The sequence below is a fragment of the Salmo trutta genome, unplaced genomic scaffold, assembly GCF_901001165.1.
Source record: "Salmo trutta unplaced genomic scaffold, fSalTru1.1, whole genome shotgun sequence".
Classification (NCBI taxonomy): Eukaryota; Metazoa; Chordata; class Actinopteri; order Salmoniformes; family Salmonidae; genus Salmo; species Salmo trutta.
This window is the reverse complement of record NW_021822911.1, coordinates 19,622,324-19,766,502: the sequence shown is the minus strand read 5'-3', so window position 1 is coordinate 19,766,502 and position 144,179 is coordinate 19,622,324. Positions and strand designations below refer to the sequence as shown.

Below are 144,179 nucleotides of genomic sequence, written 5' to 3'. Positions count from 1 at the left end.
TATATTTGTTGTTAGGTGAAGTCATGGGTCCTACAGTAGGTCTGTGTTGTTGTTAGGTAAAAGTTATGGGTCCTACAGTAGGTCTATGTTGTTGTTAGGTGAAGTTTTGTGCCAATTTGTTAAACACTTAGTGTACAAACCCTCATTGTCAGGCTGCTGAAAAAGCCAAAGAGCATTTTACTGGTTGAAGTGTTTTTTTAAGTACAAAGCTGTTGATTTGGGATAATAACACAAACATATTAAGCAGGACATTCAAACGAGCCTTACAATTATAATCCAAAGTAGGGTGAAATGCACTCATAAGCAACCTGGTAATGGAGGTTACTCCCCTGAGCAAAAATCTTTTCTCACACATTTTTGCTCCAGGCAGACATACAATTTTAGCATGGAAAGGGGCCTATATTGGAGACCAAAAGTTGTCTGGCACACTGCTTTGAGTTTCAACAACATGATTAACTTATTTCTAGTCTACAATCTTAGATGTTACTACTAATGTGAAAACAAGACAAAATATGACTATTCTTGCTCATTCATTACAGACATCAATTGTTGTACAATATCATGGCTACGCTGTTGGCATCACCTTTTACAGTGGATTTCTACTGTTGTGGGCCTTTAACCATCTGTATGACTTTGTCATTCACAAAGGAGAGAGACGTGACTATCGTGGATCCTCTGGGGAGCCTCAACAACCTCATGATGCTGACAAGGCAGAGAAGAGTCTCTCCAGATCAGAACACCTCAAGAAACACCAGCAGAGACCCACAGGGAAGAAAATTCACCGCTCTGACTGTGGGAAGAGACTCACCTCCTCATCAGGCATTAAAATTCATCAGAGAAGCCACACAGTAGAGAAACCTTATTGCTGTACTCAATGTGGGAAGAGTTTTGCTACATCTAGTCATCTTATTGTACACCAAAGAACACACACAGGAGAGAAATCTTATAGCTGTGATCAATGTGGGAAGAGTTTTGATTCATCTAGACATCTTATTGTACACCAAAGAACACACACAGGAGAGAAATCTTATAGCTGTGATCAATGTGGGAAGAGTTTTACTCAGCTAAGCAGCCTGATATCGCACCAGAGAATACACACAGGAGAGAAATCTTATAGCTGTGATGAATGTGGGAAGAGTTTTACTCACCAAAGCAGCCTGATATCACACCAGAGAATACACACAGGAGAGAAACCTTATAGCTGTGATCAATGTGGGAAGAGTTTTACTCAGCTAAGCAGCCTGATATCACACCAGAGAATACACACAGGAGAGAAACCTTATAGCTGTGATCAATGTGGGAAGAGTTTTACTCAGCTAAGCAATCTGACTCTTCACCAGAGAACACACACAGGAGAGAAACCTTATAGCGGTGATCAATGTGGGAAGAGATTTATTACATCTAGCAATCTGACTCAACACCAGAGAACACACACAGGAGAGAAACCTCATGGCTGTGACCAGAGATACTCTGATAAAAGGCTTCTGATCAAATATCAGAAAATACATGGAGTTGTTTCATGATATCAATGAATTAATGTCACAATGTAGAGTGTTTTAACATTGTAGTAGGAGTATTTTAATGATGTCACAATGTAGAACCCTAAACGTTTGTCCCCTGTTCTATATTGATTTCAACATGATATGGATATTAGCCTCAGGGGGAAAATCCAGGCTCTGAAATGGAAGAGTTACTATTTATGTGATTTAACAAAAAAAGAGTTGTGTTCCACTTACCATGTTGGTGACCCACTTGAATCAAAATGCAACACTTCAAAATGTAGCTAGCTGTTTTCTACAAATTGTCCGTTCCTTTGTTTAGCGACCTCTAAATTTAAATGCATCACTCCAAAATGTAGCTGACTGTCTTCTGCAGGTTGTCCTCTAATCAGTGAGGTAAAAGATATCTCCCATTTCCATGTGTTTTTTTAGTTGTGTTAGTTTCAACAGCAAGTACAACCTGATTTCCCCCCTAATCGATATCAGTGATTTATTGCTACTTGTCAAACCAACAGCGTTTCTGGTGCTTGTGCAGTTTATAAGGTGCTTGTTTTAAATAATACAAGTAATATGATTATTGTGGCAGATGTTTGTGTATATTGCACATTTTATGCTTTCAATTTATCCCAAACTGTTTCTGCATATTGGTTATTGATTTGGACAAGTTAAAACTGGGTTTTGACATTGGGGCTATCCCACCTAGCAACATGTCATTGAAAAGATGTTGAAAATAAGACTATGCAACCAAATATTTCATATTTACATTTCATGTAACATTTAGTAATGATTATTATTAATGCAACCAACTGACAATTTTTGGGTAGAATTATATTGACATTGTTGCCTGCTTTTAGAATATCAGGGTTAATTCTCAGATGTGTCAACCCAAATGTACCAGAGCATGACATTGGGGACTGGGCCCTGATCCAACAACATGCCTATCTAGTGAACCCTGAAAAGAGAGAGAAGCTCTGCAGTGAGGTGCAAAGTTACTACGGATATTGCAGGAGTTTCCTCTTGAAATCAGACATGTCTGTGGTAAGGACAACTTGGTTGCTGATTGTCTCAAGGGTTGGCAGTCAAAAAGTTTTGTGTTTTGTGGGAAAAATTGCTTATTTTCTGGGGGGGGATTCTATAGAAATTATATGATTGTGTATATTATTATTTAGAAATACGTGTTTTTTTAATTTTTTTATTGTTGACAGCCAGTAGACTGCCATGTTTATATTTGTGAAGGTGAAACATTGTAGTTGATTATAATGTGAAATGGAAGTTGTTTTCTGTTGGTGGTGAGCAAACTTGTCCAACAAAAATATAGGATATATTTGTTGTCTTAAAGGGGGAAGGTGTTACAGGCTTTGGTTTTTCCATTTATGTTTTGAGGTTGGACTTTAGCACGTCTAGCTCGTTCGCACGTCTAGCTCGTTCGCACGTCTAGCTCGTTCGCACGTCTAGCTCGTTCGCACGTCTAGCTCGATCGCACGTCTAGCTCGCTCGTTAGCACGTAGGACGCACTGATTGGTGTCACCTCGTTCGTCAGTATGTGTTACACCTGTGCTGGCTTGTCCATCTCGTTAGTGGGAAGGTGTTTCACCTGAGCTGGTCCAGGTTCTATTTAAGAGTGTCTGGCCCAGTGCTCCAGTTGTCTTGATAGATGTGGAGAGTCAACACCTTTAGTTGTTCCACCTTTTTGGTTTACTTCCTGTTGTAACGTGTGTGGAGGACCAAGACGCAACAGGGAAGTGTATACTCATCTTCTCTTTTTAATATATAAGAAGGAGAAACAAAATAAACACGTATACAATTAACAGAAACGACACCAACAGTTCTGTCAGGTAACAAGCACAAAACAGAATACAACTACCCACAAACCACAATACAAACACACCCCTAATTATAGGACCTTCAATCAGAGGCAACGATAGACAGCTGCCTCCAACTGAAGGCCCCAACACCAATTAACTAAACATAGAAATACAAATGACTAGATAGAACATAGAAATAAACTAACAGAACAATAACCAAAACCCTGGACTAATAAATCAAATACCCCTCTCTACATGGACACATACACACAACCACCCTGAACCACATAAAACAAATACCCCCTGCCACGTCCTGACCAAACTAAACACTAACAAATAACACCTTTACAGGTCAGAACGTGACACCTGTCTTTAAGTTTGGTGTGGGTTTTTCTTTTGTTTTCCTCTTGGGCAGATTTAGTGGGTCTCATGGTGGGTGTCTTTTAGGTCCCAGTTGTTGTTACTAGTCAACTTTCAGTGGACACCCCCATAGTGTCTTTCAGAGCCCCTCCTAAAACCCCACCTGTTTAGTTGTGGTTGTTGTCAGTGAGTCTTTGTTAGTTCCTCTTCTGTTTGAGCAACATTTCTGTTTTCTTGCTGGGGAACTTAACAACAAACAATGTAGTAAAACAAGCTGATATTTTGGGTTGGATATTGCATCCAATTGTTAATATTTTAATCAATGGCATTTCCTTAGTATGTTCATCAGTCTTTCAGTTGGTAATCTGTTTTTTATCCTCTTATGTTTGTGTAGTACATTTTTCAGTTTTTATTTGTTTTTTCCTGTGAAGCCATTGCGTTTCATCCATGTCTGAAATGTGCTTTATAAATAAAGCTTGATTTGATTTGAACATATTGTAAAACAAATGAACCCAATGACTGACCAATCAAGACTCTTGCCAAACCAATGAACAAATGTGTGTAAAAGCAACACATTTATTGGTCCTTCTTAGTCTGAAAAACAGTATCACTTTTCAAGCCTGCTGGAGGCGTGGTGGAGTGGTAAACACCACAATCAGCTTGATTTGATTTGAACATACTGCAAAACAAATTAATTAACCCAATGACTGACCAATCAACAGACTCTTAGTCCCTCTTAGTATGAAAAACAGTATCAATTCCACTTTTCCAGCCTGCTGAAGGAGTGGTGGAGTGGTAAACACCACCCCCGGCTCTACCAGGGGCTTGAGGTGGTCTCCCACAGTTCTGCTTATGTCATGTTCTGTGGCCTTGCCGTTCCATTTCTTGACTGCCCCTGCAACACAGAAAGAAACACATTTAGTCATATTATATAAAACACTCAAAGTAAATCTACAGCCTCAGTTACACCTGGCACCTAAATGTGACTTCTGTCATCCGATCACTCCAAACTGCATTGGGTTCATATCTACCAGGATGGGCCTTTGACAGTCTGGACGCAGTCAAGCCACTGAATATGGATAAGCAATGTAAAGAGATGGGGTGAATGAGTGGGGAAAAATACATTTTACACAAATTACCTTCATAAATCAAATCAAATGTTATTGGTCACATACAGGTGTTCAGCAGATGTTATTGCAGGTGTAGCGAAATGCTTGTCCTTCTAGTTCCCACAGTGCAGCAATATCTAACAAGTAATATCTAACAATTTCACAACAAATACCCAATACACACAAATCTAAGTAAAGGAATGGAATTAGGAATATATAAATATATGCATAAACAATGTCAGAGCAGCATAGACTGAGATACAGTTTATACATATGAGATAAGAAATGCAAGATATGTGAACATTATTAAAGGGACAATGATTTCATGATGCCTGTTTAACAGTCTGATGGCCTTGAGATAGAAGCTATTTTTCAGTCTTTCGGTCCCAGCTTTGATGCACCTGTACTGACCTCGCCTTCTGAATGATAGCGGGTGAACAGGCAGTGGCTCGGGTAATAACAAAGAACAAATGTGTGTGTCTGAGGGGAAATGAACTTTCATACAGCCAGAAGGGTGAGAAATTACACCAATATCAGTGGACTGTTTGCACTAATGTAAATAAACATAGATGGAACATATTCCCTTTTGCTGACGTGATGAACCGTTAAGGGGACATAAATATTTACCATCTAAACCATGTGTGACCTCTCACCTCTCTGGCTGTAGAAGTGTTCTTCCTAACCAGTCCCTCAACAGCTCTCTGACTGAGCTCCACCCTCACTGGGTCTTCAGAGGAGAGGAAGGCTGAGGAGGGATGGAAGGATGAATGGATCAGTCAGTCAATAAAGTGTAGAGCTGCTGTCTGTGCTGTCTGACAAAATCACTATTTTAGTAGTTCATTAAAGTAAATTAGGCTTTATGACTGCTGAATACCAACTATCAATCACTTAGATCATGCATTTTCAGGTAGAGATACATCCTTGGGACGTCCCTAGCCTGTTGAAGTTGACATTTAAAATGGTTAAGGTTAGGGTTTAGGGTAGGGATTTCCCAAGGATCCCAGATAGCATTGACCATTGTGCATTCTTCTGTCTCTTTTATATAGCAGGTGTAAAAGAAACACAGACAAGACAAGTAGGCATGCAGTGCATTATGGTCATTGTAGTTTAAAAAATAGCATCTAATTATGCCAAACTGTATGTGGGGTTGTTAGAGAAGAATGTGATTGGCAGCCCTAACAATCCATTCTAGCACCTCATCAGGCCCTGTAAAAGTCTCCATCTATTCCAGGGGACAGCAGAGGAACTTAAACGATTCCACTCCTTCATCAATACAAGCAGTGAACATCTGAAATTCACCCTCACCTTGAATGAGCATGAAACAAGTTACCCGATGGTTGGACAATACTTTAACTTAAACAAGTTATCTGGACATTTTAATAGGGTGGCTTTAGCACAGACCTATACAGGAAGACGACGGACAGAAATTCCCTGTTACACGGAGACAGCTTCCACCCGACACCCCTAAAAAAACTAATTGTAATACTTGAGTAAAGAAAACATTTAAAATGTAAATTTGTAATTTTAATTTAGTAAATTTAAAACAGAAACATAACTGTTTGTCCTTATAGGGAACCAGATCGTGGCTACAACTAAGTCTTTAACCACACTGTGTTGTTACACTGGTGAGTAAAAACTCATGCTTCCTACACTTTAACTTGTTGTCTGAAGATAAAATGTACATTTTACTGAACTGCGTCCAGTCAGCAGATGGACTAGATGCCTCTTAGGCCGCCCATTGTGACTCCATCAAGAATTCAGCAGAGCAAGTTTGTATGAAGGTCTGGTTATTAAATGGGTACATAGTTCAATAGTAATATCCTCTAAAACGCTCTGGTGACAAACTTTACTGCCCTGTTTCCAGTTGTCCACATGGCTGGGAGAACCTATTCAAGTAAGTAAGTAAATAGATTTTGAAAATGTTAAAAAAACGATGTATTATTAGCTAACTAGCTACAGTGCAGGCTAACTCAAATGAGCTGCTAAATGAGCTATCTAGCCAACTTCACATACTGTATAGATAGATAGCTAAGTGAATGAAACATCACCATCTATCTAACTTCATATTAGCTATCTATCTATTTATCACTGTAAAAAACAAACTCCACATGCATTTGTAGGTAGCTAGCTAACAGCCATGGAGGAGGGTGAAAGGATAGCAGCCCCAACTGTCAGTGAAAGAGGAGGCTATTCTGGATAGGGTAGGTACTTTTGTGTAGTTCCTGTCCCTAGAAGTGAGGACGGAGATAATAGTAACATAATATTCAGTGTGGTGTAATTTGACAATAATGAAGTCTGTTTCTTGTGAGGTTTTCTGTCCTCAGATAAAGAGCTCTATGAAAGCCAGTCTACATATGAAGAGGTCCCAATGAAGAGCAGTGGTTCTCAGTCCTGGGGACTCAGAGGGGCACATTGTTGTTTTTGCCTTCACACTGCACAGCTGATTCAAATGATCAACTCATCATCAAGCTTCAAGTGGTATTTATGTATTCATTTGTGATGCCATCCTTGATATGATCCTGTTATTGTCACATGCTACACATGCACATATGTGTGCTCATGCATATTTCAATCCAATGTTATCATGATTTGTTATCAGGGATATTATACTTTAGTAATCCACAATGACCTGGTGATGTAAAAGTCTAATAATGACATTGTCTTCCATATTCCTACAGATACCTTGTAACTGGAGATTCCTTCAAAACGATTGCCTACAGTTACCGTGTAGGGCACTGCAAGGTTGGGTGACCAGGGTCATCTGGGACTGCCTCCTGGAGGAATTCAGGTGTGTGAAGGCTACCTGTGTCCTGCGTAACTTCATGAGGATGGACACGAGGACCAGGAGGGGATCTGCAGCTCGCCGCCGTGTGCCAGAGGAGGAGTCTGCTGCTCTGCAGGATGTTTCAAGGATGGGGTCCAACAACGCAGCAAGAGAGGCAATCCGTGTGCAGGAGATCTTCACCTCCTACTTCTTCAAAGAGGGTGCTGTTCCCTGGCAACACCATAGACGTCACTATGCACAACCAAAAGCTCTTTTAAGAGCCATTCACATTGCAATAAGAGTATTCTTCCATTTACTGAGCTATGTCAACTGCAGTTATTCAATTCACAGTTTCTCTCCGTTTGATTTCTACTGCTCAAGTGAGGGTGCTGTTTAGGTAAGGGTGTGATGTCTGTGCAAAAACAAAACAGGCTATTTGAAATCACCCATATTGAAAAAATGTAGAACAATTAGACACCCTATAACCCACACCTACACACTCATGTATCTATCTGATTGATGGATTGTGTTGTGCAGTAAACAGGCTCAGGTGTATAACTGTGGCTCCTTCCACCTTCAAAGAATAGGCAAGAGGGCCAACCATGGAGAATAGTAAGACACTTCATTAGTTCTATAACTACGCTATATTGTTTGTCCTTGTGGGTCCGTTCATGTTTTTCAGCATAAAGTACTCTGCAGCCACTTAGTGTGGTGTGGACACCAGGTGAGGCCACACACAGATTCCTGTTGAACACTGTCGCTTTAACTACCTTATTTTCTCAATAACAGTCTCTCTCCTTCACTTCATCCCTCTCTCCCCTTCTCCCTAAATCCTCTAGGTTATATCAGCTGTGTCGGTGAACCCCTCCTGCATCTGAACTGGCTACATAGAGGGCACAGCATGATCAGAGGTGAGAGGTCACTTGGTCAGGTCAACAGGAAGTATTATTAAAGAGATGCTTTACATTGAAATACAGATAGAGATGCAGTAGTCCCAGAGTTAATGATCCCAGGTCAGTTTATATTATACAGGAAGTATTATTAAAGAGATGCTTTACATTGAAATACAGATCGAGATGCAGTAGTCCCAGAGTTAATGATCCCAGGTCAGTTTATATTATACAGGAAGTATTATTAAAGAGATGCTTTACATTGAAATACAGATAGAGATGCAGTAGTCCCAGAGTTAATGATCCAAGGTCAGTTTTACATTTCACCTCCTGATTGATGACTAACAATGTTAGAATAAAAAATTAAAACACAAGGTTTAAACATGTTCTCTCTCTCTCCATCTGTCTCTCGTCTGTAGATATGTTTTGATGTGAGAGGATGCCAACCCCCAGTCCCATCATCGCCACCTCACCTGCTTTTAAGAACCTTTGGGCCGACGAGAGACACTATTATGTAATTGTGATGAACTGAGAGAATATTTATGTAGCACTGTGAATCATTAATCATATGCTGCCTTCCCTGCTCCTATGTGCTTACCTCTTTCCCTTTCTGTCTTTTACACCTCTCTCACCACATCCTCTTTCTTCCTCTGTTTTTATAATGCACAACAGATGTGCATTGAAGGACAGATTAAACTTGTATTTATAACACTTGGATAATGAGCTTTTCAATAAAGCGTTTCACATTCTCTACTGGTTGAAATGAAGTGTAATGTGATGAAATACTCCACCTATCCTGTGTTTATCAGATCAATGCAGATGAAGGACATTAGATGTTGAGATGAACCAGTGTTAGAGTATTTACATGATGCATAGGAAGTGTAGTGTTCTGTTTTTTAACATTATATTTCTGTATATATGAATTAACTAGTTAAATTCTGTTTCTAGTCTATTAGTTACAATGTGTAACCATTGATGTCCCAGGACCAAGATTGGTAAACACTGTTGAAGTGTATAATTGTAATACATACATGCAGACACAGCGTCATTCAAAGACTGGAATTTGATACTCCTGGTATTGGATATGACTGAAAAATAATCTCAAAGACATTCATTCCTAAACTGCACCTTTATTTGCCAAGGTAGAGTACATGATCAGTGAATATATTAAATGTACAGGCTACAATGTGGGGATCTCATGCATGGTAATAACTACATGTATATAAGACTTGCATCCTTGGCACAACATGATATTATATTCTACTCAATCCATAGGCTTCATTAATGTCATTCAGGCTGTTTTGAAGTTGATACAACTGGCTATGATAGCTGAGGTTCATAGGTTCTGAACTAATATGTATACCAAACGTTTGGGTCCATACACAGATCGGCTAGATAGCTAGCTACACATCCATAGACATACAGGTATTTTAATCATCCACTGCACAATAAGCAAGAACATAGCTAGCTACGTTATTTCATCAATCTGCATGGCAAATATCAGTAAGGCAAGCTAACACAATTGTACATTCAATTTGCAGTAAATTCTTTAGCTAGCTAGATTCTATACATCCACTGTTAAACAAAACGACAGCCTGGTTTGCTGGTTGTTTCAGGAGTCCCTAAAACAACCAGAATTACAATTTCATACTCATGTCACAACACCCATAAAGCTAGTCAGCTAGCTGGCTAATGTTAGCTAGTCAGCTAGCTGGCTAATGTTAGCTAGTCAGCTAGCTGGCTATTGTTAGCTAGTCAGCTAGCTGGCTAATGTTAGCTAGTCAGCTAGCTGGTTAATGTTAGCTAGTCAGCTAGCTGGTTTATGTTAGCTAGTCAGCTAGCTGGTTTATGTTAGCTAGTCAGCTAGCTGGCTAATGTTAGCAAGTCAGCTAGCTGGCTAATGTTAGCTAGTCAACTAGCTGGCTAATGTTAGCTAGTCAGCTAGCTGGCTAAATCGCGATTTTCGTAAATGAACTTTACGATAAAAAAAAAATGCATAATCGTTTGTCTCTACATTAACTAACATTCCTGTCAACTGTACATGTTTTTGCATGATTCGTTATGAAGTTATAATCCCTTACATTTGCTTCCATCCTAGTGTTTCTGTCCTCCATCTTTGATCCAGTTCAGTTCTCTGTAGGCGTACCCCTCTCTCCTAGTATTTCTGTCCTCCATCTTTGATCCAGTTCAGTTCTCTGTAGGCGTACCCCTCTCTCCTAGTATTTCTGTCCGCCATCTTTGCTGAAGAAAGTCTCACAGTCACTAGTGCAGCAGCAGCCTCCCCTGGTCCTAGTGCCGCCCTGTAAGAAGTTTAAGATGCGACGTTGACGAAAAAAAGAAATCACAGAAAAAATATATTGACTGATATTGATTTATTTAGGGGGGGGGGGGCTAATGAATATTTTAGTACCAGCGATGTCCCTTATTCCTACCCTTTAACTTTTTGTCTGACAATAAAATATACATTTTACTCAACTGCGTTACCCACTCCAGTCAGCAGATGGCGGTCTGGGAATTTAAGGCGATGCTGTTGGTGTGACGTATAATGTAGTGGACGGAACGCTTCTTTCAACAGCAGCAACAGTTATTCAGCCACCTCGGTAGCTTGCTAGACAAAATAGCCGAATTAATAAAGCTCTTTAGACGCTTTAGTGTATATTAGCCACTGTGTTTTAAACCCACTACTGTCGTCTAGTTAGTTATCAGATTTAATTTCATATTTACGGTGTTGTTGTTATTATTCAGCTAGCGGGCTGGTTAAGTTAGCATTAGCCTAGCTAGCTAACATCCCCGACCATGCGGTCACTGAGCTACTCTCCTGCTAAAGAAGAGAACATCACAGTAAAACAAGAAGTAGAGGGTGAGGCCGTTACTGTGAAAGAAGAAAAAGACGCGTTCAGAGTGAAAGAAGATGAGGATATCACAGTAAAACAAGAAGTAGAGGGTGAGGCCGTTACTGTGAAAGAAGAAAAATACGCGTTCAGAGTGAAAGAAGATGAGGATGTCACAGTAAAAGGAGAGGCGGAAGAGCAAGAGGAGGATGCAGTTTATGGAGTGAAAGAGGAGGAGGAGGAGATCACTGTCACATCGAAAGAGGAGGAAACTGGATATCTGGTCCCGGTTTCCCAAATGCATCTTAAGGCGTCCAATGGTTCTAACGGTGAACTCAGCCATAAGATGGTTTTCAGAAACCGTTCCCTGATTAACACTAGTAAGTACTGTCTTAAATACAGAGGCACAAACTCTGCAGTTGTTGAACTGATGTTTGGTGTTAAAGGGGAAATCTGCAATAACTACATCCATATTTGGACTTTTAAATTATTTATTTATAGCCATTGATTCTTGAAGAATGTAACACATGCCTCATGAGCTTAGTTCAACTGTTGTACCCCATCAGAACCCCAAATAAGCTTTTTATACTCCAATGTTTAGAAACAATGTAAATCAACACTGTATAGCCTCAACATGGTTAAAACTATAATGTTGATATCATGGATGATCAGTCCTTGCATCCATAGGTCTGTCTGTAGTTACATTTCTCCAACCCCATAATCATCTTATTACCAAAACAGTGGTGGAATGACAGATTTGTTATTGTTTGAACTGCAGATTGCTGGGTTGTGTGGCTTTTTTAAACAGCAACAAAATGGCTGCCCGGAGGCTTGGTTTGGTAAACAGCTGAGGGATGGGGGAAGAAGTGTAACCACTCTCAAATTCATAGAGAAAGCTATTGTAGAAACCGTAACTCAACAACTAGCGACCTCTTCAAGAAGTTTAGACATCTTGGCGTAACAGTTATAAGGTGTTGGCTTGACAGTCACTGGACCCAGGTTTGAGTTCAGCTCAGGGCAACCCCCTGAATTGACTACACTATGAATACAAGGACTGGCCATCCATGAAGTCATAATGATAGTTTAACCAGGTTTCTAGGATATATAGTATATTCTAGAATTCATCCATGATGTCATAATGATAGTTTAACCAGGTTTCTAGGCTATGTAGTATATTATAGAATTCATCCATGATGTCATAATGATAGTTTAACCAGGTTTCTAGGCTATATAGTATATTCTAGAATTCATCCATGACGTCATAATGATAGTTTAACCAGGTTTCTAGGCTATATAGTATATTCTAGAATTCATCCAATATTCATCCAATTTTTTTTCATGCCATTACATTGAAGGCAAGACATACCTAGATTTAATTACATTCATGAATTGGTTTGAAACCTTTGTTTTAAACCCTTCTCAAAGTTGGTGCCTTGACGGATTTGTAAAAAATGGTTTGTCATGAAACACAATTTTTTAAATTTATTTAAACGTAACCTTTATTTAACTAGGCAAGTCAGTTAAGAACAAATTCTTATTTACAATGACTGCCTACCCTGGACGACGCTGGGCCAGTTGTGCGCCGCCCTGTGGGACTCCCAATCACGGCCGGTTTTGATACAGCCTGAATTTGAACCAGAGTGTCTGTAGTGACGCCTCAAGCACTGAGATGCAGACCGCTGTGCCAATCTGGAGCCCCAAAATCATGTTCTAGTGCTGTCCCCAACTAAAATACATCTTGGTCAACCAAGAGTCATCTGTTCTTTCTACCATTCGCCCCATGTGTTTTTATAAAATCTATATGTACTGAACTTGTCTGATGCTTTAAGCACGCTGTTTGATTAAATAAATATGACACACAAACGACGAGGGAGCCAGTTATCAATATAACCTGACTAGAGGGAGCCAGTCATCACTATAACCTGACCAGAGGGAGCCAGTCGTCAACATGACCTCACCTAGAGGGAGCCTGTCGTCAACATGACCTGACTAGAGGGAGCCAGTCATCACTATAACCTGACTAGAGGGAGCCAGTCATCACTATAACCTGACTAGAGGGAGCCAGTCATCACTATAACCTGACTAGAGGGAGCCAGTCATCACTATAACCTGACTAGAGGGAGCCAGTCGTCAACACAACCTGACTAGACAGAGCCAGTCATCACTATAACCTGACTAGAGGGAGCCAGTCATCACTATAACCTGACTCGAGGGAGCCGGTCATCAATATAACCTGACTAGAGGGAGGGAGCCAGTCATCACTATAACCTGACTAGAGGGAGCCAGTCATCACTATAACCTGACTAGAGGGAGCCAGTCATCACTATAACCTGACTAGAGGGAGCCAGTCATCACTATAACCTGACCAGAGGGAGCCAGTCGTCAACATGACCTCACCTAGAGGGAGCCAGTCGTCAACATGACCTGACTAGAGGGAGCCAGTCATCACTATAACCTGACTAGAGGGAGCCAGTCATCACTATAACCTGACTAGAGGGAGCCAGTCATCACTATAACCTTACTAGAGGGAGCCAGTCATCACTATAACCTGACTAGAGGGAGCCAGTCGTCAACACAACCTGACTAGACAGAGCCAGTCATCACTATAACCTGACTAGAGGGAGCCAGTCATCACTATAACCTGACTCGAGGGAGCCGGTCGTCAATATAACCTGACTAGAGGGAGGGAGCCAGTCATCACTATAACCTGACTAGAGGGAGGGAGCCAGTCATCACTATAACCTGACTAGAGGGAGCCAGTCATCATTATAACCTGACTAGAGTGAGCCAGTCATCACTATAACCTGACTAGAGGGAGCCAGTCATCACTATAACCTGACTAGAGGGAGCCAGTCGTCACTATAACCTGACTAGAGGGAGCCAGTCATCACTATAACCTGACTAGAGGGAGCCAGTCATCACTATAACCTGACTCGAGGGAGCCGGTCATCAATATAACCTGACTAGAGGGAGGGAGCCAGTCATCACCATAACCTGACTAGAGGGAGGGAGCCAGTCATCACTATAACCTGACTAGAGGGAGCCAGTCATCATTATAACCTGACTAGAGTGAGCCAGTCATCACTATAACCTGACTAGAGGGAGCCAGTCATCACTATAACCTGACTAGAGGGAGCCAGTCATCACTATCACCTGACTAGAGGGAGCCAGTCATCACTATAACCTGACTAGAGGGAGCCAGTCATCACTATAACCTGACTAGAGGGAGCCAGTCGTCACTATAACCTGACTAGAGGGAGCCAGTCGTCACTATAACCTGACTAGAGGGAGCCAGTCGTCACTATAACCTGACTAGAGGGAGGGAGCCAGTCATCACTATAACCTGACTAGAGGGAGCCGGTCATCACTATAACCTGACCGAGAGGGAGCCAGTCATCACTATAACCTGACTAGAGGGAGCCAGTCATCACTATAACCTGACTAGAGGGAGGGAGCCAGTCATCACTATAACCTGACTAGAGGGAGGGAGCCAGTCATCACTATAACCTGACTAGAGGGAGGGAGCCAGTCATCACTATAACCTGACTAGAGGGAGGGAGCCAGTCATCACTATAACCTGACTAGAGGGAGCCAGTCATCACTATAACCTGACTAGAGGGAGCCAGTCGTCACTATAACCTGACTAGAGGGAGCCAGTCGTCACTATAACCTGACTAGAGGGAGCCAGTCGTCACTATAACCTGACTAGAGGGAGCCAGTCGTCAATATAACCTGACTAGAGGGAGCCAGTCATCACTATAACCTGACTAGAGGGAGCCAGTCGTCAACATAACCTGACTAGAGGGAGCCAGTCGTCAATATAACCTGACTAGAGGGAGCCAGTCGTCAATATAACCTGACTAGAGGGAGCCAGTCGTCACTATAACCTGACTAGAGGGAGCCAGTCATCACTATAACCTGACTAGAGGGAGCCAGTCATCACTATAACCTGACTAGAGGGAGCCAGTCGTCAACATAACCTGACTAGAGGGAGCCAGTCGTCAATATAACCTGACTAGAGGGAGCCAGTCGTCAATATAACCTGACTAGAGGGAGCCAGTCGTCAATATAACCTGACTAGAGGGAGCCAGTCGTCACTATAACCTGACTAGAGGGAGCCAGTCGTCATTATAACCTGACTAGAGGGAGCCAGTCGTCACTATAACCTGACTAGAGGGAGGGAGCCAGTCGTCAACATGACCTGACCTGCATTCTGCAGGCAGAAAATATTGTGATAAAAATAAATTTCCTAGAAATCACTTTGGCTGCACATGGCCTGTCTACAACAAACCTGAAACATTATATAAACCATCAACTGGGTCAGTGAAACTCGGATAGCAAGCTTGCAACATTGTATAAAATATTCTACACCCTCAGTTTCCTGCTCTGGACAGACACAGCTGTAGGCTATTTGTGCAAAGGATAAGAAGTAATCAGGTATTTTATGACATTTCCACAGGATCAGAGCATTACATTTTTCCCTTTTTATGCTGAGTGGTTATCGAAAGGGCGAGAGCTGGAAATATTTTACGAAAATACTTTGAGGAAATATTGTCATAGGCAAATGATTTTGATTAGACTTTTACGTGTTTGGAAATGAAGAAACAAATACTTTGAGAAGCTCCACAGCTCATTAGTGGTTGTGCGTTAAGACAATCAGAAATACTATCTGACATCCCCAAATGGGCACATTTATAGGCCTACATTTGCACACAGGCCAGGTAGACTAGTCCTACTTCTATATGGGTAATAAGGTGTGCGTCCTTACTCAACATTGACAGGAGTGTTTCAAACAAAATACAATTAATAAATTGACAACTGACGCATCTTGCGGGGTCAGGTCTGGGTGGTCTGCCAGGGGCCGTTTCATTTAGTATCCGTTTGGGTCAGTTGGGGAATGATTTTATTTCCCCATAGTATGTTGTACCGAAGTTGACTGACTGAAAGGGAGTGTAACTTTGATTATAATTACACTTCCCTGAAGGAGGGAAACGAGGTACAACACCTGTTTGGTCCCGCCCCTTCCTGGGTCGGTGAAGAGCGGTATTAAATTTAAGGAATAAATCCAAGCCTCACTCTCATCACCTGTGGAAGGCGGGGCTTCCAGCTAGGCGTGGATTTGATTGTATGTTGTACCTAGTTTCCTTCCTTCAGGGAACAGTAGTTATAGTCATAACATTACGCTTGTCATGTGATGAACTTCAACTTAAATACGGGATCTTGCTGTCCGACAGTTATTTTTTGTATTCTGAAATGTACTCGAACTATGTATCAGTTAGTGGCTCCTCATGTTACGCAGGGAAAACAGTTTTCGTTGTCACAGATATACTAAATAATTTCAGTTTGCTAAATCCTATGGTTTTTAACTGAGAGTCATCTTGTAATCCAAGATGGCGTAGCAGTAAGACGTGTTTATTGTAAATGTTATGTTTTTTTTGTATATATTGCAATATATTTCAATCTTTTTTTCAATTTTTCAATTAAATATACCTTCCGGCAACACACCTCACCCAATGTAATACGGATCTGCTATTTTTTTTAGACCTTATAGCTAGAACCCTCCATCAGAAGCTAGCCATCAGAAGCTAACCAGCTAATTAGCTACTAGCTATTTAGTCATTGTTAGCCACTGCTAGCGGTCTTTAGCTTTTTAGCTCAGACACCAGCCGCTTTTAGTCTGGATAATACCTGCCAGTCTGCACAGCACGATATCAACCCTGAGCATATTGGACTGTTTTTCTCCACTACATCACCATATTCCTGCCGTAAGCTCTGGACCATTACACCGGATAATCGCAGCTAGCTAGCTGCCACCTAGTGGCCCAGCCCCGAAGCTAGCCTTGAGCCAGGCCCATCTCCCGGCCTGCTCAGTGGACCCTATCACTCAGCTACACAGCTGATGCCTCCCAGATTCTTCACTAAGAGGACTAGAAGCCACTACATCACCGGATTCCTGCCGTAAGCTCTGGACCTTTGCACCAGAGTGGCTATAGTGGCTAACCCACTTGTCCCGAAGCTAGCACCAGTTAGCCTCGAGCCAGGTGCATCTCCCGGCTAGCAAACAAAATTACTCCAGCTACAATACCTCTTTTGCCAATTGGCCTGGACCCTTTGTCGACACGGAGCCCCGCCGATCCATCACGACTGGTCTGCCGACGTAATTCCGTCTGATGTTCTTCAACCGGCCTTTGCCGGACGTCGGTGACGCCCTTGTCTCGAAGTTAGCACCAGTTTACCTCGAGCCAGGCGCATCTCCCGGCTAGCATAGTAATGACTACCTAACTGCTTCCCTGTTTCATATATTCCTGTTCACTGGACCCTATGATCACTTGGCTACATAGCTGATGCCTGCTGGACTGTTCATTAATCACGGTACTCCATTTTGTTTGTTTTGTTTATCTGTCGGCCCCAGCCTCAAATTCAGGCCCTGTGTGTATTTAACTGACCCTCTCTGCCCATTCATCACCATTTTACCAGTTGTTGTTGTCTTAGCTGATGAACTGTTGTTGTCTTACCTGTTGTTGTCTTAGCTAGCTCTCCCAATCAACACCTGTGATTGCTTTATGCCTCGCTTTATGTCTCTCTAATGTCAATATGCCTTGTATACTGTTGTTTAGGGTAGTTATCATTGTTTTATTTTACTGCGGAGCCCCTAGTCCCACTCAGCATGCCTCAGAGAACTCTTTTGTCTCACCTCCCACACATGCGGTGACCTCACCTAGCATAACTAGTGCCTACAGAGATGCAACCTCTCTTATCGTCACTCAATGCCTAGGTTTACCTCCACTGTACCCGCACCCTACCATACCCGTCTGTACGTTATCCCTTGAATCTATCCTACCACCCCCAGAAATCTGCTCCTTTTATTCTCTGTTCACAACGCACTAGATGACCAGTTCTGATAGCCTTTAGCCAAACCCTCATCCTACTCCTCTGTTCCTCGGGTGATGTAGAGGTTAACCCAGGCCCTGTGTCCCCAGGCGCTCTCATTTGTTGACTTCTGTAACCGTAAAAGCCTTGGTTTCATGCATGTTAACATCAGAAGCCTCCTCCCTAAGTTTGTTTTACTCACTGCTTTAGCACACTCCGCCAACCTTGATGTCTTTGCCGTGTCTGAATCCTGGCTTTGGTAGGCCACCAAAAATTCTGAAATGTCCATCCCCAACTACAACATTTTCCGTCAAGATAGAACTGCCAAAGGGGGAAGAGTCGCAATCTACTGCAGAGATGGCCTGCAAAGTTCTATCATACTTTCCAGGTCTAAGCCCAAACAGTTCGAGCTTCTAATTTAAAAAATGTATCTCTCCAGAAATGTCTCTCACTATTGCTGCCTGTTACAGACCCCCCCTCCCCCCCTCAGCTCCCAGCTGTGCCCTGGACCCCATATATGAATTGATTGCCCCCCATCTATCTTCAGAGTTCATTCTGTTAGGTGACCTAAACTGGGATATGCTTAACACCCTGGCCGTCCTACAATCCAAGCTAGATGCCCTCAATCTCACACAAATTATCAAGGAACCCACCAGGTACAACCCTAAATCCGTAAACATGGGCACCCTCACTGATATTATCCTTACCAACTTGCCCTCCAAATACACCTCTGCTGTTTTCATTCAGGATCTCAGCGATCACTGCCCCATTGCCTGCATCCATTATGGGTCCGCGGTCAAACTACCACCCCTCATCACTGTCAAACGCTCCCTAAAACACTTCTGCAAGCAGGCCTTTCTAATCGACCTGGCCTGGGTCTCCTGGAAGGATATTGACCTCATCCCGTCAGTAGAGGATGCCTGGTTGTTCTGTAATTATAATTTCCTCACCACCTTAAATAAGCATGCCCCTTTCAAAAAATGTAGAACTAAGAACAGATAAAGCCCTTGGTTCACTCCAGACCTGACTGCCCTCGACCAGCACAAAAATATCCTGTGGCGTACTGCACTAACAGCTCCCCACCCCCCCAAGCCTCCCCAGCTTCTCCTTCACCCAAATCCAGATAGCTGATGTTCTGAAAGAGTTGCAAAACCTGGACCCGTACAAATCAGCTGGGCTTGACAATCTGGACCCTCTCTTTCTAAAATTATCCGCCGCCATTGTGGAAACCCCATTTACTAGTCTGTTCAACTTCTCTTTCGTATAATCCAAGATTCCTAAAGATTGGAACGCTTCCGCGGTCATCCCCCTTTTCAAAGGCATCCTGCCCTGCCTTTCTAAAGTATTCGAAAGTCAAGTTAACAAACAGGTCACTGACCATTTTTTGAATCCCACCGTACCTTCTCCGCTGTGCAATCTGGTTCCGAGCTGGTCACGGGTGCACCTCAGCCACGCTCAAGGTCCTAAACGATATCATAACCGCCATCGATAAAAGACAGTACTGTGCAGCCGTCTTCATCAACCTGGCCAAGGCTTTCGACTCTGTCAATCACCATATTCTTATTGGAAGACTCAATAGCCTTGGTTTCTCAAATGACTGACTCGCCTGGTTCACCAACTACTTCTCAGACAGAGTTCAGTGTGTCAAATCGGAGGGCCTGTTGTCCGGACCTCTGGCAGTCTCTGTGGAGCTACCACAGGGTTCAATTCTCGGACCGACTCTAACCTCTGAAAATACTAAAGATGCTGCTCTTGCTGCGGGTGATTCCTTGATCCACTTCTATGCAAACGACACAATCCTGTATACATCTGGCCCTTCTTTGGACACTGTGTTAACAAACCTCCAAACGAGCTTCAATGCCATACAACACTCCATCCGTGGCCTCCAACTGCTCTTAAATGCTAGTAAAACTAAATGTATGCTCTTCAACCGATCGCTGCCCGCACCCGCCCGTCCAGCATCACTACTCTGGACGGTTCTGACTTAGAATATGTGGACAACTATAAATACCTAGGTATCTGGTTAGACTGAACTCTCCTTCCAGACTAATATTAAGCATTTCCAATCCAAAATTAAATCTAGAATCGGCTTCCTATTTCGCAACAAAGCCTCCTTCACTCACGCTGCCAAACACCCTCGTAAAACTGACTATCCTACCGATCCTTGATCCTACCGTTCTGACTTAGAATATGTGGACAACTATAAATACCTAGGTATCTGGTTAGACTGAACTCTCCTTCCAGACTAATATTAAGCATTTCCAATCCAAAATTAAATCTAGAATCGGCTTCCTATTTCGCAACAAAGCCTCCTTCACTCACGCTGCCAAACACCCTCGTAAAACTGACTATCCTACCGATCCTTGACTTCGGCGATGTCATTTTCAAAATAGCCTGCAACACTCTACTCATCAAACTGGATGCAGTCTATCACAGTGCCATCCGTTTTGTCACCAAAGCCCCATATACCACCCACCACTGCGACCTGTATGCTCTCGTCGGCTGGCCCTCGCTACATATTCGTCGCCAAACCCACTGGCTCCAGGTCATCTATAAGTCTTTGCTAGGCCGCCTTCACTCAGCTCACTGGTCACCATAGCAACACCCACACACAGCATGCGCTCCAGGAGGTATATCTCACTGGTCATCCCCAAAGCCAACACCTACATTGGCCGCATTTCCTTCCAGTTCTCTGCTGCCAATGACTGGAACGAATTGCAAAAATCGCTGAAGTTGGAGACATATCTCCCTCACTAACTTTAAGCATCAGCTATCTGAGCAGCTTACCGATCGCTGCACCTGTACACAGCCCATCTGTAAATAGCCCATCCAACTGCCTACCTCATCCCCATGTTTTTATATGCTTTTCTTGCTCACACCAGTATTTCTAACTATGTGTTTCTAACTATGTGTCGCACTGCTTTGCTTTATCTTGGCCAGGTCGCAGTTGTAAATGAGAACTTGTTCTCAACTGGCCACCTGGTTAGATAAAGGTGAATAATAGTCACATGTTCAACTATCATTTGCTGATCCAGGAAATCATTTTCTGAATGCCAGTCAAATGACAAACATCACGACATTTGTGAAGTTATGGGCCAATTTGGCAAACACTTAGTGTACAAACCCTCATTGTCAGGCTGATGGAAAAGCTAGCCAAAGAGCATTTTACTGTTTGAAGTGTTTTTTAAGTATAAAGCGGTTGATTTGCGAAGAACATTAAAACGAGCCTTACAATTATAATCCAAAGTAGTGTGAAATGTACTCATAATGTACTCATAAGCAACCTGGAAATGGAGGTTACTTCCCTCACCATTCACATTCAGAATACATTGTGAAAAACTCAAATCTTTGCTCACCATTTTTGCTCCAGGCAGATATAGTACATCCATAACTTGTGGTTCCCTCATTACCAGATATACTACATCCATAACTAGTTGTTTCCTCATTAGCAGATATACTACATCCATAACTAGTGGTTTCCTCATTACCAGATATACTACATCCATAACTAGTGGTTTCCTCATTACCAGATATACTACATCCATAACTAGTGGTTTCCTCAGGACCAGATATACTACATCCATAACTAGTGGTTTCCTCATTACCAGATATACTACAACAATAACTAGTGGTTTCCTCATTAGCAGATATACTACATCCATAACTAGTGGTTTCCTCATTACCAGATATACTACATCCATAACTAGTGGTTTCCTCGTTACCAGATATACTACATCCATAACTAGTGGTTTCCTCGTTACCAGATATACTACATCCATAACTAGTGGTTTCCTCATTACCAGATATACTACATCCATAACTAGTGGTTTCCTCATTACCAGATATTCTACATCCATAACTAGTGGTTTCCTCATTAGCAGATATACTACATCCATAACTAGTGGTTTCCTCATTAGCAGATATACTAAATCCATAACTAGGGGTTTCATCATTCGCAGATATACTACATCCATAACTAGTGGTTTCCTCATTACCAGATATACTACATCCATAACTATCGGTTTCCTTATTAGCAGGGAGGTGTTTCTGCAATCAAATTGCATGTGCATCGCCCTCGTGCCGCAATTTTATTAAACACAGAAAGGGGCCTATATTGGAGACCAAACGTCGTCTGGCACACTGCTTAGGATTTCAGCAACTTTAACTTATTTCTAGCCTACAATCATCGATTTCACTACTAATGTGAAAACAAGACAAAATATGACTATTCGTGCTCATTTTAAGACATTTGTCCAACAATTTTAACATGACATTACAGACGTCAATTGTTGTACAACAACATCATGGCTACGCTGTTGGCATCACCTTTTACAGTGGATTTCTACTGTTGTGGGCCTTTAATCATCTGTCTGACTTTGTTGTTCACACAGGAGAGAGACGTGACTATCGTGGATCCTCTGAGGAGCCTCAACAACCTCATGATGCTGAAGAGGCAGAGAAGAGTCTCTCCAGATCAGAACACCTCAATAAACACCTGCAGAGATCCACAGGGAAGAGAACTCACTGCTGCTCTGACTGTGGGAAGAGATTCACCTCATCAGGCATTAAAATTCATCAGAAAATCCACACAGGAGAGAAATCTTATAGCTGTGATCAATTAGGGATAAGTTTTGGTCAATCTGGCAAGCTGACAGTGCACCAGAGAATACACACAGGAGAGAAATCTTATAGCTGTGATCAATGTGGGAAGAGTTTTACTACATCTGGCCATCTGACACTACACCAGAGAATACACACAGGAGAGAAACCTTTTTGCTGTGATCAATGTGGGAAGCGTTTTTGTCAATCTGGACAGCTGACAGTGCACCAGAGAACACACACAGGAGAGAAACCTTATAGCTGTCATCAATGTGGGAAGAGTTTTACTACATCTTACCATCTGACACTACACCAGAGAACACACACTGGAGAGAAATCTTATAGCTGTGATCAATGTGGGAAGAGTTTTACAACATCTGGCCCTCTGACTCAACACCAGAGAATACACACAGGAGAGACCCCTTATAGCTGTGGTCAATGTGGGAGGAGTTTTGCTACATCTGCCTCTCTGACTCTACACCAGAGAATACACACAGGAGAGACCCCTTATAGCTGTGGTCAATGTGGGAAGAGTTTTGGTCGATCTGTCTATCTGGTATCACACCAGAGAACACACACAGGAGAGAAATCTTATAGCTGTGATCAATGTGGGAAGAGTTTGACTACATCTAGCTCTCTGACTCTACACCAGAGAATACACACAGGAGAGAAACCTTATAGCTGTGGTCAATGTGGGAAGAGTTTTATAACATCTGGCTCTCTGACTGTACACCAGAGAACACACACAGGAGATAAACCTTATAGCTGTGGTCAGTGTGGGAAGAGTTTTGGTCAATCTGGCTCTCTGACTCTACACCAGAGAACACACACAGGAGAGAAACCTTATAGCTGTGATCAGTGTGACAAGAGATTCACCGATAAAAGACATCTGATCAAACATCAGAAAATACATGGAGTTATTTCATGATATCAATGATATAATGTCACAATGTAGAATGTTTTAACATTGTAGTTGGAGTATTTTAATAGTTTCACAATGTAGAACCCTAAACGTTTGCCCCTGTTCTATTGATTTCAACATGATATGGATATTAGCCTCAGGGGGAAAATCCAGGCTCTGAAATGGAAGAGTTACTATTTATAAGATTTAACAAAAAGTGACTAACAAAAAAAGAGTTGTTACACTTACTACGTTGGTGACCCACTTCAATCAAAATGCATCACTTCAAAATGTATCTGGCTGTTTTCTACAAATTGTCCTCTAACCAGGGATGTACACATTATTCCCAGATTCCATGTGATTTTTGAGCTGTTAGTTTCAACAGGACGTGCAACCTCATCTCCCTCCTCTCGGTACAATTGATTACAACATGATATCGATGAGTTATGACAAATAAGTGTTCCTTTGTTCAGTGACCCCTAAATTTAAATGCATCACTCCAAAATGTAGCTGACTGTCTTCTGCAGGTTGTCCTCTAACCAGTGAGGTAAAATATATCTCCCATTTCCATGTGTTTTTTTAGTTGTGTTAGTTTCAACATCATGTACAAGCTGATTTTCCCCCCTGATCGATATCAGTGATTTATTGCTACCTTTCAAAACAACAGCGTTTTTCGTGCTTATGCAATTTATAAGCTTCTTGTTTTAAAAAATACAAGTAATATGATTATTGTGGCAGATGTTTGTGTATATAGCACATTTTATGTTTAGATTTGGACATGTTAAAACTGTGTTTTGACATTGGGGATATCCCACCTAGCAAAATGTCATTGAAAAGACGTTGAAAATAAGACTATGCAATCAAATATTTCATATTTACAATTCATATAACATTTAGTAATGATAATTATTTATGAAACCAACTGACAATTTTTTTGGTGCAATTATATTGACATTGTTCCCCTGCTTTTAGAATCTCAGGGTTCATGGTGAGGACAACTTGGTTTCTGATTGTCTCAAGGTGGGCAGTCAAACAGTTTTATGTTTTGCGTTTAGCTAGTGCGTTGCCATGGATCACAGTTTATTTTGACTGCACGTTTTTCCGTATTGGAGATGAGTTTTGTTTGGGCTCATTCCAAGGGGATGAGAGTTCTAGAAGCTAGTAAGTTTTAGGAAGACGAGAGTTCTAGAAGCTAGTGAGTTTTAGGAAGACGAGAGTTCTAGAAGCTAGTGAGTTTTAGGAAGACGAGAGTTCTAGAATTGTGGGGGAAAAAATACGTTTTTTTTCTTGTTTTTAATTGTTGACATCCAGTAGACACCATGTTTATATTGGTGAAGGTGAATTATTGTAGTTGATTATAATGTGAAATGGAAGATGTTTTCTGTTGGTTGTGAGTAAACTTGTCCAACAAAAATATAGGATTTATTTGTTGTCTTAAGGGGGAAGGTGTTACAGGCTTTGGTTTTTCCATATGTGTTTTGAGGTTGGACTTTAGCACGTCTAGCTCGTTAGCACGTCTAGCTCGTTAGCACGTCTAGCTCGTTAGCACGTCTAGCTCGTTAGCACGTCTAGCTCGTTAGCACGTCTAGCTCGTTAGCACGTCTAGCTCGTTAGCACGTCTAGCTCGTTAGCACGTCTAGCTCGTTAGCACGTAGGACGCACTGATTGGTGTCACCTTGTTAGTCAGTATGTGTTACACCTGTGCTGGCTTGTCCATCTCGTTAGTGGGAAGGTGTTTCACCTGAGCTGGTCCAGGTTCTATTTAAGAGTGTCTGGCCCAGTGCTCCAGTTGTCTTGATACATGTGGAGAGTCAACACCTTTAGTTGCTCCACCTTTTTGGTTTGTTTCCTGTCTTTAAGTTTGGTGTGGGATTTTCTTTTGTTTGCCTCTTCTTGGGCAGATTTAGTGGGTCTCATGGTGGGTGTCTTTTAGGTCCCAGTTGTTGTTACTAGTCAACTTCCAGTGGACACCCCCATAGTGTCTTTCAGAGCCCCTCCTAAAAAACAAACATATTGCATCCAATTAATATTTTAATCAATGGCATTTCCTTAGAATGTTCATTAGTCTTTCAGTTGTTTATCTTCTGTTTGTTGTGTACTAAATATTTCTGTTTATTTTCATTTTTTTATTTTTATTTTTCCTGTGAAGCCATTGTGTTGCATCCATGTCTGAAATGTGCTGTATAAATAAAGCTTGATTTGATTTCAACAAATTAACCCAATGACTGACCAATCAACAGACTCCTGGTCAATCTTAGTATGAAAACAGTATCAATCCCACTTTTCCAGCCTGCTGAAGGCGTGGTGGAGTGGTAAACACCACCCCCGGCTCTACCAGGGGCTTGAGGTGGTCTCCCACAGCTCTGCTTATGTCACGTTCTGTGGCCTTGCTGTTCCATTTCTTGACTGTCCCTGCAACACAGAAACACATTTAGTCATATTATATAAAACACTCAAAGTAATGGATATGGAGCATCTATGGCTTCAGTTACACCTGTCACCTAAATGTGACTTCTGATCACTCCAAGCTGCATTAGGTTCAGATCTACCAGGATGGGCCTTTGACATAGTCTGGATGCAGTCAGGCCACTGAATATGCATCAGCAATGTAAAGAGATGGGGTGAATGAGTGGGGAAAAGTACATTTGACACAAATGACCTTCATAATATCAAAGAACAAATGTGTGTGCCTGAGGGGAAATTAACTTTCATACAGCCAAAAGGGGTGAGAAATTACACCAATATCAGTGGACAATTTGCACTAATGTAAATAAGCATAGATGATGGAACATTTTCCCTTTAGCTGACGTGATGAACCGCTAAGGGGACATAAATATTTACCATCTAAACCATGTGTGACCTCTCACCTCTCTGGCTGTAGAAGTGTTCTTCCTAACCAGTCCCTCAACAGCTCTCTGACTGAGCTCCATCCTCACTGGGTCTTCAGAGGAGAGGAAGGCTGAGGAGGGATGGAAGGATGAATGGATCAGTCAGTCAATAAAGTGTAGAGCTGCTGTCTATGCTGTCTGACAAAATCACTATTTTAGTAGTTCATTAAAGTAAATAAGGCTTTATGACTGCTGAATACCAACTATCAATCACTTAGATCATGTATTTTCAGGTAGAGATACATCCTTGGGACGTCCCTAGCCCATTGAAGTTGGCATTTAAAATGGTTAAGGTAGGGGTTAAGGTTAGGGTTTAGGGTAGAGATGTCCCAAGGATCCCAGATAGCATTGACCATTGTGCATTCTTCAGTCTCTTTTACATAGCAGGTGATGAGTTCTGACTTCTGAACTTGAAAATATTAAATATCCTTATTTATGTGAAATTGAATGAAACAATAATGTATGTTGATGCTAATATGATGTACAATATTCCATCATGTTTCTATATGATAACAATACAGTAATATATTTAATATGATGTACAATATTCCATGATGTTTCTATATGATAACAATACAGTAATATATTTAATATGATGTACAATATTCCATGATGTTTCTATATGATAACAATAGAGTGATATATTTAATATGCCATACACTATTTTTTTACCGTTTCACAAATTTCACATTTTAATGAACTTAATCATTATGATTCAACATCAGTTCACCGTCTCACCTCATACTGTATTGGAGCAGCAGCAGCTGACTGCCCGGTTCAACATCAGTTCACCGTCTCACCTCATACTGTATTGGAGCAGCAGCAGCTGACTGCCCGGTTCAACATCAGTTCACCGTCTCACCTCATACTGTATTGGAGCAGCAGCAGCTGACTGCCCGGTTCAACATCAGTTCACCGTCTCACCTCATACTGTATTGGAGCAGCAGCAGCTGACTGCCCAGTTCAACATCAGTTCACCGTCTCACCCCATACTGTATTGGAGCAGCAGCAGCTGACTGCCCGGTTCAACACCAGTTCACCGTCTCACCCCATACTGTATTGGAGCAGCAGCAGCTGACTGCCCAGTTCAACATCAGTTCACCGTCTCACCCCATACTGTATTGGAGCAGCAGCAGCTGACTGCCCGGTTCAACATCAGTTCACCGTCTCACCTCATACTGTATTGGAGCAGCAGCAGCTGACTGCCCGGCTCAGCATCAGTTCACTGTCTCACCTCATACTGTATTGGAGCAGCAGCAGCTGACTGCCCGGTTCAACATCAGTTCACCGTCTCACCTCATACTGTATTGGAGCAGCAGCAGCTGACTGCCCGGTTCAACATCAGTTCACCATCTCACCTCATACTGTATTGGAGCAGCAGCAGCTGACTGCCCGGTTCAACATCAGTTCACGTCTCACCTCATACTTTATTGGAGAAGCAGCAGCTGACTGCCCGGTTCAACATCAGTTCACCGTCTCACCTCATACTGTATTGGAGCAGCAGCAGCTGACTTGATCGTTGATACTAATCATCATGTTTGAATCTGAGAGTAAATAGAGCCGACTACAACTCTAAAAATGAAGGGTTCATCTGGAGTTGTTCTCAGATCCCCTAAGAACCGTAGGGTTCTTGGTCAATGAAAAACAGCCCCAAAAGGTTCTTCAAAGAACTTGTTAGAAGGTGGGTTCATCGAGGAACCTCCGTTGTTGCTGGACTTCTTCCGGGAACTTCGCAATTACAACTGAAAACGATGGTGACAAGTTTGGATGCGACAACAGTTAAAAAGGTTAAATTGGGTTGATGTTTGGCTCTGAATATGTCTCGAAATCATTTATTATAATAATATAACATAATGAATAACGAAGACAATGATGGTTTTCTGTGAATACCTTCCATAACGTTACTATAGTTAATGAACGTAAATATTAGAAAGCCGGGTTTGACCGTCGGCGTTGTATGAGCTACAGTACAGTACCGTTAGCTAGCTAGCTAACGTTATGTCCTAACTAGGCACAACTAGGTTTGGATTATTTCCTCAACTATATTCTTTCCCATATATTGTATATCGTTTCCATAAAGCCAACAACAGCTCTTATTCCTTCCCTTTCTCTAATGTATTTTGTAATGAAATTAGCAAGTGTAGTAAGATTAAAATGTCAGAAAAACACTTATGTTGTTAAGTTCCTGTGTTCTGGGGATCAGAGAAGTTGGGGTGAAGTTACCAGGGCCGGTCATAAAGATGGAAAACTTCCTAACATAACTAAGTGGATACGATATACACACTAAAGCTGAAAAATCTGTATTTAGCATCAAGTCTACAATATTGTTAGTTTACCTATGATTCATTTTTAATGTTGTTTTTATTGTTTTTATTGTACATCATTATTTATATATTTTTTTATATGGCATGAAAAGCACTATACAAAGTAAAATGTATTATTTATTATGGTCTGACATGTCTGCAGAAATGTTGCAATTTTGTAATGTGTTTTGTTTGGTAAATTGTTTTGTAAATATTAATTCACATTTGTGGTGACACAAAATAAACAATTAATTATTTAAACCAATATTGTTATTATTAGGGGTTAGGGGTTCTTCAAATAACTTATAGGGGTTCCCCCACAGTCTCAATTTGAAGAACCCCTAAAGGATACTCCAGGAACCTTTACTTTTTAGAGTGTATATTGATAAAAGTCACCTTGTCCGAGAGACATTTACATAGTTACCTTGGCTTTTTCTAACTTTATGGAAAAAAGTTTATTCAATAAATCGACCTTAAGGGCAGTTTTATTTCAAATGTAGTACCCGGATGGAGAAAGTCCAATAAGCGTTTTATAGTTTCATCCAACTGCCCAGACTTTGTAGACTGTTTAATAATGCTTAAACCTCATCTTTATGAAATGATCCATTAAAGATACCAACTCAAAACCTACATTCGTCTACATATGGGTTGTTTAAATTGTATCTAATTATATTCCCAGTATTACTTCATCAAATCTCTAGTAATCGATTGTACACACATACAATTCATCATATTTTCATATATTCACAGAATCCATATAAAACGTCAGAAATTCTCAGGTAGTCACGACAACCATTCCATTTGCTTTTTCAAGGACTCTCCACAGCTACGAAGCAGCTCTCCAAAAATACTCCCAGCAGAACAAAAAATAAACTTTTGTTTCCCGGACAATGACCATGGGATCCTCAACGGTTCTCTAACCTCCCAGAGACCACGGCAAAATCAAGCCTCCCAGGAACTATAGACCTTCCGCTGCTTTCTAAAATATCATCCCTCTTATTATCCACATTTCAATCATCTGATTAAGCATATTTCTATGTTACTATCCAGACAACAGATTAAGACTCATTTCCACAGTCACACAACTCTCATATCACAGTCACACAACTCTCATATCACAGTCACACAACTCTCATATCACAGTGTCGTGGACGAATCAGAATTAGTTGGGTAACATAGATAATTAAGATGTTTTATTAATATAATATGCTTATTTGAGGTACTTGTCATTAGAAAGTGTCCATTGGACTCTGGTGTCTTTTCAGTTGCACGTCTACCTTAGCTGGGGCTCAGACACTTGGGGCCCAGAGAGGGGAGAGGTCAGACTTGTCGTCATGGGAATGTGTCTTTACCTATTTCTTAAACCATGTGAAGGGATGCGTGATTAATGGGGAACCAATTACTTGTCTCCACAATGTCTGTGAGCAAGTCACTCCCTCCATTTCTTTATTGTTGGGAGGATTATGGCAGTAAATGGACCCTTGTATGTCCTCTCTTAGATCTCGCACTTATCCTGTGATAATATATGGCCTAGAGGCTCACTCCCCAGCCTGTCCAGGAGTGGGGTCAAGAGGGGGTTTGCTTGAGATGGGAGAGTTGACAATTGATATATGCCATTGGATGAAATGGTGTTTTTGTTCAATACTGTAACAGGGAGGGACAGTTCTACGGGGACCAGATACTGGTCTATATAATGAACACTGTTGACATAGCAGTTACTGTCTGATGTGTTTTATTGATATCTGTCATACAAAACTTAACCTTTGTGAACTGTTACTAAGTATCTGTGGTTTGTCAATGTACGTTGCTATAAAATATCCCTGTAGCCATTCTGTAATCACCTTCCTGGTTCATTCGAGAGAGTGTATTATTGAAGGTCAAGAACTTTTGCAAAAGTATCTTAAGTATTAAAGATGTAGTTTAACTCGGACTGGTGTGTTTGTAACTCCTCATTTGGTAATGCGGAAATTAGCCACCACAACAGTCACACAACTCTCATATCACAGTCACACAACTCTCATATCACAGTCACACAACTCTCATATCACAGTCACACAACTCTCATACCACAGTCACACAACTCTCATATCACAGTCACACAATGCTATTCCCAAACATACCTAATCAATTACTTGTTTTTCAACAATATTTTAACCTGCAGGAATATTTTCACATTTCTATCTAATGGTTAGTTCCTAGGATAATGTAACTCATACATTTACATCTTTCAATAATTCTAAAATGGGGTACAGGTTTAAAACAATTACAGGTTTAAAATAATTACATGTTTAAAACAATTACAGGGGCACCTTACTATCTTATACTATATCATAAATGATCTTAACTAGTAAACACAGATTCTAGGTTTCATACAGCTCACACAGATAGTTGACTCGCCACTCTTAACACCTCCAAGGTGCCCCCCTCACTCAGGAATACACACTCTGAGCCTACGAGGCTTTTCTAAAAATTCCACTTGTTTCGCTCACCTCATTCTTTATTTTTAAACTACGTTCGAGATGTGGTATCCACTCGGCTCGCTGCCTCTCAGATCAAAGGTGGGTCCATTTGCTCCGTTCCCGAAGTGTGGTTTCCCTGAGATCCCAAGTTAGAGGGATCCCTCGTGCACCATTTACCGAGGTCGTCAGGAGCGGTCACCAAGTCAAGATTCACATCCCCATCGCCAAATGTGGTTAATTTCTTTAATATCAAATAAGGAGACAAACTTATCACACAAGTCAGAGTAATTCTGAAAATAAATCTTTATTCACTTATTAATATGGGAGCAGGTCAAAACAACACACATATATAAAGTGAATCGATTGAGTGCTCTACGATAATGATGGCTGGTCGACGAATCACCCCCAGATGATTCATTGAGAGAGATGAATCACCCCCAGATGATTCGTTGAGAGATGAATCACCCCCGGATGATTCGTTGAGAGATGAATCACCCCCAGATGATTCGTTGAGAGCCCCGAGACAAAAGTACAAAGGTCTTTTACAGCCAAGATACACCCTTTTAACCTACAAGACCAACAACAGATGTATAGAACGGGTCACAAGGTTAACATTTGTATGAAAGATACTTATAATTCTCAGCAGACAGTATCTGCTGTAAAAACAGTACTTTTTGTGTAGAGACCAGGGTCTGGCCCTGGGGTCATCTCTCCCTGGTACCATATAGAACAGAAACATTAACTCATGCTCTGGAATGTGGTCTCTTTAGGTTTTATCACCCAAAAGACATTGTAAATCTCCTCTCAGTGTTTTCTCCCAGAGGCCCATCCTCAGTAGAACACAGACACAATAGTTATAAGAACCCTCTATTCTGTTGCATAAAACAACCATTTGATGCAATAAAAGTATTATAACATAATCATGCAGTTTTGCTCTCAGTGTCCACTGAAAGTTGACTAGTAACAACAACTGGGACCTAAAAGACACCCACCATGAGACCCACTAAATCTGCCCAAGAAGAGGCAAACAAAAGAAAAACCCACACCAAACTTAAAGACAGGAAGTAAACCAAAAAGGTGGAGCAACTAAAGGTGTTGACTCTCCACATGTATCAAGACAACTGGAGCACTGGGCCAGACACTCTTAAATAGAACCTGGACCAGCTCAGGTGAAACACCTTCCCACTAACGAGATGGACAAGCCGGTGTAACACATACTGACTAACAGAAATGGAAAAACCAAAGACTATAACAACTTAAGAGAATGCTTACCACCAACAGAAAACAACTCACATTTCACATTATTATCAACTACAATGCTTCACTTTCACCAATATAAACATGGTGTCTACTGGCTGACAACAATAAAAAATAAAAATAAATTTCCTCACTAGCTTCTAGAACTCTCGTCTTCCTAAAACTCACGAGCTTCTAGAACTCTCGTCCCCTTGGAACGAGTCCAAATAAAACTCATCTCCAATACTGAAGAACGTGCAGAACAAAATTCATCTCCAATATGAAAAAACGTGCAGTTAAAATAAATTCTGATCCATGGCAACTCACTGCCTGAACGCAAAACTTTTTGACTGCCCACCCTTGAAACAATCAGCAACCAAGTTGTCCTTAACACAGACATTTGAGAATGAGAATTAACCCTGATATTCTAAAAGCAGGGCAACAATGTCAATATAATTGTACCCAAAAATGGTCAGTTGGTTGCATTAATAATAATCATTACCAAATCTTACATGAAATGTAAATATGAAATATTTGGTTGCATAGTCTTATTTTCAACGGCTTTTCAATTACATTTTGCTAGGTGGGATAGCCCCACTGTCAAAACACAGTTTTATCGTGTCTAAATCAATAACCAATATGCAGAAAGTTTGTGATAAATTAAAAACCTAAAGATAAAATGTGCTATATACACAAACATCTGCCACAATAATCATATTACTTGTATTTTTTTAAACAAGCACCTTATAAACTGCACAAGCACCAAAAACGCTGGTGTTTTGACAAGTAGCAATAAATCACTGATATCGATTAGGGGGGGAAATCAGGTTGTACGTGATGTTGAAACTAACAACTAAAAATACACATGGAAATGGGAGATATATTTTACCTCACAGGTTAGAGGACAACCTGCAGAAGACAGTCAGCTACATTTTGGAGTGATGCATTTAAATGTAGGGGTCGCTAAACAAAGGAACACAACACTTATTTGTCATAACTCATCGATATCATGTTGAAATCAATTGTGCCGAGAGGAGGGAGATGAGGTTGCACGTCCTGTTAAAGCTAACAGCTCAAAAACCACACGGAATCTGGGAATAATGTGTACATCACTGGTTAGAGGACAATTTGTAGAAAACAGCCAGATACATTTTGAAGTGATGCATTTTGATTGAAGTGGGTCACCAACGTAGTAAGTGTAACAACTCTTTTTTTGTTAGTCACTTTTTGTTAAATCTTATAAATAGTAACTCTTCCATTTCAGAGCCTGGATTTTCCCCCTGAGGCTAATATCCATATCATGTTGAAATCAATAGAACAGGGGACAAACGCTTAGGGTTCTACATTGTGACATCATTAATATACTCCTTCTACAATGTTAAAACATTCTACATTGTGACATTAATTCATTGATATCATGAAACAACTCCTTCATGTATGTATTTTCTGATCTTTTATCAGATTATCTCTGGTCACAGCTATGAGGTTTCTCTCCTGTGTGTGTTCTCTGGTGTTTAGTCAGATGGCCAGATCGACCAAAACTCTTCCCACATTGATCACAGCTATAAGGTTTCTCTCCTGTGTGTGTTCTCTTGTGTGATGTCAGATGGCCAGATTGACCAAATCTCTTCCCACATTGATCACAGCTATAGGATTTCTCTCCTGTGTGTATTCTCTGGTGCACTGTCAGATGGCCAGATTTACCAAAACTCTTCCCACATTGATCACAGCTATAGGATTTCTCTCCTGTGTGTATTCTCTGGTGCACTGTCAGATTGCTAGATTGACCAAAACTCTTCCCACATTGATCACAGCTATAAGGTTTCTCTCCTGTGTGTCTTCTCTGGTGTAATGTCAGACCCCCAGACTCAGTAAAACTCTTCCCACACTGATCACAGCTATACGGCTTCTCTCCTGTGTGTGTTCTCTGGTGTGATGTCAGATGGCCAGATTGAACAAAACTCTTGCCACATTGATCACAGCTATAGGGTTTCTCTCCTGTGTGGATTCTCTGATGAATTTTAATGCCTGATGAGGTGAATCTCTTCCCACAGTCAGAGCAGCAGTGAGTTCTCTTCCCTGTGGGTCTCTGCTGGTGTTTCTTGAGGAGTTCTGATCTGGAGAGGCTCTTCTCTGCCTCGTCAGCATCATGAGGTTGTTGAGGCTCCCCAGAGGACCCACGGTAGTCCCGTCTCTCTCCTGTGTGAACAACAAAGTCAGACAGATGGTTAAAGGCACACAACAGCAGAAATCCATTGTTTATTTGAGGTAAAAAGGGATGACCAAATCAAATCAAATTTATTTGTCAGATCATACCCATGAAGTTGTACAACAATTGACGTCTGTTAAATTATTTGACCATTACGACAGTCAACTTAGCAACAATCCATATTTTGTCTTGTTTTCACATTAGTAGTAACTAAAAGTCACATTAGTAGTGACTTTTGGTCTCCAATATAGGCCCCTTTCTGTGTTTGCTAAAACTGCGGCACAAGGGCAATGCGCACACAATTTGATTGCAGAAACACCTCCCTGCTAATGAGGAAACCACTAGTTATGGATGTAGTATATCTGGTAATGAGGAAACCACTAGTTATGGATGTAGTATATCTGGTAATGAGGAAACCACTAGTTATGGATGTAGTATATCTGTTAATGAGGAAACCACTAGTTATGGATGTAGTATATCTGGTAATGAGGAAACCACTAGTTATGGATGTAGTATATCTGGTAATGAGGGAACCACTAGTTATGGATGTAGTATATCTGTTAATGAGGAAACCACTAGTTATGGATGTAGTATATCTGGTAATGAGGAAACCACTAGTTATGGATGTAGTATATCTGGTAATGAGGGAACCACTAGTTATGGATGTAGTATATCTGGTAATGAGGAAACCACTAGTTATGGATGTAGTATATCTGGTAATGAGGAAACCACTAGTTATGGATGTAGTATATCTGGTAATGAGGAAACCACTAGTTATGGATGTAGTATATCTGGTAATGAGGGAACCACTAGTTATGGAAGTAGTGTATCTGGTAATGAGGAAACCGCTAGTTATGGATGTAGTATATCTAGCTGGAGCAAAACTGGTGAACGAAGATTTTAGTTTTTCACAATGTATTCTGAATATTACAGCACAAGATCAGGAGTGCTACTCAAGGAAACTCACATAAAGCTCTGTGTCTATTTACTAATTCATCACCGTGGGGGAAAACTCAGGGGAGTTCTCATAGGCTGACAGCAAAATTAGCCTCCAGGTTGCTTATAAGTGCATTTCACATTAAATATGGATTATAATTGTAGGGCTCGCTTGAATCATCTGCTTAATATGTTTGTGTTATTGTCGCAAATCAACTGATTTATACTTAAAAAACACTTCAACCAGTAAAATGCTCCTTGGCTTTTCCATCAGCCTGACAATGAGGGTTTGTACACTAAGTGTTTAACAAATTGGTCCATAACATCACCAACAATAACATAGTAGAGGTCCATAACATCACCAACAATAACATAGTAGAGATCCACCCATAACATCACCAACAATAACATAGTAGAGGTCCATAACATCACCACCAATAACATAGTAGAGGTCCACCCATAACATCACCAACAATAACATAGTAGAGGTCCATCCATAACATCACCAACAATAACATAGTAGAGGTCCACCCATAACATCACCACCAATAACATAGTAGAGGTCGACCCAAACATCACCACCAATAACATAGTAGAGGTCCACCCATAACATCACCACCAATAACATAGTAGAGGTCCACCCATAGCATCACCACCAATAACATAGTAGAGGTCCACCCATAACATCACCAACAATAACATAGTAGAGGTCCACCCATAACATCACCAACAATAACATAGTAGAGATCCCCCCATAACATCACCAACAATAACATAGTAGAGCTCCACCCATAACATCACCACCAATAACATAGTAGAGGTCCACCCATAACATCACCAACAATAACATAGTAGAGGTCCATAACATCACCACCAATAACATAGTAGCGGTTCATAACATGACCACCAATAACATAGTAGAGGTCCACCCATAACATCACCACCAATAACATAGTAGAGGTCCACCCATAACATCACCACCAATAACATAGTAGAGGTCCACCCATAACATCACCAACAATAACATAGTAGAGGTCCACCCATAACATCACCAACAATAACATAGTAGAGGTCCATAACATCACCAACAATAACATAGTAGAGGTCCACCCATAACATCACCAACAATAACATAGTAGAGGTCCATAACATCACCAACAATAATATAGTAGAGGTCCACCCATAACATCACCAACAATAACATAGTAGAGCTCCACCCATAACATCAGCACCAATAATATAGTAGAGGTCCACCCATAACATCACCAACAATAACATAGTAGAGGTCCACCCATAACATCACCAACAATAACATAGTAGAGGTTCACCCATAACATCACCAACAATAACATAGTAGAGGTCCATAACATCACCACCAATAACATAGTAGAGGTCCATAACATCACCACCAATAACATAGTAGAGGTCCACCCATAACATCACCAACAATAACATAGTAGAGGTTCATAACATCACCACCAATAACATAGTAGAGGTCCACCCATAACATCACCAACAATAACATAGTAGAGGTTCATAACATCACCAACAATAACATAGTAGAGGTCCACCCATAACATCACCAACAATAACATAGTAGAGGTCCACCCATAACATCACCAACAATAATATAGTAGAGGTCCATAACATCAACACCAATAACATAGTAGAGGTCCACCCATAACATCACCACCAATAACATAGTAGAGGTCCACCCATAACATCACCAACAATAATATAGTAGAGGTCCAACAATAACATCACCAACAATAACATAGTAGAGGTCCACCCATAACATCACCAACAATAACATAGTAGAGGTCCACCCATAACATCACCAACAATAACATAGTAGAGGTCCACCCATAACATCACCAACAATAACATAGTAGAGGTCCACCCATAACATCACCAACAATAACATAGTAGAGGTCCATAACATCACCAACAATAACATAGTAGAGGTCCACCCATAACATCACCAACAATAACATAGTAGAGGTCCACCCATAACATCACCAACAATAACATAGTAGAGGTTCATAACATCACCAACAATAACATAGTAGAGGTCCACCCATAACATCACCAACAATAACATAGTAGAGGTCCATAACATCACCACCAATAATATAGTAGAGGTCCACCCATAACATCACCAACAATAACATAGTAGAGCTCCACCCATAACATCACCACCAATAATATAGTAGAGGTCCACCCATAACATCACCAACAATAACATAGTAGAGGTCCACCCATAACATCACCAACAATAACATAGTAGAGGTCCACCCATAACATCACCAACAATAACATAGTAGAGGTCGACCCAAACATCACCAACAATAACATAGTAGAGATCCCCCCATAACATCACCAACAATAACATAGTAGAGGTCCATAACATCACCACCAATAACATAGTAGAGGTCGACCCAAACATCACCAACAATAACATAGTAGAGATCCCCCCATAACATCACCAACAATAACATAGTAGAGGTCCATAACATCACCACCAATAACATAGTAGAGGTCCACCCATAACATCACCAACAATAACATAGTAGAGGTTCATCCATAACATCACCAACAATAACATAGTAGAGGTTCATAACATCACAAACAATAACATAGTAGAGGTCCACCCATAATATCACCAACAATAACATAGTAGAGGTCCACCCATAACATCACCAACAATAACATAGTAGAGGTCCCCCCATAACATCACCAACAATAACATAGTAGAGGTCCACCCATAACATCACCAACAATAACATAGTAGAGGTCCACCCATAACATCACCAACAATAACATAGTAGAGGCCCATAACATCACCAACAATAACATAGTAGAGGTCCATAACATCACCAACAATAACATAGTAGAGGTCCACCCATAACATCACCAACAATAACATAGTAGAGGTCCATAACATCACCAACAATAACATAGTAGAGGTCCACCCATAACATCACGACCAATAACATAGTAGAGGTCCATAACATCACCAAACAATAACATAGTAGAGGTCCACCCATAACATCACCAACAATAACATAGTAGAGGTCCACCCATAACATCACCAACAATAACATAGTAGAGGTCCACCCATAACATCACCACCAATAACATAGTAGAGGTCCACCCATAACATCACCACCAATAACATAGTAGAGGTCCACCCATAACATCACCACCAATAACATAGTAGAGGTCCATAACATCACCATCAATAACATAGTAGAGGTCCACCCATAACATCACCAACAATAACATAGTAGAGCTCCACCCATAACATCACCACCAATAATATAGTAGAGGTCCACCCATAACATCACCAACAATAACATAGTAGAGGTCCACGCATAACATCACCAACAATAACATAGTAGAGGTCCACCCATAACATCACCACCAATAACATAGTAGAGGTCCACCCATAACATCACCAACAATAACATAGTAGAGGTCCACCCATAACATCACCAACAATAACATAGTAGAGGTCGACCCAAACATCACCAACAATAACATAGTAGAGATCCCCCCATAACATCACCAACAATAACATAGTAGAGGCCCATAACATCACCAACAATAACATAGTAGAGGTCCATAACATCACCACCAATAACATAATAGAGGTCGACCCAAACATCACCAACAATAACATAGTAGAGATCCCCCCATAACATCACAAACAATAACATAGTAGAGGTCCATAACATCACCACCAATAACATAGTAGAGGTCCACCCATAACATCACCAACAATAACATAGTAGAGGTCCACCCATAACATCACCACCAATAACATAGTAGAGGTCCATAACATCACCAACAATAACATAGTAGAGGTTCATCCATAACATCACCAACAATAACATAGTAGAGGTCCATAACATCACCACCAATAACATAGTAGAGGTCCACCCATAACATCACCACCAATAACATAGTAGAGGTCCACCCATAACATCACCAACAATAACATAGTAGAGGTTCATAACATCATCACCAATAACATAGTAGAGGTTCATAACATCACCAACAATAACATAGTAGAGGTCCACCCATAATATCACCAACAATAACATAGTAGAGGTCCACCCATAACATCACCAACAATAACATAGTAGAGGTCCCCCCATAACATCACCAACAATAACATAGTAGAGGTCCACCCATAACATCACCAACAATAACATAGTAGAGGTCCACCCGTAACATCACCAAAAATAACATAGTAGAGGTCCCCCCATAACATCACCAACAAAAACATAGTAGAGGTCCACCCATAACATCACCAACAATAACATAGTAGAGGTCCACCCATAACATCAACACCAATAACATAGTAGAGGTCCACCCATAACATCACCAACAATAACATAGTAGAGGTCCACCCATAACATCACCAACAATAACATAGTAGAGGTCCACCCATAACATCACCACCAATAACATAGTAGAGGTCCATAACATCACCACCAATAACATAGTAGAGGTCCACCCATAACATCACCAACAATAACATAGTAGAGGTTCATAACATCACCACCAATAACATAGTAGAGGTCCATAAGATCACCACCAATAACATAGTAGAGGTCCACCCATAACATCACCAACAATAACATAGTAGAGGTTCATAACATCACCACCAATAACATAGTAGAGGTCCACCCATAACATCACCACAAATAACATAGTAGAGGTCCACCCATAACATCACCAACAATAACATAGTAGAGGTCCACCCATAACATCACCAACAATAACATAGTAGAGGTCCATAACATCACCACCAATAACATAGTAGAGGTCGACCCATAACATCACCACCAATAACATAGTAGAGCTCCACCCATAACATCACCAACAATAACATAGTAGAGGTCCACCCATAACATCACCAACAATAACATAGTAGAGGTCCACCCATAGCATCACCAACAATAACATAGTAGAGGTCCCCCCATAACATCACCAACAATAACATAGTAGAGGTCCCCCCATAACATCACCACCAATAACATAGTAGAGATCCCCCCATAACATCACCACCAATAACATAGTAGAGGTCCACCCATAACATCACCACCAATAACATAGTAGAGGTCCACCCATAACATCACCAACAATAACATAGTAGAGATTCATAACATCACCACCAATAACATAGTAGAGGTCCACCCATAACATCACCACCAATAACATAGTAGAGGTCCATAACATCACCAACAATAACATAGTAGAGGTTCATCCATAACATCACCAACAATAACATAGTAGAGGTCCATAACATCACCACCAATAACATAGTAGAGGTCCACCCATAACATCACCACCAATAACATAGTAGAGGTCCACCCATAACATAACCAACAATAAAATAGTAGAGATCCCCCCATAACATCACCAACAATAACATAGTAGAGGTTCATAACATCATCACCAATAACATAGTAGAGGTTCATAACATCACCAACAATAACATAGTAGAGGTCCACCCATAATATAACCAACAATAACATAGTAGAGGTCCACCCATAACATCACCAACAATAACATAGTAGAGGTCCCCCCATAACATCACCAACAATAACATAGTAGAGGTCCACCCATAACATCACCAACAATAACATAGTAGAGGCCCATAACATCACCAACAATAACATAGTAGAGGTCCATAACATCACCAACAATAACATAGTAGAGGTCCACCCATAACATCACCAACAATAACATAGTAGAGGTCCACCCATAACATCACCAACAATAACATAGTAGAGGCCCATAACATCACCAACAATAACATAGTAGAGGTCCATAACATCACCAACAATAACATAGAAGAGGTCCACCCATAACATCACCAACAATAACATAGTAGAGGTCCACCCATAACATCACCAACAATAACATAGTAGAGGTCCACCCGTAACATCACCAACAATAACATAGTAGAGGTCCCCCCATAACATCACCAACAAAAACATAGTAGAGGTCCCCCCATAACATCAACACCAATAACATAGTAGAGGTCCACCCATAACATCACCAACAATAACATAGTAGAGGTCCATAACATCACCACCAATAACATAGTAGAGGTCCACCCATAACATCACCACCAATAACATAGTAGAGGTCCACCCATAACATCACCAACAATAACATAGTAGAGGTTCATAACATCACCACCAATAACATAGTAGAGGTCCATAACATCACCACCAATAACATAGTAGAGGTCCACCCATAACATCACCAACAATAACATAGTAGAGATTCATAACATCACCACCAATAACATAGTAGAGGTCCACCCATAACATCACCAACAATAACATAGTAGAGGTCCACCCATAACATCACCAACAATAACATAGTAGAGGTCCACCCATAACATCACCAACAATAACAAAGTAGAGGTCCATAACATCACCACCAATAACATAGTAGAGGTCGACCCATAACATCACCACCAATAACATAGTAGAGCTCCACCCATAACATCACCAACAATAACATAGTAGAGGTCCACCCATAACATCACCAACAATAACATAGTAGAGGTCCACCCATAGCATCACCAACAATAACATAGTAGAGGTCCCCCATAACATCACCAACAATAACATAGTAGAGGTCCCCCCATAACATCACCAACAATAACATAGTAGAGATCCCCCCCATAACATCACCACCAATAACATAGTAGAGGTCCACCCATAACATCACCACCAATAACATAGTAGAGGTCCACCCATAACATCACCAACAATAACATAGTAGAGATTCATAACATCACCACCAATAACATAGTAGAGGTCCACCCATAACATCACCAACAATAACATAGTAGAGGTCCACCCATAACATCACCAACAATAACATAGTAGAGGTCCATAACATCACCACCAATAACATAGTAGAGGTCCACCCATAACATCACCAACAATAACATAGTAGAGGTCCACCCATAACATCACCACCAATAACATAGTAGAGGTCCACCCATAACATCACCAACAATAACATAGTAGAGGTCCATAACATCACCACCAATAACATAGTAGAGGTCCACCCATAACATCACCAACAATAACATAGTAGAGGTCCATAACATCACCACCAATAACATAGTAGAGGTCCACCCATAACATCACCAACAATAACATAGTAGAGGTTCATAACATCACCACCAATAACATAGTAGAGGTCCATAACATCACCACCAATAACATAGTAGAGGTCCACCCATAACATCACCAACAATAACATAGTAGAGGTTCATAACATCACCACCAATAACATAGTAGAGGTCCACCCATAACATCACCAACAATAACATAGTAGAGGTCCACCCATAACATCACCAACAATAACATAGTAGAGGTCCACCCATAACATCACCAACAATAACATAGTAGAGGTTCATAACATCATCACCAATAACATAGTAGAGGTTCATAACATCACCAACAATAACATAGTAGAGGTCCACCCATAATATAACCAACAATAACATAGTAGAGGTCCACCCATAACATCACCAACAATAACATAGTAGAGGTCCCCCCATAACATCACCAACAATAACATAGTAGAGGTCCACCCATAACATCACCAACAATAACATAGTAGAGGCCCATAACATCACCAACAATAACATAGTAGAGGTCCATAACATCACCAACAATAACATAGTAGAGGTCCACCCATAACATCACCAACAATAACATAGTAGAGGTCCACCCATAACATCACCAACAATAACATAGTAGAGGTCCCCCCATAACATCACCAACAATAACATAGTAGAGGTCCACCCATAACATCACCAACAATAACATAGTAGAGGCCCATAACATCACCAACAATAACATAGTAGAGGTCCATAACATCACCAACAATAACATAGAAGAGGTCCACCCATAACATCACCAACAATAACATAGTAGAGGTCCACCCATAACATCACCAACAATAACATAGTAGAGGTCCACCCGTAACATCACCAACAATAACATAGTAGAGGTCCCCCCATAACATCACCAACAAAAACATAGTAGAGGTCCCCCCATAACATCAACACCAATAACATAGTAGAGGTCCACCCATAACATCACCAACAATAACATAGTAGAGGTCCATAACATCACCACCAATAACATAGTAGAGGTCCACCCATAACATGACCACCAATAACATAGTAGAGGTCCATAACATCACCACCAATAACATAGTAGAGGTCCACCCATAACATCACCAACAATAACATAGTAGAGGTTCATAACATCACCACCAATAACATAGTAGAGGTCCATAACATCACCACCAATAACATAGTAGAGGTCCACCCATAACATCACCAACAATAACATAGTAGAGATTCATAACATCACCACCAATAACATAGTAGAGGTCCACCCATAACATCACCAACAATAACATAGTAGAGGTCCACCCATAACATCACCAACAATAACATAGTAGAGGTCCACCCATAACATCACCAACAATAACATAGTAGAGGTCCATAACATCACCACCAATAACATAGTAGAGGTCGACCCATAACATCACCACCAATAACATAGTAGAGCTCCACCCATAACATCACCAACAATAACATAGTAGAGGTCCACCCATAACATCACCAACAATAACATAGTAGAGGTCCACCCATAGCATCACCAACAATAACATAGTAGAGGTCCCCCATAACATCACCAACAATAACATAGTAGAGGTCCCCCCATAACATCACCAACAATAACATAGTAGAGATCCCCCCATAACATCACCACCAATAACATAGTAGAGGTCCACCCATAACATCACCACCAATAACATAGTAGAGGTCCACCCATAACATCACCAACAATAACATAGTAGAGATTCATAACATCACCACCAATAACATAGTAGAGGTCCACCCATAACATCACCAACAATAACATAGTAGAGGTCCACCCATAACATCACCAACAATAACATAGTAGAGGTCCATAACATCACCACCAATAACATAGTAGAGGTCCACCCATAACATCACCAACAATAACATAGTAGAGGTCCACCCATAACATCACCACCAATAACATAGTAGAGGTCCACCCATAACATCACCAACAATAACATAGTAGAGGTCCATAACATCACCACCAATAACATAGTAGAGGTCCACCCATAACATCACCAACAATAACATAGTAGAGGTCCATAACATCACCACCAATAACATAGTAGAGGTCCACCCATAACATCACCAACAATAACATAGTAGAGGTTCATAACATCACCACCAATAACATAGTAGAGGTCCATAACATCACCACCAATAACATAGTAGAGGTCCACCCATAACATCACCAACAATAACATAGTAGAGGTTCATAACATCACCACCAATAACATAGTAGAGGTCCACCCATAACATCACCAACAATAACATAGTAGAGGTCCACCCATAACATCACCAACAATAACATAGTAGAGGTCCACCCATAACATCACCAACAATAACATAGTAGAGGTCCATAACATCACCACCAATAACATAGTAGAGGTCGACCCATAACATCACCACCAATAACATAGTAGAGCTCCACCCATAACATCACCAACAATAACATAGTAGAGGTCCACCCATAACATCACCAACAATAACATAGTAGAGGTCCCCCCATAACATCACCAACAATAACATAGTAGAGGTCCCCCCATAACATCACCAACAATAACATAGTAGAGATCCCCCCATAACATCACCACCAATAACATAGTAGAGGTCCACCCATAACATCACCACCAATAACATAGTAGAGGTCCACCCATAACATCACCAACAATAACATAGTAGAGATTCATAACATCACCACCAATAACATAGTAGAGGTCCACCCATAACATCACCAACAATAACATAGTAGAGGTCCACCCATAACATCACCAACAATAACATAGTAGAGGTCCATAACATCACCACCAATAACATAGTAGAGGTCCACCCATAACATCACCAACAATAACATAGTAGAGGTCCACCCATAACATCACCAACAATAACATAGTAGAGGTCCACCCATAACATCACCAACAGTAACATAGTAGATGTCCATAACATCACCACCAATAACATAGTAGAGGTCCATAACATCACCAACAATAACATAGTAGAGGTCCACCCATAACATCACCACCAATAACATAGTAGAGGTCCACCCATAACATCACCACCAATAACATAGTAGAGGTCCACCCATAACATCACCAACAATAACATAGTAGAGGTCCACCCATAACATCACCACCAATAACATAGTAGAGGTCCACCCATAACATCACCACCAATAACATAGTAGAGGTCCACCCATAACATCACCACCAATAACATAGTAGAGGTCCACCCATAACATCACCACCAATAACATAGTAGAGGTCCACCCATAACATCACCAACAGTAACATAGTAGAGGTCCATAACATCACCACCAATAACATAGTAGAGGTCCCCCATAACATCACCACCAATAACATAGTAGAGGTCCACCCATAATATCACCAACAATAACATAGTAGAGGTCCATAACATCACCACCAATAACATAGTAGAGGTCCACCCATAACATCACCAACAATAACATAGTAGAGGTCCATAACATCACCACCAATAACATATTAGAGGTCCATAACATCACCAACAATAACATAGTAGAGGTCCACCCATAACATCACCAACAATAACATAGTAGAGGTTGGCCGATTATGATTTTTCAACGCCGATACCGATTATTGGACGATTTTATATATATATTTGTAATAATGACAACTACAACAATACTGAATGAACACATTTATTTTAACTTAATATAATACATAAATAAAATCTATTTAGTCTCAAATAAATAATGAAACATGTTCCATTTGGTTTAAATAAATAATGAAACATGTTCCATTTGGTTTATATAAATAATGAAACATGTTCCATTTGGTTTAAATAATGCAAAAACACTGTTGGAGAAGAAAGTAAAAGTGCAATATGAGCCATGTAAAAAAGCTTTTAACATATAACTATTTCTCTCTATATCATTTGAAATTCATATACATTTTTATTTATTTATATATTTTCTTACCTTTAGTGGGTTAACTGCCTGTTCAGGGGCAGAACGACAGATTTGTACCTTGTCATCTCGGGGATTTGAACTTGCAACCTTTCAGTTACTAGTCCAACGTTCTAACCACTAGGCTACCCTGCCGCCCAGAATGTTCTTATAGGCACTTTAGTATTGCCAGCCTAATCTTGGGAGTTGACAGGCTTGAAGTCATAAACAGAGCTGTGCTTCAAGCATTGCGAAGAGCTACTGGCAAACGCAGGAAAGTGCTGTTTGAATGAATGTTTAAATGAATGCTTACAAGCCTGCTGCTGCCTACCACCGCTCAGTCAGACTGCTCTATCAAATATCAAATCATAGACTTAATTATAATATAATAAACACAGAAATACGAGCCTTAGGTCATATTCAATTTAATATCGCTCTTCACCGAGCCCAGGAAGGGGTGGAGCCAAACAGGTGTTGTACCTCGTTTCCCTCCTTCAGGGAACAGTAATTATAGTCATAAAGTTACACTCCCTTTCAGTCGGTCAACTTCGGTACAACATACTATGGGGAAATACAATCATTCCCCATGCCGACCCAAACGGATACTAAATGAAACGGCCCCTGGCAGACCACCCAGACCTTACCCCGCAAGATGCGTCAGTTCTGTCAATTTATTCATTTTATTTTGTTTGAAACACTCCTGTCAATGTTGAGTAAGGACCCACACCTGATTACACATATAGAAGTAGGACTAGTCTACCTGGCCTGTGTGCAAATATAGGCCTATAAATCTGCCCATTTGGGGATGTCTGATAGTATTTCTGATTGTCTTAATGCACCACCACTAATGAGTTGTGGAGCTTCTCAAAGTAATTTTTTCTTCACCTCAAACAGCAAGTAAACAAAGTCTTCCTAAAATCAATTGCAAATGACAATAGTTCCTCAAAGTATTTTCGTAAAATATTTCCACTTGGCACCAAAGGGAAAAACTGTATTGTGCTGATCCAGTGGAAATGTCAAAATACCTGATTACTTCTTATCCCTTTCACAAATAGCCTACAGCTGCGTCTGTCCCAAACTCACTGGTGGGAAACTGAGGGCCCAGAATATTTTATACTGTGTTTCAAGTTCGTTATAGACAGGCCATGTGATTTATAGGATATTTATTTGCAATTTTTATTTGTTGGCTTTATGTAGGGAATTTTTACATAGTTGGCAATAACAGTAAAAGTTCCTTTTAGATTTGTATAATTTTGATTTAGATAGAATGTAGATTAATCACAGACAATGATTTTGAGATACTATTATAAATGAAATTAAACTGTTCCATGAAAATGTGCATATGAAAATCATAACTGGCACGCAGATCGGTAGAAATAGTCAGATAAATTTGCACTCCAAATGTAGGTTGCTGACTGCTTGTGTAGCCTATTACCAGCAACGTCAGAATTTATGAAGGCCAGCAGGAGGTGGTGGTTCAGGAAGAGTTTTTTCTCTTCTGGTTAGGCAATATTGATGTAATGGCATGAAAATAAATTGGCTGAATATTATACAATGACTTATCAACAGCTCTAACAATTTGACCCCCACAGGAAATCTACACTGGCAGTTATATAATATACTATATAGCCTAGTAACCTGGTTAAACTATCATTATGACATCATGGATGAATTCTAGAATATACTATATAGCCTAGAAACCTGGTTAAACTATCATTATGACATCATGGATGGCCAGTCTTTGTATTGATAGGGCAGTGAATTCAGGGGGTAGCCCTGAGCTGAACTCAAACCTGGGTCCAGTGACTGTCAAGCCAACACCTTATAACTGTTATGCCAAGATGTCTGAACTTCTTGACGAGGTCCCTATGAATGTGAGAGTGGTTACATTTCTCCAGCTCCCATCCCTCAGCTGTTCACCAAACCAAGTCTCAGGGCAGCCATTTTGTTGCTGTTTAAATACTAGGTTGCCACTTTAAAAAAGCCACACAACAATCAACCAATCAATCTGCAGTTGAAACAATAACAAAGCTGTAATTCCACCACTGTTTTGGTTATAAGATGATGGATGGGTCTGGAGAAATGTAACTACTCTCAAATTCATAGACAGACCTATGGATGCAAGGACTGACCATCCATGATAAAAACAATATAGTTTTAACCATGTTGAGGACATGCAGTGTTGATTTACATTGTTTCTAGACATTGGAGTAAAGAAAGCTTATTTGGGGTTCTGATGTGGTACAACAGTTGAACTAAGCTCATGAGGCATGTGTTATATTCTTCAAGAATCAATGGCTATAAATAAATCATTTAAAAAGTCTAAATATGGATGTAGCTTTTGCATATTTCCGCTTTAACACCACACATCAGTTCAACAACTGCAGAGTTTGTGCCTCTGTATTTAAGACAGTACTTACTAGTGTTAATCAGGGAACGGTTTCTCAAAACCATCTTATTGCTAAGTTCACCGTTAGAACCATTGGACGCCTTAAGATGCGTTTGGGAAACAGGGCCCAGATGTCCAGTTTCCTCCTCTTCTTCCACCTCCTTTTTGGATGTAACAGTGATCTCCTCCTCTGCCTCTTTCACTCCATAAACTGCATCCTCCTCTTCTTTTACTGTAACATCCTCCTCCTCTTTCACTCTGAACGCGTCTTCCTCTTCTTTCACTGTAACGTCTTTATCTTCTTCTTTCACTGTAACAGCTTCACCCTCTACTTCTTTTTTTACTGCAACATCCTCCTCTTCCTCCTCCTCTTTGACGAGAGTTTCTTGCTCCGTCCAGCAGACCTCATCTTCTTTAGCAGGAGGAGAGTAGCTTAGTGAACTCATGTTCGGGAATGCTAGCTAGCTATGCTAATGCTAACTTAACCAGCCCGCTAGCTGACTAATAACAACAACACCGTAAATATGAAATTAAAACGGATAACTAACTAGACGACAGAAGTGGGTTTTAAACACAGTGGCTAATATACACTAAAGCGTCTAAAGAGCTTTATTGGTTCGGCTATTTTGTCTAGCAAGCCACCGAGGAGACGAACTGTTGCTGCTGTTGAAAGAAGAGTTCCGTCCACTACATTATACGTCACACCAACAGCATCGCCTTAAAGCCCCACATGATGTATTGTTACACCATGTAGGAGCAGTATAGACCTAGTCTGTTCATTATATACATCTACATGATGTATTATTACACCATGTAGGAGCAGTATAGACCTAGTCTGTTCATTATATATATCTACATGATGTATTGTTACACCATGTAGCAGCAGTATAGACCTAGTCTGTTCATTATATACATCTACATGATGTATTGTTACACCATGTAGGAGCAGTATAGACCTAGTCTGTTCATTATATACATCTACATGATGTATTGTTACACCATGTAGGAGCAGTATAGACCTAGTCTGTTCATTATATACATCTACATGATGTATTGTTACACCATGTAGGAGCAGTATAGACCTAGTCTGTTCATTATATACATCTACATGATGTATTGTTACACCATGTAGGAGCAGTATAGACCTAGTCTGTTCATTATATACATCTACATGATGTATTGTTACACCATGTAGGAGCAGTATAGACCTAGTCTGTTCATTATATACATCTACATGATGTATTGTTACACCACGTAGGAGCAGTATAGACCTAGTCTGTTCATTATATACATCTACATGATGTATTGTTACACCACGTAGGAGCAGTATAGACCTAGTCTGTTCATTATATACATCTACATGATGTATTGTTACACCACGTAGGAGCAGTATAGACCTAGTCTGTTCATTATATACATCTACATGATGTATTGTTACACCACGTAGGAGCAGTATAGACCTAGTCTGTTCATTATATACATCTACATGATGTATTGTTACACCACGTAGGAGCAGTATAGACCTAGTCTGTTCATTATATACATCTACATGATGTATTGTTACACCATGTAGGAGCATAATAGACCGACAGTAGCTGGCTACTTATTTAGATTTAGTTTGACTGAATGAAACTACCTTAAAAATGTGCTGTAATAAACATGTTTTATTCTCACTAATCAATCACCACATTCCTGTCTTTGTATGTCTCAATAGTATTATTTAATTAAATCCATGTAAAATAATCTTTGTCTGAAAATAAAATCTGATCCTCAACTGCGTTTCCCTCCAGTCAGCAGACGGCGATGTGGGTCTTTCAGGCGATGCTGCAGCGTGACGTATAATCTAGTGGACGGTTCTTCATAAACAGCTCGTCAACCACCTCGGTAGCTTGCTAGCCAACATAGCCGAAAGATTCAAGCTGTTTATACGCTTTCGGTCTATATTAGCTACTGTGTTTTAGACACACTTCTGTCGTATCTACTTGTTAACCTATTTAATTTAATATTACGTTATTTTTTATTAGTCAGCTATAGTAGCTGGCTGGTTAAGTTAGCATTAGCCTAGTCGCTAATGATAGCTAGCTAGCTAACATCCCCGAACATGAGCTCCCTAAACTACTCCCCTCCTGTTAAAGACGAGGAGGTCTGCTGGACGGAGAAAGAAGCTCTGGGGCTGAACATTGTCGTGAAAGAGGAGAAGGAAGAGGAGGATGTTACAGTAAAACAAGAAGTAGAGGGTGAGGCTGTTACAGTGAAAGATGAAGAGAAAGACGTTTCAGTTAAACAAGAGGAAGAAGAGGATGATGCTGTTTTTGGAGTGAAGAAGGAAGGAGAGATTACTGTCACATTGAAAGATGAAGAGGAGGAGACAGGAGATCTGATTAACACCAGTAAGTACCGCCTTCAATTAGTTTTTAACTTTGGATATTCGGAGTTGGCTCGTCAATACCTCTTCAACGGAGGGTCCTGGGATGATGACTGATATGTCTAGAATCAGACGACGTAGAGAACAAGCTACCCCTTGTTTTCTCTGTTCCGTTTCCAAAAAGTGACTTAACATATATATTTGAGAAGGGTCTATCTGCTGACCACAGACTGGGGGGCCACGGCATGTAGTGATTTTAATGTAGTGATGTTTTACTACACACCGTGCCCCCCAATAGAGCCATGTGAGAGTTGGGTTGGCTACACCAAAGATTATGGATATACTGACAAGATGTCTCTCCGTCCTGACAAGGGGAGTCGTTGTCCACAAAGCTGCACTGTGGGTTGTCTATCTCCCACCTATCCTGTCTTTGGATTGGTGGATACATCTTATTATTGTAATCTATTGTTTATATTCTATGAGGGTTGTTGACGTCAACCGCCTGTATTCAATGGAGAGAGATGCTAAGCTACTAGCATGAATATGCATAGCGATCTGGAGACAACTCCTATAGTGTTTTATCAAAGTTGTCGGTATGTCACGTGTCCACATAACAACTTAATCATTACTAAACTTCTGTTGGATCAAGTAAACCTCACGTAGCAAATAAGCCATTCATTTTGTTGTTGGCCAAATTCTACACTTTCCACATTGGGTTGATAATTGTTTCCACTTGGATACAACCTACTGTAACCTACTGGCATGACCTAGAGAGTTACAACCTACTGTAACCTACTGGCATGACCTAGAGAGATACAACCTACTGTAACCTACTGGCATGACCTAGAGAGATACAACCTACTGTAACCTACTGGCATGACCTAGAGAGATACAACCTACTGTAACCTACTGGCATGACCTAGAGAGATGCAACCTACTGTAACCTACTGGCATGACCTAGAGAGATACAACCTACTGTAGCCTACTGGCATGACCTAGAGAGATACAACCTACTGTAGCCTACTGGCATGACCTAGAGAGTTACAACCTACTGTAACCTACTGGCATGACCTAGAGAGATACAACCTACTGTAACCTACTGGCATGACCTAGAGAGATACAACCTACTGTAGCCTACTGACATGACCTAGAGAGTTACAACCTACTGTAACCTACTGGCATGACCTAGAGATACAACCTACTGGCATGACCTAGAGAGTTACAACCTACTGTAGCCTACTGGCATGACCAAGAGTTACAACCTACTGTAACCTACTGGCATGACCTAGAGAGTTACAACCTACTGTAGCCTACTGGCATGACCTAGAGAGTTACAACCTACTGTAACCTACTGGCATGACCTAGAGAGTTACAACCTACTGTAACCTACTGGCATGACCTAGAGAGATACAACCTACTGTAGTCTACTGGCATTACCTAGAAAGTTACAACCTACTGTAACCTACTGGCATGACCTAGAGAGTTACAACCTACTGTAGCCTACTGGCATGACTTAGAGAGTTACAACCTACTGTAACCTACTGGCATGACCTAGAGAGTTACAACCTACTGTAACCTACTGGCATGACCTAGAGAGTTACAACCCACTAACCTACTGGCATGACCTAGAGAGATACAACCTACTGTAACCTACTGGCATGACCTAGAGAGTTACAACCTACTGTACCCTACTGGCATGACCTAGAGAGTTACAACCTACTTTAACCTACTGGCATGACCTAGAGAGTTACAACCTACTGTAACCTACTGGCATGACCTAGAGAGATACAACCTACTGTAGTCTACTGGCATGACCTAGAGAGTTACAACCTACTGTAACCTACTGGCATGACATAGAGAGGTACAACCTACTGTAACCTACTGACATGACCTAGAGAGTTACAACCTACTGTAACCTACTGGCATGACCTAGAGAGTTACAACCCACTAACCTACTGGCATGACCTAGAGAGATACAAACTACTGTAACCTACTGGCATGACCTAGAGAGTTACAACCTACTGTAACCTACTGGCATGACCTAGAGAGTTACAACCTACTGTAACCTACTGGCATGACCTAGAGAGATACAACCTACTGTAGTCTACTGGCATGACCTAGAGAGTTACAACCTACTGTAACTACTGGCATGACCTAGAGAGGTACAACCTACTGTAACCTACTGGCATGACCTAGAGAGTTACAACCTACTGTAACCTACTGGCATGACCTAGAGAGTTACAACCTACTGTAACCTACTGGCATGACCTAGAGAGTTACAACCTACTGTAGCCTACTGGCATGACCTAGAGAGTTACAACCCACTGTAACCTACTGGCATGACCTAGAGAGTTACAACCTACTGGCATGACCTAGAGAGTTACAACCTACTGTAACCTACTGGCATGACCTAGAGTGTTACAACCTACTGTAGCCTTTAGGCATGACCTAGAGTCTTACAACCTACTGTAACCTACTGGCATGACCTAGAGAGTTACAACCTTCTGTAACCTACTGGCATGACCTAGAGAGATAAAACCTACTGTAACCTACTGGCATGACCTAGAGAGTTACAACCTACTGTAGCCTACTGGCATGACCTAGAGATACAACCTACTGTAACCTACTGGCATGACCTAGAGAGATACAACCTACTGTGGCCTACTGGCATGACCTAGAGAGTTACAACCTACTGTAACTACTGGCATGACCTGGAGAGATACAACCAACTGGCATGACCTAGAGAGTTACAACCTACTGTAACCTACTGGCATGACATAGAGAGTTACAACCCACTAACCTACTGGCATGACCTAGAGAGATACAACCTACTGTAACCTACTGGCATGACCTAGAGAGTTACAACCTACTGTACCCTACTGGCATGACCTAGAGAGTTACAACCTACTTTAACCTACTGGCATGACCTAGAGAGTTACAACCTACTGTAACCTACTGGCATGACCTAGAGAGATACAACCTACTGTAGTCTACTGGCATGACCTAGAGAGTTACAACCTACTGTAACCTACTGGCATGACCTAGAGAGGTACAACCTACTGTAACCTACTGGCATGACCTAGAGAGTTACAACCTACTGTAACCTACTGGCATGACCTAGAGAGTTACAACCTACTGTACCCTACTGGCATGACCTAGAGAGTTACAACCTACTGTAACCTACTGGCATGACCTAGAGAGTTACAACCTACTGTAACCTACTGGCATGACCTAGAGAGATACAACCTACTGTGGTCTACTGGCATGACCTAGAGAGTTACAACCTACTGTAACTACTGGCATGACCTAGAGAGGTACAACCTACTGTAACCTACTGGCATGACCTAGAGAGTTACAACCTACTGTAACCTACTGGCATGACCTAGAGAGTTACAACCTACTGTAACCTACTGGCATGACCTAGAGAGTTACAACCTACTGTAGCCTACTGGCATGACCTAGAGAGTTACAACCCACTGTAACCTACTGGCATGACCTAGAGAGTTACAACCTACTGGCATGACCTAGAGATACAACCTACTGTAACCTACTGGCATGACCTATAGTGTTACAACCTACTGTAGCCTTTAGGCATGACCTAGAGTCTTACAACCTACTGTAACCTACTGGCATGACCTAGAGAGTTACAACCTTCTGTAACCTACTGGCATGACCTAGAGAGATAAAACCTACTGTAACCTACTGGCATGACCTAGAGAGTTACAACCTACTGTAGCCTACTGGCATGACCTAGAGATACAACCTACTGTAACCTACTGGCATGACCTAGAGAGATACAACCTACTGTGGCCTACTGGCATGACCTAGAGAGTTACAACCTACTGTAACCTACTGGCATGACCTAGAGAGTTACAACCTACTGTAACCTACTGGCATGACCTAGAGAGTTACAACCTACTGTAACTACTGGCATGACCTGGAGAGATACAACCAACTGGCATGACCTAGAGAGTTACAACCTACTGTAACCTACTGGCATGACCTAGAGAGTTACAACCTACTGTAACCTACTGGCATGACCTAGAGAGTTCCAACCTACTGTAACCTACTGTCATGACCTAGAGAGTTACAACCTACTGTAACCTACTGTCATGACCTAGAGAGTTACAACCTACTGTGGTCTACTGGCATGACCTACAGAGCTACAACCTACTGTGGCCTACTGGCATGACCTACAGAGCTACAACCTACTGTAACCTACTGGCATGACCTAGAGAGATACAACCTACTGTGGCCTACTGGCATGACCTAGAGAGATACAACCTACTGTAACCTACTGGCATGACCTACAGAGATAAAACCTACCCTAACCTACTGGCATGACCTAGAGAGTTACAACCTACTGTAACCTACTGGCATGACCTAGAGAGATACAACCTACTGTGGCCTACTGGCATGACCTAGAGAGCTACAACCTACTGTGGCCTACTGGCATGACCTACAGAGGTACAACCTACTGTAACCTACTGGCATGACCTAGAGAGTTACAACCTACTGTAACCTACTGGCATGGCCTAGAGAGTTACAACCTACTGTAGCCTACTGGCATGACCTAGATAGTTACAACCTACTGTAGCCTACTGGCATGACCTAGAGAGATACAACCTACTGTAACCTACTGGCATGACTCAGAGAGATACAACCTACTGTAGCCTACTGGCATGACCTAGAGAGTTACAACCTACTGTGGCCTACTGGCATGACCTAGAGAGTTACAACCTACTGTAACCTACTGGCATGACCTAGAGAGATACAACCTACTGTAACCTACTGTCATGACCTAGAGAGATACAACCTACTGTAACCTACTGGCATGACCTAGAGAGATACAACCTACTGTAACCTACTGGCATGACCTAGAGAGTTACAACCTACTGTAGCCTACTGGCATGACCTAGAGAGTTACAACCTACTGTAACCTACTGGCATGACCTAGAGAGTTACAACCCACTAACCTACTGGCATGACCTAGAGAGTTACAACCTACTGTAACCTACTGGCATGACCTAGAGAGTTACAACCTACTGTAGCCTACTGGCATGACCTAGAGAGTTACAACCCACTGTAACCTACTGGCATGACCTAGAGAGTTACAACCTACTGGCATGACCTAGAGATACAACCTACTGTAACCTACTGGCATGACCTAGAGTGTTACAACCTACTGTAGCCTTTAGGCATGACCTAGAGTCTTACAACCTACTGTAACCTACTGGCATGACCTAGAGAGTTACAACCTTCTGTAACCTACTGGCATGACCTAGAGAGATAAAACCTACTGTAACCTACTGGCATGACCTAGAGAGTTACAACCTACTGTAGCCTACTGGCATGACCTAGAGATACAACCTACTGTAACCTACTGGCATGACCTAGAGAGATACAACCTACTGTGGCCTACTGGCATGACCTAGAGAGTTACAACCTACTGTAACCTACTGGCATGACCTAGAGAGTTACAACCTACTGTAACCTACTGGCATGACCTAGAGAGTTACAACCTACTGTAACTACTGGCATGACCTGGAGAGATACAACCAACTGGCATGACCTAGAGAGTTACAACCTACTGTAACCTACTGGCATGACCTAGAGAGTTACAACCTACTGTAACCTACTGGCATGACCTAGAGAGTTCCAACCTACTGTAACCTACTGTCATGACCTAGAGAGTTACAACCTACTGTAACCTACTGTCATGACCTAGAGAGTTACAACCTACTGTGGTCTACTGGCATGACCTACAGAGCTACAACCTACTGTGGCCTACTGGCATGACCTACAGAGCTACAACCTACTGTAACCTACTGGCATGACCTAGATAGATACAACCTACTGTGGCCTACTGGCATGACCTAGAGAGATACAACCTACTGTAACCTACTGGCATGACCTACAGAGATAAAACCTACTGTAACCTACTGGCATGACCTAGAGAGTTACAACCTACTGTAACCTACTGGCATGACCTAGAGAGATACAACCTACTGTGGCCTACTGGCATGACCTAGAGAGCTACAACCTACTGTGGCCTACTGGCATGACCTACAGAGGTACAACCTACTGTAACCTACTGGCATGACCTAGAGAGTTACAACCTACTGTAACCTACTGGCATGGCCTAGAGAGTTACAACCTACTGTAGCCTACTGGCATGACCTAGATAGTTACAACCTACTGTAGCCTACTGGCATGACCTAGAGAGTTACAACCTACTGTAACCTACTGGCATGACCTAGAGATATACAACCTACTGGCATGACCTAGAGAGTTACAACCTACTGTAACTACTGGCATGACCTGGAGAGATACAACCAACTGGCATGACCTAGAGAGTTACAACCTACTGTAACCTACTGGCATGACCTAGAGAGTTACAACCTACTGTAACCTACTGGCATGACCTAGAGAGTTCCAACCTACTGTAACCTACTGTCATGACCTAGAGAGTTACAACCTACTGTAACCTACTGTCATGACCTAGAGAGTTACAACCTACTGTGGTCTACTGGCATGACCTACAGAGCTACAACCTACTGTGGCCTACTGGCATGACCTACAGAGCTACAACCTAATGTAACCTACTGGCATGACCTAGAGAGATACAACCTACTGTGGCCTACTGGCATGACCTAGAGAGATACAACCTACTGTAACCTACTGGCATGACCTACAGAGATAAAACCTACTGTAACCTACTGGCATGACCTAGAGAGTTACAACCTACTGTAACCTACTGGCATGACCTAGAGAGATACAACCTACTGTGGCCTACTGGCATGACCTAGAGAGCTACAACCTACTGTGGCCTACTGGCATGACCTACAGAGGTACAACCTACTGTAACCTACTGGCATGACCTAGAGAGTTACAACCTACTGTAACCTACTGGCATGGCCTAGAGAGTTACAACCTACTGTAGCCTACTGGCATGACCTAGATAGTTACAACCTACTGTAGCCTACTGGCATGACCTAGAGAGATACAACCTACTGTAACCTACTGGCATGACTCAGAGAGATACAACCTACTGTAGCCTACTGGCATGACCTAGAGAGTTACAACCTACTGTGGCCTACTGGCATGACCTAGAGAGTTACAACCTACTGTAACCTACTGGCATGACCTAGAGAGATACAACCTACTGTAACCTACTGTCATGACCTAGAGAGATACAACCTACTGTAACCTACTGGCATGACCTAGAGAGATACAACCTACTGTAGCCTACTGGCATGACCTAGAGAGTTACAACCTACTGTAGCCTACTGGCATGACCTAGAGAGTTACAACCTACTGTAGCCTACTGGCATGACCTAGAGAGTTACAACCTACTGTAGCCTACTGGCATGACCTAGAGAGTTACAACCTACTGTAGCCTACTGGCATGACCTAGAGAGTTACAACCTACTGTAGCCTACTGGCATGACCTAGAGAGTTACAACCTACTGTAGCCTACTGGCATGACCTAGAGATACAACCTACTGTAACCTACTGGCATGACCTAGAGATATACAACCTACTGTGGCCTAATGGCATGACCTAGAGAGTTACAACCTACTGTAACCTACTGGCATGACCTAGAGAGTTACAACCTACTGTAACCTACTGGCATGACCTAGAGAGTTACAACCTACTGTAACTACTGGCATGACCTGGAGAGATACAACCAACTGGCATGACCTAGAGAGTTACAACCTACTGTAACCTACTGTCATGACCTAGAGAGTTACAACCTACTGTGGTCTACTGGCATGACCTACAGAGCTACAACCTACTGTGGCCTACTGGCATGACCTACAGAGCTACAACCTACTGTAACCTACTGGCATGACCTAGAGAGATACAACCTACTGTGGCCTACTGGCATGACCTAGAGAGATACAACCTACTGTAACCTACTGGCATGACCTACAGAGATAAAACCTACTGTAACCTACTGGCATGACCTAGAGAGTTACAACCTACTGTAACCTACTGGCATGACCTAGAGAGATACAACCTACTGTGGCCTACTGGCATGACCTAGAGAGCTACAACCTACTGTGGCCTACTGGCATGACCTAGAGAGTTACAACCTACTGTAACCTACTGGCATGACCTAGAGAGAGAGAACCTACTGTAGTCTACTGGCATGACCTAGAGAGATACAACCTACTGGCATGACCTAGAGAGTTACAACCAACTGTAACCTACTGACATGACCTAGAGAGTTACAACCAACTGTAACCTACTGACATGACCTAGATAGTTACAACCTACTGTAGCCTACTGGCATGACCTAGAGAGATACAACCTACTGTAACCTACTGGCATGACCTAGAGAGTTACAACCTACTGTAGCCTACTGGCATGACCTAGAGAGTTACAACCTACTGTATCTACTGGCATGTCCTAGAGAGATACAACCTACTGTAGCCTACTGGCATAACCTAGAGAGTTACAACCTACTGTGGCCTACTGGCATGACCTAGAGAGTTACAACCTACTGTGGCCTACTGGCATGACCTAGAGAGTTACAACCTACTGTAACCTACTGGCATGACCTAGAGAGTTACAACCTACTGTAGCCTACTGGCATGACCTAGAGAGTTACAACCTACTGTAGCCTACTGGCATGACCTAGAGAGTTACAACCTACTGTAGCCTACTGGCATGACCTAGAGATATACAACCTACTGTACCTACTGGCATGTCCTAGAGAGATACAACCTACTGTAGCCTACTGGCATGACCTAGAGTTACAACCTACTGTAGCCTACTGGCATGACCTAGAGAGTTACAACCTGCTGTAACCTACTGGCATGACCTAGAGGTATAACCTACTGTAACCTACTGGCATGACCTAGAGAGCTCAAGTTTTAAAATACCTGGATTTTAAATGAATATTTTCCAGTAATAATGCTAATTTGTTTCTTCCTATCCACATGTGTGATCCCTCTCCTTTGTCGTCCTCTCTACACCAATAACAGACAACTACTGTGGGACTCCCAATCATACAGCCGGATGTGATACGGCCTGGATTCGAACCAGGAAGCGTAGTGATGCCTCTTGCACTGAGATGCAGTGGCTTAGACCGCTGCGTCCGTGCTAACTATTTAACTGTACTAGAATGCTTAAAAGGCAGCAAAAATTTTAAATATCGGTTATCGGTATCGTTTTTTTTTAGCAAAGAAGATATTGATATCGGTATTGGCCAAAAATGTAATATCTGTGCTTCCCATTATTCTAAAATTGTATTATATTATACATTTTTTCCTCATCAATCTACACACAATACCCCATAATGCCATCACAATACCCCATAATGCCATCACAATACCCCATAATGCCATCACAATACCCCATAATGCCATCACAATACCCCATAATGCCATCACAATACCCCACAATGCCATCACAATACCCCACAATGCCATCACAATACCCCATAATGCCATCACAATACCCCATAATGCCATCACAATACCCCATAATGCCATCACAATACCCCACAATGCCGTCACAATACCCCACAATGCCGTCACAATACCCCACAATGCCGTCACAATACCCCACAATGCCGTCACAATACCCCACAATGCCGTCACAATACCCCACAATGCCGTCACAATACCCCACAATGCCGTCACAATACCCCACAATGCCGTCACAATACCCCATAATGCCATCTCAATACCCCATAATGCCAAAGCAAAAACAGGTTTAGATTTTTTGCTAATGTATTAAAACTATTCCCCAGGATAACTAGTCTGAGTAATGTAAGATGTAAGATTCCAGGATAACTAGTCTCAGAGTAATGTAAGATCCCAGGATAACTAGTCTCAGAGTAATGTAAGATTCCAGGATAACTAGTCTCAGAGTAATGTAAGATCCCAGGATAACTACTCTGAGTAATGTAAGATCCCAGGATAACTAGTCTCAGAGTCATGTAAGATCCCAGGATAACTAGTCTCAGAGTCATGTAAGATCCCAGGATAACTAGTCTCAGAGTCATGTAAGACCCCAGGATAACTAGTCTCAGAGTCATGTAAGACCCCAGGATAACTAGTCTCAGAGTCATGTAAGACCCCAGGATAACTAGTCTCAGAGTAATGTAAGACCCCTGGATAACTAGTCTCAGAGTAATGTAAGACCCCAGGATAACTAGTCTCAGAGTAATGCAAGACCCCTGGATAACTAGTCTCAGAGTAATGTAAGACCCCTGGATAACTAGTCTCAGAGTAATGTAAGACCCCTGGATAACTAGTCTCAGAGTAATGTAAGATCCCAGGATAACTAGTCTCAGAGTAATGTAAGATCCCAGGATAACTAGTCTCAGAGTAATGTAAGATCCCAGGATAACTAGTCTCAGAGTAATGTAAGATCCCAGGATAACTAGTCTCAGAGTAATGTAAGATCCCAGGATAACTAGTCTCAGAGTAATGTAAGATCCCAGGATAACTAGTCTCAGAGTAATGTAAGATCCCAGGATAACTAGTCTCAGAGTAATGTAAGATCCCAGGATAACTAGTCTCAGAGTAATGTAAGATCCCAGGATAACTAGTCTCAGAGTAATGTAAGATCCCAGGATAACTAGTCTCAGAGTAATGTAAGATTCCAGGATAACTAGTCTCAGAGTAATGTAAGATCCCAGGATAACTAGTCTCAGAGTAATGTAAGATCCCAGGATAACTAGTCTCAGAGTAATGTAAGATCCCAGGATAACTAGTCTCAGAGTAATGTAAGATGCTTGGAAAAAGAAGCTGAATAGAATAACAGAACGGCATCATTAGAACTAAACAATTCAACCTCCTTCCTCCCCCATCCACCTCCCCCCACCCCAGACAATAACTCTCCAAACGAGGTACAATGGAACACGTTTTCTTCTCAGTCATCCTGAGTCTGGTGTTAAACCCAAACCCAGTCCTTTAAAGTAGCGTTCTGTGTTAGTGAATCAAGCACCAAAAAAAAGAAGAGAAACAATAAAAAGTGAATCCCAAACAAAATGAGAAAAGCACCTCTTGTAGATGAAATGAAAACTCCAGTCTTATAACGGGTGTTGAGAGAGAAAATAAATACAATGTATCAAGGCTCTCAGTCCAAAACCTCTCATTTAATGTCAAAATCTAATTTTGTTGGTCACATACACATGGTTAGCAGATGTTATTGTGAGTGTAGCGAAATGCTTGTGCTTCTAGTTCCGACAGTGCAGTAATATATACTAATAATATAATATATACTAGTAGTATAGTAATATACCAGATATATATATATATATATATATATATATATATATATATATATATATATATATATATATATATATATATATATAAAATGTGTATGTAATCTAATAAATTCCACAACTACCTAATACACACATCTAAGTAAAGGGATGGAATAAGAAAATATACATATAAATAAATGAATGTCAGTAAATTGTAGTAAAACAACAAAAAATGAATATAGTTGGAAGATATGACAACGTACAGCCAAGACCGCAAAACTACGTCTGTGCAACGTTAAAAGTTTGCTGGGTATACATTACATTCAAAACGTACAACATTAAAGACCCCCAACCCGCCACACTGTAAATAAACAAATAAAATGTGTCGCCTCGGCAACATTAGAACCTCGGCACGTATTACTGTGTACTGGGTCAAGACAAAGGACTGCTGTAAACAAATAACCCAAAATATTTTTAGGTCAATGAGACAGTATATAAACAAAGGAATTACGTAACCCCCTTTGGTGACTGAATGCTTGTAAGGCAAACTAGATGATCAAAACATTAGATCACATCAAATAAGCCTGAGTGGTTTTGCCTCTTCCAAAACTATACAGGATACTACAGTTATAACTCTACATAGTTATACAGGATACTACAGTTATAACTCTACATAGTTATACAGGATACTACGGTTATAACTCTACATAGTTATACAGGATACTACAGTTATAACTCTACATAGTTATACAGGATACTACAGTTATAACTCTACATAGTTATACAGGATACTACAGTTATACTCTACATAGTTATACAGGATACTACAGTTATAACTCTACATAGTTATACAGGATACTACAGTTATAACTCTACATAGTTATACAGGATACTACAGTTATAACTCTACATAGTTATACAGGATACTACAGTTATAACTCTACATAGTTATACAGGATACTACAGTTATAACTCTACATAGTTATACAGGATACTACGGTTATAACTCTACATAGTTATACAGGATACTACAGTTATAACTCTACATAGTTATACAGGATACTACAGTTATAACTCTACATAGTTATACAGGATACTACAGTTATAACTCTACATAGTTATACAGGATACTACAGTTATAACTCTACATAGTTATACAGGATACTACAGTTATAACTCTACATAGTTATACAGGATACTACAGTTATAACTCTACATAGTTATACAGGATACTACAGTTATAACTCTACATAGTTATACAGGATACTACGGTTATAACTCTACATAGTTATACAGGATACTACGGTTATAACTCTACATAGTTATACAGGATACTACAGTTATAACTGTACATAGTTATACAGGATACTACGGTTATAACTGTACATAGTTATACAGGATACTACGGTTATAACTGTACATAGTTATACAGGATACTACGGTTATAACTCTACATAGTTATACAGGATACTACAGTTATAACTCTACATAGTTATACAGGATACTACAGTTATAACTCTACATAGTTATACAGGATACTACAGTTATAACTCTACATAGTTATACAGGATACTACAGTTATAACTACATAGTTATACAGGATACTACAGTTATAACTCTACATAGTTATACAGGATACTACAGTTATAACTCTACATAGTTAGACCAAAGGTGGGCTACTTACTATCCAGCGTTTGCAAGCCATCGTTGCTGATCTATGAGCAAGTTGAGGACTTGTTGATGTGGTGTTGATTGTGAGCCATAGCCGCTGGAGAGTCAAAGGTGTCGTTTTTACCATCATGAGAAAGCTACAGGCGGGCCGGGAAGCACAGTCCGTACTTCACACCTGGATGGTCCCGTAGCAGTCGTTTGACCTGCCTGAAAGCTGCTTGCTGCCTGGAGACAGTGGGGGAGTAGTCCTGGTAGTTAGAGAAGCTCTGTCCCTGAAAGCTGCTTGCTGCCTGGAGACAGTGGGGGAGTAGTCCTGGTAGTTAGAGAAGCTCTGTCCCTGAAAGCTGCTTGCTGCCTGGAGACAGTGGGGGAGTAGTCCTGGTAGATATAGAAGCTCTGTCCCTGAAAGCTGCTTGCTGCCTGGAGACAGTGGGGGAGTAGTCCTGGTAGATATAGAAGCTCTGTCCCTGAAAGCTGCTTGCTGCCTGGAGACAGTGGGGGAGTAGTCCTGGTAGATATAGAAGCTCTGTCCCTGAAAGCTCAGAGTGGTATTGCGGGCTCAGAGAATCTCCATCTTCTCACAGGAAAATTGGACTGGAAGAATGATGTCACGGGGCCTCTCACCGTCCTGGTACCTTGGCACAGTCACTGGTGGCCATGATCAATCAGGGGCTTCTCATCCTTCAGCAGCCCGGAGACTAAATCTGTGGCTTGAGGCATTTCCTCTTGACTCTCGGTCCGATACGAGTCTCAGGATATTGCGATGAGAAAATCCCTCTAAGCTCACACAGCTCTCCTGCACCTTTATCAGATCAGCAGTGATTCACGTCAGCCTCCAGAGAGGTAGTCAGGTGTAAAGTGCTGCAATCATCATGGTGTGTAACTATTGTTTTGAGTGAGGCCATAACAAGCACAGTCTCGTTTCACAGATTAGTTCAATCTGCTTTGAAAGTATCAGAAACCTCTAGTATTCAGGTCTGAATCGTAGCCACGACCTCAGTTGAAATGAAAACTATCTCCGAGCATAGTAGCTTGATGGCCTCGAATGTTCATTTTAGCCCCCAGACAAAACCACACACCCGGGCAAAGTGCAAGTCTCTGGGCTTTCAGTCTCAGGAGAGGGTGGTGATGAAACTGGGTCTTGTAAGCCGGGAAAATCTATATTTTTTTACTGCTAAATTCACAACACTTTAGAATACTGCTGGAGCAAACGGGAAACACATTGGGTTTTTACAGAAATGTTTGATGATTGACTAGGAATGCCTTGGTGACCACTGTTTTTCACACTGGCTATTATTTTAATGAACTCCCCCAAACAAGACCAAATCTGAACCAATCATAGACTTATGTTTCACCAGTTTGGCCACACAGTACAGCACAGGAGACAACTAAGTAACTAGATACTCTGTTTGTCTTTGACAGGAGAGAGACCAGACTCTCCCTCTGACAGCGGGAAGAGTCCTTCAAGGGAATCAGACCCAGGGAAGAGTCCTTCAGGGGAATCAGACCCAGGGAAGAGTCCTTCAGGGGAATCAGACCCAGGGAAGAGTCCTTCAGGGGAATCAGACCCAGGGAAGAGTCCTTCAGGGGAATCAGACCCAGGGAAGAGTCCTTCAGGGGAATCAGACCCAGGGAAGAGTCCTTCAGGGGAATCAGGCCCAGAGACGCCCAAAGCAACAGGAGGACATCACTGCTCCCACTGTGGAAAGAATTTTACCAAGTTAGGGAACCTGAATAGGCATGAGAGGACACACACAGGAGAAAAACCTTTCCAATGCTCCCAGTGTGGAAAGAGTTTTAAGGAATTAGGGTACCTATTAATACATAAGAGAATATACTCTGGAGAGAAGCCTTACCACTGCCCCAAATGTGGAATGACTTTTACCTGGTTAGGGAGCCTGAAAACACATGAGAGAATTCACACTGGAGAAAATCCTTTCCAATTTTCCCACTGTGGAAATAATTTTACCCAGTTAGGGAACCTGAATTGGCACAAGAGGACACACACAGGAGAGAAGCCTTATCACTGTTCCCAGTGTGGAAAGAATTTTACCAAGTTAGGGGGCCTGACTAGGCATGAGAGGACACACACAGGAGGGGATAAGACCTACCACTGCTCCCTGTGTAGAAAGAGATTTAACCGGTTAAGGCATCTGAATAAGCATGAAAGAATACATACACAGGAGGAGAAGACATACCACTGCTCTCATTGTGGAAAGACATTTTCCCAGTCAGAGGACCTGAAATCACATGAGAGAATAGAGAGGCTGTGTTCTGACTTATGTTTCTGACTGAGAATTAGTGTTTTTGTTTACACCACATGAAATCATATTGTTTATATGAAGTCATCAACAAAATAGGTTTACTTACAAAAAATGTTTGTTTCGTGTCTAAAATTGAGATTTTAAAAAGTATGTACATTGATGTATAGGATACAAGTGTAAAGCCTTAGATTTTCATTTGATGATTGGGATATTTGAACATGTAAATTATTATATAAGTAATGTGATGGAAATTCTAACCAGAAAGGGAAAGAGAGACTGTAGATTCTTCAAATACCTTATTTTATGATAAGAATTCCAATTGTGGAGCAGTTAACAATCACACAACAGGTGCAACAGCCAAGAGCCCAACGAACAAGAGGTCTCCGCTTCTAGAATCTTTGTCTACGTGGCAGTTTAGCAGGTGTGTGACATCATGATGGGAACATAGTGTACAAACAAGTGATGACGCCAGCTTTGTTGCTCCTTTCTGCTGATAGAATTGTCACTGCTGCTCAAACTAGCCTCTGTTCTCTTCATATCTCCACACGGCTTTGCCCTTGAAAGATACGAAAAGAACAGGATGGACCAAAAACTGGTCTCTCTCTGACGGCCCTTTGTTGTTGGCCGCGTGACCAAGTTACTCAGAAACAGGAGAGGAGAAACACTGGTTTCTTCTGACATGAGAGAAACAGACAGAGGAAATGTACAGGTTTAAGGCTCATACAGAGCAGGTGCATAACAAAGTTTGTAATTTTCCACGATAGTAAGTAAGTAGCCTTGCAGGAGCCTTGGCTTGTCTGATCCAGAACTGCTCATAGTAACAGGAGCCTTGGCTTGTCTGATCCAGAACAGCTCATAGTAACAGGAGCCTTGGCTTGTCTGATCCAGAACAGCTCATAGTAACAGGAACCTTGGCTTGTCTGATCCAGAACAGCTCATAGTAACAGGAACCTTGGCTTGTCTGATCCAGAACAGCTCATAGTAACAGGAACCTTGGCTTGTCTGATCCAGAACAGCTCATAGTAACAGGAACCTTGGCTTGTCTGATCCAGAACAGCTCATAGTAACAGGAACCTTGGCTTGTCTGATCCAGAACAGCTCATAGTAACAGGAACCTTGGCTTGTCTGATCCAGAACAGCTCATAGTTACAGGAGCCTTGGCTTGTCTGATCCAGAACAGCTCATAGTAACAGGAACCTTGGCTTGTCTGATCCAGAACAGCTCATAGTAACAGGAACCTTGGCTTGTCTGATCCAGAACCGCTCATAGTTACAGGAGCCTTGGCTTGTCTGATCCAGAACAGCTCATAGTAACAGGAACCTTGGCTTGTCTGATCCAGAACAGCTCATAGTAACAGGAACCTTGGCTTGTCTGATCCAGAACAGCTCATAGTTACAGGAGCCTTGGCTTGTCTGATCCAGAACAGCTCATAGTAACAGGAACCTTGGCTTGTCTGATCCAGAACAGCTCATAGTAACAGGAACCTTGGCTTGTCTGATCCAGAACAGCTCATAGTTACAGGAGCCTTGGCTTGTCTGATCCAGAACAGCTCATAGTAACAGGAACCTTGGCTTGTCTGATCCAGAACAGCTCATAGTTACAGGAGCCTTGGCTTGTCTGATCCAGAGCAGCTCATAGTAACAGGAACCTACTTCCCCTGGACAGGACTCTAGTCTATAGATCCTCTTAATTTTTCACTGCTGCTCTTTAATTATTTTGTTATCTTTATTTCTCATTTGTATTTTTTGAAGTTATTATTATTATTTATTTATTTAACTGCATTGTTGGTTAGGGCTTGTAAGTATTTCACTGTAAGGTGTTGTATTCAGTGCATGTGACATAAGATTTGATTTGATAGTCTATTAAGTTGTTATATAGATTAATGGAATTTTGCATTTCTTGATTCCAACCTTAACCTCTTGAATTGGATTTGATATATGATTTGAATATTGCTAAATTAATTTGATTGGATACATTTGCAGATAAACATATTGGCACCGTTGCACTTTTCTTAAATAATGACCCATTTCTTCTAAAATAAGTTGAAACTGATGTTCTCCACATCTTATAGGATTTTCAACATTGCAGAACCAATACATTTTTTGTTAACTTAAGTTTACATTCGGCTAATTCAGCCGCACCCGTTGCTGACAGGTGTATAAAATCGAGCACACAGCCATGCAATCTCCACAGACAAACATTGGCAGTAGAATGGCCTTACTGAAGAGCTCAGTGACTTTCAATGTGGCACAGTCATAGGATGCCACCTTTCCAACAAGTCAGTTTATCTAGTTTCTGCCCTGCTTGAGCTGCCCCGGTCATCTGTAAGTGTTGTTATTGTGAAGTGGAAACGTCTAGGAGCAACAATGGCTCAGCCGCGAAGTGGTAGGCCACACAAGCTCACAGAACGGGACCGCTGAGTGCTGAAGCACGTAGCATGTAAAAATCGTCTGTCCTCAGTTGCAACACTCACTACCGAGTTCCAAACTGCCTCTGGAAGCAACGTCAGCACAAGAACTGTTCGTCGGGAGCTTCTTGACTATCTTCACATTACACACACACACACACACAGCAGCCTAGCCTGAAAATAGCCTGAAAATATTTTTGATATCTCGGATTGTTCTGACAAATATTTCCAGGCTCCGCTGGCATGGAATCTCCCAGGATAAACATCCATGCTCTCCTCCCGGAGGTTATGACAACACAACATCAAACACCGTAAAGACACAACTTGATGCAACCACATGAAAAGGTTGGGAACATGTTTTCATTGGCCAGTGAGTGGTTAAGCCCTCGTCACAGCTACAACTTATTTATCAGAATTCCTGCTGTAAAAATAGCTACATTATTTCTGACACCCACAACTCAACTGCACCACGCGAGTTTGATAAGTTTGATAAGATTTATGTTTAAAATAGAATCTTTAGTCTTGGTTCCCTGCATTTTAAAACATTTCTTTACTTTTGATATTGAATACTGCATTGTTGTTGAGGAAGAGCTTGCAGGTAACGGGGCATTTATACTATTGGTAAAACATGTGGATAACCACGCTAGCTTCGCTCTCGTGTGGTGCTAACAAGTATAATAGGTAGTGCTAGGTATCAACAGCCTCCCGAGTGGTGCTAACAAGTATAATAGGTAGTGCTAGGTATCAACAGCCTCCCGAGTGGTGCTAACAAATATAATAGGTAGTGCTAGGTATCAACAGCCTCCCGAGTGGCGCAGCTCTGCATCGCACTACAGATCCGGGTTCGATCCCGGACTGTGTCGCAGCCGGCCGCAACCGGGAGACCCATGAGGCGGCACACAATTTGCCCAGCGTCGTCCAGGTTAGGGGAGGGTTTGGCCGGCTTGGATGTCCTTGTCCCACCGATCATAAGATCAAAATGATAGGGCTTAGACTGTAAAACTATCATTTAGATCTGATGATCGGTGGAACAAGGACATCCTCAGACAGGGCTTAGACTGTAAAACTGTCTGAGGATGTCCTTGTTCCACCGATCATCAGATCTAAATTATAGTTTTACAGTCTAAGCCCTGTCTGAGGGGGGAGGTTCCTCTAAGCTATATGGAACTGTTTTAAAACTTCTTTGGGATAGGTGGCAGTATTTTCACGGCCGGATAAAAAACGTACCCGATTTAATCTGGTTACTACTCCTGCCCAGAAACTAGAATATGCATATAATTAGTAGTTTTGGATAGAAAACACTCTAAAGTTTCTAAAACTGTTTGAATGGTGTCTGTGAGTATAACAGAACTCATATGGCAGGCCAAAACCTGAGAAGATTCCATACAGGAAGTGCCCTGTCTGACAATTTATTGTCCTTCTGTAGAATCTCTATCGAAAATACAGCATCTGTGCTGTAACGTGACATTTTCTAAGGCTTCCATTGGCTCTCAGAAGGCACCAGAAAGTGTAATGGGGTGTCTGCTGTCTCTGGGCGAAGAACAGCAGGAGAATTTGTTAGTGGTCAGCCTGGGGACAGTGACACTGGAGATGCACGTCCACGAGACTACTCCATTTTTTTCTTTCAGCCTTTGAATGAATACAACGTTGCCCGGTTGGAATATTATCACTATTTTATGAGAAAAATAGCTAAAAATTGATTTTAAACAGCGTTTGACATGCTTCTAAGTATGGTAATGGAATATTTGGAATTTTCTTGTCACGAAATGGAACGTCTGTCCTCAACAGGTTAACCTGTTGGGGCTAGGGGGCAGTATTGACAATTTAAAAACTGTTTTAAGAAGGTTATACCAAGGATAATTTTGCTATTTGATTTTGAACTTTAAGACCCATAGAAGTATCAATAAAGAAATATTCAAAAGTTATTTTATGTAAAACAATATTTGGCCATACTGCTATAACCCATACTAACGCATTGCATAACATTCACAACATGGAACAACAGTCCCCCAAAACATCCAAAGGAAGTTTGTTCTGAAGTGTCTGTCCTATATCTGAGAGATACATGTCTTTAACCCCTTTTTTTGCCACTTAAGTCTTTCCACATTGTGTTACGTTACAGCCTTATTCTACAATGGATTAAATAAATAAGAATCCTCATCAGTCTACACACAATACCCCATAATGACATCACAATACCCCATAATGACATCACAATACCCCATAATGGCATCACAATACCCCATAATGACAAAGAGAAAATAGGTTTGGAGAAAAAATGTCACATTTGTTAAAAATAAGAAACATAAATACCTTATTTAAATAAGTATTCAGACCCTTTGCTATGAGACTCGAAATTGAGCTCAGGTGTGCATACTGTTTCCATTGATCATCGATGAGATGTTTCTACAGCTTGATTGGACGTGATTTGGAAAGGCACACAACCTGTCTGGCTACCACAGCATTCTGAAGCGATACGCCATCCCATCTGGTTTGTGCTTAGTGGGACGATCATTTGTTTTTCAACAGGTCAATGACCCAACACACCTCCAGGTTGTGTAAGGGCTATTTGAGCAAGAAGGAGAGTGATGGAGTGCTGCATCAGATGACCTGGCCTCCACAATCACCTGACCTCAACCCAATTGAGATGGTTTGGGATGAGTTGGACCGCAGCGTGAAGGAAAAGCAGCCAACAAGTGCTCAGCATATGTGGGAACTCCTTCAAGACTATTGAAGAAGCATTCCAGGTGAAGCTGGTTGAGAGAATGCCAAGAGTGTGCAAAGCTGTCATCAAGGCAAAGGGTGGCTACTTTGAAAAATCAAATATATATTTTGAACTGTTTATCACTTCTTTGGTTACTACATGATTCCATATGTGTTATTTCATAGTTTGATGTCTTCACTATTATTCTACAATGTAGAAAATGGTAAAACAAATAATTATAACCCTTGAATGAGTAGGTGTGTCCAAACTTTTGACTGGTACTGTATATACACTTACAACTGTATATCTCATGAATGTTTTTACATTCAGTTACATGAAGTCACTTTCTTACCACTTCTTCCATAGGCAAACATGTAAGGAAAGCTTTTTTTAACTCAAAAGGGATGCTGCCAAAAATGTATTGAATTCAAATGGATTTACCCAGCCTACAAAGCACTACAGCCACTCTGTGATGACCAGTTCTGCTCTTTTATTGAGGGATCTAGTCTGGATTAAACCTCATAGGAAGACAGTTTTATCTTGTGGAGATTTCATTCAGGTCTCTGTTTAACGGGATTCTCTGTTTGTCTTTGGCAGGAGAGAAACCAGACTCTCACTCTGACAGCGGGAAGAGTCCTTCAGGGGAACCAGACCCAGAGACGCCCAAACCAGCGAGACAACACCACTGCTCCCACTGTGAAAAGAGTTTTTGCTGGTTAAGGAACCTAAAACTGCATGAGAAGACACACACAGGAAAAAAGCCTTTCCAATGTTCCCAGTGTGGAAAGAGTTTTACCATGTTAGCTAACCTGAAAAGGCATGAGAGAATACACACAGGAGAAAAGCCTTATCACTGTTCCCACTGTGGAATGAGTTTTACTCAGACAGGGCACCTAAAATCTCATGAGAGGATACACACAGGAGAAAAGCCTTTCCAATGTTCCCAGTGTGGAAAAAGTTTTACTAAGAAAGGGCAATTAAAAGAGCATGAGAGAATACACAAAGGAGAAAAGCCATTCCAATGTTCCCATTGTGGAAAGAGTTTTACTCTAATAGGAAACCTAAAAAAGCATGCGAAACTACACACCGGAGAAATGCCTTTCCAATGTTCCCAGTGTGAAAAGAGTTTTGCCGTGTTAGCTAACCTGAAAAGGCATGAGAGAATACACACAGGAGAAAGGCCTTACCACTGTTCCCACTGTGAAAAGAGGTTTATTCAGTTAGGGGACCTAAAAGCTCATGAGAGAATACACACAGGAGAAAAGCCTTTCCAATGTTCCCACTGTGAAAAGAGTTTTATTCATTTAGGGTACCTAAAAGCTCATGAGAGGACACACACAGGAGAAAAGTCTTTCCAATGTTCCCATTGTGAAAAGACTTTTAGCGTTTTAGCTAACCTGAAAAGGCATGAGAGAATACACACTGGAGAAAAGCCTTATCACTGTTCCCACTGTGGAATGAGTTTTACTCAGACAGGGCACCTAAAAGCTCACGAGAGGATGCACACAGGAGAAAAGCCTTTCCATTGTTCCCAGTGTGGAAAGAGTTTTGCTAAGAAAGGTCCGTTAAAAGAGCATGAGAGAATACACACAGGATAAAGCCTTTCCAATGCTCCCAGTGTGGAAAGCGTTTTACCTGGTTAAGCAGCCTGAAGGAGCATAAGAAGACACACACCAAAAAAGCCCTACCACATCTCTCTCTGTGTGAACCTGAAATCACATGAGAGAATAAAGGCGCTGTGTTCTGACTTATATTTTTGACTGAGAATTTGTGTTTTTGTTTATGCCACATGAAATAATATTGTTTATGATTATACCTGTCTATATAAGGTCCCACAGTTGACAATGCACGTCAGAGCAAACACCAAGCAATGAGGTCGAAGAAATTGTCCATAGAGCTCCGAGACAGGATTGTGTCAAGGCACAGATCTGGGGAATGGTCCCAAAAAATGTCTGTAGCATTCGAGGTCCCCAAGAACACAGTGGTCACCATGATTCTTTGATGGAAGAAGTTTGGAACCACCAAGACTCTTCCCAGAGCTGGCCACCCAGCCAAACAGAGGAATTGGGAGAGAAGGGCATTGGTCAGGGAGGTGACCAAGAACCCAATGGTCACTCTGACAGAGCGACAGAGTTCCTCTGTGGGGATGGGAGAACCTTCCAGAAGGACAACCATCTCTGTAGCACTCCACCAATCAGGCCTTTATGGTAGAGTGGCCAGACGGAAGGCACTCCTCAGTAAAAGGCACATGACAGCCTGCTTGGAGTTTGCCAAAAAGGAACCTAAAGGATTCTCAGACCATGATAAACAAGATTCTTTGGTCTGATGAAACCAAGATTGAAGTCTTTGGCCTGAATGCCAAGCATCACATCTTGCGTAAACCTGGCACAGCATCAGGCTGTGAGGATGTTTTTCAGAGGCAGGAACTGGGATACTAGTCAGGATCGAGGGAAAGATGGACGGAGCAAAGTACAGAGAGCTCTTTGATGAAAACCTGCTCCAGAGCACTCAGGGCCTCAGACTGGGGCGAAGGTTCACCTTCCAACAGGACAATGACCCTAAGCACACAGCCAAGACAGTGTAGGAGTGGCTTTGGGACAAGTCGCTGAATAACCTTGAGCGAACCAGCCCGGACTTGAACCCAATCTAACATCTCTGGTGAGACCTGAAAATAGCTGTGTAGCAAAGCTCCCGTTCCAATCTGACAGAGTTTGAGAGAAGAATGGTAGAAACTTGTAACGTCATCCCCATGAAGACTGGAGGCTGTCATCGCTGCCCAAGGTGTTTCAACAAAGTACGTAGTAAACGGTCTGAATACTTATGCAGATTTTTCAGTTTCGTCTGCTAAATGACTTAAATGTAAATGTAAATTATTTTAATAAATGAGCAAAGAAATATATATAATGTATTTCCTTTGTCATTATGGTGTATTGCTTTGTCATTATGGGGTATTGTGAGGTCATTATGGGGTATTGTGTGTCAATTCAGTATTTAAAAAAAATATTTTAGAATAAGGCTGTAACGTAACAAAATGTGGAAAAAGTGACGGGGTCTGAGTACTTTCCGAATGCACTGTATTGTTACACCATGTAGGAGCAGTATAGACCTAGTCTGTTCATACATGATGTATTGTTACACCATGTAGGAGCAGTATAGACCTAGTCTGTTCATTATATACATCTATATGATGTATTGTTACACCTCCAGGTTGTGGGGGGGCCAGTACAAAAAAAAATGCATGAATTGAAATGTATGTATTCACTACTGTAAGTCGTATTATTAGTATTATCCAGAGCGACTTAAAGTAGTGAATACATACATTTCAATGCATTTTTTTTTGTACTGGCCCCCCCCCGTGGGAATCGAACCCACAACCCTGGCGTTGCAAACACCATGCTCTACCAACTGAGCCACATGGAACACAATGGAGTTCAAGTCCAAAGACTGAGATGGCCATAGAACATTTTTGATTTTATGCCCAATTAACCATTTCTTTGTGGATGTTGATGTGTCTTGCTGGAAGATCCACTTATGGCCAAGTTTCAGCCTCCTAGCAGAGGTAACCAGGTTTTGGGCTAAAAATATCCTGGTAGTGGGTAAAGTTTATTTATTTTATACAGTAATTTTTGCTCATCTTTATCAAGGCTATTAATAACTAGGTGCTTATTTTGATATCTAGTTATTTGACTGAATCAGAAATACAGATGTGGAGTAGAGGTTAAGTTTGTTTTAAATTCTCATAAAAAATCTGAACTAATCAAACAACACTTGTTGCTCTTTGCACGTGTTGATATAATATTAATATTTAATAGAGAGGAAAACAACGTTTCCCTAAACTGCTTTATAATATTATAATTCAATGAAGAAGAAAAATAGTTTTCCCTCCTCAACTGCGTTTCCTCCCTCCAGACAGCAGATGGCGATATGTGTCTTTCAGGCGATGTTTCTAGTGTGACGTATAATCTAGTGGACGGAACGCTTCTTCAACAACTGCAGCCACCTCGGTAGCTCGCTAGCCAACAAAGTCGGAACATTCAAGTTCTTTAGACACTTTCCTGGTTTAATTGTAACTGTGATTTAAACATACTTATGTGGAAACAACTAGCTACCCCATTTAATTTAATATTTACGTTGTAAGTCAACTATCTGGCTGGTTAAGTTAGCACTAGCCTAGTCGCTAATGCTAACTAGCTATTATCCCCGACCATGAGTTCACTAAACTACTCTCCTCCTGCTAAAGAAGAGGTCTGCTGGACGGAGAAAGAGGGAGTGTGGCTGAACGTTGTCGTGAAAGAGGAGAAGGAAGAAGAGGATGTTACAGTAAAACAAGAAGTAGAGGGTGAGGCTGTTACAGTGAAAAAGGAAGATAAAGACGTTACAGAGAAAGAAGAGAAAGACGCCTTCAGAGTGAAAGAGGAGGAGGATGTTACTGTGAAAGAAAAGGAGGAAGATGCCGTTTTTGGAGTGGAGGATGAAGTGAAAGAAGTTGAAGACGTTTTTGGAACGAAGGATGAAGAGGGGGAGATTACTGTCACATTAGAGGAGGACGAAGAAGATAAGACTGGAGATCTGATTAACACCAGTAAATACAGTGAGTACTATCTTATAAAACAGGAACATTGATCTGATTAACACCAGTAAATACAGTGAGTACTATCTAATAAAACAGGGACATTGATCTGATTAACACCAGTAAATACAGTGAGTACTATCTTATAAAACAGGGACATTGATCTGATTAACACCAGCAAATACAGTGAGTACTATCTAATAAAACAGGGACATTGATCTGATTAACACCAGTAAATACAGTGAGTACTATCTTATAAAACAGGGACACAAACCATTTTCAAGTCTTGCCATTGACTTTCAAGACGATTTAAGTCCAAACTGTAACTAGGCCACTCAGGAACATTCAATGTCATTTTGGTAAGCTCCTCCAGTGTAGATTTGGCCTTGTGGTTTAGGTTATTGTCATGTTAGGACGGTTTTCTGTATTCAGATCTTTGAAATGCTCTCTACCTACGTAACATTTGGTGTCTCCTTATATTACGCTGGGAAAATAGTTTTCATGGGCACAGAAATCCTAAATCATTTCAGAGTTTGCTAAATCCAATGGTTCTAACCGAGAGTCACCTTAACTTTATTGACAACTCCCAAATGGATACTGTCATTAACACAGTTCTTCAATAATTACACATAATTCTTAATACTGTAGCTGTTTAGTTACAGTCACATGTTCAACTATCATCAGCTGATCCAGGAAATCATTTTCTGAATGACAGTCACATGACAAACATCACAACATGCAACAACAACCAAAGTGCTTCTTCATTCATTACTCTGGTAAAGACAGTTATGCTGTGCTCCACGTTGGATCCAACATCCGTAACAAATTCATGTTTATAAAGTGTTATTGTCTGCTTGATTTACAGTAGGGTCTCATTAGTCTGTCTGGACACAGAGATACTTAGCTCATAATGTGTAGAGAACTGTTCCTTGGTGGATAGGCTATTGTACAACACACAGAGATATTTTCCTTTATTCAGGACATTTAGAATGACAACACATTACAGAGTAGCCTAGTGGGATTATTCACCAAATTATCTGGTGATCAGGTTATGAAATGTCATGACAAAGACATTTTAGTTTCCATGTTTCACCTGAAATATTTAATGATTTATAGTCCTAGGTCTATGTTATTGTTAGGTGACGTTATGGGCCAATTTGGGTACATTTATTTTACAAACGCTCATTGACAGACTGGTAGCAAAGCTAGTCAAGGAGCATTTTACTGGTTGAAGTGTTTTTTTTAAAGTATAAAGCAGTTGATTTGCGACAACACATTATATTATGCAGGACATTCAAATGAGCCTAACAATTATAATCCAAAGTAGTGTGAAATGTACTCATAAGCAACCTGGAAATGGAGGCTGTTTTTGCTGGCAGCCTGTAAGTTTCCCACTGTGGTGAATTAGTGAATAGACAACAGAGCTTAATGTTTCCTTGAGTAGCACTCCTGATCTTTCTTTGTAATATTCAGAATACCTTGTGAAAAACCAAAATCTTTTCTCACCATTTTTGCTCCATGCAGATAACATACATCCATAACTAGTGGTTTCCTCATTACCAGATATATACTACATCCATAACTAGTGGTTTCCTCATTACCAGATATACTACATCCATAACTAGTGGTTTCCTCATTACCAGATATACTACATCCATAACTAGGGGTTTCCTCATTACCAGATATACTACATCCATAACTAGTGGTTTCCTCATTACCAGATATACTACATCCATAACTAGTGGTTTCCTCATTACCAGATATACTACATCCATAACTAGGGGTTTCCTCATTACCAGATATACTACATCCATAACTAGTGGTTTCCTCATTACCAGATATACTACATCCATAACTGGTGGTTTCCTCATTACCAGATATACTACATCCATAACTAGTGGTTTCCTCATTACCAGATATATACTACATCCATAACTAGTGGTTTCCTCATTACCAGATATATACTACATCCATAACTAGTGGTTTCCTCATTACCAGATATACTACATCCATAACTAGTGGTTTCTTCATTACCAGATATACTACATCCATAACTAGTGGTTTCCTCATTACCAGATATACTACATCCATAACTAGTGGTTTCCTCATTACCAGATATACTACATCCATAACTGGTGGTTTCCTCATTACCAGATACACTACATCCATAACTAGTGGTTTCCTCATTAGCAGGGAGGAGTTTCTGTATCCAAATTGTGTGCGCTATAATTTGCATATAAATTCATAAAAAATCAACAATGTGATTTTCAGGATTTTTTTTCTCATTTTGTCTGTCATAGTTGAAGTGTACCTTTGATGAAAATTACAGGCCTCTCTCATCTTTTTAAGTGGGAGAACTTGCACAATTGGTGGCTGACTAAATACTTTTTTGCCCCACTGTATATATATCCACACACGCATGCATACATATACACATATTTACATACACATACCTATATAGACATAGATACTTTTTTAAAGAATATACCTTTATTCTTATTCCCTGCAAACCCTACCACCGATCGCCCAATTGGAGTAAACTAAGAAACACATCGGCTTTTACCTTCAATTTATTCATCTTATACACATTTTACAGACACAGTCTAATTTACAATAGTTATTTTTTGTTTGTTTTTAGTCCTTCCTCTATTTCTGATGTCCATCCAGTTTGATTTATATTTGTAACTGTGCTATATCACAAAGGTTCTGAACCTATATACATTTTACAGACCCCGTATGTTTTACATTGTTTATCTTGTTATTAGTCCCACCCTTCAGCTCCATTCAACCCCTCCCATCTATCCATCAACATCATCCATTTCGGATTTCTATTTGCCATATATTTTTCAACTGTGCTATGATGCTTCACAAAACAATTGAACCTTTCTATTCACATAGCTTCTACAGATTGTAAATTACAAATACATTTTTTTGCTAAAATAATTATTATATTATTGATTGATTGACTATGGCTTTTCAAATCACCCAGTACTGCTATCTGCAGCGTTAGTTCTAGGCAAATGTTGCAATTTTTCAGCCATTCCTGGACCTGTGATCAAAAACGAGCTACATATGGACAATACTAAAATAAATGATCTAATGACTCTGCCTCCTCACAGCAGAATCTGCAGAGCTGGGAAGATTGTATCCCCCATATATATAACATTCTATTAGTTGCAAGAATTTTGTATAGTAATTTAAATTGAAAAATTCAAAGTTTTGAATCCGGCGTTGTTTTGCGTATCAATTCATAAACCATGTGCCATGGAATGGGCACATCGAAAATCTCTTCCCAACTATTTTGCAATTTATATGGCACAGCTATCAGTTTTTTGGTCCTTAACCTCTCTTGGGTAGGGGGCAGTATTTTCACGGCCGGATGAAAAACGTACCCAAATTAAACGGCCTACTACTCGGGCCCAGGAACTGGAATATAAATATTATTAGTAGATTTGGATAGAAAACACTCTGAAGTTTCTAAAACTGTTTGAATGATGTCTGTGAGTATAACAGAACTCATATGGCAGGCAAAAACCTGAGAAGAATCTAACCAGGAAGTGAGAATTCTGGTGCTTGTATTCCTTTCAAGTCATTGCCAATCAAACACACGGTGAGTCATTTCCACTAGATGTCAATAGTCTTTAGAAAGTTGTTTGAAGTGTCTACGATGAACAGAGACCGAATGAGAAGCCTGGGAAGTTTGTCACCCAGAGAATGACATCACTTCATTGGGGCGCGTTCACGAGAGAGGATGTTCCGTTCCAAAACCTTTTTCAAGACACAGGAACCGTCCGGTAATATGTTTGACATGTTTGAACAAACGTAAATACATTTTTTTTAAACTTTCATCGTCACATTTTCGCCGTGCTTCCGACATTTTGAGTAGCTGAACTGAACGCGCGAACAACAAGGAGCTATTTGCATATAAATTATGGATTTTATCGAACAAAACAACATTTGTTGAGTACCTGGGAATCCTGGAAGTGCCTTCTGATGAAGATCATCAAAGGTAAGTGAATATTTCTAATACTATTTATTAATTTAGTTGACTCCAACATGGCGGCTATCTGTATCGCCTAGTGTATTTTTCTGAGCACAGTACTCAGATTATTGCAAAGTGTTATTTCCCAGTAAAGTTATTTGAAATCTGGCAATGCGGTTGCATTCAGGAGATGTTAATCTATAATTCTTTGAATGACAGTTTAATATTTTATGAAGGTTTTTGAATAGTATTTTTGTCAATTGTAGCGCTGATTCACCGGCAGTTTTGGAGGCTAAATATTTTCTGAACTTCACGCGCCACTGTAAAATGCTGTTTTTGGATATAAATATGAACTTGATAGAACAAAAAATGCATGTTTTGTGTAACATGATGTCCTAGGAGTGTCATCTGATGAAGATTGTCAAAGGTTAGTGCTTCATTTTAGCTGGTTTTCTGCTTTTGGAAGGCTACCGTTGCTTTGAAAACGCTAAGAAAATGGCTGTTTTGTTACTCTGTTGCTGTGGTGGTATCCTAACATAATGTAATGTTTTGCTTTCCCTGTAAAGCCTTTTTGAAATCGGACAACGTGGTTCGATTCAGGAGATGTTTATCTATAATTCTTTGAATAACAGTTGAATATTTTATCAAGGTTTTTGAATAGTATATCTGTAAATCGTAGTGCTGATTCACCGGCAGTTTTGGAGGCAAAATATTTTCTGAACGTCACGCGCCAATGTAAAATGCTGTTTTTATATATAAATATGAACTTTATCGAACAAAAAAATGCATGCATTGTATAACATAATGTCCTAGGAGTGTCATCTGAGGAAGATCGTCAAAGGTTAGTGCTTCATTTAGCTGTGTTTTGGGTATTTGTGATGCATGCTAGTTGCTTAGAAAATGGCTGTGTGGTTATTGTGTCGATGTACTCTCCTAATATAATCTAATGTTTTGCTTTCGCTGTAAAGTCTTTTAGAAATCGGACAACGTGGTTCGATTTCCCGAGAGAGGTTAAATGAAATTGGTATATGTTTTTATTTATCACACTTTTCTTTAACCATTTATGTTCTTTAATACAGGGCCGACATACAAGTTCCTTACTTTTTTCCTCTTCTACTTGCCTCTTCCATTTTTGTGGTTATGCTGCAATTAATTCGTTGTAATTTTGGGTAGAGCAGACATTTCCATATGTCTGTATTAGCTGCATGTGTGACATCACTCCACCAGTCCTATTTATAATATCATTCACATAAATTGTACATTTTTTTAAAATGTCTTCGAAAAATAGTTTTTTTAAATAAATTATTGTATTTGAATTTAACCACAATATTTGTTGTATTATTTGTTGTATTATTTGTTTCAGGTGGATTAAACTGAAATTGCAACCAACTTTCTAAGGCTTGTTTAAAAAAATAAAGATATTTTGGAGATTATTTCCTTTTCAAACAACCGAAAGTGGGCAGGTGTAATCTGAATAAAGGGAATAAGGCCCTTGCTGAACATAGGATGAGACATTTGTACCAATTTACTAGAAAACCAGTTTGGATTTAAATATAACTTTGGTATGACTGATGCCTTTAGTGAGGTCTAATGCTTTAATATTTAATAATTTCTGCCCTCCGAATGCATATTCGTTATATAAATAGGCCCTATTAATTTTATCTGGCTTGCCATTCCAAATAAAATGGAATCTTTTTTGTTCATATAATTTAAAAAGCAGGTCACTAGGTGTAGGCAAAACCATAAGCAAATAGGTAAACTGTGATATGATTAAAGAGTTAATCAGGGTGATTTTTCCACAAATAGACAGGTATTTTCCTTTCCATGGTAGCAAGATCTTATCTGTTTTCGCTAACTTTCTATAAAAATTTATTGGAGTGACTACATGGTAATGTAAAATTTGCATTTTTTTAGTGATCCAATACGTAGTATCATATCACTTATCATAATTTGGTTTTAATCCAGAGAGGATAGCAAAAGTATCTAGATCCTCTATGAAGCCGTAGAGAGACTCTAATTGTGGTTTTAAAAGAACATGAATCATTGGCGTACAATGACACCTTGGTTTTTAAGCCACGGATTTCTAATCCCTTAATATTATTGTTTGATCTAATCTTAACAGCTAACATTTCAGTGGCAATAATAAATAAATATGCCGATAGTGGACAACCTTGTTTTACTCCTCTAGATAGTTTAAAACTTTCTGAGATGTAGCCATTATTTACTACTTTACACCTAGGGTTACTATACATAACTTTAACCCATTTTATAAGAGATTCTCCAAAATTGAAATATTCTAGGCATTTATATATAAACTCCAGTCGTACTTTATCCATAGCCTTTTCAAAAACAGCTATGAAAACCAGGCCTGGTGTCCCTGATATTTCTTGACTGTCTTAATTTTCAAATTTAAGACGTCAATTGTTGTACAACTTCATGGGTATGATCTGGACATCACCTTTTACCTCAAATAAACAGTGGATTTCTGCTGTTGTGGGCCTTTAACCATCTGTCTGACTTTGTTGTTCACACAGGAGAGAGACGTGACTATCGTGGATCCTCTGTGGAGCCTCAACAACATCATGATGCTGACGAGGCAGAGAAGAGTCTCTCCAGATCAGAACTCCTCAAGAAACACCAGCAGAGACCCACAGGGAAGAAATCTCACTGCTGCTCTGACTGTGGGAAAAGATTCAACTCTTCATCAAACCTTAAAATACATCAAAGAATTCACACAGGAGAGAAATCATACGGCTGTGATCAATGTGGGAAGAGTTTTACTCTGCTACAAACCCCGAAATCACACCAGAGAATACACACAGGAGAGAAACCTTATAGCTGTGATCAATGTTGGAAGAGTTTTACTACATCTAGCAATCTAACTATGCACCAGAGAACACACACAGGAGAGAAACCCTTTAGCTGTGATCAATGTGGGAAGAGTTTTACTACATCTAGCTATCTAACTATACACCAGAGAACACACACAGGAGAGAATCCTTACGGCTGTGATCAATGTGGGAAGAGATTTATTCTGCTACAAACCCTGAAATCACACCAGAGAATACACTCTGGAGAGAAACCGTTTGGCTGTGATCAATGTGGGACTAGTTTTTCTCAGCTAAGCACCCTGATAGGACACCAACGGGTACACATAGGAGAGAAATCTTTTAGCTGTGATCAATGTGGGAAGGGTTTTACTACATCTAGTTGTCTAACTATACACCAGAGAACACACACTGGAGAGAAACCTTGTGGCTGTGATCAATGTGGGAAGAGTTTTACTCAGCTAAGCAACCTGATAGTACACCAGCGGACACACACAGGAGAGAAATCTTATAGCTGTGATCACTGTGGGAAGAGTTTTACTACATCTAGCTGTCTAACTATACACCAGAGAATACACACAGGAGAGAAATCTTATGGCTGTGTTCACTGTGGGATGAGTTTTATTGGGCTACAAACCCTGAAATCACACCAGAGAATACACACTGGAGAGAAACCTTTTAGCTGTGATCAATGTATGAAGAGTTTTTCTACATCTTACTATCTAACTATTCACCAGAGAACACACACAGGAGAGAAATCTTATGGCTGTAATCAATGTGGGAAGAAATACTCTGATAAAAGATCTCTGATTAAACATCAGAAAATACATGGAGTTGTTTCATGATATCAATGATATAATGTCACAATGTAGAATGTTTAAACATTGTAGTAGGGGTATTTTAATGATGTCACATTGTAGAACCCTAAACATTTGTCCCCTGTTCTATTGATTTCAACATGATATGGATATTAGCCTCAGGGGGAAAATCCAGGCTCTGAAATGGAAGAGTTACTATTTATGTGATTTAACAAAAAGTACTAACAAAGAAAGAGCTGGGTTACACTTAACATGTTGGTTACGCACTGGAATCAAAATGTATCTTACCATGTTGGCTTGAATCAAAACACAACACTTTAAAATGTTTAGGTTTTCAGTATATCCCAAACTGTTTCTGCATATCGGTTATTGATTTGAACACATTAAAACTGTTTTTTGACATTGACATTTAGCAAAATGTAATTCAAAAGTTTGGTTGTAGTTGAAAGTGAAAGTTGAGAAGATGTATTTTCTGGTAGTTTTTTCAATGACTTGAAAACAACTTAATTTCAACTACTTGCAGCCTATACACATGGACGCAGTATAATAAATTGGTCTATAATCAATTTTATTAACAATCCTACATCACTCCAGTATTTCTTTACAACATTCAAGTGCTAATTGTCTTTATTCCACTACTGAAGAAGCAGGACTCAAATCACCTCATATTTCAAACATTCAGCCTGACAAAAGATACATGTTTTATTATTACATGCCTCACCCTTAAGTTAATTATTGCCAACACATATTAACAAAGGGGTGTACATTTGCTTTTGATATTTCATATTTATAATTCATGTAACATTTAATCTTTATTTATGCAACAAACTGACAATTTTTGGGTACAATTACATTGACATTGTTGCCCTGCTTTTAGAATATCAGGGTTCATTCTCAGATGTGCCAACCCAAATGTACTAGAGCATGACATTGGGGACTGGGCCCGATCCAACAACATGCCTATCTAGTGAACCCTGAAAAGAGAGAGAAGCAGTGAGGTGGAAAGTTACTACGGATATTGCAGGAGTTTCCTCTTGAAATCAGACATGTCTGTGGTAAGGACAACTTGGTTGCTGATTGTCTCAAGGGTGGGCAGTCAAAAAGATTTGTGTTTAGCCAGTGCGTTGCCATGGATCACAATTTATTTTGACTGCATGGTTTTCCTTATTGGAGATGAGTTTTGTTTGGACTCGTTCCAAGGGGATGAGAGTTCTAGAAGCTAGTGGGTTTTAGGGGGACGAGAGTTCTAGAAGCTAGTGAGTTTTAGGAAGACGAGAGTTCTAGAAGCTAGTGAGTTTTAGGATTCTATAAAAAGAAAAAGGACAAAATATACGATTGTATATTATTATTTAGAAATACGTGTTTTTTCTTGTTTTTAATTGTTGAAAGCCAGTAGACACCATGTTTATATTGGTGAAGGTGAATCATTGTAGTTGATTATAATGTGAAATGGAAGTTGTTTTCTCTTGGTGGTAAGCAAACAAAAATTATCTTACGGTGTTACAGTCTTTGATTTTTCCATTTATGTTTGAGGTTGGACGTTAGCACGTCGTCTAGCTCGATAGCACGTCTAGCTCGTTAGCACGTCTAGCTCGTTAGCACGTCTAGCCCGTCAGCACGTCTAGCTCGTTAGCACGTCTAGCCCGTCAGCGCGTCTAGCTCGTTAGCGCGTCTTGCTCGTTAGCACGTCTAGCTCGTTAGCACGTCTAGCTCGTTAGCACGTCTAGCCCGTCAGCACGTCTAGCTCGTTAGCACGTCTAGCCCGTCAGCACGTCTAGCTCGTCAGCACGTCTAGCTCGTTAGCACGGAGGACGCACTGATTGGTGTCACCTCGTTAGTCAGTATGTGTTACACCTGTGCTGGCTTGTCCATCTCGTTAGTGGGAAGGTGTTTCACCTGAGCTGGTCCAGGTTCTATTTAAGAGTGTCTGGCCCAGTGCTCCAGTTGTCTTGATACATGTGGAGAGTCAACACCTTTAGTTGCTCCACCTTTTTGGTTTGCTTCCTGTCTTTAAGTTTGGTGTGTTTTTCTTTTGTTTGTCTCTTCTTGGGCAGATTTAGTGGGTCTCATGGTGGGTGTCTTTTAGGTCTCAGTTGTTGTTACTAGTCAACTTTCAGTGGACACCCCCATAGTGTCTTTCAGAGCCCCTCCTAAAATCATGCTTATATTTTGGGTTGGATGTTGCATCCAATTAATATTTTAATCAATGGATTTTCCTTAGAATGCTAATTCGTCTTTCAGTTGTTAATCTTATGTTTGTTGTGGTAAATATTTCTGTTTATTTTCATTGTTTTATTTTTTTCCTGTTGAAGCATCCATGTCTGAAATGTGCTGTATAAATAAAGCTTGATTTGAACATATTGCAAAAGAAATTAACCCAATGACTGACAATCAACAGACTCTTGCAAAACCAATACGTGTCTTGGTCCATCTTATTATGAAAAAGTATAAATTCAGTAAATCTCCCACTATGTCAAAATAGTGCTGGTATGTACGTTTAGTATCACTTTTCAACCAACCCAGTGCATTTGTTGAAGATAAATGTTTAATTCAACAATACGTCAAAGGATTCAACTACTGCAAACCGAAACAAACAAATGGATCAACCAGATCAATCCCACTTTTCCAGCCTGCTGAAGGCGTGGTAAACACCACCCCCGGCTCTACCAGGGGCTTGAGGTGGTCTCCCACAGCTCTGCTTATGTCATGTTCTGTGGCCTTGCTGTTCCATTTATTGACTGTCCCTGCAACACAGAAACACATTTAGTCATATTATATATAACACTCAAAGTAATGGATATGGAGCATCTATGGCCTCAGTTACACCTGGCACTTAAATGTGACATCTGTCATCCGATCACTCCAAGCTGCATTAGGTTCAGATCTACCAGGATGGGCCTTTGACATAGTCTGGATGCAGCCAGGCCACCAAATATGCATCAGCAATGTAACGAGATGGGGTGAATGAGTGGGGAAAGGTACATTTGACACAAATGACCTTCATAATATCAAAGAACAAATGTGTGTGTCTGAGGGGAAATTAACTTTCATACAGCCAAAAGGGGTGAGAAATTACACCAATATCAGTGGACAATTTGCACTAATGTAAATGAACAGATGATGGAACATATTCCCTTTAGCTGACGTGATGAACCACTAAGGGGACATAAATATTTACCATCTAAACCATGTGTGACCTCTCACCTCTCTGGCTGTAGAAGTGTTCTTCCTAACCAGTCCCTCAACAGCTCTCTGACTGAGCTCCACCCTCACTGGGTCTTCAGAGGAGAGGAAGGCTGAGGAGGGATGGAAGGATGAATGGATCAGTCACTTAATAAAGTGTAGAGCTGCTGTCTATGCTGTCTGACAAAATCACTATTTTAGTAGTTTATTAAAGTAAATAAGGCTTTATGACTGCTGAATACCAACTATCAATCACTTAGATCATGTATTTTCAGGTAGAGATACATCCATGGGACGTCCCTAGCCCATTGAAGTTGACATTTAAAATGGTTAAGGTAGGGGTTAAGGTTAGGGTTTAGGGTAGAGATGTCCCAAGGATCCCAGATAGCATTGACCATCATACATTCTTCTGTCTCATTTACATAGCAAGTGTAAAATAAACAGACAAGACAAGTAGGCATTATGGATTATGGTCATTGTAGTTAATTAGGACACGGTTGATTGGCTATCAGACAAGGTTCATTACACTGCTAGCTGGTAGGACTGCTTTGCTGGATTATACTATAGCTGAGATCCCAATACCCATGTAGACACAGCTTACTGACAGATCAATGAGGTCAGATCCCAATACCCATGTAGACATAGCTTACTGACAGATCAATGAGGTTAGATCCCAATACCCATGTAGACATAGCTTACTGACAGATCAATGAGGTCAGATCCCAATACCCATGTAGACATAGATTACTGACAGATCAATGAGGTCAGATCCCAATACCCATGTAGACATAGCTTACTGACAGATCAATGAGGTCAGATCACAATACCCATGTAAACATAGCTTACTGACAGATCAATGAGGTCAGATCCCAATACCCATGTAGACATAGCTTACTGACAGATCAATGAGGTCAGATCCCAATACCCATGTAGACATAGCTTACTGACAGATCAATGAGGTTAGATCCCAATACCCATGTAGACATAGCTTACTGACTGATCAATGAGGTCAGATCCCAATACCCATGTAGACATAGCTTACTGACAGATCAATGAGGTCAGATCCCAATACCCATGTAAACATAGCTTACAGACAGATCAATGAGGTCAGATCCCAATACCCATGTAGACATAGCTTACTGACAGATCAATGATGTCAGATCCCAATACCCATGTAGACATAGCTTACTGACAGATCAATGAGGTCAGATCCCAATACCCATGTAGACATAGCTTACTGACAGATCAATGAGGTCAGATCCCAATACCCATGTAAACATAGCTTACTGACAGATCAATGAGGTCAGATCCCAATACCCATGTAAACATAGCTTACTGACAGATCAATGAGGTCAGATCCCAATACCCATGTAAACATAGCTTACTGACAGATCAATGAGGTCAGATCCCATGTACACATAGCTTACTGACAGATCAATGAGGTCAGATCCCAATACCCATGTAGACATAGCTTACTGACAGATCAATGAGGTCAGATCCCAGTACCCATGTAGACATAGCTTACTGACAGATCAATGAGGTTAGATCCCAATACCCATGTATTGCGAACAGGTTGATTATAGCGGTAGTTGTTTCGATAGTGAAGTACTTTACAGTTATTTTGACCGCGGTGGTTATTGAAGTCGTGGTTTCCTGGAAGAAACCGTTGTTGTGCATCATCTTTCAACGCTCCAATATCTGATAATGACCAAACCTGTAGAGGCTATTTGGGAATTAAACTTTTATTAACCTGAAAGCGTTGCTTCATAGTATTACCATCTGTTGTGTTGGTAGAATGTGGAAAGACCCACCTCATTGGTTAATATTCACTGTAGTATTACCATCTGTTGTGTTGGTAGAATGTGGAAAGACCCACCTCATTGGTTAATATTCACTGTAGTAGAAACATCTGTTGTGTTGGTAGAATGTGTAAAGACCCACCTCATTGGTTAATATTCACTGTAGTATTAACATCTGTTGTGTTGGTAGAATGTGGAAAGACCCACCTCATTGGTTAATATTCACTGTAGTAGAAACATCTGTTGGGTTGGTAGAATGTGGAAAGACCCACCTCATTGGTTAATATTCACTGTAGTAGAAACATCTGTTGGGTTGGTAGAATGTAGAAAGACCCACCTCATTGGTTAATATTCACTGTAGTAGAAACATCTGTTGTGTTGGTAGAATGTGGAAAGACCCACCTCATTGGTTAATATTCACTGTAGTATTACCATCTGTTGGGTTGGTAGAATGTGGAAAGACCCACCTCATTGGTTAATATTCACTGTAGTAGAAACATCTGTTGGGTTGGTAGAATGTGTAAAGACCCACCTCATTGGTTAATATTCACTGTAGTAGAAACATCTGTTGGGTTGGTAGAATGTGGAAAGACCCACCTCATTGGTTAATATTCACTGTAGTAGAAACATCTGTTGTGTTGGTAGAATGTGGAAAGACCCACCTCATTGGTTAATATTCACTGTAGTATTACCATCTGTTGGGTTGGTAGAATGTGTAAAGACCCACCTCATTGGTTAATATTCACTGTAGTAGAAACATCTGTTGTGTTGGTAGAATGTGGAAAGACCCACCTCATTGGTTAATATTCACTGTAGTATTACCATCTGTTGTGTTGGTAGAATGTGGAAAGACCCACCTCATTGGTTAATATTCACTGTAGTAGAAACATCTGTTGGGTTGGTAGAATGTGGAAAGACCCACCTCATTGGTTAATATTCACTGTAGTAGAAACATCTGTTGGGTTGGTAGAATGTGGAAAGACCCACCTCATTGGTTAATATTCACTGTAGTAGAACATCTGTTGGGTTGGTAGAATGTGGAAAGACCCACCTCATTGGTTAATATCACTGTAGTAGAAACATCTGTTGTGTTGGTAGAATGTGTAAAGACCCACCTCATTGGTTAATATTCACTGTAGTAGAAACATCTGTTGTGTTGGTAGAATGTGGAAAGACCCACCTCATTGGTTAATATTCACTGTAGTAGAAACATCTGTTGGGTTGGTAGAATGTGGAAAGACCCACCTCATTGGTTAATATTCACTGTAGTAGAAACATCTGTTGTGTTGGTAGAATGTGGAAAGACCCACCTCATTGGTTAATATTCACTGTAGTAGTAACATCTGTTGGGTTGGTAGAATGTGGAAAGACCCACCTCATTGGTTTAATATTCACTGTAGTATTACCATCTGTGGGTTGGTAGAATGTGGAAAGACCCACCTCATTGGTTAATATTCACTGTAGTAGAACATCTGTTGGGTTGGTAGAATGTGGAAAGACCCACCTCATTGGTTAATATTCACTGTAGTAGAAACATCTGTTGTGTTGGTAGAATGTGGAAAGACCCACCTCATTGGTTAATATTTCACTGTAGTAGAAACATCTGTTGTGTTGGTAGAATGTGTAAGACCCACCTCATTGGTTAATATTCACTGTAGTAGAAAACATCTGTTGTGTTGGTAGAATGTGGAAAGACCCACCTCATTGGTTATATTCACTGTAGTAGAAAAATCTGTTGGTAGAAATCTGTTGGTTGGTAGTAATGTGGAAAGACCCACCTCATTGGTTAATATTCACTGTAGTAGAACCATCTGTTGGGTTGGTAGAATGTTGAAAAGACCCACCTCATTGGTTAATATTCACGCAGTATTACCATCTGTTGGGTTGGTAGAATGTAGAAGACCCACCTCATTGGTTAATATTCACTGTAGTGGAAAACATCTGTTGGGTTGGTAGAATGTGGAAAGACCCACCTCATTGGTTAAATATTCACTGTAGTAGAAACATCTGTTGGGTTGGTAGAATGTGGAAAGACCCACCTCATTGGTTAATATTCACTGTAGTATTAACATCTGTTGGGTTGGTTAGAATGTAGAAAGAGACCCACCTCATTGGTTAATATTCACTGTAGTATTACATCTGTTGGGTTGGGTAGAATGTGGAAAAGACCCACCTCATTGGTTAAAATTCACTGTAGTAGAAACATCTGTTGGGTTGGTAGAATGTGGAAAGACCCACCTCATTGGTTAATATTCACTGTAGTAGAAACATCTGTTAGGTTGGTAGAATGTGTAAAGACCCACCTCATTGGTTAATATTCACTGTAGTGTTACCATCTGTTGGGTTGGTAGAATGTGGAAAGACCCACCTCATTGGTTAATATTCACTGTAGTAGAAACATCTGTTGGGTTGGTAGAATGTGGAAAGACCCACCTCATTGGTTAATATTCACTGTAGTATTACCATCTGTTGGGTTGGTAGAATGTGGAAAGACCCACCTCATTGGTTAATATTCACTGTAGTAGAAACATCTGTTGGGTTGGTAGAATGTAGAAAGACCCACCTCATTGGTTAATATTCACTGTAGTAGAAACATCTGTTGGGTTGGTAGAATGTGGAAAGACCCACCTCATTGGTTAATATTCACTGTAGTGGAAACATCTGTTGTGTTGGTAGAATGTGGAAAGACCCACCTCATTGGTTAATATTCACTGTAGTAGAAACATCTGTTGGGTTGGTAGAATGTGTAAAGACCCACCTCATTGGTTAATATTCACTGTAGTATTACCATCTGTTGGGTTGGTAGAATGTGGAAAGACCCACCTCATTGGTTAATATTCACTCTAGTAGAAACATCTGTTGGGTTGGTAGAATGTGGAAAGACCCACCTCATTGGTTAATATTCACTGTAGAATTACCATCTGTTGGGTTGGTAGAATGTGGAAAGACCCACCTCATTGGTTAATATTCACTGTAGTAGAAACATCTGTTGGGTTGGTAGAATGTGGAAAGACCCACCTCATTGGTTAATATTCACTGTAGTAGAAACATCTGTTGGGTTGGTAGAATGTGGAAAGACCCACCTCATTGGTTAATATTCACTGTAGTGGAAACATCTGTTGTGTTGGTAGAATGTGGAAAGACCCACCTCATTGGTTAATATTCACTGTAGTAGAAACATCTGTTGGGTTGGTAGAATGTGTAAAGACCCACCTCATTGGTTAATATTCACTGTAGTATTACCATCTGTTGGGTTGGTAGAATGTGGAAAGACCCACCTCATTGGTTAATATTCACTCTAGTAGAAACATCTGTTGGGTTGGTAGAATGTGGAAAGACCCACCTCATTGGTTAATATTCACTGTAGAATTACCATCTGTTGGGTTGGTAGAATGTGGAAAGACCCACCTCATTGGTTAATATTCACTGTAGTAGAAACATCTGTTGGGTTGGTAGAATGTGTAAAGACCCACCTCATTGGTTAATATTCACTGTAGTGTTACCATCTGTTGGGTTGGTAGAATGTGGAAAGACCCACCTCATTGGTTAATATTCACTGTAGTATTACCATCTGTTGGGTTGGTAGAATGTGGAAAGACCCACCTCATTGGTTAATATTCACTGTAGTATTAACATCTGTTGGGTTGGTAGAATGTGTCAAGACCCACCTCATTGGTTAATATTCACTGTAGTATTAACATCTGTTGGGTTGGTAGAATGTGTAAAGATCCACCTCATTGGTTAATATTCACTGTAGTAGAAACATCTGTTGGGTTGGTAGAATGTGGAAAGACCCACCTCATTGGTTAATATTCACTGTAGTAGAAACATCTGTTGGGTTGGTAGAATGTGGAAAGACCCACCTCATTGGTTAATATTCACTGTAGTAGAAACATCTGTTGTGTTGGTAGAATGTGGAAAGACCCACCTCATTGGTTAATATTCACTGTAGTAGAAACATCTGTTGGGTTGGTAGAATGTGGAAAGACCCACCTCATTGGTTAATATTCACTGTAGTATTACCATCTGTTGTGTTGGTAGAATGTGTAAAGACCCACCTCATTGGTTAATATTCACTGTAGTAGAAACATCTGTTGGGTTGGTAGAATGTGGAAAGACCCACCTCATTGGTTAATATTCACTGTAGTAGAAACATCTGTTGTGTTGGTAGAATGTGTAAAGACCCACCTCATTGGTTAATATTCACTGTAGTATTACCATCTGTTGGGTTGGTAGAATGTGTAAAGACCCACCTCATTGGTTAATAATCACTGTAGTAGAAACATCTGTTGTGTTGGTAGAATGTGGAAAGACCCACCTCATTGGTTAATATTCACTGTAGTAGAAACATCTGTTGGGTTGGTAGAATGTGTAAAGACCCACCTCATTGGTTAATATTCACTGTAGTATTACCATCTGTTGTGTTGGTAGAATGTGGAAAGACCCACCTCATTGGTTAATATTCACTGTAGTAGAAACATCTGTTGTGTTGGTAGAATGTGGAAAGACCCACCTCATTGGTTAATATTCACTGTAGTAGAAACATCTGTTGGGTTGGTAGAATGTAGAAAGACCCACCTCATTGGTTAATATTCACTGTAGTAGAAACATCTGTTGGGTTGGTAGAATGTGGAAAGACCCACCTCATTGGTTAATATTCACTGTAGTAGAAACATCTGTTGTGTTGGTAGAATGTGGAAAGACCCACCTCATTGGTTAATATTTACTGTAGTAGAAACATCTGTTGGGTTGGTAGAATGTGGAAAGTCCCACCTCATTGGTTAATATTCACTGTAGTATTAACATCTGTTGGGTTGGCAGAATGTGGAAAGACCCACCTCATTGGTTAATATTCACTGTAGTAGAAACATCTGTTGTGTTGGTAGAATGTGGAAAGACCCACCTCATTGGTTAATATTTACTGTAGTAGAAACATCTGTTGGGTTGGTAGAATGTGGAAAGTCCCACCTCATTGGTTAATATTCACTGTAGTATTAACATCTGTTGGGTTGGCAGAATGTGGAAAGACCCACCTCATTGGTTAATATTCACTGTAGTAGAAACATCTGTTGGGTTGGTAGAATGTGGAAAGACCCACCTCATTGGTTAATATTCACTGTAGTAGAAACATCTGTTGGGTTGGTAGAATGTGGAAAGACCCACCTCATTGGTTAATATTCACTGTAGTAGAAACATCTGTTGGGTTGGTAGAATGTGGAAAGACCCACCTCATTGGTTAATATTCACTGTAGTAGAAACATCTGTTGTGTTGGTAGAATGTGGAAAGACCCACCTCATTGGTTAATATTCACTGTAGTATTACCATCTGTTGTGTTGGTAGAATGTGTAAAGACCCACCTCATTGGTTAATATTCACTGTAGTAGAAACATCTGTTGGGTTGGTAGAATGTGGAAAGACCCACCTCATTGGTTAATATTCACTGTAGTAGAAACATCTGTTGTGTTGGTAGAATGTGTAAAGACCCACCTCATTGGTTAATATTCACTGTAGTATTACCATCTGTTGGGTTGGTAGAATGTGTAAAGACCCACCTCATTGGTTAATAATCACTGTAGTAGAAACATCTGTTGTGTTGGTAGAATGTGGAAAGACCCACCTCATTGGTTAATATTCACTGTAGTAGAAACATCTGTTGGGTTGGTAGAATGTGTAAAGACCCACCTCATTGGTTAATATTCACTGTAGTATTACCATCTGTTGGGTTGGTAGAATGTGGAAAGACCCACCTCATTGGTTAATATTCACTGTAGTAGAAACATCTGTTGTGTTGGTAGAATGTGGAAAGACCCACCTCATTGGTTAATATTCACTGTAGTAGAAACATCTGTTGGGTTGGTAGAATGTGTAAAGACCCACCTCATTGGTTAATATTCACTGTAGAATTAACATCTGTTGTGTTGGTAGAATGTGTAAAGACCCACCTCATTGGTTAATATTCACTGTAGTATTACCATCTGTTGGGTTGGTAGAATGTGGAAGTAGGTTATTATTACTTATTACAAATCTGCAGTTGTCTGACTATTATATTATTATTTAATGAAATAAATGTAAAAATGCACTTTTTGTCTGGAAATAAAATCAACATTTATCTGCGTTTCCCTCCAGTCAACAGACGGAGATGTGCGTCTTTCAGGCGATGCTTTCAGCGTGACGTATAATCTAGTGGACGGAACACTTCTTCAACAACATCTGGTCAGACACCTCGGTAGCTTCCTAGCCGAATCATTCAAGCTGTTCAGACTGCTTCGGTGTATATTTGTCACTGTATTTTAAACATAATTCTGTCTTATAACTATTTTCTCCATTTAATGTCATATTTCTGTTTAGTCAGGTAACGGTAGCTGGCTTGATAAATTAGCCTATCACTAGGCTAGTCGCTAACTAGCTAGGTTAGCTGGCCAACATTCCCGACCATGAGTTCACTAAGTTACTCTCCTGTTAAAGAAGAGGAGGTCTGCTGGACGGAGAAAGACACTCTAGTGAAAGAGGAGGAGGAAGAGAGTCTGTGGCTGAACGTGGTCGTGAAAGAGGAAGAGGAGGATGTCACAGTACAAAAAGAAGTTGAGGGTGAGGCTGTTACATTGAAAGAAGAAAATAAAGATGATGCTTTTTTTGGAGTGAAGGAAGGAGAGAGAACTGTCATATTGAAGGAGGAAGAAGAAGAGGAGGAGACAGAAGATCTGAACACCAGTAAGTCCTGTCTTGAAAATAGTTGTTGAACTGATGCGTGGTTTTAAAACAGCATTCTACTGAAGTTCTGAGCTTAAATGCCGTTTTTTAATGTAGGAATTGATAAAGCTACACTGTAAGATGTGAATACCATCAACAAGCTGGCCAACAACAAAACTTTAACAATGGATTTGCAGCAAAATCACAACTTAGATGTCTCACAGAATGGACTAGCCCTCATTCAATACTGCAATTCCATTGTATTAAACTGGAGGGCAATTCCTAGGCCAATATTAACTGCGGTCAAGTGAGCAGACAGTCGCAAAACGCGGTCAGTCCATCTGCTCTTCAGTTTCTTCCTGAAATCGCATGCGCAAATTGACTTTACGGAATCACGTATTTTTTCTGGTAGGGAAACTGAGTTGGATGGACTCTCATGCACAGATAGTCGAGACATGGCTACAAATCATTCCAAGAAAACCGTTTGACGCACACTTTTAATTTTGGCGTTGTCAAAAAGGACTTTGATATCGTTGCTAGAGTGAGGCTGCAGTAGTCTAACATGGTGCTGTTTAGCAAATGTTGAATTGTTAAAGCAAGTTGTTTACAGTCATGACATACTTTTGTATAGATAGTGTATGTGGACACCCCTTCAAATTAGTGGATTCGGCTATTTCAGCCACACCTGTTGCCGACAGGTGTATAAAATCGAGCACACAGCCATGTAATCTCCATAGACAAACATTGGCAGTTGAATAGCCTTACTGAAGCGCTCAGGGACTTTCAATGTGGCACCGTCATAGGATGCCACCATTCCAATAAGTCAGTTTGTTGAATTTCTGCCTTGCTAGAGCTTCCCCAATCAACTGTAAGTGCTGTTATTGTGAAGTGGTAACATCTAGGAGCAACAACCGCTCAGTGGTGGGCCACACAAGCTCATAGAACGGGACCGCCATGTGCTGAAGCGCGTAACGAGTACAAATCGTCTGTCCTCGGTTTCAACACTCGCTACCAAGTTCCAAACTGCCTCTGGAAGCAATGTCATCACAATAACTTTTTGTCAGGATCTAAATGAAATGGGTTACCATTGCAGCCACATACAAGCCTAAGATCACCATGCGCAATGCCAAGCGTCAGCTGGAGTGGTGTAAACGCTACAGCATACAATGACATTCTAGACGATTCTGTGCTTCCAACTTTGTGGCAACAATTTGGGGAAGACCCTTTCCTGTTTCAGCATGACAATGCCCCTGTGCTCAAAGCGAGGTCCATAAAGAAATGGTTTGTCGAGATCGGTGTAGAAGAACTTGACTGGCCTGCACAGAGCCCCGACCTCAACCCATCGGACACCTTTGGGATGGATTGGTACGCCAACTGCGAGCCAGGCCTAATCGCCCAACATCAGTGCCCGACCTCACTAATGCTCTTGTGGCTGAATGGAAGCACAGCAATGTTCCAACATTTAGTGGAAAGCCTTCCCAGAAGTGTGGAGGCTGTTATACCAGCAAAGGGAGGACCAACTCCATTTTAATGACCATGATTTTGGAATAAGTTGTTCGACAAGCAGGTGTCCACATATTTATGGTCATGTAGTGTATCTACTGTAGTCCAAAGTTGCTCTATAGCTCTGTCACCGAAATAAATGTATTTCCTGTTGCCAAGTCATTTCCGGTTTCTATGCCTTTAGTTTTCCCTGTGGACCAATTTATGGGTGAATCCTGAAAGCTATAGATGGATTGTTCCAGAACGTTGTGTTTTTAGGGATTCATATTGATTCTTGTAGAAACGTTCAATTTTCTTCCACATTGTTCTAGTGTTCTTCCACATTGTTCTAGTGTTCTTCCACATTGTTCTAGTGTTCTTCCACATTGTTCTAGTGTTCTTCCACATTGTTCTAGTGTTCTTAAGTATGAAGCTGTTAATGTTCTATATTTTATCCTTTGAAAACAGATACGTACAATTATTGTGTGGATGAGCGAGTGCATCTTCAATCTGTACCCATTGTTCCTCTTTAGTGCATTTAACTATACAGTACCAGTCAAAAGTTTGGACACAGCTACTCATTGAAGGGTTTTTCTTTATTTTTACTATTTTCTAAATTGTAGAATAACAGTGAAGACATCAAAACTATGAAATAACACATATGGAATCATGTAGTAACCAAAAAAGTGTTAAACAAATCAAAATATATTTTAGGTTCTTCAAAGTAGCCATCCTTTGCCTTGATGACAGCTTTGCACACTCTTGGCATTCTCTCAACCAGCTTCAGCTGGAATGATTTTCCAACAGTCTTGAAGAAGTTCCCACATATGCTGAGCACTTGTTAGCTGCTTTTCCTTCACTCTGTGGTCCAACTCATCACAAACCACCTCAATTGGGTTGAGGTCGGGTGGTTGTGGAGGCCAGGTCAACTGATGCAGCACTCCATCACTCTCCATGGTCAAATAGCCGTTACACAGCCTGGAGGTGTGTTTTGGGTCATTGTCCTGTTGAAAAACAAATGATAGTCCCACTAAGCACAAACCAGGTGATATGGCGTGTCGCTGCAGAATGTTGTGGTAGCCATGCTGGTTAAGTGTGCCTCGAAATCTAAATAAATCACAGACAGTGTCACCAGCAAAGCACCCCCACACCATCACATCTCCTCCATGTTTCACGGTGGGAACCGCACACGCGGAGATCATCCGTTCACATACTCTGCGTCTCACAAAGACACGGCGGTTAGAATCAAAGATCTCAAAACAGTTGAACGGATCCCCCCCCCCCCCCCCCCCCGCTCTCAGAATGTTGACTTTGTTCTGATAATTCCACATCTTAAGGGTATTTAGTGTTTTTCTGCTTAACGCCGGTTCAGTGGCATTGGGCATCTTTGACTATTGTTATCTACATTGCTCCAGATCCTCCGGTGATACAGCCACGCCAAGCTCCTCCAATATCAGCTTGATAAAGGAACTGGAAAGGTCTCTTTTTTTTACCTCATTTTCCGGTAGGGACAATATTCTCATGTTTTGTCTCAATCTGTTTTCTAGCTGATCCAGCTCATCTTCTAAAGTTTGCACCTTTGTTTCCAGATGGGGTATTGTGATGTGATTATGGGGTATTGTGATGTCATTATGGGGTATTGTGATGCCAATTTTGTTGTCTTGTTTGTCCACGCACCCACCCTGCACATCTGACAGATTCCACTTTCCTTTCTAACAAATCCACCCTTTTAACAACAGATTGCTACAGTTTTTTTATTTTGGTGTTGTAGCATTGAGAGTATTTGAGCTATGCTTTCCTGGATATCCTTTAGCTGTTTGTTGCTCTCATTTGCATCTCCAAGTTGTTCTTTGTCTTTTCCTCTGAGGGAATCCATGGCTTGTTGGGTTCGAGTCTCAGCGTCGCTTTACTCACAGATTGGTTCACTGTTGTATGTAACTGACCTCTCACTCTCCCCCGGTTGCTTGGAGAAAGATTAATCTATCAGTTTTAAAGGCTTCGTTTAAACTATGTTGTCTGGCTTCTACATGTAATCACAGTTTTGATGTTCATGCGCCTCTTTACTGAACCAAGTTTATTTTTAAGGATGAAAGGTTTTAGGATGAAAATTTGTCTCAGGTTGAGGATCTGATTGTGATTTAAAAATGTAATAAAAATGTATGCACTCTACTATAAGTCGCTCTGGATAAGAGTGTCCGCTAAATGACTAAAATGTAAATGTAAAAAATGATTTAAAACCTAATAGGAAGACAGTGTTATCAGTTTTGATCTCTCTGTTAAACTAAATACCCTCTTTGTCTTTGGCAGGAGAGAGACCAAACTCAGAGGAACCAGAGGCAGAGGCGTCCAAAACAGCAAGACGACACCACTGCTCCCAGTGTGGAAAAGTTTTTTCCCGTTTAGCATCCCTGAAAAGACATAAATGAATACATACAGGAGAGAAGCCTTACTACTGCTCCCAATGTGGAAAGAGTTTTACCCAGTTAGGAACCCTGAACATACATAAGAGAATACACTCTGGAGCGAAGCCTCACCAATGCACCAAGTGTGGAGAGGGTTTTTCCCATTTAAGGTTCCTGAAAATACACGAAAGAATACATACAGGAGAGAAGCCTTTCCACTGCTCCCACTGTGTAAAGTGTTATATCAAGTTAGGGAACCTAAAAGAGCATGAGAGGAAACACACAGGAGAAAAGCCTTTCCAATGTTCCCATTGTGGAAAGCGTTTTACCTATTCACGGAACCTAAAAGGGCATGAGAGAATACACACAGGAGAGGAGAGGACTTACTATTACTGCTCTCAGTGTGGAAAGCATTTTAGTTGGTTAAAGGACCTAAAACGGCATGAGAGAACACACACTGGAGAGACCCCTTATCAATGCTCTCAGTGTGGAAAGGCTTTCTCTCGTTTAGCGTCCCTGAAGATACACAAAAGAATACATACAGGAGAGAAGCCTTACCACTGCTCCCAATGTGGAAGGAGTTTTACCCAGTTAGGAAGCCTGAGCATAAGATAATCCACTCTGGAGCGAAGCCTTACCATTGCGCCGAGTGTGGAACCATTTTTTCTCATTTAGGTTCCTTGAAATTACATGAAAGAATACATACGGGAGAGAAGCCTTACCACTGCTCCCACTGTGGAAAGCGTTTTACCAGGTTAGGGCACCTAAAAGAACATGAGAGGACGCACACAGGAGAAAAACCTTTCCAATGTTCCCAGTGTGGAAAGAGTTTTACCCATTCACAGACCCTCAAAGGGCATGAGAGAATACACACAAGACAGGAGAGGACTTACTATTACTGCTCCCAGTGTGGAAAGAGTTTTAGTTGTTTAAAGTACCTGAAAAGGCACGAGAGAACACACACTGGAGAGACCCCTTACCACTGCTCCCAGTGTGGAAAGAGTTTTACCCAGTTTGGGAGCCTGAACAAACATAAGAGAATACACTCTGGAGAGAAGCCCTAGCGGTATACAATAAAGACTGTATACCTGGGTATTTGGAAATAGCCACCATGGGATGGTTTTTCAATACATTATAATATTTGTAGCCACTTCAGTAAATACCTGTAGTCAACTTGTGCAATACATTAGGAGATAAAGCAGATGGCGATCTTCATTTCACCTGTCACATTATTTTACATTATGAAGCTAACCGTAGTTCCCCAGAACAGTTGAACCAGTCATGTGTTTGTTTGTAAATAACAACAGAAAGCGAGAGCAGCTGAGTTCAGATGTGTATTGACCGGGGTCACGTTATATAATGAAAGTCATCAGTGTTTTTTTGGTTCAATAGCGTGATCACTTAAGTGTCACTAAAGCTTTACCTTCACAGAAAATACATTAGTGCAACACATTTGTCCAGAAAATAGCTTAATTTTCATCAGATGACAAACAGAAATTCAACGCTATTTGGCTGGCAGCCACACAAGTAAATGAGTTTACAATGAAAATCAAGGTCTTTTTTTTTTAAACGATGCATGGCCATCATCATATTTCTAAACGTTTTATAATAGAAAGAATGTAGCCAGCTACCATTCCTAATGTTTTGTTTTAAAGTGAATCTGTCATTTTAGCTGATAAAAGTAGTTTACAGGAGAACAGCACCAAGTAGCTCCACAATGTCTGAAGCAGAAATCACAATAACAAGAATCTTAGCTCTACAGGTACAAAACGCAGACAGATTTTTCTGACGAGTTTTACATATTTATCCTGCATGAAAAACTCATAATTCTGCATAAACGCCAAGTTTAACTTGCTAGTTATCTCAGTAGGTGGCTGAATTAGTAAGGAGACGGGGCATCATATATTGTTAACTTTCTGCTATGTTTGAAAAGGTCAAAGCACTTTGAATTAGTTATTTTTTAAAATCTACACACAATACCCCATAATGACATCACAATACCCCATAATGACAAGGCAATAACAGGTTTTTAGATACTTTTGCAAATGTATTAAAAACTAAAAACAGAAACCTTATTTACATAAGTATTCAGACCCTTTACTATGAGACTTGAAATTGAGCTCAGTTGAATCCTGTTTCCATTGATCGTCCTCGAGATGTTTCTACAACTTGATTTGAAGTCCACTTGTTTTAAATTCAATTGATTGGACATGATTTGGAAAGGCACACACCTGTCTATATAAGGTCCCACAGTTGACAGTGCATGTCCGAGCAAAAACCAAGCCATGAAGTCGAAGGAATTATCCGTAGGTTTCCAAGACAGGATCTGGGGAAGGGTACCAGCAGCATTGATGGTCCCCAAGAACACGGTGGCCTCCATCATTCTTAAATGGAAGAAGTTTGGATCCACCAAGACTCTTCCTAGAGCTGGTCGTCTGGCCAAACTGAGCAATCGCGGGAGAAGGGCCTTGGTCTGGGAGGTGACCAAGAAGTCACCTCCCTGAGTTCCTCTGTGTAGATAGGAGAACCTTCTAGAAGGGCAAACCAATCAGGCCTTTATGGTAGAGTGGCCAGACGGAAGCCACTCCTTAGTAAAAGGCACATGACAGCCCGCTTGGAGTTTGCCAAAAGGCACCTAAAGGACTCTGACCATGAGAAACAAGATTCCCTGGTCTGATGGAACCAAGGTTGAACTCTTTGGCCTGAATGCCAAGCGTAACGTCTAGAGGAAACCAGGCACCATCCCTACGGTGAAGCATGGTGGTGGCAGCATCATGCTGTGGGGATGTTTTTCAGAGGCAGGGACTGGGAGACTTGTCAAGATCGAGGGAAAGATGAACGGAGCAAAGTACAGAGAGATCATTGATGAAAACCTGCACCAGAGTGCTCAGGACCTCAGACTGGGGCGAAGGTTCCCCTTCAACAGGACAATGATCCGAAACGCAGAGCCAAGACAACGCAGGAGTGGCTTCGGGACAAGTCTCAATGTCCTTAAGTGGCCTAGCCACAGCCTGGACTGAAACCTGATCGAACATCTCTGGAGAGACCTGAAAATAACTGTGCAGCAAAGCTCCCCATCCAACCTGACAGAGCTTGAGAGGATCTGCAGAGAAGAATGGGAGAAACTCCCCAAATACAGGTGTGCCAAGCTTGTTGTGTCATACCCAAGAAGACTGGAGGGTGTAATTTCTGCCAAATGTGCTTAAACAAAGTAATGAGTAAAGGGTCTGAATACTTATGTAAATGTCGTATTTCCATTTTTTTTATTTTTATACATTTGCAAAAATATCTAAAAGCCAGTTTTTGCTTTTTCATTATGGGGTATTGTGTGTAGATTGAAGAGGAAAAAAACTATTTTAATCAATTTTAGAATAACGTAACAAAATGTGTAAAAAGTCAAGGGGTCTGAATACTTTCCGAAGGCATTCTATGGTATGAGCATTTCTTGAGTCTAAACTTGAAACAGTCGTTTTGTTTCATTTAGATAATTAGTATTCATCAAGCTAAATTAATATGAAAATGTGATTACGTTGTTGACATGAAACATTCACTACATCCTGACTGTTCCCATATTAAAACATTCACTACATCCTGACTGTTCCCATATTAAAACATTCACTACATCATGACTGTTCCCATATTAAAACATTCACTACATCATGACTGTTCCCATATTAAAACATTCACTACATCATGACTGTTCCCATCAGTATTATTAAAACATTCACTACATCATGGCTGTTCCCATCAGTATTATTAAAACATTCACTACATCATGACTGTTCCCATATTAAAACATTCACTACATCATGACTGTTCCCATCAGTATTATTAAAACATTCACTACATCATGACTGTTCCCATATTAAAACATTCACTACATCCTGACTGTTCCCATATTAAAACATTCACTACATCCTGACTGTTCCCATATTAAAACATTCACTACATCATCACTGTTCCCATCAGTATTATTAAAACATTCACTACATCATGGCTGTTCCCATATTAAAACATTCACTACATCATGACTGTTCCCATCAGTATTATTAAAACATTCACTACATCATGACTGTTCCCATATTAAAACATTCACTACATCATGACTGTTCCCATCAGTATTATTAAAACATTCACTACATCATGACTGTTCCCATATTAAAACACTCACTACATCATGGCTGTTCCCATCAGTATTATTAAAACATTCACTACATCATGACTGTTCCCATATTAAAACATTCACTACATCATGGCTGTTCCCATATTAAAACATTCACTACATCATGATTGTTCCCATATTAAAACACTCACTACATCATGGCTGTTCCCATCAGTATTATTAAAACATTTACTACATCATGACTGTTCCCATCAGTATTATTAAAACATTCACTACATCATGACTGTTCCCATATTAAAACATTCACTACATCATGACTGTTCCCATATTAAAACATTCACTACATCCTGACTGTTCCCATATTAAAACATTCACTACATCATGACTGTTCCCATCAGTATTATTAAAACATTCACTACATCATGACTGTTCCCATCAGTATTATTAAAACATTCACAACATCATGACTGTTCCCATATTAAAACATTAACTACATCATGACTGTTCCCATCAGTATTATTAAAACATGCACTACATCATGACTGTTCCCATATTAAAACATTCACTACATCATGACTGTTCCCATCAGTATTATTAAAACATTCACTACATCATGACTGTTCCCATATTAAAACACTCACTACATCATGACTGTTCCCATATTAAAACATTCACTACATCATGACTGTTCCCATATTAAAACATTCACTACATCATGACTGTTCCCATCAGTATTATTAAAACATTCACTACATCATGACTGTTCCCATCAGTATTATTAAAACATTCACTACATCCTGGCTGTTCCCATATTAAAACATTCACTACATCATGACTGTTCCCATAATAAAACATTCACTACATCCTGGCTGTTCCCATATTAAAACATTCACTACATCATGGCTGTTCCCATATTAAAACATTCACTACATCATGACTGTTCCTATATTAAAACATTCACTACATCATGGCTGTTCCCATATTAAAACATTCACTACATCATGGCTGTTCCCATATTAAAACATTCACTACATCATGACTGTTCCCATCAGTATTATTAAAACATTCACTACATCCTGACTGTTCCCATCAGTATAATTAAAACATTCACTACATCATGACTGTTCCTATATTAAAACATTCACTACATCATGGCTGTTCCCATCAGTATTATTAAAACATTCACTACATCATGACTGTTCCATCAGTATTATTAAAACATTCACTACATCATGACTGTTCCCATCAGTGTTATTAAAACATTTACTACATCATGACTGTTCCCATCAGTATTATTCAAACATTCACTACATCATGACTGTTCCCATCAGTATTATTAAAACATTCACTACATCATGGCTGTTCCCATATTAAAACATTCACTACATCATGACTGTTCCCATATTAAAACATTCACTACATCATGACTGTTCCCATCAGTATTATTAAAACATTCACTACATCATGACTGTTCCCATATTAAAACATTCACTACATCATGACTGTTCCTATATTAAAACATTCACTACATCATGACTGTTCCCATCAGTATTATTAAAACATTTACTACATCATGACTGTTCCCATATTAAAACATTCACTACATCATGACTGTTCCCATCAGTATTATTAAAACATTCACTACATCATGACTGTTCCCATCAGTATTATTAAAACATTCACTACATCATGACTGTTCCCATATTAAAACACTCACTACATCATGACTGTTCCCATCAGTATTATTTAAACATTCACTACATCATGACTGTTCCCATCAGTATTATTAAAACATTCACTACATCATGACTGTTCCCATATTAAAACACTCACTACATCATGACTGTTCCCATAAGTATTATTAAAACATTCACTACATCATGGCTGTTCCCATCAGTATTATTAAAACGCTCACTACATCATGACTGTTCCCATCAGTATTATTAAAACATTCACTACATCATGGCTGTTCCCATCAGTATTATTAAAACGCTCACTACATCATGACTGTTCCCATCAGTATTATTAAAACATTCACTACATCATGACTGTTCCCATATTAAAACATTCACTACATCATGACTGTTCCATCAGTATTATTAAAACATTCACTACATCATGGCTGTTCCCATCAGTATTATTAAAACATTCACTACATCATGGCTGTTCCCATATTAAAACATTCACTACATCATGACTGTTCCCATAAGTATTACTAAAACATTCACTACATCCTGGCTGTTCTCATCAGTATTATTAAAACATTCACTACATCATGGCTGTTCCCATATTAAAACATTCACTACATCATGACTGTTACCATATTAAAACATTCACTACATCATGACTGTTCCCATCAGTATTATTAAAACATTCACTACATCATGACTGTTCCCATCAGTATTATTAAAACATTCACTACATCATGACTGTTCCATCAGTATTATTAAAACATTCACTACATCATGACTGTTCCATCAGTATTATTAAAACATTCACTACATCATGACTGTTCCCATCATTATTATTAAAACATTCACTACATCCTGGCTGTTCCCATATTAAAACATTCACTACATCATGGCTGTTCCCAACAGTATTATTAAAACATTCACTACATCATGGCTGTTCCCATATTAAAACATTCACTACATCATGACTGTTCCCATCAGTATTATTAAAACATTCACTACATCATGACTGTTCCCATATTAAAACATTCACTACATCATGACTGTTCCCATATTAAAACATTCACTACATCATGACTGTTCCCATATTAAAACATTCACTACATCATGACTGTTCCCATATTAAAACATTCACTACATCATGACTGTTCCCATCAGTATTATTAAAACATTCACTACATCATGGCTGTTCCCACATTAAAACATTCACTACATCATGACTGTTCCCATCAGTATTATTAAAACATTCACTACATCATGACTGTTCCCATATTAAAACATTCACTACATCATGACTGTTCCCATATTAAAACATTCACTACATCATGGCTGTTCCCATATTAAAACATTCACTACATCATGACTGTTCCCATCAGTATTATTAAAACATTCACTACATCATGACTGTTCCCATCAGTATTATTAAAACATTCACTACATCATGACTGATCCCATCAGTATTATTAAAACATTCACTACATCATGACTGTTCCCATCAGTATTATTAAAACATTCACTACATCATGACTGTTCACATCAGTATTATTAAAACATTCACTACATCATGACTGTTCCCATATTAAAACATTCACTACATCATGACTGTTCCCATCAGTATTATTAAAACATTCACTACATCCTGACTGTTCCCATATTAAAACATTCACTACATCATGACTGTTCCCATATTAAAACATTCACTACATCATGACTGCTACCATCAATATTATTAAAACATTCACTACATCATGACTGTTCCCATCAGTATTATTAAAACATGCACTATATCATGACTGTTCCTATATTAAAACATTCACTACATCATGGCTGTTCCCATCAGTATTATTAAAACATTCACTACATCATGACTGTTCCCATCAGTATTATTAAAACATTCACTACATCATGACTGTTCCCATATTAAAACATTCACTACATCATGGCTGTTCCCATCAGTATTATTAAACTGGTTCCCATCAGTATTATTAAAACATTTACTACATCATGGACTGTTTCCATCCGCTATCAGTATTATTAAAACATTCACTACATCATGAACTGTTCCATCAGTATATTAAAACATTCACTACATCATGACTGTTCCCATCAGTATATTAAAACATTCACTACATCATGGCTGTTCCCATCAAGTATTATTAAAACATTTCACTACATCATGACTGTTCCCATCAGTATTATAAAAACCATTTCACTACATCAGAGCTGTGTCCCATCAGTAATTATTCAAACATTCCACTAACATCATGGACCTGTTCCCATATTAAAACACTCACTACATCATGGCTGTTCCCATATTAAAAACATTCACTACATCAGGGCTGTTCCCCTCAGTATTTATTAAAACATTCACTACATCATGACTGTTCCCATCAGTATTATTAAAAAATGCACTATATCATGACTGTTCCTATATTAAAACTTCACTACACTCATGGCTGTTCCCATCAGTATTATTAAACATCCACCTACATCATGAACTGTTCCCATCAGTCATTATTAAACACTCACTACATCATGGACTGTTCCCATCAGTATTATTAAACATTCACAACAACATGAACTGTTCCCATATTAAAACATTCACTACATCATGACTGTTCCCACAGTATTATTAAAACATTCACTACATCATGACTGTTCCCATCAGTATTATTAAAACATTCACTACATCATGACTGTTCCCACAGTATTATTAAAACATTCACTACATCATGACTGTTCCCATATTAAAACATTCACTACATCATGACTGTTCCCATATTAAAACATTCACTACATCATGCTGTTCCCATCAGTATTAAACATTCACTACATGCTGTTCCCAACAGTATTATTAAAATATTCACTACATCATGACTGTTCCCATATTAAAACATTCACTACATCATGACTGTTCCCATATTAAAACATTCACTACATCATGACTGTTATGTGATTTTCTTTCAAGAAAAAGGACATTTCTAAGTGACCCCAAACTTTTGAACGGTAGTTTACATGTACATGATGTATTGTTACACCATGTAGGAGCAGTATAGACCTAGTCTGTTCATTATATACATCTACATGATGTATTGTTACACCATGTAGGAGCAGTATAGACCTAGTCTGTTCATTATATACATCTACATGATGTATTGTTACACCATGTAGGAGCAGTATAGACCTAGTCTGTTCATTATATACATCTACATGATGTATTGTTACACCATGTAGGAGCAGTATAGACCTAGTCTGTTCATTATATATATCTACATGATGTATTGTTACACCATGTAGGAGCAGTATAGACCTACAGTAGCTGGCTACTTATTTAGATTTGGTTTGACTTAATGAAACTGCCTTAAATGTTCTGTAGTAAAAAAAAAAAAATATTCGCACTAATCAATCACCACATTCAGGTCTTTGTATGTCTCAATTTAATGGTATTATTTAATTAAATCCATGTAAAATAATCTTTGTCTGAATATAAAATGTGATCCTCAACTGCGTTTCCCTCCAGTCAGCAGACGGCGATGTGCGTCTTTCAGGCGATGCTGCAGCGTGACGTATAATCTAGTGGACGGTTCTTCATAAACAGCTCGTCAACCACCTCGGTAGCTTGCTAGCCAACATAGCCGAAAGATTCAACCTATTTATACGTTTTCGGTCTATATTAGCTACTGTGTTTTAGACACACTTCTATCGTATCTACTTGTTAACCTATTTAATTTAATATTACGTTATTGTTTATTAGTCAGCTATAGTAGCTGGCTGGTTAAGTTAGCATTAGCCTAGTCGCTAATGATAGCTAGCTAGCTAACATCCCCGAACATGGGCTCCCTAAACTACTCCCCTCCTGTTAAAGAAGAGGAGGTCTGCTGGACGGAGAAAGAAGCTCTGGGGCTGAACATTGTCGTGAAAGAGGAGAAGGAAGAGGAGGATGTTACAGTAAAACAACAAGTAGAGGGTGAGGCTGTTACAGTGAAAGATGAAGAGAAACGTTTCAGTTAAACAAGAGGAAGAAGAGGATGATGCTGTTTTTGGAGTGAAGAAGGAAGGAGAGATTACTGTCACATTGGAAGATGAAGAGGAGGAGACAGGAGATCTGATTAACACCAGTAAGTACCACCTTCAATTAGTTTTTAACTTTGGATATTCGGAGTTGGCTCGTCAATACCTCTTCAACGGAGGGTCCTGGGATGATGACTGATATGTCTAGAATCAGACGACTTAGAGAACAAGCTACCCCTTGTTTTCTCCGTTCCGTTTCTAAAAAGTGACTTAACATATATATTTGAGGAGGGTCTATCTGCTGACCGCAGACTGGGGGGGCCACGGCATGTAGTGATTTTAATGTAGTGATGTTTTACTACACACCGTGACCCCCAATAGAGCCATGTGAGAGTTGGGTTGGCTACACCAAAGATTATGGATATACTGACAAGATGTCTCTCCGTCCTGACAAGGGGAGTCGTTGTCCACAAAGCGGCACTGTGGGTTGTCTATCTCCCACCTATCCTGTCTTTGGATTGGTGGATACATCTTATTATTGTTTATTTTCTATGAGGGTTGTTGACGTCAACCGCCTGTATTCAATGGAGAGAGATGCTAAGCTACTAGCATGAATATGCATAGCGATCTGGAGACAAATCCTATAGTGTTTTTATCAAAGTTGTCGGTATGTCACGTGTCCACAAAACAACTTAATCATTACGAAACTTCTGTTAGATCAAGTAAACCTCATGTAGCAAATAAGCCATTCATTTTGTTGTTGACCAAATTCGACACTTTCCACATTGGGATGACAATTGTTTCAACTTGGATACAGCCTACTGTAGCCTACTGGCATGACCTAGAGAGATACAACCTACTGTAACCTACTGGTATGACCTAGAGAGATACAACCTACTGTAACCTACTGGCATGACCTAGAGAGTTACAACCTACTGTAACCTACTGGCATGACCTAGAGAGATACAACCTACTGTAGACTACTGGCATGACCTAGAGAGTTACAACCTACTGACCTACTGGCATGACCTAGAGAGATACAACCTACTGTAACCTACTGGCATGTCCTAGAGAGTTACAACCTACTGTAGACTACTGGCATGACCTAGAGAGTTACAACCTACTGTAACCTACTGGCATGACCTAGAGAGATACAACCTACTGTAACTTACTGGCATGACCTAGAGAGTTACAACCTACTGTAACCTACTGGCATGACCTAGAGAGTTACAACCTACTGTAACCTACTGGCATGACCTAGAGAGATACAACCTACTGTAACCTACTGGCATGACCTAGAGCGATACAACCTACTGACCTACTGGCATGACCTAGAGAGTTACAACCTACTGTAACCTACTGGCATGTCCTACAGAGATACAACCTACTGTAGCCTACCTGCATGTCCTACAGAGATACAACCTACTGTAACCTACTGGCATGTCCTAGAGAGTTACAACCTACTGTAACCTACTGGCATGACCTAGAGAGATACAACCTACTGTAACCTACTGGCATGACCTAGAGAGATACAACCTACTGTAACCTACTGGCACGACCTAGAGAGATACAATCTACTGTAACCTACTGGCATGTCCTAGAGAGTTACAACCTACTGTAACCTACTGGCATGACCTAGAGAGTTACAACCTACTGTAATCTACTGGCATGACCTAGAGAGTTACAACCTACTGTAGCCTACTGGCATGACCTAGAGAGTTACAACCTACTGTAACCTACTGGCATGACCTAGAGAGTTACAACCTTCTGTAACCTACTGGCATGACCTAGAGAGATACAACCTACTGTAACCTACTGGCATGACCTAGAGCGATACAATCTACTGACCTACTGGCATGACCTAGAGAGTTACAACCTACTGTAACCTACTGGCATGTCCTACAGAGATACAACCTACTCTAGCCTACCTGCATGTCCTACAGAGATACAACCTACTGTAACCTACTGGCATGTCCTAGAGAGTTACAACCTACTGTAACCTACTGGCACGACCTAGAGAGATACAATCTACTGTAACCTACTGGCATGTCCTAGAGAGTTACAACCTACTGTAACCTACTGGCATGACCTAGAGAGATACAACCTACTGTAACCTACTGGCATGACCTAGAGAGATACAACCTACTGTAACCTACTGGCACGACCTAGAGAGATACAATCTACTGTAACCTACTGGCATGACCTAGAGAGATACAACCTACTGTAGCCTACTGGCATGACCTAGAGAGATACAACCTACTGTAACCTACTGGCATGACCTAGAGAGATACAACCACTGGTTTGCATGCATTTCTATGCAGTCAAATTACAAACATCAACATGCAACAACAACCAACGTGCTGTTAGGTGAAGTTATGGGTCCTATAGTAGGTCTATGTTGTTAGGTGAAGTTATGGGTCCTACAGTAGGTCTATGTTGTTGTTAGGTGAAGTTATGGGTCCTACAGTAGGTCTGTGTTGTTGTTAGGTGAAGTTATGGGTTCTACAGTAGGTCTATGTTGTTGTTAGGTGAAGTTATGGGCCAATTTGTTAAACACTTAGTGTACAAACCCTCATTGTCAGGCTGATGGCAAAGCTAGCCAAATAACATTTTACTGGTAGAAATGTTTTTTTTTAGTATAAAGCAGTTGATTTGCAACAATAAAAGAAACATTTTATTAAGCAGGACATTCAATCGAGCCTTACAATTATAATCCAAAATAGTGTGAATTGCACTCATAAGCAACCTGTAAATGCATTCAGCCTATGAGAACTCCCCTGAGTTTTCCCCCACGGTGGTGAATTAGTGAATAGACACAGAGCTTAATGTGAGTTTCCTTGAGTAGCACTCCTGATCTTGTCCTGATAGTGCGCTGTAATATTCAGAATACATTGTGAAAAACGAAAATCTTCGCTCACCATTTTTGCTCCAGGCAGATATACTACATCCATAACTAGTGGTTTCCTCATTACCAGATATACTACATCCATAACTAGTGGTTTCCTCATTACCAGATATACTACATCCATAACTAGTGGTTTCCTCATTACCAGATATACTACATCCATAACTAGTGGTTTCCTCATTACCAGATATACTACATCCATAACTATTGGTTTCCTCATTACCAGATATACTACATCAATAACTAGTGGTTTCCTCATTAGCAGGGAGGAGTTTCTACAACCAAATTGCGTGTGCATCGCTGCAATTTTAGCAAACACAGAAAGGGGCCTATATTGGAGGCCAAAAGTCATCTGGCACACTGCTTAGGTCTTGACTGTCTTAAGATAGTCTTGTCAAATGTTGTACAACTTCATGGGTACTCTCTGGTCATCCCTTTTTACCTCAAATAAACAGTGGATTTCTGCTGTTGTGGGCATTTAACCATCTGTATGACTTTGTTGTTCACACAGGAGAGAGACGGGACTATCGTGGATCCTCTGGGGAGCCTCAACAACATCATGATGCTGACGAGGCAGAGAAGAGTCCCTCCAGATCAGAACTCCTCAAGAAACACCTGCAGAGACCCACAGGGAAGAAATCTCACTGCTGCTCTGACAGTGGGAAAATATTAAACTCCTCAGTAAAACTTAAAGTACATCAAAGAATTCACACTAAAGAGAAACCTTTTGGCTGTACTCAATGTGGGAAGAGTTTTGTTCGTTCTAACTGTCTGAAGAGACACCAGATAACACACACAGGAGAGAAAGCTTTTAGCTGTAATCAATGTGGAAGGAGTTATACCCTGTCAGGTAGCCTGATAGCACATCAGAGAACACACACAGGAGAGAAACCTTTTAGCTGTACTCAATGTGGGAAGAGTTTTTTTTCGTTCTAACTGTCTGAAGAGACACCAGAGAACACACACAGGAGAGAAACCTTTTAGCTGTAATCAATGTGGAAAGAGTTTTACTGAGTCAAGAAGCCTGATATCACATCAGAGAACACACACAAGAGAGAAACGAGAGAAACCATATAGCTGTACTCTATGTAGGAAGAGTTTTGTTCTTTCTAGCAGTCTGAAGGTACACCATGGAACACACACAGGAGAGAAATCTTTTAGCTGTGATCAATGTGGGAAGGGGTTTGTTAGTTCTTGTGGTCTGAAGGTACACCATAGAACACACAGGAGAGAAACCTCATAGCTGTGCTCAATGTGGGAATAGATACTCTGATAAACAGAGAAGAGTCTCTCCAAATCAATGTGGGAAGATTTTTCTGCATCTAGCAGTCTGACTCTACACCAGAGAATACACACAGGAGAGAAACTTATAGCTGTGATCAGTGTGACAAGAGATACTCTGATAAAAGATCTCTGATCAAACATCAGAAAATACATGAAGGAATTGTTTCATGATATCAATGAATTAATGTCACAATGTAGAATGTTTTAACATTGTAGTAGGAGTATTTTAATGATGTCACAATGTAGAACCCTAAACGTTTGTCCCCTGTTCTATTGATTTCAACATGATATGGATATTAGCCTCAGGGGGAAAATCCAGGCTCTGAAATGGAAGAGTTACTATTTATGTGATTTAATAAAAAGTGACTAACAACAAAAGAGCTGTGTTACACTTACCACGTTGGTGACCCACTGGAATCAAAATGCAACACTTCAAAATGTATCTGGCTGTTTTCTACAAATTGTCCTCTAACCAGTGATGTACACATTATTCCCAGATTCCATGTGGTTTTTGAGCTGTTAGTTTTAACAGGACGTGCAACCTCATCTCCCTTCTGTCGACACAATTGATTTCAACATGATATCGATGAGTTATGACAAATAAGTGTTGCGTTCCTTTATTTAGCGACCCCTACATTGAAATGCATCTCTCCAAAATGTAGCTGACTGTCTTCTGCAGGTTGTCCTCTAACCAGTGAGGTGAAAGATATCTCCCATTTCCATGTGTTTTTTTAGTTGTGCTAGTTTCAACATCATGTACAACCTGATTTTCCCCCCTTAATCGATATCAGTGATTTATTGCTACTTGTCAAAACAACAGCGTTTTTGGTGCTTGTGCAGTTTATAACGTGCTTGTATAAGTAAATACAAGTAATATGATTATTGTGGCAGATGTTTGTGTAGATAGTACATTTTAGGTTTTCAATTTATCACAAACTGTTTCTGCATTTGGACTATTGATTTGGACACGTTTAAACTGTGACATTGGGGATATCCCATCTAGCACAATGTCGTTGAAAATAAGACTATGCCCGACATTCAATATAAGTTTGGTTTTAGTTGAAAGTGAAAGTTGAAAAGAAAACAATTTAATTTCAACTTACTTGCAGCCTAAACACATAGTCACAGTACAATAATCAATTATATGAACAATCCTACATCACTCCAGTATTTATTTACAACATTCAAGTACTAATTGTCTTTATTCCACTACTGAAGAAGCAGGACTCAAATCACCTCATATTTCAAACATTCAGCCTGACAAAAAATACATGTTTTATTATTCCATGCCTCACCATTAAGTGAAATATTGCTAATACATATTAACAAAGGGGTGTACATTTGGTTTTTATATTTCATGTTTAATATTCATGTAAGATTTAGTAATCATAATTATTTATGCAACCAACTGACAATCTTTTGGTACAATTATATTGATATTGTTGCCCTGCTTTTAGAATATCAGGGTTCATTCTCAGATGTGCCAACCCAAATGTACTAGAGCATGACATTGGGGACTGGACCCCGATCCAACAACATGCCTATCTAGTGAACCCTGAAAAGAGAGAGAAGCTCTGCAGTGAGGTGGAAAGTTACTACGGATATTGCAGGAGTTTCCTCTTGAAATCAGACATGTCCGTGGTAAGGAAACTTGGTTTCTGATTGTCTCAAGGGTGGGCAGTTAAATAGTTTTGTGTTTTGTCAGTGCATTACAATTTATTTTGACTGCATGTTTTTCCGTATTGGAGATGAGTTTTGTTTGGGCTCGTTCCAAGGGGATGAGAGTTCTAGAAGCTAGTGAGTTTTAGGAAGACGAGAGTTCTAGAATCTAGTGAGTTTTAGGAAGACGAGTGTTCTAGAAGCTAGTGAGTTTTAGGAAGATGAGAGTTCTGGAAGCTAGTGAGTTTTAGGATTCTATAGTAAGAAAAAGGATAAATAAATATTTCGATTATATATTATTATTTAGAAATGTGTTTTTCTTGTTTTTTTCTTGTTGCCCGTCAAGCTGGTTAGCACGTTTAGCTCGTTAGCCCGTAAAGCTCGTTAGCACGTCTAGCTCGTTAGCACGTTTAGCTCGTTAGCCCGTCAAGCTCGTTAGCCCGTCTAGCTCGTTAGCCCGTCTAGCTCGTTAGCCCGTCTAGCTCGTTAGCCCGTCTAGCCCGTTAGCACGTCTAGCCCGTTAGCTCGTTAGCACGTCTAGCTCGTTAGCACGTCTAGCTCGTTAGCACGTCTCGCTCGTTAGCACGTCTCGCTCGTTAGCCCGTCTAGCTCGTCTAGCTCGTTAGCACGTCTAGCTCGTTAGCCCGTCTAGCTCGTTAGCCCGTCTAGCTCGTTAGCCCGTCTAGCTCGTTAGCCCGTCTAGCCCGTTAGCACGTCTAGCCCGTTAGCTCGTTAGCACGTCTAGCTCGTTAGCACGTCTAGCCCGTTAGCACGTCTAGCTCGTTAGCTCGTTAGCCCGTCTGGCTCGTTAGCCCGTCTGGCTCGTTAGCCCGTCTGGCCCGTTAGCCCGTCTGGCCCGTTAGCACGTCTAGCTCGTTAGCACGTAGGACGCACTGATTGGTGTCACCTCGTTAGTCAGTATGTGTTACACCTGTGCTGGCTTGTCCATCTCGTTAGTGGGAAGGTGTTTCACCTGAGCTGGTCCAGGTTCTATTTAAGAGTGTCTGGCCCAGTGCTCCAGTTGTCTTGATACATGTGGAGAGTCAACACCTTTAGTTGCGCCACCTTTTTGGTTTGCTTCCTGTCTTTAAGTTTGGTGTGGGTTTTTCTTTTGTTTGCCTCTTCTTGGGCAGATTTAGTGGGTCTCATGGTGGGTGTCTTTTATGTCCCAGTTGTTGTTACTAGTCAACTTCCAGTGGACACTGAGAACAAGATTATGTTATAATACTTGTATTGCTTCAAATGGTTGTTTTATGCAACAGAATAGAGGGTTCTTAGAACTATTGTATCTGTGTGTTCTACTGAGGATGGGCTTCTGGGAGAAAACACTGACAGGAGATTTACAATGTCTTTTGGGTGATAAAACCTAAAGAGACCGCATTCCAGAGCATGAGTTAATGTTTCTGTTCTATATGGTACCAGGGAGAGATGACCTCAGGGCCAGACCCTTGTCTCTACACAAAGAGTAGTGTTTTTACAGCAGATACTTAGAATTCTCAGCAGACAGTATCTTTCATACAAATCTTAACCTTGTGACCCGTTCTATACATCTATTGTTCGTCATGTAGGTTGAAAGGGGTGTATCTTGGCTATAAAAGACCATTGTACTTTTGTTTTGTGGCTCTCAACGAATCATCTTGGGGTGATTCATCTCTTAATGAATCATCTGGGGGTGATTCATCTCTCAACGAATCATCTGGGGGTGATTCACTGGGGGTGATTCATCTCTCAATGAATCATCTGGGGGTGATTCGTCGACCAGCCATCATTATCGTAGAGCACTCAATTGATTCTCTTTGTATGTGTGTGTTGTATTGACCTGCTCCCTTATAAGTGAATAAAGATTTAGTTTAAGAATAACTCTGACTTGTGTGATGTTTGTCTCTCCTCATTTGATTTGAAAGAAAATAACAACCACATTTGGCGATGAGAATCCCTACCTGGGCTCGAACCAGGGACTCTCTGCACACATCAACAACAACAACCCTCAAAGCACCGTTACCCATTGCTCCACAAAAGCAGCGGCCCTTGCAGAGCAACTACTTCAAGGTCTCACATCGCCGATTGAAACGCTATTAACACCCCACACTAGCTAGCCATTTCACATCGGTTATTTACTATTTTATTGAATAAACCTTTTTCCATAAAGTTAGAGTCCTAAGTCATTTCAGAGTTTGCTAAATCCAATGGTTCTAACCGAGAGTCACCTTAACTTTATTGACGACACCCAAATGGATACTGTCATTAACGCGGGTCTTCAATAATTACACATAATACTTAATACTGTAGCTGTTTAGTTAGTTGAACATGTGACTATCATCAGCTGATCCAGGAAATCATTTTCTGAATGACAGTCACATGACAAACATCACGACATGGGTATATTTGTTGTTAGGTGAAGTTATGGGTCCTACAGTAGGTCTATGTTATTCTTAGGTGAAGTTATGGGCCAATTTGCCAAACACCTAATTTACAAACCCTCATTGTCAGGCTGATGGAAAAGCCAAAGATTATTTTACTGGTTGAAGTGTTTTTTTTAAGTACAAAGCGGTTGATTTGCGATGATGACACAAACATTATATTAAGCAGAACATTCAAACGAGCCTTACAATTAGAATCCAAAGTAGTGTGAAATGTACTCATAAGCAACCTGGAAATGGAGGTTACTCCCCTGAGTTTGCCCCCATTCACATTCAGAATACATTGTGAAAAACTAAAATCTTTGTTCACCATTTTGGCTCCAGGCAGATATAGTACATCCATAACTATCGGTTTCCTCATTAGCAGGGAGGAGTTTCTACAACGAAATTGCATGCGCATCGCCCTCGTGCCACAATTTTAGCAAACACAGAAAGGGGCCTATATTGGAGACCAACAGTTGTCTGGCACACTGCTTAGAGTTTCAACAACATGAATAACTTATTTCTAGCCTACAATCATCGGTTACTACTAAAATATGACTATTCTTGCTCATTTTAAGACAATTGTCAAGTAATTTTTACATTCATTACAGACGTCAATTGTTGTACAACATTATGGCGCCGCTGTTGGCATCACCTTTTACAGTGGATTACTGCTGTTGTGGGCCTTTAATCATCTGTCTGACTTTGTTGTTCACACAGGAGAGAAACTTCACTATTGTGGATCCTCTGGGGAGCCTCAACAACCTCATGATGTTGAAGAGGCAGAGAAGAGTCTCTCCACATCAGAACACCTCAAGAAACACCTGCAGAGATCCACAGGGAAGAGAACTCACTGCTGCTCTGACTGTGGGAAGAGATTTACTTCCTCATCAGGCATTAAAATTCATCAGAGAACACACACAGGAGAGAAATATTTTAGCTGTGGTCAATGTGGGAAGAGTTTTGGTCGATCTTGCCATCTGACTCAACACAAGAGAATACACACAGGAGAGAAACCGTATACCTGTGGTCAATGTGGGAAAAGTTTTGGTCAATCTGGCAATCTGGTATCACACCAGAGAACACACACAGGAGAGAAACCTTATAGCTGTGGTCAATGTGGGAAGAGGTTTGCTACATCTAGCGCTCTGACTCTACACCAGAGAATACACACAGGAGATAAACCTTATAGCTGTGGTCAATGTGGGAAGAGGTTTGCTGCATCTAGCACTCTGACTCTACACCAGAGAACACACACAGGAGAGAAATCTTATAGCTGTGATCAATGTGGGACGAGTTTTGCTACATCTAGCGCTCTGACTCTACACCAGAGAATACACACAGGAGATAAACCTTATAGCTGTGGTCAATGTGGGAATAGGTTTGCTGCATCTAGCACTCTGACTCTACACCAGAGAACACACACAGGAGAGAAACCTTATAGCTGTGGTCAATGTGGGAAGAGTTTTGGTCGATCTTGCCACCTGACTCAACACAAGAGAATACACATAGGAGAGAAATCTTATAGCTGTGGTAAATGTGGGAAGAGGTTTGCTGCATCTAGCACTCTGACTCAACACCAGAGAATACACACAGGAGAGAAATCTAATAGCTGTGGTCAATGTGGGAAGAGTTTTGGTCGATCTTGCCATCTGACTCAACACAAGAGAATACACACAGGAGAGAAACCGTACACCTGTGGTCAATGTGGGAAAAGTTTTGGTCAATCTGGCAATCTGGTATCACACCAGAGAACACACACAGGAGAGAAATCTTATAGCTGTGGTCAATGTGGGAAGAGGTTTGCTACATCTAGCGCTCTGACTCTACACCAGAGAATACACACAGGAGATAAACCTTATAGCTGTGGTCAATGTGGGAAGAGGTTTGCTGCATCTAGCACTCTGACTCTACACCAGAGAACACACACAGGAGAGAAACCTTATAGCTGTGGTCAATGTGGGACGAGTTTTGCTACATCTAGCGCTCTGACTCTACACCAGAGAATACACACAGGAGATAAACCTTATAGCTGTGGTCAATGTGGGAATAGGTTTGCTGCATCTAGCACTCTGACTCTACACCAGAGAACACACACAGGAGAGAAACCTTGTAGCTGTGGTCAATGTGGGAAGAGTTTTGGTCGATCTTGCCACCTGACTCAACACAAGAGAATACACATAGGAGAGAAACCTTATAGCTGTGGTAAATGTGGGAAGAGGTTTGCTGCATCTAGCACTCTAACTCAACACCAGAGAATACACACAGGAGAGAAATCTTATAGCTGTGGTCAATGTGGGAAGAGTTTTGGTCGATCTTGCCATCTGACTCAACACAAGAGAATACACACAGGAGAGAAATCTTATACCTGTGGTCAATGTGGGAAAAGTTTTGGTCAATCTGGCAATCTGGTATCACACCAGAGAACACACACAGGAGAGAAACCTTATAGCTGTGGTCAATGTGGGAAGAGGTTTGCTGCATCTAGCACTCTGACTCTACACCAGAGAACACACACAGGAGAGAAATTGTATAGCTGTGATCAATGTGGGAAGAGTTTTGGTCGATCTGGAGAGCTGACAGGGCACCAGAGAACGCACACAGGAGAGAAATCTTATAGCTGTGATCAATGTGGGAAGAGTTTTACTACATCTTGCTCTCTGACTTCACACCAGAGAACTCACACAGGAGAGAAACCTTATATCTGTGGTCAATGTGGGAAGAGTTTTAGTCAATCTAGCTATCTGACAATGCACCAGAGAACGCACACAGGAGAGAAATCTTATAGCTGTGACCAGAGATAATCTGATAAAAGACTTCTGATCAAATATCAGAAAATACAGACATGAAGGAGTTGTTTCATGATATCAATGAATTAATGTCACAATGTAGAATGTTTTACCATTGTAGAAGGATAATTTTAATGATGTCACAATGTAGAACCCTAAACGTTAGTCCCCTGTTCTATTGATTTCAACATGATATGGATATTAGCCTCAGGGGGAAAATCCAGGTTCTGAATTGAGAGAGTTACTGTGTATGTGATTTAACAAAAAGTGATTAACAAAAAAAGAGTTGTTACACTTACCATGTTGGTGACCCACTGGAATCAAAATGCAACACTTCAAAATGTATCTGGCTGTTTTCTACAAGTTGTCCTCTAACAAGTGATGTACACATTATTCCCAGGTTCCATGTGATTTTTGAGCTGTTCGTTTTAACAGGACGTGCAACCTCATCTCCCTCCTCTCGGCACAAATGATTTTAGCATGATATCGATGAGTTATGACAAATAAGTGTTGTGTTCCTTTGTTTAGCGACCCCTAAATTTAAATGTATCACTCCAAAATGTATCTGACTGTCTACTGCCGGTTGTCCTCTAACCAGTGAGGTAAAATATATCTCCCATTTCCATGTGTTTTTTTAGTTGTGTTAGTTTCAACAGCACAAACAACCTGATTTTCCCCCTAATCGATATCAGTGATTTATTGCTACTTGTCATAACAACAGCGTTTTTGGTGCTTGTGCAGTTTATATGGAGCCTGTTTTAAAAAATACAAGTAATATGATTATTGTGGCAGATGTTTGTGTATATAGCACATTTTATGTTTAGATTTGGATATGTTAAAACTGTGTTTTGACATTGGGGATATCCCACCTCGCAAAATGTCATTGAAAAGATGTTGAAAATAAGACTATGCAATCAAATATTTCATATTTACATTTCATGTAACATTTAGTAATGATAATTATTTATGCAACCAACTGACAATTTTTTGGTACAATTATATTGACATTGTCCCCCTGCTTTTAGAATATCAGGGTTCATGGTGAGGACAACCTGGTTTCTGATTGTCTCAAGGGTGGGCAGTCAAAAAGATTTGTGTTTTGCGTTTAGCCAGTGCGTTGCCATGGATCACAATTTATTTTGACTGCACGTTTTTCCGTATTGGAGATGAGTTTTGTTTGGACTCGTTCCAAGGGGATGAGAGTTCTAGAAGCTAGTGAGATTTAGGGGGACGAGAGTTCTAGAAGCTAGTGGGATTTAGGAAGAAGAGAGTTCTAGAAGCTAGTGAGTTTTAGGAAGACGAGAGTTCTAGTAGCTAGTGGGGGAAAATATTTTTTTATTGATGACAGCCAGTAGACACCATGTTTATATTGGTGAAGGTGAAGCATTGTAGTTGATTATAATGTGAAATGGAAGTTGTTTTCTGTTGATGGTAAGCATTCTTTTAAGGTGTTAGTCTTTGGTTTTTCCATTTTATGTTTTGAGGTTGGACTTTAGCACGTCTAGCTCGTTAGCACGTCTAGCTCGTTAGCACGTCTAGCTCGTTAGCACGTCTAGCTCGTTAGCACGTCTAGCTCGTTAGCACGTCTAGCTCGTTAGCACGTCTAGCTCGTTAGCACGTCTAGCTCGTTAGCACGTCTAGCTCGTTAGCACGTCTAGCTCGTTAGCACGTCTAGCTCGTTAGCACGTAGGACGCACTGATTGGTGTCACCTCGTTAGTCAGTATGTGTTACACCTGTGCTGGCTTGTCCATCTCGTTAGTGGGAAGGTGTTTCACCTGAGCTGGTCCAGGTTCTATTTAAGAGTGTCTGGCCCAGTGCTCCAGTTGTCTTGATACATGTGGAGAGTCGACACCTTTAGTTGCGCCACCTTTTTGGTTTGCTTCCTGTCTTTCAGTTTGTTGTGGGTTTTTCTTTTGTTTTCCTCTTCTTGGGCAGATTTAGTGGGTCTCATGGTGGGTGTCTTTTAGGTCCCAGTTGTTGTTACTAGTCAACTTTCAGTGGACACCCCCATAGTTTCTTTCAGAGACCCTCCTAAAACCCCACCTGTTTAGTTGTGGTTGTTGTCAGTGACTCTTTGTTTGTTCCCCTCTTCTATTTTAGTGATATTTGCTGTGGATCTTAGCAACAAACTATGGAGTAAAACAAGCTTATGTTTTGGGTTAGATGTTGCATCCAATTCTTAGTATTTTAATCAATGGCATTTCATCAGAATGCTCATTAGTCTTTCAGTTGTTATTATTCTGTTTGTTGTGTACTAAATATTTGTTTTTTCCTGTGGAACCTTTGTGTTGCATCCATGTCTGAAATGTGCTGTATAAATAAAGCTTGATTTGATTTTAACATACTGTAAAACAAATGAACCCAATCACTATTTTAGTAGTTTATTAAAGTAAATTAGGCTTTATGACTGCTGAATACCAACTATCAATCACTTAGATCATGTATTTTCAGGTAGAGATACATCCTTGGGACGTCCCTAGCCCATTGAATTTGACATTTAAAATGGTTAAGGTAGGGGTTAAGGTTAGGGTTTAGGGTAGAGATGTCCCAAGGATCCCAGATAGCATTGACCATCATACATTCTTCTGTCTCATTTACATAGCAAGTGTAAAATAAACAGACAAGACAAGTAGGCATTATGGATTATGGTCATTGTAGTTAATTAGGACACGGTTGATTGGCTATCAGACAAGGTTCATTACACTGCTAGCTGGTAGGACTGCTTTGCTGGATTATACTATAGCTGAGATCCCAATACCCATGTAAACATAGCTTACTGACAGATCAAGGAGGTTAGATCCCAATACCCATGTAGACATGGCTTACTGACAGATCAATGAGGTCAGATCCCAATACCCATGTAGACATAGCTTACTGACAGATCAATGAGGTCAGATCCCAATACCCATTTAGACATAGCTTACTGACAGATCAATGAGGTCAGATCCCAATACCCATGTAGACATAGCTTACTGACAGATCAATGAGGTCAGATCCCAATACCCATGTAAACATAGCTTACTGACAGATCAATGAGGTCAGATCCCAATACCCATGTAGACATAGCTTACTGACAGATCAATGAGGTCAGATCCCAATACCCATGTAGACATAGCTTACTGACAGATCAATGAGGTCAGATCCCAATACCCATGTAGACATAGCTTACTGACAGATCAATGAGGTCAGATCCCAATACCCATGTAAACATAGTTTACTGACAGATCAATGAGGTCAGATCCCATGTAAACATAGCTTACTGACAGATCAATGACGTTAGATCCCAATACCCATGTAGACATAGCTTACTGACAGATCAATGAGGTCAGATCCCATGTAAACATAGCTTACTGACAGATCAATGAGGTTAGATCCCAATACCCATGTAGACATAGCTTACTGACAGATCAATGAGGTCAGATCCCAATACCCATGTAAACATAGCTTGCTGACAGATCAAAGAGGTTAGATCCCAATACCCATGTAAACATAGCTTACTGACAGATCAATGAGGTCAGATCCCAATACCCATGTAAACATAGCTTACTGACAGATCAATGAGGTTAGATCCCAATACCCATGTATTGCGAACAGGTTGATTATAGCGGTAGTTGTTTCAATAGTGAAGTACTTTACAGTTATTTTGACCACGGTGGTTATTGGAGTCGTGGTTTCGTGGAAGAAACCGTTGTTGTGCATCATCTTTCAACGCTCCAATACCTGATAATGACCAAACCTGTAGAGGCTATTTGGGAATTCAACTTTTATTAACCTGAAAGCGTTGCTTCATAGTATTACCATCTGTTGGGTTGGTAGAATGTGGAAAGACCCACCTCATTGGTTAATATTCACTGTAGTAGAAACATCTGTTGGGTTGGTAGAATGTGGAAAGACCCACCTCATTGGTTAATATTCACTGTAGTAGAAACATCTGTTGTGTTGGTAGAATGTGTAAAGACCCACCTCATTGGTTAATATTCACTGTAGTAGAAACATCTGTTGTGTTGGTAGAATGTGGAAAGACCCACCTCATTGGTTAATATTCACTGTAGTAGAAACATCTGTTGGGTTGGTAGAATGTGGAAAGACCCACCTCATTGGTTAATATTCACTGTAGTATTACCATCTGTTGTGTTGGTAGAATGTGTAAAGACCCACCTCATTGGTTAATATTCACTGTAGTAGAAACATCTGTTGTGTTGGTAGAATGTGGAAAGACCCACCTCATTGGTTAATATTCACTGTAGTAGAAACATCTGTTAGGTTGGTAGAATGTGGAAAGACCCACCTCATTGGTTAATATTCACTGTAGTATTAACATCTGTTGGGTTGGTAGAATGTAGAAAGACCCACCTCATTGGTTAATATTCACTGTAGTAGAAACATCTGTTGTGTTGGTAGAATGTGGAAAGACCCACCTCATTGGTTAATATTCACTGTAGTAGAAACATCTGTTGTGTTGGTAGAATGTGTAAAGACCCACCTCATTGGTTAATATTCACTGTAGTAGAAACATCTGTTGTGTTGGTAGAATGTGGAAAGACCCACCTCATTGGTTAATATTCACTGTAGTAGAAACATCTGTTGGGTTGGTGGAATGTGTAAAGACCCACCTCATTGGTTAATATTCACTGTAGTAGAAACATCTGTTGGGTTGGTAGAATGTAGAAAGACCCACCTCATTGGTTAATATTCACTGTAGTAGAAACATCTGTTGGGTTGGTAGAATGTGGAAAGACCCACCTCATTGGTTAATATTCACTGTAGTAGAAACATCTGTTGGGTTGGTAGAATGTGGAAAGACCCACCTCATTGGTTAATATTCACTGTAGTATTACCATCTGTTGGGTTGGTAGAATGTGGAAGTAGGTTATTATTACTTATTACAAATCTGCAGTTGTCTGACTTTTATATTATTATTTAATGAAAGAAATGTAAAAATGCACTTTTTGTCTGGAAATAAAATCAACATTTATCTGCGTTTCCCTCCAGTCAACAGACGGAGATGTGCGTCTTTCAGGCGATGCTGCAGCGTGACGTATAATGTAGTGGACGGAACACTTCTTCAACAACATCTGGTCAGACACCTCGGTAGCTTCCTAGCCGAATCATTCAAGCTGTTCAGACTGCTTCGGTGTATATTTGTCACTGTATTTTAAACATAATTCTGTCTTATAACTATTTTCTCCATTTAATGTCATATTTCCGTTTAGTCAGGTAACGGTAGCTGGCTTGATAAATTAGCCTATCACTAGGCTAGTCGCTAACTAGCTAGGTTAGCTGGCTAACATTCCCGACCATGAGCTCACCTCTTGACGTTACCCTAATTTTGAAAAAAATTTGTGCCCATTTTCAACGGCCTACTAATCAAACTCAGAAGCTAGGATATGCATATAATTAATACCTGTGGATAGAAAACACCCTAAAGTTTCTAAAACTGTTTGAATGGTGTCTGTGAGTATAACAGAACTCATATGGCAGTCAAAACCCCGAGACCGATTGAAACAGGAAGTGGAATTCTGAATTGTGGACTCAACTTCACATCTTTGCCTATTAATCACACCGTGAGCTATCGTTCATTGAGCACTTTCTATTGCTTCCACTAGATGTACCCAGTCTTTACAAAGTGGTTTGAGCCTTCTACTGTGGAAACTGAATGAATGAGACGCTGTGGAAATTGGTCACAGGAGGAGGGCCATCACCATTGTGAAGTCGGCGGCCCTGTCTACCCCCTCCTTTCGAAACGTTTTGAAACACAATACAATCGTCCCCCTCGAATCTTATTGGCTCTCTTGTTGAAACAGGCCCTGAAGATTTATGTTATACAACGTTTGACATGTTTGAACGAACCTAAATGGGAGAAAAAAGTTATTTTTCGAAACCGCTGTCCCGCGCCCGACGGAGCATTTGGATACAGCCTTCAGACGCGCTAACAACAGCAAGCTAATGGAACATAAAGGATGGACTTTTTCAACCGAAAATACATTTGTTGTGGACCTGGGATTCCTGGAAGTGCTTTCTGATGAAGACAACTAAAGGTAAGGGATTATTGACAATAGTATACAAGATTAGATGTGATATGCGATTGTTCCAAGATGGCGCCGAGCTTGGTTTACCAGCTAATTTTCTGAGTATCGCATCCCCTTTTATCGCAAAGTGTGATTACCCAGTAAAGTTATTTTTAAATCTGGTATGACAGGTGCTTTCAAGAGATATTCATCTATAAATCTTAGAATGACAATATTACATTTTAAAAACGTTTTCGAATAGTAATTTAGTAAATTGTAGCACTGTTTCCCGGGATGCATTTGAGGGAAAATAGTTAGTCAAGGTCAGGTGCCGATGTAAAATGCTGTTTTTATATATAAATATGAACTTTATTGAACAAAAGAATGCATGCATTGTGTAACATGCTAGGTAACATCCTAGGTGTGTCATCTGAGGAAGTTTGTAAAAGGTTAGTGCTGCATTTAGCTGTTTTTTGGTTATTTGTGATGCATGTGGTTGGTCGGAAAATTGCTGTTGCTACTTTCACCATGTACTCCTCTAACATAATCTAATGTTTTGCTTTTCCTGTAAAACCTTTTTGAAATCGGACGACGTGGGTCGATTCAGGAGAGGTGTATCTATAAAACAATATGAGACAGTCCTATATTTGAAAAAGAAAATTATTAAATTTCGTTATGCTAATGTGGCTAAGAGTTTTCCGCTGGATGTTGATCCCGCTTGCGGGACGAGACGCTCAAGAAGAGGTCTGCTGGACGGAGAAAGAGGGTCTGTGGCTGAAGGTTGACGTGAAAGAGGAAGAGGAGGATGTCACAGTACAAAAAGAAGTTGAGGGTGAGGCTGTTACATTGAAAGAAGAAAATAAAGATGATGCTTTTTTTGGAGTGAAGGAAGGAGAGAGAACTGTCATATTGAAGGAGGAAGAAGAAGAGGAGGAGACAGAAGATCTGAACACCAGTAAGTCCTGTCTTGAAAATAGTTGTTGAACTGATGCGTGGTTTTAAAACAGCATTCTACTGAAGTTCTGAGCTTAAATGCCGTTTTTTAATGTAGGAATTGATAAAGCTACACTGTAAGATGTGAATACCATCAACAAGCTGGCCAACAACAAAACTTTTAACAATTAACAAACCTTATAGCTGTGGTCAATGTGGGAAGAGTTTTGGTCAATCTAGCGATCTGACAGTGCACCAGAGAATACATACAGGACAGAAACCCTATAGTTGTGATCAATGTGGGAAGAGTTTTGTTCAATCTGGCCAGCTGACATTACACCAGAGAACACACACAGGAGAGAAACCTTATAGCTGTGATCAATGTGGGAAGAGTTTTGGTCGATCTTGCCATCTGACTCAACACCATAGAATACACACAGGAGAGAAATCTTATAGCTGTGATCAATGTGGGAAGAGTTTTGGTCAATCTGGCCAGCTGACTCAACACCAGAGAACACACACAGGAGAGAAATCATATAGCTGTGATCAATGTGGCAAGAGTTTTGGTCGATCTTGCCATCTGACTCAACACCAGGGAACACACACAGGAGAGAAATCTTATAGCTGTGGTCAATGTGGGAAGAGTTTTGGTCAATCTGGCCAGCTGACATTACACCAAAGAACACACACTGGAGAGAAACCTTATAGTTGTGGTCAATGTGGGAAGAGTTTTTCTGCATCTAGCAGTCTGATGCTACACCAGAGAACACACACAGGAGAGAAATCTTATAGCTGTGATCAGTGTGACAAGAGATACTCTGATAAAAGATCTCTGATTAAACATCAGAAAATACATGAAGGAGTTGTTTCATGATATCAATGAAATAATGTCACAATGTAGAATGTTTTAACATAGTAGGAGTATTTTAAGGAATTTCACAATGTAGAACCCTAAACGTTTACCCCATTCAATTGATTTCAGCGTGATATGGATATTAGCCTTGGGAAAAATCCAGGCTCTGAATTGAAAGAGTTACTATTTATGTGATTTAACAAAAAGTGACTAACACAAAAAGAGTTGTGTTACACTTACCACTTTGGTGACCCACTTGAATCAAAATGCAACACTTCAAAATGTAGCTAGCTGTTTTCTACAAATTGTCCTCTAACCAGTGATGTACACATTATTCGCAGATTCCGTGTGGTTTTTGAGCTGTTAGTTTTAACAGGACATGCAACCTCATCTCCCTTCTGTCACACAAAGGATTTTAGCATGATATCGATGAGTTATGACAAATAAGTGTTGTGTTCCTTTGTTTAGCAACCCCTACATTTAAATGTATCGCTCCAAGATGTAGCTGACTGTCTTCTGCAGGTTGTCCTCTAACCAGTGAGGTAAAATATATCTCCTATTTCCATGTGTTTTTTTGGTTGTGTTAGTTTCAACAGCACGTACAACCTGATTTCCCCCCTAATCGATATCAGTATTTTATTGCTACTTTTCAAAACAGCATTTTTGGTTCTTGTGCATTTTTAAAAAGGTTTTAAAAATTACAAATAATACGATTATTGTGGTAGATGTTTGTGGACATTTTATGTTTAGGTTTTCAATATATCACAAACTGTTTCTGCATATTAAATTATTCATGCAACCAACTGACAATTCTTTTGGTACAATTATATTGACATTGTTGCCCTGCTTTTAGAATATTAGGGTTAATTCTCACATGTGCCAACCCAAATGTACTAGAGCATGACATTGGGGACTGGGCCCCGATCCTACAACATGCCTATCTAGTGAACCCTGAAAAGAGAGAGAAGCTCCACAGTGAGGTGGAAAGTTACTACGGATATTGCAGGAGTTTCCTCTTGAAATCAGACATGTCCATGATAAGGACAACTTGGTTGCTGATTGTCTCAAGGGTGGGCAGTCAAAAAGTTTTGTGTTTTGCGTTTAGCCAGTTCGTTACCATGGATCACAATTTATTTTGACTGCACATTGTTCCAAGGGGACGAGAGTTCTAGAAGCAAAAAATTACATTGTTGAAAAAATTAGAATTACATTTTTTAAATGTTTTTTATTGTCAGCCAAAAATATAGGATGTATTTGTTGTCTTAAAGAAGAAGGTGTTAGAGGCTTGCTTGGAGATTAGTTTTGTTTGGGCTCGTTCCAAGGGGACAAGAGTTCTTGAAGATATTGAGTTTTAGGAAGACAAGCTAGTGGGATTTAGGATTCTATAGAAAGAAAAAGGAGAAACAAATAATCCTATTGTATATTATTATTTAGAAATGCGTGTTTTTTTCTTGTTTTTAATTGTTGACAGCCAGTAGACACCATGTTTATATTGGTGAAGGTGAATCATTGTAGATGATTATAATGTGAAATGGAAGTTGTTTTCTGCTGGTGGTGAGTAAAATTGTCCATCAAAAATATAGGATATATTTGTTGTCTTAAGGGGGAAGGTGTTACAGGCTTTGGTTTTTCCATTTATGTTTGAGGTTGGACTTTTGCCCATATAGGTCGTTAGCACGTCTAGCTCGTTAGCACGTAGGACGCACTGATTGGTGTCACCTCGTTAGTCAGTATGTGTTACACCTGTGCTGGCTTGTCCATCTCGTTATGGTTGGATATTGCTTCGAATTGTAAATATTTAAATCAATGGATTTTCCTTAGGATGCTCATTAGTCTTTCAGTTGTTAATCTTCTGTTTTTTATCCTCATGTTTGTTGTGTAGTAAATATTTCTGTTTTATTTTTTAATTTTTTTCCCCCCTGTGAAGCCATTGCGTTGCATCCATGTCTGAAATGTGCTATATAAATAAAGCTTGATTTAATTTTAACATATTGCAAAAAAAATTAACCCAATGACTGACAATCAACAGACTTAATTATTTTTTTATTTTATTTAACCTTTATTTAACTAGGCAAGTCAGTTAAGAACAAATTCTTATTTATAATGACGGCCTACCAGGGAACAGTGGGTTAACTGCCTTGTTCAGGGGCAGAACAACATATTTTTATGCCCTCTTGCAAAACCAATGAGCACATATTTTGGTCCATCTTAGTATGAAAAACAGTATCAATTCAGTATATCTTCCATGATGTCAAAACAGTATCACTTTTCAACCAACCCAGTGCATTTGTTGAAACTGAAAAGTTTTGAAATCAACAATTCGTTAAAGGATTCAACAACTGAAAACTGAAACAAACAATTGGCTCAAAAAGATCAATCCCACTGGACATTAGGTTTCATTCAGACCCTGCAGGGCTTAGATTAAGCCAGGACTAGATAAACTAGGACATTTAACCTGTTATGGATAGGGGGCAGTATTTTCACGGTCGAAAAAAAAAACGTACCCGATTTAATCTGATTATTACTCCTGCCCAGAAACTAGAATATGCATATAATTGTTTGATTTGGATAGAAAACACCCTAAAGTTTCTAAAACTGTTTGAATGGTGTCTGTGAGTATAACAGAACTCATATGGCAGGTAAAAACCTGAGAAGATTCCTTACAGGAAGTGCCCTCTCTGACCATTTCTTGGCCTTCTACACTCTCTTTATTGAAAACTGAGGATCTCTGCTGTAACGTGACACTTCCTACGGCTCCCATAGGCTCTCAGAAGGCGGCAAAACGCTGAATGATGCCTTTGCAGGCCCTGGCTGAAAAACAGTAGCGCATTTGGATAGTGTTCGATCAGAGAACCATGAGACTGAGGCGCGTGCACGAGGCGGCACCATGTTTTTATTTTTTCGTCTTTGAACAAAAACAGGGTTTCCTGGTCGGAATATTATCGCTTTTTTACGAGAAAAATCGCATAAAAATTTATTTTAAACAGCGGTTGACATGCTTCGAAGTACGGTAATGGAATATTTAGAATTTTTTTGTCACGAAACGCGTCGGGCCCGTCACCCTTCGTCACCCTTCGGATAGTGTCTTGAACGCACGAACAAAACAGAGGAAATATGAACTTGATTGAACAAAACATGCATGTATTGTATAACATAATGTCCTAGGAGTGTCATCTGATGAAGATCATCAAAGGTTAGTGCTGCATTTAGCTGTGGTTTTGGTTTTTGTGACATTATATGCTAGCTTGAAAAATGGGTGTCTGATTATTTCTGGCTGGGTACTCTCCTGACATAATCTAATGTTTTGCTTTCGTTGTAAAGCCTTTTTGAAATCGGACAGTGTGGTTAGATAAAGGAGAGTCTTGTCTTTAAAATGGTGTAAAATAGTCATATGTTTGAAAAATGGAAGTTTTCGGATTTTCGAGGACTTTGTAATTCGCGCCACGCCCATCATTGGATATTGGAGCAGATGTTCCGCTAGCGGAACATCTAGATGTAAGAGGTTTTAATGTTGTTCTGTAGGAATGGCTGAAGCTACACTGTAGCGTGTAGAACATCTAGTGTGGACCATCAACAAAACATTAACAATTGATCAAATGCATCCAATGACAATGCCTGAAATACTGTAGTCCTCAATATCTCCTATTAGATTAGCCCAATATGTTCTCTTAAAGGGGCAATCAGTAGTTGTTACATCCATTTTGGGACTTATACATTAATGATATGTACTCATTGTTTCTTGAAGAAATCACTTATAAATGCCTCATGAGCTTAGTTCAACTGTCGTACCCCATCAGAACCCAAAATATAGGCTTTTTTTACTCCAATGTCTGTCAGTAAATATAAACAAACACTGCATGTCCTCAAAACATGGTTAAAACTAGAATGTTGATTTCATGGATGGTTGCATTTCTCCAGCCCCATCCCTCAGCTTTTTACCGAAACGGGCAGGGAGTACGCTTTGTTATTGTTTCTACTGCTGATTTCTGCCCCTGTTACTCCTCAAGGTCCAAGGACTGTATGTTATTTTCAGAGGTAGACTGGCTCTGGGAAACAAAATAGCCAAATATTCCATCTAAATGTGTATCGATTCTCAATTGCAATACGTTTCTAGAAACATAAATTGCTGTAGTTTCATATCACATCAAAATAATTTCACACAATACTTTCATATCAATTCAGAATAATTTCACACAATATTTAAATATCACATCAAAATAATTTCACATAATACTTTCCGGACTAGTGTCCCAGTCCCTGCTGCTGAAAAACATCCCCACAGCATGATGCTGCCACCACCATGCTTCACCGTAGGGATGGTGCCAGGTTTCCTCCAGACCTGACTCTTGGCATTCAGGCCAATGAGTAAAATCTTGGTTTCATCAAGCCAGAGAATCTTGTTTCTCATGGTCTTAGAGTCCTTAAGGTGCCTTTTGTCAAACTCCAAGCAGGCTGTCTTATGCTTTATACTGAGGAGTGGCTTCTGTCTGGCCACTACCATAAAGTTCTGATTGTTGGAGTGCTGCAGATATGGTTGTCCTTCTGGAAGGTTCTCCCATCTCCACAGAGGAACTTTGGAGCTCTGTCAGAGTGACCATCAGGTTTGTGGTCACCTCCCTGACCAAGGCCCTTCTTCCCCAATTGCTCAGTTTGGCCGGGTGACCAGCTCTAAGAAGAGTATTCCATTTAAGAATGATGGAGGTCACTGTGTTCTTGGGGACCTTCAATGCTGCAGAATTTGTTTTTGGTACCCTTCCCCAGATCTGTGCCTCGACACAAGCTTGTCCTGGAGCTCTACGGAGAGTTCCTTCGACCTCATGGCTTGGTTTTTGCTCTGACATGCACTGTCAACTCTGGGACGTTATATAGACAGGTGTGTGCCTTCCAAATCATATCCAATCAATTGAATTTACCACAGGTTGACTTCGAACAACTTGTAGATACATCTCAAGGATGATTAATGGAAACAAGATGCACCTGAAAGCAATTTCGAGTCTCATAGCAAAGGGTCTGAATACTTCAGTAAATAAGGTATTTCTGTTTTTTACCTGTTTTCACTTTGTCATTATGGGCTATTGATGACACCCCTCTGAAACAAGATAGCCTAACCATCAGAAAAACCTCTTCCTTAGTGTACTCTTCCCGCTGCTGCTTGCCTTCGTAAATTCTGATGTTCTGCTCCTATAGTTTCTGGTAATAGGCTACACCAGCAGTCGTTATGCTCCTATAGTTTCTGGTAATAGACTACACCAGCAGTCGTTATGCTCCTATAGTTTCTGGTAATAGGCTACACCAGCAGTTGTTATGCTCCTATAGTTTCTGGTAATAGGCTACACCAGCAGTCATTATGCTTCTATAGTTTCTGGTAATAGGCTACACCAGCAGTCGTTATGCTCCTATAGTTTCTGGTAATAGGCTACACCAGCAGTCGTTATGCTCCTATAGTTTCTGGTAATAGGCTACACCAGCAGTCGTTATGCTCCTATAGTTTCTGGTAATAGGCTACACCAGCAGTCGTTATGCTCCTATAGTTTCTGGTAATAGGCTACACCAGCAGTCGTTATGCTCCTATAGTTTCTGGTAATAGGCTACACCAGCAGTCGTTATGCTTCTATAGTTTCTGGTAATAGGCTACACCAGCAGTCGTTATGCTCCTATAGTTTCTGGTAATAGACTACACCAGCAGTCGTTATGGGCCTATAGTTTCTGGTAATAGGCTACACCAGCAGTCGTTATGCTCCTATAGTTTCTGGTAATAGACTACACCAGCAGTCGTTATGCTCCTATAGTTTCTGGTAATAGGCTACACCAGCAGTCGTTATGCTCCTATAGTTTCTGGTAATAGGCTACACCAGCAGTCGTTATGCTCCTATAGTTTCTGGTAATAGACTACACCAGCAGTCGTTATGCTCCTATAGTTTCTGGTAATAGGCTACACCAGCAGTCGTTATGCTCCTATAGTTTCTGGGAATAGACTACACCAGCAGTCGTTATGCTCCTATAGTTTCTGGTAATAGACTACACCAGCAGTCGTTATGCTCCTATAGTTTCTGGTAATAGACTACACCAGCAGTCGTTATGCTCCTATAGTTTCTGGTAATAGGCTACACCAGCAGTCGTTGTGCTCCTATAGTTTCTGGTAATAGGCTACACCAGCAGTCGTTATGCTCCTATAGTTTCTGGTAATAGACTACACCAGCAGTCGTTATGCTCCTATAGTTTCTGGTAATAGACTACACCAGCAGTCGTTGTGCTCCTATAGTTTCTGGTAATAGACTACACCAGCAGTCGTTATGCTCCTATAGTTTCTGGTAATAGACTACACCAGCAGTCGTTATGCTCCTATAGTTTCTGGTAATAGGCTACACCAGCAGTCGTTATGCTCCTATAGTTTCTGGTAATAGGCTACACCAGCAGTCGTTATGCTCCTATAGTTTCTGGTAATAGGCTACACCAGCAGTCATTATGCTCCTATAGTTTCTGGTATTAGGCTACACCAGCAGTCAGCAACCTTTTCCATTTGGTGCCAATTTATCTGACCATTTCTACTGATCTGGTGCCAGTTATGATTTTCATATTCACATTTTACTGGAACAGTTTCATTTAATTTATAATAATAGTAATAATAATTATAATAGTCTTTATATCTCAACAATTCTCTGTGGTTAATCTACATTATATTTAAATTAAAATATAAATAAACATTTTTATTTCCATTGCTACGTTTTTTTTTTAAACCTACATAAAGCTAAAAACATTTAACATTGCAGCCTGCAGGTAGAAAATATGATAAAAATAAATATAATATAAATCACATTGCTGCACATGGCCTGTCTTCAATGAACTTGAAACATTGTATAAAATATTCAGGGCTCTCAGTTTCCCGCCAGTGAGTTCTGGACAGACACAGCTGTAGGCTATTTGTGCAAAGGATAAGAAGTAATCAGGTATTTTATGACATTTCCACTGGATCAGAGAATTACATTTTTCCCTTTTATGCTGAGTGGTTATCCAAAGGGCGAGAGCTGGAAATATTTTACGAAAATACTTTGAGGAACTATTGTCATTCGCAATTGATTTTAGTAAGACTTTGTTTACTTACTGTTTGAGGTGAAGAAAAAATTACTTTGAGAAGCTCCACAAATCATTAGTGGTGGTGCGTTAAGACAATCAGAAATACTATCAGACATCCCCAAATGGGTACATTTATAGACCTACATTTGCGAGCAGGACAGGTAGACTAGTCCTACTGCTATCAAATCAAAATGTATTTGTCACGTGCGCCAAATACAACAGGTGTAGACCTTACAGTGAAATGCTGACTTACAGGCTCTAACCAACAGTGCAATTTCTAAGTTAAAAAAATGCACTCGAACTATGTAACTTTTAGTGGCTGCTTATGTTACGCTGGGAAACAGTTTTCATGGGCACTCTGAAATGCTAAATCATTTCAGAGTTTGCTAAATCCAATGGTTCTATCCGAGAGTCATCTTAACTTTATTGACAACACCCAAATGGATACTGTCATTAACACAGTTCTTCAATAATTACACATAATACTGTAGCTGTTTAGTTACAGTCTAGAGGTCGACCGATTATGATTTTTCAACGCCGATACCGATTATTGGAGGCCCAAAAAAGCCGATACCGATTAATTGGACATTTTAGAATTTTTTTTGTTGTAATAATGACAATTACAACAATACTGAATGAACACTTATTTTAACTTAATATAATACATCAATAAAATCTATTTACTCTCAAATAAATAATGAAACATGTTCAATTTGGTTTAAATAATGCAAAAACAAAGTGTTGGAGAAGAAAGTAAAAGTGCAATATGTGCCATGTAAGAAAGCTAACGTTTAAGTTCCTTGCTCAGAACATGAGAACATATGAAAGCTGGTGGTTCCTTTTAACATGAGTCTTCAATATTCCCAGGTAAGAAGTTTTAGGTTGTAGTTATTATAGGAATTATAGGACTATTTCTCTATATACAATTTGTATTTCATATACCTTTGACTATTGGATGTTCTTTTAGGCACTTTAGTATTGCCAGTGTAACAGTATAGCTTCCGTCCCTCTCCTTGCTCCTACCTGGGCTCGAACCAGCAACACATCGACAACAGCCACCCTCGAAGCAGCGTTACCCATGCAGAGCAAGGGGAACAACTACTCCCAAGTCTCAGAGCGAGTGACGTTTGAAACGCTATTAGCGCGCACCCGGCTAACTAGCTAGCCATTTCACATGGGTTACACCAGCCTCGTCTTGGGAGTTGACAGGCTTGAAGTCAAAACCAGCGCAATGCATTGCGAAAGCTGCTGGCAAAACGCACAAAAGTGCTGTTTGAATTAATGCTTACGAGCCTGCTGCTGCCTACCATCGCTCAGTCAGACTGCTCTATCAAATCATAGACTTAATTATAATATAATAACACATAGAAATACGAGCCTTTGGTCATTAATATGGTCGAATCCAGAAACTATAATCTTGAAAAAAAAAAAAAAAATTTCTTTCAGTGAAATACAGAACTGTTCCGTATTTTATCTAACGGTGGCATCCCTAAGTCTAAATATTGCTGTTACATTGCACAACCTTCAATGTTATGTCATAATTACGTAACATTCTGGCAAATTAGTTTGCAACGAGCCAGGAGGCCCAAACTGTTGCATATACCCTGACTCTGCGTGCAATGAACGGAAGAGAAGTGACACAATTTCACCTGGTTAATATTGCCTGCTAACCTGGATTTCTTTTAACTAAATACGCAGGTTTAAAAATATATACTTCTGTGTATTGATTTTAAGAAAGTCATTGATGTTTATGGTTAGGTACAGTCGTGCAACGATTGTGCTTTTTTGCAAATGGCTTTTGTTAAATCATCCCCCGTTTGGCGAAGTTGGCTGTCTTTGTTAGGAAGAAATAGTATTCACACAGTTCGCAACGAGCCAGGCGGCCCAAACTGCTGCATATACCCTGACTCTGTTGCAGAGGTGACACATTTTCCCTAGTTAACCCTTTCACACGTACCATCACACGGGGTGTGATCGTTCTACAGTGGTCCCTGAAGCGTACGATCACACCCATGTGATTAGAACAGTCATTTTGAACGGCCAGTTTCGAATGACGCAACAATCAGCATTTGAGCTGGCCACATTTCTTTTCAGAAACTATTTACACAAACACAGTCCTTACAAAGTTATGTCCAGAATGTGAGCAGTTTATTTTTGGATGCAATGTTTAGATATTCACAGAAGTATCTATAGCACAACACGATCATCCTAACCGGAAGAATGTAGGCTACAAGAAACCCAGAATGCATTGTATGTCAACAAACATTGCTGCACTGCTGGAAACAGCTTGGCTCATCATAATCAGTACAACCTTCAAAAAAGTATTTTACACACATAATATGTGCCCATTACAATCTACGCAAGAATCGGAATGCATGATTTGTCACCTAGAATTGAAAACGTGAATAAAACAGTAAATACACAAATAATTACCACACAAAACATTTTCTGACAGTGATTTATTGATACAAATGGCGGTGCAGGCAATCAATCACGGTACCCTCTCACTCTGAGCCGTTCAGTGTTGTTGTTTATGTAACAATCACATTCTGGAATGGAGAGAACGTTCGAACATCACGTGCATAAAAAAATCTCACGCTGAGGCGACCGTTAGAGATATTTGGAACTCACGCATGAGAGGGTTAAAATAAATTCATGTTAGCAGGCTATATTAACTAAATACTTACATTTACAAAGACCTGAATGTGTTGATTGATTAGTGCGAATAAAAAAATGTTCACTACATTCCACACTCTGTGTTCTCCTACCCAGGTCTGGTGTTGGAGATCATTCCACACTCTGTGCTCTACTACCCAGGTCTGGTGTTGGAGATCATTCCACACTCTGTGTTCTACTACCCAGGTCTGGTGTTGGAGATCATTCTACACTCTGTGGATCTCCTTACATGTATTTTCTGATGTTTAATCAGACCACATGAATGAGAGTATCTCTTGTCACATTGATCACAGCTATAAGGCTTCTCTCCTGTGTGTTCTCTGGTGTTGTGTCAGGTTTCTTAGGGAAGAAAAGCTCTTCAAAGTCAGAGCAGTGGTAAGATTTGTCTCCTGTGTGTGTTCTCTGGTGTTGTGTCAGGTTTCTTAGGGAAACAAAGCTCTTCAAAGTCAGAGCAGTGGTAAGGTGTCTCTCCTGTGTGTGCTCTCTGGTGATACCAGGCTGTTTGACTGAGTAAAACTCTTCCCACACTGATTACAGCTATAAGGTTTCTATCATGTGTGTGTTCTCTGGTGTCTATTCAGGCTGTTTGACTGAGTAAAACTCTTCCCACACTGATCACAGCTATAAGGTTTCTCTCCTGTGTGTGTTCTCTGGTGTCCTTTAAGGTGTTCTATCCGAGAAAAGCTTTTCCCACATTGCTCACAGCTATATGGCTGCTCTCCTGTGTGTGTTCTCTGGTGTGATACCAGGTTGCTTGACTGAGTAAAACTCTTGCCACATTGCTCACAGCTATATGGCTGCTCTCCTGTGTGTGTTCTCTGGTGTGATACCAGGTTGCGTGACTGAGTAAAACTCTTCCCACACTGATCACAGCTATAAGGTTTCTCTCCTGTGTGTGTTCTCTGGTGCTCTTTGAGGCGTTCTCCCCGAGAAAAGTTTTTCCCACATTGCTCACAGCTATATGGCTGCTCTCCTGTGTGTATTCTCTGGTGTGATACCAGGTTGCTTGACTGAGTAAAACTCTTGCCACATTGCTCACAGCTATATGGCTGCTCTCCTGTGTGTGTTCTCTGGTGTGATACCAGGTTGCTTGCCTGAGTAAAACTCTTCCCACATTGATCACAGGTGTAAGGCTTCTCTCTTGTGTGTGTTCTCTGGTGTGTTTTCAGATTACTTGAATGAGTAAAACTCTTCCCACATTGATTACAGCTATAAGGTTTTTCTCCTGTGTGTACTCGCTGGTGTTTTTTAAGTTCTGATGAAGATTTGAAACGTTTCCCACAGTCAGAGCAGCAGTGAGGCTTCCTTTCTGTGAGTCTCTGCTGGTGTTTCTTGAGGTGTCCTGATGTGGAGAGACTCTTCTCTGCCTCGTCAGCTTCACGGTGTTGTTGAGGCTCTTCAGAGGATCCACGATAGTCCTGTCTCTCTCCTGTGTGAAGGTCAAAGTCAGACAGTCAATGTAGTGAATGGTTAAATGTTTTTACAAACTTTGACAAAAGTCTTGTTTTCGTTTTATTTTGGTCCAACAGCCACTGTAGCAGGCAGATGATAGAACATACCAGCCACTGTAGCAGGCAGATGATAGAATATACCAGCCACTGTAGCAGGCAGATGATAGAATATACCAGCCACTGTAGCAGGCAGATGATAGAATATACCAGCCACTGTAGCAGACAGATGATAGAATATACCAGCCACTGATTTTTTACCAGCCAAAATCTTTTTTTGCCATGACTGATCACACCAAAAATCACAACTACAAGAAAACTAATGAGCAGCTTGGTAGTGTTTGTTAAACAAGAAATGTAAGTAAGAAGTAATGTGGTATATTGCTCCATGTAATTACATTTTTGTGACAAGAGACTTTTAACCAATGTGTTAAAATAATTCATTTAGAAACAATAGTAATGATGAACATGAAGAATCACCAAAGTGCCTCCATAACACATCACTACACACCACACTGTCCTGCCAGATAAACTGCTGATCACTACACACCACACTGTCCTGCCAGATAAACTGCTGCCTTATTATTATAGTTCAGGGCTCTACGCTGACATGTGTTCCTAAGTTTATATACTGAACAAAAATATAAACGCAACATGGAAAGTGTTGGTCCCATGTTTCATGCGGGATCGTCTGAGGGAGGGGGGTGCGGAGGCGTATTTCTGTCTGTAATAAAGCCCTTTTGTTGGGAAAACCTCATTCTGATTGGCTGGGCCTGGCACCCCAGTGGGTGGGCCTATGGCAGCAGAACCTGCCCAGTCGTGAAACCCATAGATTAGGGCCTAATGAATATATTTCAATTGACTTCTATGAACTGTAACTCAGTAAAATCTTTGAAGTTGTCGCATGTTGCGTTTATATTTTTTGTTGAGTATAGTTAGGAGCTGGGCAATTCCAAAGTAACAGAATTACACCAGACTCTGATTTTTCATTTTAAAATGTGTGCAAAACAAAAACCATTGCTGCTTTAAAACCACGTTTGTGTTCATCAGTTCAACAACTGCAGGGTTTGTGCCCCGTTATTAAATATTAGTATTTACTGGTGTTAATCTGACCTGTCTCCTCCTCTTTCACTTCAAAAACTGCCTCCTCCTCTTCTTCTTTTACTGTAACATCCTCCCCCTCTTTCACTCTGAACGCGTCTTCCTCTTCTTTCACAGCAACGTCTTTCTCTTCATCTTTCACTGTAACAGCCTCACCCTCTACTTCTTGTTTTACTGTAACATCCTCTTCTTCCTCCTCCTCTTTCACGACAATGTTCAGTCCCAGAGCTTCTTTCTCCGTCCAGCAGACCTCATCTTCTTTAACAGGAGGGGAGTAGTTTAGGGAGCTCATGTTCGGGGATGTTAGCTAGCTAGCTATCATTAGCGACTAGGCTAATGCTAACTTAACCAGCCAGCTACTATAGCTGACTAATAAAAAATAACGTAATATTAAATTAAATAGGTTAACAAGTAGATACGACAGAAGTGTGTCTAAAACACAGTAGGTAATATAGACCGAAAGCGTCTAAATAGCTTGAATCTTTCGGCTATGTTGGCTAGCAAGCTACCGAGGTGGTTGACGAGTTGTTTATGAAGAACCGTCCACTAGATTATACGTCACGCTGCAGCATCGCCTGAAAGACGCACATCGCCGTCTGCTGACTGGAGGGAAACGCAGTTGAGGATCACATTTTATGTACAGACAAAGATTATTTTAAATGGATTTAACTAAATAATACTTTTATATTGAGACATACAAAGACAGGAATGTGTTGGTTGATTAGTGAGAATAAAAAATATTTACTACAGCACATTTAAGCCAGTTTCACTAAGTCAAACTAAATCTTAATAAGTAGCTAGCTACTGTAGGTCTATACTGCTCCTACATGGTGTTACAATACATCATGTAGATGTATATAATGAACAGACTAGGTCTATACTGCTCCTACATGGTGTAACAATACATCATGTAGATGTATATAATGAACAGACTAGGTCTATACTGCTCCTACATGGTGTAACAATACATCATGTAGATGTATATAATGAACAGACTAGGTCTATACTGCTCCTACATGGTGTAACAATACATCATGTAGATGTATATAATGAACAGACTAGGTCTATACTGCTCCTACATGGTGTAACAATACATCATGTAGATGTATATAATGAACAGACTAGGTCTATACTGCTGCTACATGGTGTAACAATACAGTTTATTCGGAAAGTATTCAGACCCCTTCACTTTTTCCACATTTTGTTACATTACAGCCTTATTCTAAAATGATTAACACTACCGTTCAAAAGGTTGGAGTCACTTAGAAATGTTCTTGTTTTTGAAAGAAAAACACTTTTTTTGTCCATTAAAATAACATCAAATTGATCTGAAATACAGTGTAGACATTGTTAATGTTGTAAATTACTATTGTAGCTGGAAACAGCTGATTGTTTATGGAATATCTACATAGGCGTACAGAGGATCATTATCATCACTCCTGTGTTCCAATGCCACGTTGTGTTAGCTAATCCAAGTTTATAATTTTAAAAGGCTAATTGATCATTAGAAAACCCTTTTGCAATTATGTTAGCACAGCTGAAAACTGTTGTGCTGATTTAACAAAGCTTTTGTAAACAGTGTTGTTGCATAACAATCAGGCAGTAGAACAACAATAATCATCACCCTCTAGACCAATCTTCCCTCCCCTTAACATTGGGTTTGATTCAGACCCTGTCAGTGTGCCAGGTGGACATTGAGTTTGATTCAGACCCTGTCAGTGTACCAGGTGGACATTGGGTTTGATTCAGACCCTGCCAGTGTGCCAGGTGGACATTGGGTTTGATTCAGACCCTGTCAGTGTACCAGGTGGACATTGGGTTGATTCAGACCCTGTCAGTGTACCAGGTGGACATTGGGTTTGATTCAGAGCCTGCCAGTGTACCAGGTGGACATTGGGTTTAATTCAGACCCTGCCAGTGTGCCAGGTGGACATTGGGTTTGATTCAGACCCTGTCAGTGTACCAGGTGGACATTGGGTTGATTCAGACCCTGCCAGTGTACCAGGTGGACATTGGGTTTGATTCAAACCCTGCCAGTGTGCCAGGTGGACATTGGGTTTGATTCAGACCCTGCCAGTGCACCAGGTGGACATTGGTTTGATTCAGACCCTGCCAGTGTACCAGGTGGACATTGGGCTTGATTCAGACCCTGTCAGTGTACCAGGTGGACATTGGGTTTTATTCAGACCCTGTCAGTGTACCAGGTGGACATTGGGTTTGAGTCAGACCCTGCCAGCATGGCCAGAAATGTATTCCAAGGTCAGTAACTTATAACCACAGAACCACCCCAGACCTTTCATGCATGACTAAAAACACCTAAGTATTAGATTTACTGCCATGGTCTAGTATGTCACTGCATCAGACACCATTCACAATGCTGGCTGAGGTACGAGTAAAACATGACATATTATTTCCTAACCATTCACAATGCTGGCTGAGGTACGAGTAAAACATGACATATTATTTCCTAACCATTCACAATGCTGGCTGAGGTACTAGTAAAACATGATATATTATTTCCTAACCATTCACAATGCCGGCTGAGGTTCGAGTAAAACATGACCTATTATTTCCTAACCATTCACAATGCTGGCTGAGGTACGAGTAAAACATGACATATTATTTCCTAACCATTCACAACGCTGGCTGAGGTACGAGTAAAACATGACATATTATTTCCTAACCGTTCACAATGCCGGCTGAGGTACAAGTAAAACATGACATATTATTTCCTAACTATTCACAATGCTGGCTGAGGTACGAGTAAAACATGACATATTATTTCCTAATTGTAAAAAATTCCCCAATCTTTTAAAAAAGATCTGTAATGGCAAGGCTTTAGTTCAATACTTATTTCCCTCATTAAAATGCAAATCAATTTATAACATTTTTGACATGCGTTTTTCTGGATTTTTTTGTTGTTATTCTGTCTCTCACTGTTCAAATAAAGCTACCGTTAAAATTATAGACTGATCATTTCTTTGTCAGTGGGCAAACATACAAAATCAGCAGGGGATCAAATACTTTTTTCCCTCACTGTATATGCTCTCTAACATAGACAGTTGTTCCTGCTGTAAATGTTTTGCCTTTGTACAGATCTAGGATCAATTCTCCTCCACAATGCATATTCAGTACCGGTCAATTGTTTGGACACACCTACAAATTCTGTTTTTTCTTTATTTTAACTATTGTCTACATTGTAGAATAATAGTGAAGAGAACACAACTATGAAATAACTTATATGGAATCATGTAGCAACCAAAAAAGTGTTAAACAAATCCAAATATATTTTATATTTGAAATCCTTCAAAGTAGTCACCCTTTGCCTTGATGACAGCTTTTCCCACTCTTTGCAGTCCCTCAACCAGCTTCACCTGGAATGCTTTTCCAACAGTCTTGAAGGAGTTCCCACATATGCTGAGCACTTGTTGGCTGCATTTCTTTCACTCTGCGGTCCGATTCATATCAAACCATCTCATAGGCATAGTTGTGTTATCTTCACAGTTAACTCTAATGAACTTATCTTCTGCAGCAGAGGTAACTCTGGGTCTTCCTTTCCTGTGGCAATCCTCATGAGAGCCAGCTTCATCATAGCGATGGATGGTTTTTGCGACTGCACTTGAAGAATCTTTCAAAGTTCCTGAAAGTTTCTGC

General features: G+C 40.3%; 2 protein-coding genes, 1 long non-coding RNA gene and 1 pseudogene across 3 annotated transcripts; 2 read left to right on the top strand and 2 right to left on the bottom strand.

Annotated features, from left to right (window-relative positions):
* The first annotated feature begins 72,478 nt into the window (after positions 1-72,478).
* LOC115186746 (zinc finger protein 551-like) lies at positions 72,479-73,493 on the top strand. The gene has a single exon (XM_029746266.1). The coding sequence runs from the start codon at positions 72,610-72,612 to the stop codon at positions 73,408-73,410; it is 801 nt and encodes a 266-aa protein (XP_029602126.1). The 5' UTR covers positions 72,479-72,609; the 3' UTR covers positions 73,411-73,493.
* Positions 73,494-77,738: 4,245 nt separating this feature from the next.
* Positions 77,739-120,431, top strand: LOC115186536 (zinc finger protein 420-like; the record flags this gene model as incomplete). The annotated part of the gene is made up of 2 exons (XM_029746149.1): positions 77,739-77,764; positions 118,787-120,431. Coding segments are annotated over exons 1-2 (1,671 nt in total), but the record flags the coding sequence as incomplete, so codon positions are not given.
* A 17,991-nt stretch (positions 120,432-138,422) lies between these two features.
* On the bottom strand, positions 138,423-139,223 carry LOC115186535 (zinc finger protein 180-like; annotated as a pseudogene).
* A 65-nt stretch (positions 139,224-139,288) lies between these two features.
* LOC115186759 (uncharacterized) lies at positions 139,289-140,578 on the bottom strand. The gene is made up of 2 exons (XR_003875883.1): positions 140,538-140,578; positions 139,289-139,405 (listed from the first exon to the last, which is right to left on the bottom strand). It is a non-coding gene; the product is annotated as an uncharacterized LOC115186759 (long non-coding RNA).
* Between the last annotated feature and the right edge of the window lie 3,601 nt (positions 140,579-144,179).

Bases quoted from the DNA above. Each gene is read 5' to 3' on its own strand.
- LOC115186746 (XM_029746266.1), top strand. From the start codon at position 72,610: ATGTTAGCTAACCTGAAAAGGCATGAGAGAATACACACAGGAGAAAAG.